The sequence below is a fragment of the Hydra vulgaris genome, chromosome 05 (assembly GCF_038396675.1).
Source record: "Hydra vulgaris chromosome 05, alternate assembly HydraT2T_AEP".
Classification (NCBI taxonomy): domain Eukaryota; kingdom Metazoa; phylum Cnidaria; class Hydrozoa; order Anthoathecata; family Hydridae; genus Hydra; species Hydra vulgaris.
Window position 1 is genome coordinate 9,941,696 of NC_088924.1, and position 144,179 is coordinate 10,085,874.

General features: G+C 29.1%; 5 protein-coding genes and 1 long non-coding RNA gene across 11 annotated transcripts; 1 reads left to right on the forward strand and 5 right to left on the reverse strand.

Annotated features, from left to right (window-relative positions):
• Positions 1-4,565: 4,565 nt before the first annotated feature.
• Positions 4,566-9,695, reverse strand: LOC136080531 (uncharacterized). Of its 6 annotated transcripts, none has more exons than XR_010638512.1 (7): positions 9,273-9,695; positions 8,982-9,063; positions 5,891-7,470; positions 5,488-5,681; positions 5,350-5,379; positions 5,042-5,267; positions 4,566-4,960 (listed from the first exon to the last, which is right to left on the reverse strand). It is a non-coding gene; the product is annotated as an uncharacterized LOC136080531 (long non-coding RNA). The 6 variants fall into 6 exon arrangements; XR_010638510.1 differs by having other exon boundaries at positions 5,042-5,379; positions 5,488-5,534; positions 5,600-5,681; positions 9,273-9,694; XR_010638511.1 differs by having other exon boundaries at positions 5,350-5,681.
• A 7,904-nt stretch (positions 9,696-17,599) lies between these two features.
• On the reverse strand, positions 17,600-23,331 carry LOC136080168 (uncharacterized). Its single transcript, XM_065796781.1, has 4 exons — positions 23,052-23,331; positions 21,228-21,890; positions 19,297-19,875; positions 17,600-17,967 (listed from the first exon to the last, which is right to left on the reverse strand). Exons 1-4 carry the CDS (start codon positions 23,329-23,331, stop codon positions 17,600-17,602), a joined length of 1,890 nt encoding a protein of 629 aa, XP_065652853.1.
• A 1,409-nt stretch (positions 23,332-24,740) lies between these two features.
• LOC136071844 (protein O-GlcNAcase-like) lies at positions 24,741-78,816 on the forward strand. The gene is made up of 15 exons (XM_065797325.1): positions 24,741-25,001; positions 31,722-31,773; positions 38,299-38,396; positions 38,659-38,789; positions 39,066-39,237; positions 47,638-47,736; positions 53,354-53,824; positions 54,225-54,400; positions 75,295-75,469; positions 75,554-75,642; positions 75,784-75,867; positions 76,093-76,172; positions 76,263-76,401; positions 76,491-76,637; positions 78,527-78,816. Exons 1-15 carry the CDS (start codon positions 24,974-24,976, stop codon positions 78,716-78,718), a joined length of 2,133 nt encoding a protein of 710 aa, XP_065653397.1. The 5' UTR covers positions 24,741-24,973; the 3' UTR covers positions 78,719-78,816.
• LOC136080532 (uncharacterized) lies at positions 78,724-89,064 on the reverse strand. Its single transcript, XM_065797326.1, has 3 exons — positions 88,876-89,064; positions 79,483-79,712; positions 78,724-79,409 (listed from the first exon to the last, which is right to left on the reverse strand). Exons 1-3 carry the CDS (start codon positions 88,947-88,949, stop codon positions 79,183-79,185), a joined length of 531 nt encoding a protein of 176 aa, XP_065653398.1. The 5' UTR covers positions 88,950-89,064; the 3' UTR covers positions 78,724-79,182.
• Positions 89,065-90,351: 1,287 nt separating this feature from the next.
• On the reverse strand, positions 90,352-91,750 carry LOC136080170 (general transcription factor II-I repeat domain-containing protein 2A-like). The gene is made up of 2 exons (XM_065796782.1): positions 91,217-91,750; positions 90,352-91,149 (listed from the first exon to the last, which is right to left on the reverse strand). The coding sequence occupies exons 1-2, from the start codon at positions 91,748-91,750 to the stop codon at positions 90,352-90,354; spliced, it is 1,332 nt and encodes a 443-aa protein (XP_065652854.1).
• Positions 91,751-119,554: 27,804 nt separating this feature from the next.
• LOC136071845 (uncharacterized) lies at positions 119,555-120,986 on the reverse strand. The gene is made up of 2 exons (XM_065797327.1): positions 120,801-120,986; positions 119,555-120,675 (listed from the first exon to the last, which is right to left on the reverse strand). Exon 2 carries the CDS (start codon positions 120,665-120,667, stop codon positions 120,020-120,022), a length of 648 nt encoding a protein of 215 aa, XP_065653399.1. The 5' UTR covers positions 120,668-120,675; positions 120,801-120,986; the 3' UTR covers positions 119,555-120,019.
• Between the last annotated feature and the right edge of the window lie 23,193 nt (positions 120,987-144,179).

Sequence of the window (144,179 nt, forward strand, 5' to 3'; positions counted from 1 at the left end):
AAGCAAGTGCTCTAACCACTGCGCCGCGGTCGCGTTATGTTCCGGCCGCGGAAGTGCATTTAACCAGGAAGTTCACGCCTCCTTCCCAACCGATGTCGCAAAACTTGCCCAGAGGTGGGGTTAGAACCATTGATCTTTTGTTTCTGAGGCAAGTGCGCTACTAATGCGAAAAATAATTTTTAACTAACTAACAATTGTTTTGTAACAACAAAGGTTCTGTTTTATCAATTTATACAAATGTCGACAGAGACGAGTCACATAAAACAGAGCATGACATCAATATAATATCATATATATAGTTGGTTCAATATTTATTGCGAAAATCTGCTTGTTTTGATTTATTATTATTACTTTTCGACCTCTCTACACCTTCAGGAGAAAGAGAACAATTATTTTCTTGAACAATAACATAAAAGCGCAATTTGCAGACAATTTATTCCTGTGATTATGGTTTGAGGTTTACCGTAATCAGGGCTATTCGGAAAGTAAGAGGCTTTTTGGAAAGTAGAGCTGGGCGAGATTAGGTTTTTTTATCTTCGATCAATTTCGATCGAGATTACAAAAAATTCGATCGAGTTCGGGTTCGAGATTATTAAACAAGCTAGTTAAAGCGTACATTCAATTCATTTTAAAATGTCATCGTCAAGCGCACTCGTACTTGACACGTCAGCATCAGCAACATTGTCGTTGGTTGCAGTTGCTGTCATCATGTTATCGAGGGATTCCTACAAGCCTGTTGATTGTGTTTCTAATGCAGACTCCGTCACTGAGTGCTAATACTGGACTGGTTTTGGTCCTGAACCTGGTACTGTTTGAAGCTCATTGAGTAATTCACTAAGCTTTGATAAGTTGGCTGCCAGCTTCTCAGGTTGGTTGTAGTAAAGTGACTTGTACCTGGGATCTACCAGTGAGCAAACTGCATCTGTCTGAATCTAATAAAATATTACAGAAACTGTCAAATAGTTCAAGGAATATAAATAACTAGATATTAATATATTAGATAAGTATGACCATGGTCCGTAATGCAATTGAAGTTAAAGAAAGCTTGTGGAGAATGTGGAAATAGGTAATTAAAGATTAGTGCGTGATTGATAATGGCAGTAAATGTCGGAAAAAATTGATAAAACACTGAAATAAACACTTATATACTGAGTCTCAGTATATAAATAATTATTTATGTTACCTCGTCAAAAGAAAGAAACCTTCTTACTAAAGATGCCTCAAGTCTCAGCGCCAGTGAAATTCCAGAGCCTCTATTTGCAATATTACTGCTCGCATGTTCAAAAGAAGTGAAAATCTTTACATAACCCACGGCGAGTTTCCATTCGTTCGAAGTGAGAACCTTACCAGTTAATGCGATTTCTGCTGATAAGGACGCTTTCGCTTCCATAAGGCGTTGAATTATGTAATAGTCGGAATTCCAACGCGTTGATACACTCATTATGAGCCCACGTTCATCTCTTTTTAATTGCCTTTGTTGTGGAATTGAGATGATTGAATACTGTGATGGAAATGCGAGACGATTTTTTTACATTTCGCTATCATACTAACCATGCTTTCAAATTTGGATACTGCATCATTAATTGATAATTGAAGCGTATGAGCAAAGCAAGGTAAGTCCATAATGTTTTAGCACATGTTCATGGCTGCTCTCATATTACTATCATTGTCTCGAAGAACGTATATATGGAAATATGATAATGATACGGAATATGATACTGAAGAACAACTAATTTAATAAGTACCTGAAAACCTTGTCCTTCTACGAAATCATACGGCATGTAATCGCAAGCCAACGTGATCAGACGTCCATGCTGTTTTCTTAGCGCACAGATCTGTGACACTAACTAACCGTTGTTTTCCAGCTTTATTTTCTTCCTTTTTCCTTCTTTTTGCTTCTTGTGCCTTATTATCACACTCTGCTGATTCCTTCTTATGATAACTTCTCAGGTGAGTTAATAAGCCAGCTGTAGATGAATAGAACAAGATATTTTTTGAATGCATTTTCCAATTTTACAAAAACCAAAAATAGTATTGTTAATTTTACGTCTATTAAAATAATTCCAAACAACGCTCCTTACCCTCTAGTCCTCCATTTTGAAGCGTTTTAATATAATTTTACAGCGACTTTTTGAAGCGTTTCAATACGATATTCCAGCAATTTTTTAAATATCGAACTTTAGGTTCGAAATTCGAATTATATTTGATTAACTAAATACATTCGATTCGAGTTCGATTATTGAATAAACTCGAACTCGAAACTTCGAGTTTCGCACACCTCTATTGGAAAGATTGATTTTTTACTTTAACTACTATAAATATTCTGTAAATTAGGTAGTTAAAATATAAACAAAAAAGTAGCTTGTTTTTAGCTAAAAATTATATAGTAATAAAGGTTATATTTATCTGCATTGTGTTAAAACTTACGTTTACGTTTTTTTTTGTTGTTTTTTTTAAATTAAATATAGCCATATTTAATTTAAAAAAAACAACAAAAAAAAACAAGACTAACTTAACTACTGAGCGATAAATCAAGAAACAGTTAGATTTTAAAGACTATTTAATCAAAATATATAACAATCCGACTACACAAATTTTACATTGTATTTATGGTACAATTAAAATTTTTCTAAATTATTTTGAGATTCATACAGAGGGGCTACTTAAAAAGCATTCTGGGAGAGATTTGGAAATTCTAAAACAGTCAACTAAATAGTCTTCTTTAATTGTGAATGTAAAATTTATGTTTTGGATTTTTGTGATACACACACGCACATACACAAACTCCAAACATTTATATGTTTATATGTTTATACTTATATCAAATAAGAATAAATAAAAAATAATGATCTTATAAAACTTGTACCCCCCCTCCCCAAATTAAACCCCCAGGTTCAAACTTTATATAGTCATAGTTTTTGAACGCTTAGAGAGAATTACATGAATTTAAAATTTTTATTATATTTATATATATATATATATATATATATATATATATATATATATATATATATATATATATATATATATATATATATATATATATATATAAATGATCTTTTTATTTTCATCAGAAAATTTCTTTTTTACTCGTTGAAAAATATATCTATACTAGATGAAAAAAGTTATACTATTTCTTTGATTGAAAAAATTGAGCATTTTATTAAAAGAATATGTTGGAAAACCCATTTTTTCTTAAAACCAAATACAAACACAGATGATGTACGTAATAATAACCAAGATAATGATATGGATTGAAAACAAAAAAATACCTCAATAATCATAAGAATAATAAGATAATAATAAAAGCTCAAATAATACATGAAGTCCCCCTTTCAAAAAATAATAGTTAACAATAAGTCCCCCTTTTAAAAAATATTTCTGATGAGTCTTTATTGATGAAAAACAATGTTAAATGAGAAAAATTTTCGTTAAGTGATTTTCTACTAATTTATATGTAAATATATATATATATATATATATATATATATATATATATATATATATATATATATATATATATATATATATATATATATATATTTATTGATAAATGTTGTATATTGCTGAAAATACAACTCTTGTCTGTTTAAGAGTGATCAACATCTTTTTGAAAAAAAAAATAGATCAAATAATATTAAAATATTTTAAATGAGAAAATACAACTTTATAATGGAACTTGAAGTTTCATGCCATTCGGCAACCATCAGCCATATTATTCAAATACTAGCAGAAAGCAACCCGTAATACGGGTTTCGGTCGGTCTGTTAATTTATAGTGGCTGTTTTCCACGATTTAAAGTTGCGATACCTTAACTAATACCCTGTAAGAAAAACTCCTTCAAATTAAAAAATTAAACTATCTGTAAAATTAAAATAAATTAATTTACCAATTATTTAACGTTATTTGAGTAATTTACAACTGACATAGGTCATATCAGTGTATGGCCGAACCATTTTCCTAGACATTACTAAGTTCAACACAATACGATTTTAGTTACTGACACAAAATAATAACACTTCATCATGCCTTAAATTGACGAAAAATTAAAGCTAAATTCTTGTTATATTTTTTATAACATGAACTTTAATTAATAAGATTAATATGAAGTGAAGTAATTTATTTATGAGTTATTAATTTTTTGGTATCCCCTTGATACATGTTTCTTTAAAAAAGGAAACTGTCTTTAAAACGATAAATGCACACATCTAAATAAATTTATTATAAATAACTAAGCAATTGAGTACAAATACGTTTCAAACAAAAAAAAGTCGATTTACAATCAAACATGTGTATTAGGGTGGAGCGATTTTCATAGCAAAAAAAAAAAAAGAGTTTAAAAACCAATATTACTGAGACACGAATCAATGTCTATTAATTATAAGATAAAAGTAAAAAATATTTTTTGATTTTGATGAGATCTTGAGGGTCCTCTTTGGAATTTAAATTCTTGACAGGTCCTAATATTTTTGAATTTTTTTTTTCTAAACCATATCAACCTTGGACTCAAAAAAAGCAAAAAAATGCTTGTTTCATAAATAATAATTTTATTAGAAAAATTTTAATCAATTTAACTATATTTGAGTTTAATTGGTGAAAAACAAATAAAATTTCAATTAAAAAAGACAAAAACAAACCAAATACAAACAATAGTATATTATAAAAAATAAAAAATTACAAATTAAAAAAAAAATTACAAAATTAAAAAAAATAAAAAAGTCATCAAAGAAAAAACGGCAACAAAAAAGTTATAAATATCTTCACTGATAGAAGATATTTACAACCTTTTGGTTGCTGTTTTTTCTTCGGTGTCTCTCAACACCCCGGTATGGATGAGCCCTCCATTTGAAGGATGGCGAATACATACCGCCATTACTTTGCCACTTATTGAAGGACCTCTCTGAGAGAAGCCCTGGGTGTTGGGAGCGATATCTTTTGTATTCCTCAAATGTTAACGACTCTAAAATTACAAATAGAAGGATATAATAAAATTTAAAAATATTTACAATTTTTTTAATCAAAATATAAAGCATAACCTCACCATTTTCACAGGATGAAGAGGATGCTAAAAATAAATTAAAAAAAAGTAAATTAAAAAAAGTTAAACTTGTGAGAAATTTAATTTTACTAAAAATATCAGTAAAATGCAAACAGTTTAAAAATGCCATATTTATATTAAATAATTCTTTCACCTATTGCACATATTTCTCCGTAAAAAATATATAAAATTTAAAACACAGCCCTACCAGTTATGCTTCTACCAGACACTAAAGACAAAAAATATACCTCAGAATAATTGATAGAATTATATTTACATATAAATAAATATTTAACTATAATTTTTTTTACCTATTCCCCTCATTTCTTCCATGAAGTTGTCTAAAGTAAGATAAAAGATAACTGAAGCTAAAACTAATTAAAACTAAACTAAAATTAACTATAAACTAAACCAAAACTAAAAAAAACTTTAAATTTTAATATCTGTACCTCAGAAGACAAAGGTCGGTTATCCAGTTTATCCAACGGTTATCCAACTAAGAAATAGTGTATTTTACAGAATACAGAATTGTAACTAATATCGAACAATAGGTATAGATACCTTAAACTGAAGCATAACACAACATTCTTTTGACAAATTCCAGAAGAATTTTTACTTATTTTTCTATTCCTTATTATTTTTCCTAAGAATATAAAATATACATATAGATATAGAGCAATATAAAATAGATTGAAATAAACGCAAACTTATGCATACAAACTTACATGAACACAAACAACAATCTTATTCTATTTAACTTTCATATTAAACACATAAATAAAATTTTATACTCATTATTCTTTCTACAAAAAATAATCTTAATCTATAAATAAGAAAATGAATTGAACTTACTAAAAAAGCCATCAGCTCCTCTTAATTGCTCCAGAAAATAAAACAATACTTGCTTAAAATGTTCTAAAAAGACTAACGACAAAACTGAAACAGTTTACTTAAACAGAAATTTTAGTTATAAACTTCTTCTAAAAAATGAAAACAGGCTATAAAAATTAGAAAAATAAAAACAACCAACAACAAACAAACGATTATTTGAATTTTCTATTTTAAACAATGAACAACATCAATTCTTTTCGAAAATAATAATATATCAGCTCTAATTTGCTTGCTTGCTTGCTTGCTTGCGAAAGACCGCTTAGAATATATAACCATGCATTCAAAAGTCTAGAAACTTCTTAAAAACTAAGAAATAGTGTATTTTACAGAATACAGAACCGTAAATAACAATATAAACAATAGGCGAAACATTAGGCGTAACTATGCGCACTATTCATTACCGTATTAATATATACTAGCAGAAAGCAACCCGTAATACGGGTTACGGTCGGTCTATTACTTAATTTACAGTGGCTGTTTTCCACAATTTAAAGTTGCGAAACCTTAACTAATACTATGTAAAAAAAACGCCTTTAAATTAAAAAATTAAGCCATCTGCAAAATTCAAATAAATTAATTTACCAATTAGTTAACGTTATTTGAGTAATTTAAAACTGACATAGGTCATATCAGTGTATGGCAGAACCATTTTCCTAGACATTACAAAGCTCAACACAGTACGTTTTTAGTTACTGACACAAAATAATAACACTTCATCATGCTTTAAATTGACGAAAAAGTAAAGCTAAATTCTTTTATATCATGAACTTTAATTAATAAGATTAATATGAAGTATACTTTGACACTAATAAAAGACAGTATATTGACAATATATTTGAAGTATATTTTCTCATATATTTTGACACTAATAAAGGACCTCCCTTCCTCGTTTTTGCCTTAATGGTGGCCAGGAGAATAAAGTTATTTTTAATGGTAGCCAGGAGAATAAAGTTATTTTTTTAAAGAGTAATCAAGTTTTTGATAAAGACTTTTTACCAAAACAATAAAATGTAAAACAATGATTTACATTTTTAAGAATTTTTTCTTTTTAATATATATAAGAATTTAAAATATATAAGAATTTTTTCTTTCCTCAAAAGTGTTGCAAATGCAAACTAAGCTAATTAATTAGTTCAACCCGTTATAAAATTTAAGTAACTTCGTATTTGACAAATGCGCAAAACTACAATATTCTCCATGTATTTAAAGGTTTTGAGTTTGTTTTTAGTTGTGACCCCTCTTTAAAAACATCTCTTAAGTTACGTACCACAAATTATTAGGCACAAAAAAGAGAAATTTAAAAAAAAATTGAACTAGTTGCATATATTTATATGATTTTAACTGACAAAAAATTTACAATAAAAGAAAATCAGGGTATTTTTTAAAAAATCGTTTTATTAGTGGAAACATATGAAATCCAAAATTTTTTTTATAACATATATAGTACATTTTATAAATAAACCTCTACAATTTCCTTGGTACAACAACTCGATCATGATTAATAACAACTCTGTAAACATGAATTTTCTAATAATCTAAATCTTAATAAATTATAAACAATTAAACTTAAATAAAAATGTATGAAAATGATTAATGGTATATTAAATATAGAAAAACAAACATATAATAACTATAAGAATTATAGTAACTTATATTTTCAATATTAACATCTATAACACATTTAAAAGTACAATTTAAAAAAAGATTACAATAAACTAATTACTTAATAAAATTTTAAAAAGATTTTCTATTACCTATCAATTTTAGCTACTAAACATTATCTACCTAATGTCAACTTAAACATTTTCATAACCAAGTGTTTTCTTAAAGGTCATGACTTCATTAAGAAAACAATTGGTTAAGAAAAGTCTGGAAACTACTTAAAAACTAAGAAATAGTGTATTTTACAGAATACAGAATTGTAACTAATATCGAACAATAGGTATAACTATGCGCACTAATAATAATAATATTCACTGTGCTATTTCAGATAAAAGTCACTAATTTATGCTTCTGCTTGAAGAAATTATATTAATGTATTTATATTAAGAAACAAAAGCAGCGAGTTCTAGTAATGAAACTACCTATTAATCATTTTTAACAACAGACACTAACATAAAGATAAGTCAAAGGTAACAACATTACACAAAAAATAATTAAAGATGTTATTTATTTTCAGAATAGTTATATTGGCTAGACTACACTTAGACCTAAAGCAGTAACACCACTTGACTGGTAAGGTTGATGAATCTTGCTCTAGATCTATATCTCAAATATATTGTGTGTTATAGTTATACTAACTATAAAACACAATTTTTTTAAATGTTATCTAACATATAAAAACACCTCATTTAACAATCATGTACACATTAGATAAAATCAGGGATGCAGAGTACCAAAAAGGACTCCGGATTTGAAAGTCACAAAAAGATTACTTTATTCTAGTTTTTGGTATACTAGAGCACTAAAAATATAAATAAGTTTATGGACTACTAATAGGTAAAAAAATTAAGACTATTAGGTTAGAGGAACAATCATTTTATTAGCCCAGAATTCTTAGGTATTATGGCGGCAAGGACTCCTGGCTTATAAACAATAAGTTTCAAGTCATCAAGTCTCATGAAATTATTATAGCAGATAATAAGTCAATAAACATGTTTAGAGCTTCTGGACACTACAGACTTGGAAAAAGTAGATACAAAAAGCTGAAGTCTTTTTGGGACTTCGCATCCCTGGATAAAATACATTTCATACTATTATAAAAACACATTTATATAAACACATTTATAAAACAACTATATATATCACTACATACTTGTATTTATCAAACTACATATATCATCTCATACACATATTTATCAAAAACTTTTTAACTTTGAGCATAAGATAAACATGTAAGCAAACCTTTAACAGCTATAAAACGACATTTATTAGCATAAATTATTTTTAATGTAACAAAGAATGCAGACTACAATTTACAACATTGTAATGAAAAAGATGAAACCATTAAAGAACAAAATTATAAATTTCAAATAAATACATATTCAGATACCTTAAAATGAAGCATAACACAACATTCTTTTGACAATTTCCAGAAGAATTTTTTTTTATTTTTCTATTCCTTATTATTTTTCCTAAGAATATAAAATATATAATATAGATATAGAGCAATATAAAATAGATTGAAATAAACGCAAACTTATGTATATAAACTTACATGAACACAAACAACAATCTTATTCTATTTAACTTTCATATTAAACACATAAATAAAATTTTATACTCATTATTCTTCTACAAAAAATAATCTTAATCTATAAATAAGAAAATGAATTGAACTTACTAAAAAAGCCATCAGCTCCTCTTAATTGCTCCAGAAAATAAAACAATACTTGCTTAAAATGTTCTAAAAAGACTAACGACAAAACTGAAACAGTTTACTTAAACAGAAATTTTAGTTATAAACTTCTTCTAAAAAATGAAAACAGGCTATAAAAATTAGAAAAATAAAAACAACCAACAACAAACAAACGATTATTTGAATTTTCTATTTTAAACAATGAACAACATCAATTCTTTTCGAAAATAATAATATATCAGCTCTAATTTGCTTGCTTGCGAAAGACCGCATGGCAAATGTAACCGCGCATAAAAAAGTCTAGAAACTACTTAAAAACTAAGAAATGGTGTATTTTACAGAATACAGAACCGTCATTAACAACACTAACATTAGGCGTAGCTATGCGCACTATTCATTACCGTATTCATATATAAGATTAATATAATATATAGATAATATATAGATAAATTAAAAACCGTTATAAAAAATACAAATTTAGCGTTGCAACGGCATCTGACGTCAAGTGTACGTGATCCAATATTTGCTAATCGCCGGAATCAAAGTTAGAAAGTAAAAAATTTTTCCTATGCCTACAAGCAGAAACCAATTCGCTTTTTTTTATTAAGTAGTAAACCACTATCAAAATTCATAATAAAATATTTTTCACTGATGCAAAGGTTACACTTTTTTGTAGATGGATTATAAGATTGGCATCTTTTAATTATGTTCCACTTAATTATAGGCATGTTACCTGCGTCTTTGTGTTTCCAAATTTATATTTTACAATACGTTTCCATTGATGCTGATCATAAACCTTTAATTCTCCACGCGCGTAAGTCTTTATTATTTACCATCGATCAAGTTTGGATTAAGAAATCGAGTGGTTTGTTTGATGTTACCATGGGTGCATTTGATGGAGCAGAAGTGTGTGAGTTAGTCGGTATTTTTCTTCTTATCCGAATTTCGCAATTTTATAATAAGTCTGATTTTGGATTATATAGACACGATGGCCTAGCCGTGTTTAAAAACGCAAGCGGCCCAAAACTGGAAAAAATTAAGAAGCATTTTACTCTAAATTCTACTCATTTTACTTCAAGCATTTTAAAAATACAACCTCTGTATTTCCATTCAATCTAATATGAAAGTTGTTAACTACCTTGATGTTACATTTGATCTTAATAACTACACTTTTCAACCTTACCATAAACCTGATAGTACGCTAAATTATATCCATGCTAGTTTCAACCATCCACCAAGCATTTTAAAACAATTACCAACCTCAATTGAACATAGATTATCTTCCAATTCTTCAAACGAAAAATTTTTCTAAAAGTCTGCTCCTATTTAAAAAGACGCATTAGAAAAGTCTAGATTTCACACCAATATCCAATATCATTCAAATCTAAATCCTTCTTACACTAATAAACGAAAAAGAAATATAATATGGTTTAATCCTCTTTTCAGTAAAATTGTGGTAACAAAAATTAGACACCTTTTCTTAAACTTAATTGACTTACATTTTCCATTACATCATAAGCTCCACAAAATTTTCAACAGAAACACAATAAAAGTTAGTTAAAGCTGCATGCCAAATATTCAATCTATTATTATTTCACACAACCAACAAACTCACCACTAATGATATAAATTGCAACTGCATTAAGAAAACTGCATGCCCGTTAAATAACGAATGTCTATCAAAAAACGTTGTATATATATAAAGCCACTTATATAAAGCCACGTATATAAAGCCACTCTATCATCACCTAATCCCAGTCTAACGGAAAAATCTTACATCGGTATCAGTGAAAACGCATTCAAGCTCAGATTTGCAAACCACTTTAAATCATTTAATGCAATCAGGTATAGAAATGATACAGAACTTTCAAAAGAAATCTGGAAACACAAAGACGCAGGTAACATGCCTATAATTAAGTGGAACATAATTAAAAGATGCCAATCTTATAATCCATCTACAAAAAAAGTGTAACCTTTGCATCAGTGAAAAATATTTTATTATGAATTTTGATAGTGGTTTACTACTTAATAAAAAAAAGCGAATTGGTTTCTGCTTGTAGGCATAGGAAAAAATTTTTACTTTCTACCTTTGATTCCGGCGATTAGCAAATATCACGTACACTTGACGCAGATGCCGTTGCAACGCTAAATTTGTATTTTTTATAGCGGTTTTTATTTTATATTTGAATAATATGGCTTATGGTTGCCGAATGGCATGAAACTTCAAGTTCCATTATAAAGTTGTATTTTCTCATTTAAAATATTTTAATATATATATATATATATATATATATATATATATATATATATATATATATATATATATATATATATATATATATATATATATATATATACATATAATGAGAAAATACAAAAAAAGCCAAAAATGTGTCAAAAAATATATATACTGATAAAAATTAAACATGTTTATATTACAAACGGGCTAGCTCGGGTAACTTGTTTTGACCGGAAACTCATCAAAGTTATACAAGTTTGTTCCATATAAACTCGATTTCCTGAGTAAAATTTGTTCTGTTCGTTGTTAGGGGCAGGGAATAATATATAAGATTTATTTGTCGTGATATCTTATCTATCAATTTAGCAGCAGCGGTGCAATTATTAGAACGCTTGCTTTAGAAGCAAGAGATCCAGGGATCGAAGCGAGCTCCGCACAGTTGGTCAGCTGGTGGACAAAAGTAAAAAAATATATATTCTCAAAAATCACATTATTGTATACCATTTTCTAGCTTAAACATTCAGCTTTTATAAAATGTATATATTTTTGTATAATTATCTTGTAGTATGCTTCTAAGCTGTAGAATAAAAAGCCTTTCTTTGAAAAAAAATTTTCGAAGAAATTTGAAAATATTTTTTGTGTTAATAATAAGCATAAAATAGTTAATTTGATAACCTCTCTTTTTATAATAAGCATAAAATACTTAATTTGTAAACCTCTCTCTTATTATTGCATAATTTAATAAAATCAAGTATTGTCTTTCAAATGAGCATTGCAACACTATTTTACACGTAAGTTATGTCAAATAAAATGATTTCAGATTACGGCGTATTTGAAGTACTTTTTTCAGTCCAAATTTCACTTATATAATGCAATACTTTTACGGCCCAAGGTGGTTCAGTAATTTGAGACTTGAAATACATTGTTCAATATGTATATTATCAATTTTATTTGGTTTATAATCCACGAATGTCCGCTTGGTCGATAATAATGAGTTTTACAAGTTAACTGATGTATCCAATTTAATGTGGCGAAAACATTATATGTATTTTATTCTAAATTGTTATTGAAATAATTGGGTTTTAGTGAGTCTAGATTAGTGTTACAAACTTGTTTTAATATTAATACATCTTAAAACATCTATTTAAATGATTTTGTAAGTGTAATTTATGTTTTTAAATATTTAAAACATGAAAAATATTGATATTTATTCATATATAACACAAGAAATATTGAAGTTAGCTTATCTTAACATTTTGGATGTGGTTGCAAATGGCACGAACATAACTGCAAAATATAATTTGTCTAATTTCATAAAGCATCTTTGACAAAGGTGGAATGTATGCAAAAGCTATAGGATTCGTTTCGAAGAGAATAACAAACGATGGCTACAAAATCAACCGATTTCAGTTCATTTTGTAATTGATAATAAATATTCTTCTTATTACCTCTATTGATAAATATAACTGTGCTCATATTCAATTGTAGTGTCTGGCAGACCCAAAACGAATTATGATATTTCCCAAGTGAATTATGATATTTCCCAAGTGATTATGATATTTCCTGTAATAAAACAAAGAAAAGCAGATTGACGCTACTAGTTGCATCTTTTTTATCTTTTTGATTGAACTATTGTTTGCATCGGATTGTAGCTTGCACCAAGATGATAAAGAAAAAGAAGCTAAAACTGCTTTACAATTATTAGAATGAGTTTAAGTATAAAAATAAATTTAAATAAAAATTTTTATATTGTTATATACACAAAAAGGTTTAAGCTTTAGGTTCTTTTTTATGGATTATGTAGTTGTTTCATGAAATATAAAAAAGAGTCCTAGAACTGCATAAAAACACCTAAAATTAGTAATTGGATATGTGTTTAATTTTTTAAATGCATAAAATATTTTCAATCAGAATGCCACATTAATACTCATCTTGTTTATAACTTTGATGTTTTTAGAAATTTAAGCTAATAACTATGCAAAATGAACCGTTGCCAGGTATTGCAGGTATCATAATCATCTAAATAAAAAAATCCTTAGTACCACTACATATGTAATATAATAATATGTTATGTGGTAATTATGGGAGTAGTCCAATAAAGTTTTGGACAAGAAGACAAGGAATGAAAGTCAAATACTTATTAAAAAATCAAATAAAGACTATTCAAAGTACTTTTTAACAATACAACATTAAAATTATTAGCGCAACAATCGCTCACATATTGAACAAAACATAAACAGTAGCGCAAAGTTGCATATCTAAGACAAAAAAAAAAGTCTTGTTGCCATTAAACCAAATTATTCTTACCTTGTATTTTTAGAGTTCTAAATTTTCCCTGTTGGCTTATGATTAATAAAGCAAATTTCAAATCATAAAAATTTACTAAATTAAAACCATGTTTCAACAGTAGGCTAACTGAAATAAAAAAATGGCATGTAAGAATAAGAATATTTTTTTTTAATACAAAAGAAATATAAAATCCTTTAAACTATTATAAAAAATAATTATAAAAAAACTTTGTTTAAGTTGTAAGAAAATGAAAGAAAATATTTTTTTATTGTTGCAAGATATAAATCCAAAAAGAATTTCTTTTTACAATCTAAGAAAAAATCCGTTATATACAACAAACTGCATCTGTCGCTATTGCACCAACGGATTTTCCGTTATGTTAACGGATTGAAGTTCGTCGATATTAGTCCGTTGAAATTACGGATTTATTCCGTTCGTGCAACAAACAATTCGTTAAAATAATTGAATTATTACACTAGGCGGCTTTTGCTGTTTTGGTAAATAAAGAATTTGATACGTCATCGTATTGAATAATTTATTATTCCCTTAATTAGAAAGGAATCAAGCCAGATAGAACTGAGATTTCATTACACAATAGTCCTTATTTTTGATATATAGATTATTTTATAATGATATTCAACATCTGATACAAGCACTACTGTTTATACAAACTATCATGATCGGAAGAGATTTTTTAGCAACTTTTAAGTTAAAAACAAATTAAATATTTATAATAATTTAATTCAATATAGAAAATTGCAATTAAAATAAAAATCAAAAAATTTAAATAAGAATATAAAACACTTTTTTATATATATTTTATTAATACAGTTATTATATTCAAGGTCAAAAAACATTTATATAAAAAACACAGACATGTATACAATTGTTACTATACTAGGTTTCAATTTCTAATGCTGTTGTAAAAAGTGTGCACATTTCAATTCCAGCAACCTGTTGTCAATTATTTAAAGATAAACATTAAAACACAATAAAGAAAATTTTGAATATACAGTATTGAACAAAACATTTGCAACCAACATCGAACAATGCTAAAAAGTGTTCCTAATTTTACATGTCTTAAAAACGAAACAAACTATACTACCACAGCAAACAGTTCAGGGGTCTGGAGTCATGGCATGCCATGACATAAGCAATCAGCTGACAGGTGACAGCACACAGGCAGAATTTCGTTGACAAGTGCCATTTTACAGCGGACAAAACAAGTGCAACTTTTTTGGTTTGTTTCATTTTCTTAAGTCTGGTCCGTGTCAACGTCACGGAAGTTTTTTAATAATTAAAGGAAGTATCCAGAAGTTTCCAGAAGCATGCAGAAGCTATTAGAAGTTTTCTCTTTGTATTGCTTGCGTTGAAGTCTGAATTAATGCAAAATACGTTTAGCTCTACCAAGGGAAGTTTTAAGAGCAGATTTTTTAACATAAGACTTGAAAGCACCTAAAGCTCAGGACTCTGAAGCACTAGACATATTCCAATGCTCGCATTAAACCCTAGATCTATCGCTTAGAGCAAGGACTCTTACAACTGAGCCGCAGCTGATAAAAAAAAAGCATGTATATCCACAGCTTTTTATGTTTAAAATCGTTTATTTTCTGTCGATCTTTTGTGATAATGTTATTTTAGTTAGTTAAAGCTTTTTTTTTTTTTTTTTTTTGTAAAATCATTAAGCATCAGTGTTACGTTCGTTCAACTACGTTTAACTACGGTCAACGAAGTTGAACGTAGTTGAACGTAAATAAACGTAACGTAGTTTTGTTTCAATTACGTTACGTATATTTACGGTATTTTTGTATTAATCATCTTAGTTAAACGTAGTTGAACAAAGTTGAACGTAGTTGAACCAAATACATTTTTGAACAACCTAATTAACTTTTAAAAACCACTGATTTGTATTGCTAGTATAAATAACCAAAATTAAATTTAAGAAGATGTTAAAGCCAGAGTTTAGTGTGATTTTAGAAAGTCGAGCCTAAGCCTGCGAAAATGTGGTCTCAAGCCTGTACTTTTTGAACTAAAATTAGACTTGGCAAAGTTTCCAAAAATATTGTGTAATTTGTTAGCAATAATAGTGTAAAGGAAAAACATTTGCTTAAAAGCCAATTTATCATTAATTTTATTGAATTATTAAATTACAACCCTTAAACAACCAATTAAGCACAATTTTTTTGTATTGAACTATTTGTAACAATTCAAGACAAAATAGAGAAATGAAACTTTATTGCAATAAAAAAGGATATATTAAAATTTGTGAATATTACAAAATATTGAAACACAATTTTGAAATTAAATTCCAAAAACCCAAATTTTTAAAGCAGTGGTGTAGCCCCCACTTTCCTCATTAACATTCTTACAAGATTAGGCATTTATATCAGAGAGTTTATTTTAATTCCTCTATTTAGAACAAAATTGTTTGACTGAAGTGATGGGAAAAGAAAACTTTTTTTTTCATTTAAGCTTTGGGCAAAAAATAATCAGCAAAATTTTTAATTCGTTGTAGGGTGAAAATTTGCAAAAGCATCTTTTCTGTTCTTTGCACTTGTTTTTTACAAAAGGAGGAGGCTGAATAAGTGCGAATTTCATAACTGCGAATCTGCATAAGTGCGAAGCAGTTGCAAAAACTGGCATAAGTGCGAACTGGCACAAATGCGAACTGGCATAAGTGCGCCAAAAGAATTTGCAAACATTGGCATAAGTGCGAACTGGCATAAGTGCGAACTGGCATATGTGCGAATCAATTGCAAAAACTGGCATAAGTGCGAACTGGCATAAGCGCGAACTGGCATAAGTGCGCCGAAAGAATTTGCAAACATTGGCATAAGTGCGAATTGGCATAAGTGCGAACTGGCATAAGTGCGAATTGGCATAAGTGCGAACTTGCCAATTCGCCACGTATGCCAATTTGCACTTATGCCAATGTTTGCAAATTCTTTCGGCGCACTTATGCTAATTCGCGCTTGTGCCAGTTCGCACTTATGCCAGTTTTTGCAATTGTTTTGCACTTATGCCAGTTCGCACTTATGCCAACGTTTGCAAATTCTTTTGGCGCACTTATGCCAGTTCGCGCTTGTGCTAGTTCGCACTTATGGCAGTTTTTGCAAGTGATTCGCACTTATGCCAGTTCGCGCTTGTGCCAGTTCGCGCTTATGCCAGTTTGCACTTATGCCAGTCGCACTTATGCAGATTTGCAGTTATGAAATTCGCACTTATTCAGTCGCCCCTACAAAAGCTATTAGGTACTGATAGTATTTAATCAAAAGAATTGTTTAACTGCAATAAGACTAACTGTTATAATAAATTTGTTCCAAAACAAGGTATGGACTAAATTCGGACTGAAATGCGAATTTAATTTCTGCATGTGGGATAAGGGTGATTCAAGAAAAACACAAAAGAAAACATTTAGACGTGCTGTTTTAGGCACATGGATAAAATCTTGAATGAAAAGTACAAAAATCTTGGATTTTACAAAAAAAACTTAAAAAATGTAATCTCCAATTTTAATGTTTTGCTAATTGCATGATACTCCGATTAGTTTTTTAATTAATATTCTTCAATATCTTACCAAAATTGCACCCCAAAGTTCTGCTGGATATCCCATAACACTCGGCATTGCCCCCCCCCCTACTTCTGCTAGATAGTCTTTAAAAAAAAAACTTGGAAAAAATTGAGAAATTTGAGATATTTGTTACTCGAGATTCTTTCTGCCTCTAATTTTTTATTATTTTTAGCTGTTCACTAACTGCACTATACAAAAAAATCTGGTCAGTTTTTACTGTAAGTGTTTCTCCATCCCACGTTGTTTCTTTTCCTCTTCAGTTTCAATGCTTTCTGCCAGATTTCTCTTTATTTTTGCCATATTTGAATGACAGAAAACAAGCATGTGCACATTTTCTGGATCAAGGTTGTGTCTTTGATTTGTAACAATGCCCCCAGCAACAGAAAAAACTCGCTCAGATGAAGCACAAGTTACTGGAATGCAAAGAAGTTTTCGTGCCAGCTTTGAGAGTAATGGCAAAGAGGTTGAAATATTTCTCCACCACATCAGAATATCCAGTTCTTTAGGATCTGGACTTGGCATTGCCAAATATTTATCAAGTTCTTCCTCCATGTTTGATTTTGTTTTGTTTGATGAACAGTCTGAAATTAATCACATTGTTATATTACTATGGCTCCTTTTTAAAAAAAATTTTAACATTGCATGAAAAATTAAAAGCAGCTGGAATTAATTATACGTTTATAAATTAAACATGAATCTAAAAATGGAGAATTAGTAAGTTAGAGTTAAATAAAATGTTTAAATTACTTTAACAAGTTAAAGAAAAGTATTGGCAAATTGCCACATTTTTGTCTTTGAACATTTAGGACGGCAATAGCCCAAAAAGATTTATATGAGCAATCACTGATAAAAGATAGGTGTAGATTAGCTATAGGCATTTTGTTCATACCCAATGCTTTGGATCCTATAGTGACCCATTAATAAATGACACAAAAGTTATTTTAGTTGAATCAGCAATGTCTGAAACTTAGTAGGACCTTTCATGTAATTTACTGGGGATATTACATAAAGAAATAAGATAATTTGAATTAAATAAATTATCAAATTTGTATTGGAAGCCACTAAAGAACAATAAGTATTTAAAAATTTTTATGATAAGAACTTCATAAACAAGTTTTTGAAACTCACCCTGCTAAACTGCAGTGTAAATTTCCAGCCATGTGCGCAAAATCTTTTACCTAGAACCACCCTTCATGAAAAATATTTAGCTAATTCAAAACCAACCCTCACCTTGAGCGGTCTTCAATTTTTTCATAGAAAAAGAAAAAACTTCTTTTTTCTAGTTTTGAAATCACAAAAACTTATTGAAAAAGTTCTTTCAAACAAATTTCAAAAGTAAGTTAAACACAGTTATTGTACTAAGATTATTTTAACCAAAATCTTCTGTCAAAACTATTTTAACTTGAAACAATAAATATTATAGTTAACCAAGACTTTATTAGAATACCAACTATTCTACTGTATGTGTTAAAGTTTAGACTGTATCTAAATGCAGGCTAGGTTAAAATTGGGAATTTAACTATTTCTTGTATTATAAGATCAAAGTCTTTACAGCGATCATTAGAACTTCTTACATACTTAAAAAGATTATTATTTTACAAAGTTTCTAAGATCTACATACATATAAGGCCCTGATAATATAAGACACATTAAATTTTTGTTGATATAAAGTTTTTTAAGTAGCCAAATCACCAATTAACTAATGTCAAAATAAAGCAAAAAAGAGGTATTTAAATTTGATATCTGGGTCCACAGGCAAATCAGGAATTAATTTAAGTTAAAATAAAGCAGAACAGGAAGCAATATCTACTCAATCACTATTCAAATTTGAAAGATGAAAATAAAGAAATATTATAGACCTGATTTTTTTGCACTGACCCTTAGATATTTAACAATAAAGATGGCAATACCTTTCCAATTGGTTTCAAACACCAGTTGTTCTAAAGGGTCTGTTTGATCAATGATGTTTGGCTCCTCTAGAATGCTTTGACGGTTTGCATTGTTTCCAGATGAATGACTATCTATAAGTTTTGTATTGATGTTGTTAAATCGATTCATTTTATGCAAAACAGCTCCTTTGTAGGACGGATGAAGTAAATGAGACAAAGCATACAGATCTTGCTTTGTTCCGCAAAGTTCAAATCTTTGTTCAAGCTGTTCCAAAAGTTTAGTTGCAAAGTTCTGAATATTCAAGTCATCCGATGTATTGACTCTATCTGTTAGTAAGTGTTGAATTCGAAACAGTTCACCACAAATAAGATGAATAGTTGGAACTGAGTCTGCAGAAAGCTTTTCAGAAAGTTCTTTAAAGAGCTCAAGGATTGGAAAAATCATTGCTAGAATTTGTAACTCAGCTTGTGTAGGGATGAAGTCATATTTCTGATTTTGAAGGTGTTCTAATGCTGGTTGAATTTTGAGAATGGATTTAATCATCATTGCATTTGAATTCCATCTTGTCGAAACAGGAGCGATGACTTTAATTGGTGCCACTGAAAAAAAGAAATATTTAAAAATCATTTAAAGTATTTAAGTTTAAGGATCACACTACCAATGGTGTTCAATTAAACTATTATTATTTATTTTGAAGTATTATACAGGCTAGCAAGACTTGCTTCTACTAGAATTAGTCACTATTTTTATAGTTATGTTGTCTATTTAGAAGTACATTGTTTACTTTTATTTTCAAATGCAGGAGTTCAAATGAATGACTTGATGAACCCTATTTTACTGACTCGGGTATCTAGTAAATCTACCTGGGTTAGTGGATTATGATATTTCAACAATAAAATATTTCTTCTTTTGGTTATTGGACAATCAAGGAGTTTGGTGAAGTCTTGTGAGGAAAAAATACCCCACTAACATGGAAAATCAGAATATGGGTAAACATTTATCTTCAAATTGAGGTTATCTCAGAACCTGCAGATTACAAAGGGAATTTACACTGTTTAAGGTACCATTAATGGGTGTGTTTACCTAGACAAAGAAAGTAATATAGTCTTATAGGCTCAATGAGCCTGTCTAATTTCACTTTTATTTTGATGAGTAGTAACTTCAGTGGAATGAGACCATGAGTGTGGTATTGGAAGTAAGTAAAACATGAAGTTTGAAGTTAACAGCAATTTTGAATATGAAATCATAAAAAAATGTTCAGTTATTAGGAGAATATAAAAAATAAATTAATATCGTAATTCTCTTCAATCAAAAACTGAGGACAGATAAAAATATGAATTCATGAATGACATTTCATATTATGAGCTGTACTCTAAAATAGTGTTCATTAATTTATTTTGGAATACTAAGTTCATATTTAATATCACTCAATGGAATATTTTTGTTAAATCATGATTATTTGGCATTGTTTCAAATAAATATCAAAAAGATATTTTTTGGCAATATTTTTTCGGGGTGACAATTTTTAAATGAGGTTAACTAACAGAAGGAGTCATATATATATATGACTCCTTATAGTCATATATATATATATATATACAATGGAGTCATATATATATATGCTAGGATATAAAAAATTCATCAATTTTCTTCTTTCCAGAAATAAAACCTATAAAAAATGTTTATATAATCTGTGTATAATGCAACACAACTACAATTTGCTATTTTTAAATATGGCATTGTGAATGGTTGGTTACTTTAAATTTTAATTCTTAATTTTTTACAATAGCAGAAGACAATTGAAAAAAATTTCAAAATAGTGATTTAGTATAAACTAACTATACCTCCTACATCCTTGCAAGCTTTATTGACAGCTCATTAGCTAAAGTTGATTGATGGGTTTTGCTGGAGAGCAGGGTTGCTTTCGTTATTGCCTTTTGAATTGGTTCACATCCTTCAACAGCTTTCTGCAAGACAAGATTGATTGCATGATCAGCACATAGTAATGAGTGAGAAAGTTGAGAGCTGTTTGGAAAGGATGCCCTCATATTTGCAGCTGCATCATGAACCACTACCTTCTCACATTCTGACTTGACATTTGGCAAAGATTCAATTTGTTTGTCTATTTCCACAGCTATTGCCACTGCAGTGTGAGATCCAGGAAAATGCTTGCAACTGATGACTTTTTTAATGAGGTTGAAATTTCTATTGACAAAATGCAAGGTAAGACTCATGTAAGCTTCCTTAGCTCTTGATGTCCACATATCTGAAGTAAGAGCAAAACCATCAACTTCAGGTAGCTCTTGTTCTAACTCTGTAAAGATTTGTTTATGAATCTGTTCATATAGTAAGGGAAGCTTGAACTTTGCAAAAGTTGTAGAGTTCTTAACTGTGACCCTTGGGAGCTGCTTCTTAAAAAATTCTTTTGTTTCTTCATGGTCAGCAACACTGAAAGGCATCGAGAGTGCAACAATCCACCTCATGAAATCCAGGTCAAACTGAAACTGGCGCTTGTCGTAAGTAGAATACTTTGGCTGGAAGAATGATGCAATTGACACAGCACTTTCTTCACGAAGTTTTTTTGAGTTTGAAGGACTTTGTAGACTGTCTGATCCTGAAAAAATATTATTGTTTTCAGTCATCAGAAACATTTTATACATCTCAAATCTAAATAATTTATTTACATTTTTCATTATTTTATTTATCTCCTTATTAGGCATTCATTATTCGGTTGAGTAGGACAGTGGTACAATTGCAAAAATGGAATGTATTCCTGATTTTTCACTGTATATTAGGCATGAGTATTCTGCTCTTTTATGGTGGACCTGAAGGAACTTTATTGGAGAATTCAAATTATTGAACCTAGCCTAAACTATCTGTGTGTCTGTGGAACAGAAGAATTCTTTTAAAACAAATAGAAATTCATACTTAAAAAGTTCACTAATGAGGTACCTTTTAACTCAGTTCCAATGTTTACTCAAGAGGGGCTTTCTAGTTTAAAAGGTACCTAAGGCCCATTAGGGCCAAATTTAGAGAATTGATGTGACTGAGCTCGGTTTTTTCAACATCTTTAAAGATAAATAGTTGGGAGTTAGCAAAGTTCACTCCTTCAAAATGTGTCTAAAAACTGATTTCATTATGAACTCAATATTCTGTTTCATAAACCAATGTTTATTTAGTTCAGAGTTTTACTGTGGAACTTATTTTTAAGGCCTAAACTTGAATTAAGCTATCTCACCTCATGCGTGTTCAGGTGTTAAAATTGTTTATTTTGTTAATTTAAGAAGCAGCCAAAGTTTGCAATAAAAATGCTATGAACCCCATTACAAAACTAAATATGTAACAGCTTGATGGGCATTTTTAGCTGCTGAATTAAAAAAAACTCAATTAAATATCCCTCTTTCATTTAGAACTTACTGAAATTTTGTAAAAATGAATCAATTCGAGTTGAGTTTTTAAAGTTTATTGATTGAATCATTTTTACTTGTATTAACTTTCTTCTTGTCCTTTCTCTAATGTGTACATTATCTTTTTGATAGGTATGCTGTAAAGTCTTTCCTTTCACAGAAATAAATGCACAAAAATATTCATATCAAAATTTTTTGGGATTTAAGACTTAAAATCAGCTTAAAAATAGTTTTCTTTCAAACAATATCTTTAAGCCAGAGGCTTATAAAAACCATGTTGAATTTTTTTACTTGAAATAAGTACCTTACTAAATAGGAATAAAATTTCTATAAACCCACACTGTAGCAAAGAAATATTAGTATCTTACCTTTGTCACACTGATTTAACTTTTGTCCTGCTTCTAAAATATCAGCAGATTCAATTGCTGCTTGTCTTTTTCGAGAGGCTTTCTTTTCAAGTACTTCTGCTGCAATTTTCTTGTGTTTTGACTTGAGATGACCCCACAACGCAGCTGTTGAAAGATTTTTACGGCGTAGTGTCACATTAGTGCACAGTCTACATTTAGCTTTTAGGACACCATCAACATCTGGCTCACAGTCTTCAAAATGCTCCCATAACTCTGATGCTCTAACATTAGTCTCTGTCATTTCTAAAGTTTTTGTTTGATGTTTAATATCTAACTAATGACAAGCACTCCCAAATCACTAGTAAAATATTTTATACTGATTTTAATCACATTTTGAAAACAAAAACAAAATAGTACAAAAAAAGGTCCTATCTAAAATTTAATCATTCATAGCAATATGTTTATATATATATATATATATATATATATATATATATATATATATATATATATATATATATATATATATAATTTTTAATATTAAAGTTGTAAATGTTCTAAATAATGCTTTTCTCTTAAATAATCGTTATAGGTTAAAAACTACCAACATAAGTTTTCTTTATGAGTAAAAATATTAATTATTTTTAATGTTATGCCTAAAACTTTATGGCACAGATCACTGAATGCAATATTGCCAACAAATGTTGATGATTTTATTTCAATTAACAACATTTCTCATATAGCAACAAAAATTAGCATGCTTCTGTTAGTAAATTGGCAACATGATGTGAAGATTTATCAAGATTTATTAAATTACTCAATGTATGGGAAATAAAAGATAGCATACTAATAAAGAATTACTATCTTTGTCAAATTTTTATTTCAATTTTGTTTATTAAATAGCTTACACGATTGGAAATAACGCTACAATAGTAGTACTAAACTTTTTGTTTTTTACTAAAAATTATTCAAAATAAATAAAATGTAGTTCCCCAAATGTGGCAATAGCCAGTATTAAGTCCTGATTATCTTTTTTCAGTTTTGATTTAGTACACTTGATATCCTAGTTTTTCATGCATTAAGGTAATTAATTTACATCTTAAATTGACCTAATACCATTGCTAATTTTAGGTTGAAACTATTAGTTGAGGCAACATTCATATATATTTACTAATTGCAAATTGGTGATGAAGTTTTCAATATTTTAAGTTATTCTGCTCAACTTTGTTCAACTTCGTTCAACTTTGTTCAACTTCGTTCAACTTTGTTCAACTTCGTTCAACTTTGTTCAACTTCGTTCAACTTTGTTCAACTTTGTTGAATTATTATTTCGTTACGTTCAATTTTGGTTTTTGGGAAGATGAAGTCTGACTACGTTACGTTTCGTTACGGTCACAAAAATGAAGCTAACACTGGTGCTTAAAAATCATAAACTTAACAGCTTTAACCCGGCATTTGCAATATGTCAGTAGTATTTTAAAGAAAAAAGAAAAACTATCTATTATTAACTCCGTATAACTAACTATTAACTCCGATCGTGCACAATGTGCAGGATCTAAGATTTGGCGAAGGCTAAAATTACTTCAAATAACTTTAAACGATCGGTCATTGTTTGCTTTCCAGTTTTTTTTACTGAACTTCTATTGAAAATGAATAAATTTAGTTTCGGTTTTGGCTCCGTAAAATAATTCTTAGAATTTTTAGAAATATGAAACCAAAAAGGTCTGCAGCAAAATGTCACGACACCGACATTTTCATTAAAAATTTGAATAATTTTATAAAAAAAGAAAATAACAAAAAGTTGTTATTAAAAATTACGAAATTGAAAGCTTTCTAAGGGCAAAATTGCGACAACTACAATATTATAACTTTATGCTTAAAGAATGTATTTTATTTCAATTTAGTTTAAATAATATACTATGTTCAAGGACTGATTATTTAAAATGGATTTTATTTGTGGTGTTATTGAAGGTAATTTTTTTGTCTATTATAATTAATGCTGCAATAAAATTATTTCCTTATAAAAGTAGTTGTTATTTTAAATGCATAAAGTATACTTAAAAACACTTAACGCACAACAAGCCACGACTAATTCTCGTTAAATTTAGGTAAAGTACGTTAACATATTAGAAATAGAAAGTAATAATTCAGTTATTATTTTGGTGTATGATACTTTCATAAAATCTTTATCTAAACAACATCTTATAATTATTTGACATATAACCAGATTTTAGGCAGCAAATTTTAGTAATATAATATACAATAAAAACAATAGAATGATGTGTCTAAAAAACGTTATGCCACATTATTTATTGTTTCAAATTTATCGCCATTTGTTGGAAGAAATGGAAATATCTAAATATATTAAATTAGGCCTAGAATTTAGAGAAATACAAATTAATTTTAATCATTAGAAACTTTTGAATTCCTTTGAAAAAAAAGTACAGGACTTTAAGTGTCTTTTAATCTATTATTTAAAAGCAAGATTTTTTATTGATCTATATTTATAATTGGATTTATGAATTGTTGTTTTTTAATGTTGTTTTTCATAGTTTCTTTTCCTAATTTTGTTTACAATAACACTATACAGATGTTTACAATAACACTATACAGATGTTTACAATAACACTATACAGATGTTTACAATAACACTATACAGATGTTTACAATAACACTATACAGATGTTTACAATAACACTATACAGATGTTTACAATAACACTATACAGATGTTTACAATAACACTATACAGATGTTTACAATAACACTATACAGATGTTTACAATAACACTATACAGATGTTTACAAAAGCACTATACAGATGTTTACAATAACACTATACAGATGTTTACAATAACACTATACAGATGTTTACAATAACACTATACAGATGTTTACAATAACGCTATACAGATGTTTACAATAACACTATACAGATGTTTACAATAACACTATACAGATGTTTACACTTTATCTTACTTTTGTATTATTAGCTAGATTTTTAAATTGCTTTAAAGATCAGAAAAAGTTTAAAAACTTTAAAAAATTTTTTTTTTTATTATTCAATAGACTGCCTGTCCCAACCAAACCCTAAGTTGATGTAGTGGCACTTCCTTTTAGCAGCAAGCTTTAAGATAGTTGGTGTAGGAGCACTCCCTTGTGGCAGCAGGCTATAAGATAAGTTGATATAGCAACACTCCCTTGTAGCAGTAGGCTATAAGATATAAAATGTATATTATATGTATATAATAACATACATTTATATATCTTATAAGATATATAAATGTATATTATATTTATATATATATACATATATATATATATATATATATATATATATATATATATATATATATATATATATATATAATATATATATATATATATATATATTTATATATATACACACACACATATATATATATCTTCTAGCTGATTTAGATAAGTATTTGCTCAATAGTTTTGCTTATCTTTATAGCATAATGCGTTTTCAGAAAAAGAAGAAAAAAACAAAGAATAATGAAAGAAAAGATTGCCGCCCCATCCCAAACCCTCAGATGATGTAGCAGCACTCTGTTGTGAGTTGGGCTATTTGTCAGTCTGATGTATTTACTGAAGCCCCTGGCAGCAGGCTGTTTCAGTGTAAGGTCAGAGTGCTCATCTAAACTAGCAATTTAAGTTTATATATATATATATATATATATATATATATATATATATATATATATATATATATATATATATATATATATATATATATATATATATATATACAGTGGCGGCACAAAGTAAGGACAAATCCGACAGAATCTAGCATTTTTTACATTTAAGAGGTTCTAACGAAAGAGATTTTAAGAGATGTATGTTTTCTAAACATTGTTTTATTAATATTTGGTATGGTATCCACAAGCTTTATCACATACCTCATACGGCTAGGCATTGAGGCAAAAAGACCATCGATTGTTGTCTGTGGGATATTGTTCCACGCGCCTTGTAACAATACCCACAGGTCATCCAAATTGGATGGTTTCTTTCCCTCAATGCTCTTAGACATGACACTCCATAAATTCTCGATGGGGTTCATGTCTGGACTCTGAGCAGGCCAGTCGAGTACGTCTACTCCATTTTGACGAAGGAAATTGGTTACCTTCTTTACTTTATGACATTTTTACATTTTTACAGGACTGTAAAAACGTTGTTTTAAAAAATAACGTTTTTACAGTCCTCGACAGTCCAGTCTTTGTGCTCCCTGGCAAAGACCAACCGTCGCCGGACATTGGCGGCAGAGAGCAAAGGTTTCTTTGCTGCCACACACCCTCTTAATCCAGCTTTTTGTAGTCTCTCCTGCACAGTTTTGGAGGCCAAATTAATTCCATGTTCCTCCGACAGTCTCCGGCTTAGTTGTGGTGCAGTCAGGCGACGATCCTGAAGTGAGCAGACCAGCACCAGATCGGTATGAGCTGTCGTCTTCTTTGGCCTTCCGGAACGTGCCTTGTCTGCTGTAGAACCTGAATTCTGATATTTCTTAACAATTTTCCTGATGCCACTTGCAGTAGAACCAAGAATTGTTGCAATTTTACTATAATTTTCACCATTTTCTGCCATGAAAACAACACGGAGGCGCTCTTCCTGGGACAAGCAACGATATTTTACCATTTTTTCTACAGCAAAAAATACTGATATTAGACCATTAAATTAAACTAAAACAGACAAAATAATATTAATACTGATAGTGAAGCTGTCAAAATGGAAGCAGATGCTAATAAAACACAAAAAAAATTGGCTAAAGTAAAAAAACTTGGTGGAGAATACCTTAAAACTCAATAGTTACCCTTGACTACTGGTTCTCAGTAACCATATTGGGCTTTAGATGACCTTAAATGACCTTAAATGGTATATACTGACTCAATATGTGATTGGTAATACAATGAACACATATTTTCTACCAATTAATAATGATGACATTAATATGACAATGAAGGCACATCACTTACCTCTACTGTCTTGTTTCCTATGCTTAAAATATGATAAAAAACTTTCCAATGTGTTATATTAATTTATCTAAAAAAACATGTGCTTGTTGCTAAGGTAAACAGGAAGTGCAAAGATATTGACGTGTCAACACAACAGAGATCAACAAATGTAGCTATGACGCTTTCATCTGGTTATTATTTGGACAAAAGTTGCAGTGATTTAATTTCTGCTGTATTTGTCCTTACTTTGTGCCGCCACTGTATATATTTATATATATATATATATATATATATATATATATATATATATATATATATATATATATATATATATATATATATATATATATATACATCCACACTTACTTTTGCATATTCAGACTTTTGCATTTGGTGAACAAAAATGATGGCTTATATCTAAACATTTTTTTCAGAAAAAGAAGAAAGCAAAGAGTAATAAAAAAATGGTTACTGTGCTAACTCGAACCATTAGTCAATATAACAGCACTCTCTTGCAAGTTTTCTCTAGATATTCAGTCAATATGTATATTGAAGCCTTTATAGCTTTCACTATCATGTTTGATTACTTAGCTAAGTGCGCAATACTATTTGTATATAACCTTAACAAGGTCTTCGTTTATCTATTCATGTGTGTCACAAATTAGACAATGAGACATTTAGCTATCTTAAGAAAGTTATAGTTACTCCCACTTGGCAGAAATCATATTGCGTCTCTCTCTCTCTATAAATATATAAATATATATATAATATATATATATTATATATATATATTATATATATATATATATATATATATATATATATATATATATATATATATATATATGTATATATATATAAAATATGTATATATATATATATGTATATAAAATATATATATATATAATATATATGTATATATATAATATTAACCCTCGGAATTAGGGTCGGCATTGCCGAATACCAACCTAACTGCCAATCTTAAAGTGTTTGAGGTTAGCAAAAAAATGCTGACCTTGTTTATATGTTTTATGGTAACCTCTTTGTGTCAAATTTTTTTTGGCGACCTAAAACTGATCTCAAACAATTTGAAGTCGGCCTCATTTTTTCTAATTCAGAGTGTTGTAAATATATATATATATATATATATATATATATATATACGCATATGTATATATATATACATATATAATATATATATATATATATATATATATATATATATATATATATATATATATATATATATATATATATATATACACATATTCTAGGTAATTCTAGGTAATTTGAGTGGCAGTACCCCCCATGCTGGCGAAATTTGCTGGAAATATTGCCAAGTTTAGGCATTTTTTTGCGAAAAAAATATTTGCTGTAAAAAAAAGAAGAAAATAAAAGTTCTTAATTTCAAATTTGGATGGCGTCCAAATCAGTGCCCAAATATGGTTGGCGCTGTTGCAAACGGTCTAGAATAGCCCCTAATATATATATTTAGCTGCCATTATTTGCTGGACTGCTTTAAACCAAAGATTAGCTGATGAGGTTGTTTTAGTTTTGAAATTGAAACAAACAGTTTCAATGGTTTAATAGACAAAAAGATTAGAGCGCTTTACTATTAGATATTGTCAATTCTAAGTCAGGGGATTGTAAACTCTATGCCAGGGATTCAATAATTGTCAACTCTATGCCAGGGATTCCTAACTGGTTGTCCATGAACCCCTGGGTGAACCCATATTTTTTTGATGGACCATAAGCTAATTGTACATTCTAAATATTTATTCAGATAGTGAATTTTAATTTTGATTGTTTTTTGTTTAGGGAAACAAAATTTTTATTAAATTAAAAATATGCATTAACTTGTTCGGCATTAATTATTGAATTGAAGTAATAAATGTTGTGTATATATATATATATATATATATATATATATATATATATATATATATATATATATATATATATTTCTTTTATCTGTAAATTTTAATGCTATATATAAAATATGAGATACTAATTTGTTATAAAGTACTAGGAAATGACTCTATGAAACCCTCAAAGCTTGCTATTCATTTGAATAAGTGTCATCTTGAAAATTTTATTAATGAAATTAAAGAATCGTCATATAATTCTATACAGTTGGATGAGTCCATAGATGTTTAATGGCACAATTAATTGTATTTTGTAGATATATTCACAATAAGAAATTCAAGGAAAAGTTTTTTTTTCTTCTTTCTTTAAAAAAACAGCAGATATTATTGAAATTTTAAAATAGTTTTTTAATGACAATCAATTACAATGGAAATAGTTGTTAAGAATCAATACTGATGAAGATCCTACCATGATAAGTTGTAAGTCTGGATTGCAGGCTAGGGTGAAAGAGATTGCACTGTTTTATTCATAGACAGGCTTCGGCAGTTTATAGATTAACAAATAATATATTGTTAATCATATAAAATCTTCTGCTCTAAACACTAGCCTTTTTACAAAATTTTGTAACCTAGATGCTGAACATAATAAGTTATTGTTATATACTGCTGTGTAATGACTATCTGTTGGAGATTTTTTTTGAAAGATTTTACTAGCTTAGAAATAAAGTGAAAGAATTTTAAGGTTGAATGAAAAGTACACTGGTAGAATATTTTGAATTTGACAGTTTTGAAATAACAGCTGCTTATCTTGTGGATATTGTGAGTCATTTTAACAAGTTAAATTTGAAGACAGAATGCTAATGTCATTACACACTCAAATAAACTGAAGGTTTTTATTTTAAAACTCAAACTGTAAAAACTAGAAATAATAATAAAAATTTGATTATGTTTAAAGTTTTAAAGAATCCTATTAGAAGTTTGATTAAAGAATTTGGGAACTATTTTCCAGATGTGAACCTTTTGAGTTGTGAAGTGATTAAATCACCTTTTTCTTGTGATGTGAAAAATGTGACAGAGGAAGCACAAGAAATATTTATAGAGTTAAAAAATGTTACCACTGCTGAGGATCTCTTCAAAAGAACATCGTTAAATAACTTCTGGTTGAAAATAAGGATATTATATCCATTGTGTTTATCAATTGCACTTAAAATTCTTGTATTGTTTTCAATATTATATTATTTGCTCTGCCAGGTTTTCAGCCATGCTATATATTAAAACTAAAAATAGAAATAGATGTGCTCTATCAAAAACGGTCAGAAATTAATTGCTGGTAAACAGTGTTTCACATTGATTGCCGGTAAGCAGTGTTTCACATTGATTAGTTTTTGTATCATCTATGCATTAAATAACATATTTTTGCTTGATAGTCTACTTGATAATACATTAAATAAAAATTATCTCTATGAAAAAAATTACATAAATAAAATGTTACAACTAGTAATATTTTTTGAAAATAAATTGAAAGTAAATTGAAATTAAATTGAAATTGAAAATAAATTTTAAAAGTAAGTTGAAAGTAAAATGGTCCATGAAGATTCTATGATATAAATTGGATAATGGATTAGAAAAGGTTGGAGATCTTTTCTAACCTGTTCCCACAATAACACTTTCCATGACACATTATTAGCATTAATATTTAGCATTATTTATTGTAAGTAAAATTTTTTTTATTTTAACTATTTTGTGTGATCAATTTATAAATATACTATAATATTTATAAATATACTATAATATTTAGTATGATACAACATACTTTGATGGAATAAATTAAGATAAATTAAGTTCTCTTTTTAGGCTTTTATGGTTCACCATGGGTTTTTAATGAAAGATTAGATTTGTTTCAAAGGTAATTTGTGAACTTTTATTAAATTCTATTTTATTTTCATATAAAAAAAAAATCAGTTAAAAAATATATATATATATATATATATATATATATATATATTATATATATATGTATATATATATATATATATATATATATATATATATATATATATATATATGTATATATATATATATATATATATATATATGTATATATATATATATATATATATATATATATATATATATATATATATATATATATATATATATATATATATATATATATACATACACACACACACACTCCTAGTCAGCGCTTATGGGGACATGTTTTTTTTGTTTCTGTTTTGTTGTTTTTTTTTCCTTTTTCTATACTATTTTTATCATAAATATAATTATTTTTTAATTTTTATCATATTTTTATTTATATATATTTAAATTTGTTTTTTTATTATAAAAGTATGTTTTTTATATTTGTTTTTGTTATTTTTATTTATTTATTATATACTAGCTGTCATGACCTGTATGGTACAGGTTGTGGTAAGTCTGTTCAACACTTGACTAATTTTAAATTTGTTCTTAATTTAGTCTCTATACTTTAATTATGGTAAAAAGCAAAAAAATTAGTTGATTTAAAGTTTTTGGCTTTTGGGTAACAATTAATTTAATATACTTTAGAGCTGTACTTATTTACTTAGTATACTACAATATTTTTTACATAATAAATCTTTAACATTTAAGACAGTTGCGTAACATTTCTTCAGGTGTTTTTGGAAACTTAGACTATAATAATATTTTACCCTCTCATTAAGATTTATTTAAAAAGCAAATTTAGACATTGAAAAATGGGCCAAAGAGACCAAGTTAAATTTAAATAAGTTTTATCTGTTTGATATTTTTTATAAAAGCGTTTCTGTAAAAAAACTCTTAATAATTTTATTTAATTAAGATGTTTAGTTAGGCAAATAAATTATTAAACTTTATTAAATTATTTAAGGCAAATAAATTATTAAATTTGTGCCAAAAATCAATACTTAATGCAAATGGAAACTTTGAGTACAAAAGGTGAATAAAGTATAAATGGTTTCTATTCACATATAAAAAAATAATGCAAATATAAAAAACCAAGCAAAAATGGTCAATATATCCATTTAAAACAATAATTCCAAAGATAAAAAAATATAGATATGAGAAACAAAAAACATATTTTTCTTGACAAAAAATAAAAATATAAACTGTAATAAAAATTACAAAAAAATATTATATTCAACATAAAAAGTAACAAAAATACTTATAAAAACAATTTAAATTGAAACATTGTTTCATTATTATATAGCTTTAAGTAAATGGTATGAAGATTATCAAACTTCGTTTTAGCTTTTTGAATACAATCAACATTCAGAACATTCTTAAATTCTGCTATATAGGAACTTTCAAAAATCATAAGAGAAGGAATTTGACCTAAAAATGCAACAAAAATATTAATTGATTTCACTTAATACCCGTTAATTTGTTATGTACTATTTATTTATTTGAAAACTAAAAAATGTGACTAAACAGATAACAAATAAGAAACTTACTTTGTGAGGCTGTTTTTCTTTTGTGAAAGTTTCAAGATTTATTATTGCAAGTTTGAATTAACAACTCTTTTTAAAAAAGTAAGGCTAAAAATAAATGAAAAATAAAAATTTGCATTAACTCATTTAACCATCATTACCAGGTTGCTCCATTCTGAATGAAACTGCTGAATTAATATCATATACATTTAACTGACAATATGTGGGTAAAAAACTTTCTTCAGGCCATAAATTTCCAACACGAATCAAAATTTGCCCATAGACCTTAAAATAGAAAGGGCCATTATTTGAGAGAGGAGCTATTTTGACTGTAAAGGAAGCAAAAGGTAGAGATGAGCTATAACTCCTTAAATGTTTAAAAAAATCTAATTGACAGGATGATCAACATAAGTTCCCTGTAATTAAATCAGTCAAAAATGGAGGATATGGAGAAGGAGGAGCTAATACAACTTTTTGTGAATGGCAGCACAAAAATGAGTTTTATTCAAAAACTTCTTCGCACCACAATCTGACAAATATGGTTTAATTCTCTGAGGTAGTTACTCTTTATAGCAATATTATTTCTTGCTATGCGATGCATTTATACTTACTGAGTTCTTGCCTATCCTGATTTTTCATTTCTACAGCTCAACAGACTCATCTCTTTCATTTAGACAACAATTTATCTCAGCTCACCTATACTCATTTCTTTCATTTCGATGATGGTTTATCTCAATTAGCCTAAGCTCGTATCTTTCATTTTAGCGACTGTTCAATTCATCTTGCCTAGCCTGGTTTCTTTCATTTCGACAAAGTCTAATGATTTCACTTATTAAGATATCAGAGATAACTAAGCATCAAAGGAGTAAAAATGATGCTTGATATAATAAAAGTTGAACTTTTATTTTAAGATTGAACTTCTAGTTTTCTTTCTTAGTTTTTCTAAAATAAAGTGTAAACAAATAAAACAGAGCATACTATAACTATCTACTTTGTTCTACCTCTACTCTTAGTTATATTTAAATTGCATGTTTTAAAATAAAATAGCAATGTGTAAAGATAACATGTTTCTATCAAGAACTTATACTAAAGTTATAAATAAATTGATATAATCTTTATGACTGAGTAATGTTATCTATTTAAGTTAGTTATTAATAATTATTGACAAAATATTATTAGTATTTAATCGAAAAAACAATAAAAAGTAATTTAAAAAATTTACATAATTTTTACAGATAAGAACTCATAAATAAGGCAAATTGAAAAATTTATAAGGCCTGTCTGCTCAGCACATGTAATCCTCCCATCAAATATCTCTTTCATAACTTTGAAACCCATTTAATGCAATAATAAGTAATAATAAATAAGTAAATACAAAACTAATAAAAGAAAAGTTCTATAAAAAATCATTTATTTGCTTTAATTAAGAAACTTGGAAATATTGAAACTTCTCGAACTATCTTAATTTTTTTTTTAATTTATTTAATTTTCTAAAGAAAAAAGGTCAATAATACAATGCAGAAAAATTAAAATGTGTGTATGTATGTATATATATATATGTAAAAATTTAAATTTTATTATAGAGAAAATATTCTCTATACAAAAAATCCTGAAAGTTTAATGAAAGTAATTAAAACTTCTGTTATAACACTTTGAATACTTACCTTTATAAAAAAAAACAAAAAACTTTTAAATGTTTAAATGGGGAGGAGCTATTATTAAAAAGGAAGCCTGTTTTTTAACAAAATTTATTTATCAACAAAAGCATAAATTGTTAACAAAAAAGAAGAGTATATATCTTTAAAACAATTTTTTTTTTTCAATTAAAAAAATACTAATTGTTAACAAAAAAGAACAGAGTATATTTATTTTCAACAAAATCTACTTAAATAGTAACTGTGTATAAATATTTAATGAAGTATATATCTTTTCAATAAAATTTACTTAAATTATAAGTATTAAAAAAAATCATAGGTATTAAAAAAACTATATATCTTTTCAACATTTCTTTTAAACACATTCTTTCAACAATATTTTTTCAACACATTTTATGAATACACTAACTATATACAGATTTAATTTATGTGCTTCATCATGACAGTACACCACTTTACTGGCGCGGACAACATTCTTGCTATCAACAAAGCCAAGTCACATTATAACAAAGTAAACCACTTGGCTAGCAAGATCAACAGTCTTGCTGTAAACTTAGCCGAGTTACAACAATTTGAAACCATGCAAATAACATAATAACCACTTACAAACTATAAACACATAACATAAATCATCACAAACATACTTTGTTGCATAGAATTACTTCATATATAAAGATATTAACACACTCACAAACCCATATAACCTTAATATATAAACATAATAACACATAAAAATAGTTAAATATATAAATTAAAAATATATATATAAATTAGAAACATTTACAAATACAACCTTTTTTTTGTTATATTTGTTCAATGACATACCTCGTAATAAATGTTTATCAACTTTAAAAACAAACGATCAAAACAACCTGGTTGATATAATAAAAGAAAAGAAATTTTCTGCAATTTATTGAAAAATAAGGTATTAAACAATCTTGTTCTTGAACATGCAACATAGAGTTGACCATGTGAGATGCACGGGTTTTGGAGTCATCATTGTCTTCTAATTTTTAAAAATAAAATTACAGATTAATATACTTTAAATACAATTGATAAAGGACTTGAATTGGGTTATTATTAAAATGCATGAATTAAGTAAATTACCTGACTTAAAAAGTTACTATACTAATTTAAAAATAACATAAGGTTTATCTTTTACTGCAGAAGTCATCAAATTAAAAAGTTTTCGATCTTATTACTAATTAAGCTGATAAAGCAAAGTTTTCAATCTTATTATTTGACCTCGTCACTTGGTCAAAAATATAAAGAAAAGTATTAAAAGTATGGTCAAAACATTGTGTCAAAGGCCACGAATAGGTAATAGCAGCAGTGTTAAGTTAAGTATTAATTTTAAGCAATTGTATTTCATTTTTATTCTCATCTATTTACAAAAAGGATTAATTACAGTAATATAACCATATTTAAACCTTGCCGTAACCATAACCCTGAGCCTGACCTTGATGCTGACCCAAACCAAACCCTCAGTCGATGTAGCAGCACTCTGCTGCGAGTCATGCTATTTGATAGTTGATGTATTTACTTTTTGTTCTCTATAAAAGTTGCTTACGGGCACAAAAAATTAATGAGTACACTAAAATGTCTCCGATAATGTTAATGTCCCCGTAAGTGTTCATTTTTTTTTCATTTAATCTGTCCCCGTAAGTGATACTATAGGTGTGTGTGTATATATATATATATATATATATATATATATATATATATATATATATATATATATATATATATATATATATATATATATATATATAACATGTGATTCCAAAAAATCTGGACAAATTAAATTCTAAAATATTTTTAGAAAGATGACTTATTTTTTAAGTTTTGAACGGTGTTTCAAAAAGAGCAATGTTCATAGAGTAATATTACAAAAAATTACAAATTTTCCATTCCTTGTCTGCAAACTGTATCAACATTTGTAAAACTCTCCTTACCAAGTCAATGTACGCGCTCAATGTCGACATGTTTAAAGCAGTAGTTGATACGATTCCTCAGTTGAATCAAATTTTTAGCTTCCCAACAATTAGCATATACTGCTCTCTTGATTTCATTCCAAAAATCTTCAATAGGTCGCAATTCTGGTATGTTTGCAATATTTTGACTTCTGGGCACATATTCGACATTTTTGGACCTCAAAAATTCTTGAACTTTTTTTGAGTAGTGAGATGAAGCAAGGTCAGGCCAAAAAACTATTTCATCATTTTTATGAACAGTCTCTATAAATGGGAGCAAGCATAATCTCAAACACTTGTCTATGTACACATTTTAATTGACAGCTTGACCGGAAGGTGCAACATAATGCTTTGACAATCCCTTTGGAGAAATTGCAACCGAAACCAATAATTTTTGTTCAAATTTTGATTTTCTTTTTAATTTAATATCATTTGGTGTCGTAGTAACATCTGATGAATAAAATCCACTGTTTCCTGAAATATTACAATTACTTAATCCAAAATATGATTCATCGTCAATGATCACTTGTTTTTTTTGAAAAATTTCAACTAATTTAGAGCACTTTGGACGAACAAGAGATTGTTGTTCAGGAGTTCTTTTTGGAGTCTTAATTTTTTTATGATAATGAATGATTGTCTTCTGCTTTGTTGTTTTGCATATGTATGATTGATTGACATTGAATTTTTTAGCATGAGAATGTTGACTGATTCCATGTTGATGGTCGATTTTTTTTTCCAATTGTTTGATCTTCTTTTTTGTCAACTTAACTGCTTTCCTACCGCTTCCAACTTGTCGTTCGGGTAATATGTTGTTGTCTTTTCGTTTTAGAATATTGTAGAGCGTAGATCTTGGAATACTTTCCATCATAAAATGTTTTACAATTGCGTTTTTGGAAAGTTCTGGGTTAATTTCAATAAACTCGTACACTCGCTTTCTTACGTCATCTTGTTTCGAAGTAACTTTTTTCATCATTTCAAATTTGTTGCTCAGTATAAAATTAATGAGTTTTGTAGAGAATTTAATTCTCTACAAAATGGCGTGCGAGCCAATGAAAATTGATAAATTTACGCAGAGAAAAAATTGGCGGGAAGTTTGTCCAGATTTTTTGGAATCACATGTTATATATATATATATATATATATATATATATATATATATATATATATAATGTGTAATTGCATATACTTGAAAAATTTATTTAAAATAATCACTAATCACAAGTAATCAATTAGAATCATTAATAAATAACCTTTCATTCTTTAAAAATATATAAAAATGTATTATAAGATAAAAATATTTACTCTTCAGTTTATATAAATTTAAAAAAAGGCATTTGTAACAAATTGTATTTTGCAGAATGAAAGTTTTGGGACTAAATACATACTTATATGGTCCAAAAGATGACATCAAGCATAGAAGAGAATGGAGAGTTAAATATACTGACGTTGAAAAAGGTTTTTTTTTAAAAATCTATTTTTTGATCCTATATATATATATATATATATATATATATATATATATATATATATATATATATATATATATATATATATATATATATATATATATATATATATATATATATATATATATATATATATATATACGTCCTTAGTCTCTTTGACTTGTAATATTTTATATTTCGTTTCAATCCATGTCTTTATTAATTTTTAAATTTTTAAATTGGAAGATTAATATCATATGTTTTCTTTATAGCAATGCTGCTGAGATTAATCCAAGAATCTAGAGCTAATTCTGTAGAGTTTGTATATTCTATATCTCCTGGATTAGATATAGTGTTTTCTAGTGATGTGGATGTACAATTATTACAAGAAAAGTTGACACAGGTTCAAAGTTATAATTTGTCCATGTTATTTTTACAATAAATGAAAAGTAATTTATAATAAAATGCAATAAATATAATATGCTATAAATATGTGTCTTCTTCAAATCTTTTTCTTACATTTTACAAATTCTTAAATTTTATGTAATTAATTTAGATTTTAGAATTGTTTTAGATGTTATTATTTTTAATTATTGTAATAAGTTGTTAATTTTTTCATAAACTTATAATTAATTTTTTTTGTATTAGATTTTTTTTTAGTCATGTGTTTTTAATATAGGTGCAATTGTTAGGATGCAGTTCCTTTGCAATACTGTTTGATGATATTGAACCTGAACTTTGCCTAACTGACAAAAGTGAATTTAGATCATTTGGTGAAGCTCAAATGGTTTTGATTAATAAAATTTACAATTTTCTTGGTGAAGTGAAAATTATGATGATGTGTCCTACAGGTTGTGTTTTTAACTTTTAAAATAACTACTTTTTTTTTACATTTTAAAAATGCTGAGTTTGAATTAAGCTGCAAATACTTAATAAAAATTAAGGTTTTTCCATTTTGAAAGGTATTCATGCATTTGTCTTTTTAAAAAATTTTTAAAACTCTTTCCTCAACATTGCAGTTTCCAGAAACCATTTTTTTAAACAAAGAAGTTTTAGTGCACTGCTTGATATTATTTTACAAAATGATTTGGTTTACAAATGATTTGATTTTAAAGCCATTGTTAGATATAGTGTAGAAATATTTTATTTTTCTTACTTTTTATATTCTTATGTTTTTACTTTTTATAAAATTTTTTTTTTGATTTCTCTATTGTTTAATTTACTCACTGTTTTTAATAAATAATTACTTTATAATGTTTTATAAGTTCTCATTTATTAATAATCATTAAGTTCTTTTTTTACGTACGTCTTCTAACTTTTACCATTGCACTTCTTACTGCTACCTTAATACTCAATCTTTTTTTGATTTTCTTTCTGATGGTTCTCGTGCTGATGTCCTGTGTCTTCATGATGAAAATTCTGTTTCCTTTATTATTTCCTAGATTTAAGCAGAAATTGTAGCTCTTCCTTCCTGTTTGTTTCTTGTTCTTTTCCTTCCTTTTTTCCTTGTTGTTCCTTCATTCCTTCTTGTTAGTTTCCTTGTTTCCTTGTTGTTCCTTCATTCCTTCTTGTTAGTTTCAAGCTTCACTCTACCCCATGGTTTTCTCCTACTTATTCTAAGTGTAAAAATTTTTTCATCTCTACCATGAGGACTCAAAATATCAATGCAAAAAGGTATCACTTTATGCTTAGGTCCGTTATTCTCAAATTAATAAATTTCATATTTTATCTCAGAAATTAGTTTTAAGAGGCTTTTAAAATATTTTTAACTGTCATTAATAAAAACAAGTTTAATGTTTTACTAGAATGTCTGAACCTGTAAAATGGGTCATAATAGGTCTGATTCACACCTTCCATATATTTTTTACTCGTTTTCAACAGGTTACAGAAAATGGTAGAAAATAATGATCTTAGCTTCATTAGAGACCTAATTTAATATTTCCTTTTGCGTTGCTTGAGCATTTTATGCATATAGCATAACAAAGTTGATACATATAAAAGTCAAACTAAATCTTTTGGCTCCTATAACATCAAAACTTTTGTTTCCATGTGTGTGTGTATTTTTTTAACAAAAAGCTTTAGAACTTTGAGTAGTTGTGGTGCAGTGGTAACGCACTTGCCTCAGAAGCAAAGGATCTGTGATTCAAACCCCACCTCTGGGCAAGTTTTGTAATATCAGTTAGGAAGGAGGTGTGAACTTCCTATTAAATGCTCTTCCACAGTGCTCTTGGATAAGACCGTAGGGACTTCTTGGGGCACCTAAAATAAAAAATAAAAAAAAACTTCGTTTTGGTTTATTACTTATCTTTATTCTATTTAATAATACGGCAGAAATTGAAAAAAAAAAGGTAAGTTAATATAGCGACCTACCTTACAGCTGTTAATGTATGCCAACCGTATATTTATTTCAGCATTCATCCGAGTCAAAAGGCCGGGTGAATAAAAAGAAGCAATTGGTTTTACTCAGTAATTACTCAGCTTTATGTGAATAAAAATTTTAAGGATTTTGATCAAGTTTATATTCATGTAAAGCTGAGCAATTACTCTGAAAATGCTGAGTAAAAGCAGTTCATTTTTTATTTATTCGCTCAGCCTATATTTTGCTAACATGGAAAATATTTAGCAAAAAGTATGCAAAAAATATATTGCCTTGCCTTCATCTTAATTTTGTATTAAAGTTATTAGTTTTAATCAAAATTTTCCTTTTTTTTTATGTATAGGTAATGGGCTGAAAAGGTTTGAAAATAGATATATCTCAAAAAATGTATATATAAAGTTGTGTTTACAAAAAACCTTTTAACAAATCCATAAAAACAGAAAGTCTTTAAAACAAATTTATTTCAAATATATAAATGATATATAGTTAAATATTTAGTAAAACAAAAAAAAAAAACATAAAAAAAACAACATAACATTTGACAATTTTTTTAGAAAACAATTAACGTTGAAGACAGCAAAGTTTATTAATAAATACACTTTTCAAAATCAGTTATAACAGCCATCATCTACAGGACTGAGGCCTAGCGCAGCTAGAAGCCTCAGTCCTGTAGATGATGGCTGTAGCCTCCTGTAGATGATGTCTACAGCCTATTATAGAAAAAACCAAATTATAATAATTGAAAATGTTTATTACTGATAGCGGCAATGATTTAATATGTTTTAAAAAATTACATAGCTTCGTAATAGTAGGAAATTATTATTTAAAAAAATATTGAAAACAATTATTTTATTATGAAAACATTTTGACAACAGGATTAATTTTGAAATCAATTTCTTTAATAAAAAACCAACTATAATATCTCATTCAAAGAGCAAAATTGTTAATAACACTAAAAAATAAAATTTAAGCAATTAGATTATAGTAAAATCAAATGTTATCTTGGCTTTTAATATATTTTAATATTTAAATTAAAATCAGTTAGGTAGATTAATAAAATTACCTACTATCATTTTTAACAATACACACTAACGGAAATGCAAGCCAAGCTGTCTATCAACACGAAACATTACAACAAAGTTTGTAATGTTTTATGTTGATAGAAAATTTGGCAATTTTTTGCTGACCTCAAACACTTTTAGGTCGGCATTGCCAAATACTGACCCTAATTCCGAAAGTTGTACATTTTATTTCTATATAATTATGAAAGACTAGACAACAGAACCTAGATATGCAACAATAACACCTCTGCCTTGCTATTCACCTGCTGTCACATTTCTGCTAAGTACACCACTTGGCTCGAAAGGGTAGCAATTTTGGTCAACACAGTTTTACTTTTTTTTTTTAATAAAATTTTAGTTATAAAAAATTGCCGTCTAGTAATAACCTAGCTCTACAGGCGCTGCAAGTCATAGCACTTGCTTTGTTAGTTTCACGACGTAGCCCTACACATGCATAATATATAATATTATGCTTGTGTAGGGCTAATTTTTTATTTTTATAATCCCCTATTTTTTATTGCTATAGCAGCAATAAAATATGTTTTTTTTTTAAATGCGGTGTTTAATAGTAAACCAATAATCGCCCAAAAATTAAGTATTTTTGTAAATAAAACATTTTTGTATAACAATTATTAAATCATTCAAAGATTATGTTATTTTTTTTCTAACTTTTAGAATTTTATATGGAGTTTTTGGAAAAATATTAGTTTACTCTTATAAAAAATCCAAATTTTTCTTATAAATTAGGTTAGATGGTTTTTGCAATTCAGCAAAAAAAAAAAAGAAAACCGTTTAAATAAATAAAAAGTACAATCTAAATATTAATTACTAAAGTCATATTTCATAACATACATTAAGTGATTGCTAACTATGAATTTTTGGAAATAAAAAATCTAAAGACTATAAAGAAATAAACATTAGAGAACATAACATTTGTGTAACATTTTTCACCTACCATACCTTGAATGGAATGTTTATCAGTTTTAAAACCAAACTATTAAATGTTCTAGTTCTTGATCATGCAAAATATAGTTGCCTATGAGAGAAACACAGCTTTTTTAGATAAACACTAACTCTATCAATATTTGACCTTCACTTTTATTAATTGTCTTTGAATAAGCCAATCTGACAGGAAACAGACAGTGTTTTAGAACAAAAAGTAAATTAGAATCTAATAGAGCCAACTGAATTCAAGAAACATAGACCCGTTTACCACCAAAAACACCTGTCAATACCTCTGCATCGATAGTTATTTTGAAGACAACAAACTTTCATTTGAGTGCCATTGCATAACCCAGCTTATAATCATTTGCAAAATGAAGTAAAATATGAACATGTGGCGAACCACGCTTTTGAAGTTCAATAACCTGAACATGAGTTACAACTTTCCCTAATACACATATTTACAAACCTGATAAACTAAAAAAATAAACTATATATGTATCAAAAAAAATATGTATACAAATATAAACATAGTCTAATATAAACAAAATCCAAAGATATAATTAAGTTAAAAAATAAATAGTAAAGTAAATTATTAGTTTACACACTGATTAAAATATCATTTAGAAGATTATTTAATTTCAGTTTAAATACTCGAGTAACTAAGTCAGGTCTATCATTTGCAGTCTGTCCTGGATATAGACTTTCAGTAATCTTGCGCCATTTGGGGTTGCAGGTAAAGGTAATAAAAAGATCTGGTTTACCATACTTTTTTTAATTATAGCCATAGCATCTTAAAAGTTTTCTTTTAAAGCTCTAGGATTTCCTACATATGTTGACGGCAAAACTTCAACACACCCTTGTCTAACATATTCATGTAAGGCATCATACTGCTCATTTCTCAGTTTGCTTTCATTATTTCTGATGAAAGCAAGATGTTGCCTGTAAATTTTGACACATGCGTTAACAGCAAACTGCTGAAATAGTTTCTTGCCATAAAATATTGAAAGTTTTGTCTTACTTAAAGTCTATAATTGTAAAACTGAGATAATGTAACATGATTTCGAACCATTGCTACATGTTCAGGGCTATGCAGCAATCGATTATGCCAACCAACATCACCTTGTGGAACAAAAAATGTATAAGCTATAGGATCTAAGTCGGCTGACATACTCTATTTAGTTTTTAGAGGATGACTTCTTGGGTAAATAACAGCCTCCCTGGTAATAGGTGCAGTACCATCTTCACCAATGAATACAACTACAACTTCATTATGTGAAGACGAATTATAACAACGTCTATCCTGCCCTTTAAGTAAAGACATTTTTACAACTGAGACTGAGCGACCTTCTTTAGCTGCTTAATGAATTTCTTCATCTTCTACTTCAGCCATGATTTTAAAGCAAGAGCAAATGGATTCACACACAATTGGGTTCATTTCAATTTCACTATTATCATGAAGCATTTTACCAGTAGTATTACTACTGTTTATAACAAATAAATCAAAAAAATCTTGTGATTTTTTTTTAATAAAATTTCTACTCTAAAGTGAAGAAAAGATAAAGTTAAGTAACTTTAATAAACTACCGTTATTTAAAAAAAATGAAAAAAATAAAACTAAATTAAATCATGAGAGACTAGATAAAATTAAATATATACTTTTCTTAAGTTAAAAAACAACAATATTTTTTTAACATACTCTTAGGTGCTTAATAAATGAGAGAAGGCATTTATTAATTTTGGAATTATTTGGTATTATTTTTTACCTACCTCTACTATTTAAATCATTAGTTAAAAATCAAATTACTAAATAAAAATTAAACAAATTTTATAAAAGTTTTCAAGATTATTTTGAAACAATTATATTTTAATTTAAGATTTATTGAAATCTATATCTTTTTATAACTTTATTTAAAAATTAATATGATTTAAACAGTAAATATAAACTAATAATAAAATGAACTTAGATTTTGATCACAAATATAAAACAATGTTTAATAACATTAATTATTTTTAATTTAACAAAGAATGCAGACTACAATGCATAATAGTGTTGAGTTGAAGCAATGTCAGCCAGTGTATTTTAACCTAAAGTAATAAAAAAGATAAAACAGTTTAGAGCAAATTTAACAATTTATTATCATTATATATATATATATATATATATATATATATATATATATATATATATAATAATGATATATATATATATATATATATATATATATATATATATATGTATATATATATATATTATTATTATATATATATATAGCATTATTATTATTATTATTATTATTATATATATATATATATATATATATATATATATTCAAATACCTTTAAAAAGACTTTAAACAAAGAAACATGGATAAGTATAATCTTTTCATTTATCAACTTCCAGCGAAGTCACCGACAACAACTATATTAGCTGATGGATAATGAGAGAGGGCTTGGTCAATATAATCAGAAATAACATTAAAAAGAGTGCAGTCTTGAGATGAAGGAGAGCGATATAGAACAAATAGAAAGGCAATAGAGTGAAACGGTGCTAAACGAAAGCACATGAAAGAATAGTCTGTGGATTCAAACCTAGTTTCACGACAAATGGGTGATTTCTTACAAATGTAAATGCCCAAGCCAAGCATGTGACTATTGGAGTCTTTACGAATTAAAGGAAGATAACCATCAACACTAAGATCGCAAAATGAGTCAGCTGAACTCAAATTAGTCTCACAAAGAGCAAGTAGGTCTGGTGAACTTTGCAAGATATAAGACTCAACAGAAGAAAAGTTACATCAAAGACCACGAATATTAGTGAATGATAGGTTTAAAGAACTTGGTGATGATGGTGGTTTTTTGTGTTTTATAGTTTTTGGTACTTTATTCATTTTAAAATTAGATTGAAGAACTTGACTCAAAGCGTAGACAGTACTCAGTACACTGTTTAATAGCCCAAGCAATTGCCTCATTACTATTAATAAACCCTAAGCCGTAACAAAGGGCTCCAAATATGGCCTTGACAATGCACACCAAAAGTACAAACAGGGACACCATCCATGCACAACATGGCACTGTTAATACTTTGATATTAGTTAGCTGTTGATGGAATCAGTCTCTCTGAGAGCTACCACAGCGTTCGGGAAACCTGACTACCAGCTGGCCTCAGAACCATAAAACTGAGTTTTAGAGCTGTACCCTCATTAGGAGATAATAGAATGAGTTGCCTAGTCATAAAAACAGAGACAAGCAAAACCCATGCATTGAGTCAAGAAGATCCAGCATTCAACATCCTAAACTGGAAACAATATATTAAAATACATCTGCACCAGCTTAATAGATGAGGAAGGGGTGCAAGGCTGATCAACAGATAGAATCTGTTTACCCCTCAAGTCTTTGCCTAGGAGGCCTTCTACAAGATAGTAGCCGGATGCATTTAACATCTGCCCAAGATGAGTATTTTTATCGAGACACCATCTCTAGCCTTTACTCAACCAAGAGCCTCAAGGCATAGGGTGTTTTAAGTTGGAGTTGGCATCTCCTAGCCTTTGCCTAAAAAGGCATATCCTACAAGGCAGCAGGACATGAAACAGATTGTACTGGGTTACATGTTACCAGTAGCAGGATAACCTGAACTGAAATAGTTTCCAAAATAACAACAATGCAACAAAAAACTGAATAATCTATAAACCTGATAAACTAAAAAATTAAACTATGTATGTATCAAAATATATATGTATACAAATATAAACATAGTCAAATATAAATAAAATTTTAATCAAAATGTATTAAATTTAAAACAATGTTTAAGATCATGATTCATTTAAAGAAGCTAAGCTATATAATTTAGTTAAAAAATAAATAGTAAAGTAATATATTAGTTTTAAGTTTTAAATTTGATGTCAATAAACTGCATCTTGTCAATAAAATAAGAGAACAAATTGTAATCGTTATAACTAAGTGCATTTAATTAGACTTATCATCTATAGCCAAATACATGTTAGAAGATTCTATTTTAGCCAATACATTTGTTACAACAATTGTAACTAAGCGCATTAAACAGTAGCTATGCACATTAAACATTAACTGGAGTATTAATATTTAGATTTCTGATAAATGGTCTAACATTCCATCTCTCATTCATGGGTCTGATCTAATAACCTCTACTAAGGTTAAGGCAGCACTATTTGCAAAGCACTTTTTCTTTAATTCATCTCTTGAATATAATGACCATTAAAAAGGCTAACTGATTGCTCGACATCCAAATCCTGTTTTGTTGTCAAAGTTATTTCTTACTCTTCTACATCTTGTGGTTCAGACAATTTTCCTGTCTTACAAAAAAAATTAGTCTTAATCAATCGTACTCTTATTAGCAAAATTTTTGAATCTTTAGTTATAAAAGTTCTAATATCTTATATTGAGTTTAAAAACTTATTCTCTATACTCGATCCTCTCATGCATTAGATGGAAACAGCGATTAGTTAGCAATAATTTCATTATTTATTATATTTAAGATTATTATAATAAAATTATCATAATGGTTTAGTATTGAAAATGATATAAATGTGGTATAATCATAATTAATCGCTTCTTTTGAAAACTTTATGTACAGAATTTGAAGCCTTTTTTACAGAAAACCTTAGGTACAGAAAACCTTAGCTACAGAAAACCTTAGCTACAGAACTTGAAGCCTTTTTTCTTCAAGCCTTTTTTTTTCAATTTTAAAATCTTAAGGTTAAGAGTGAATTATAAATACAATAATAAAAAAGCTGTTGTAACCTCTGTAGTTTTTATAAGATATAAAAAATAAAAATGATGGCAATAAAGATTAATTATTTATTAGTAATTCGTGTTTTTTAAATTTAAAACAGAATACTGTGACAGCCGTGCAAAACCAAACATTGAAACTTCAGAATATTTAAAGACACTTGGTGATGGTTTACATAAAGACATACACATATTATGGACAGGTGCTTTCTTTTTATTATTCATTTTTTATTTTATTCATTTGGTTTTATTGCTATTTTATTGTGTTCCTCTATTTTTAAACTTTATGATGCCACCATTTTTGTTCAAGTTCTTAAATTAATATTTTTTTAAATTGAATTAAAATAGTTTTTTTTATTATTTATCATTATTGTATTATCATTATTATCATTACTATAATTCTATTTTTTCAGAGTGATTAATTTAGTGATTAATGAGTCATTAGATTAATTGTTAATTTTATGTACCACTTGATTAATAATCATAAAAATATACTTGATATTTTTGCGTGTATTTTCATTTGTCTAGATTCATTTTTATAATTATTGAGTTATTTTGCCGTAACTTTGATTATTCCAATTAATAATTTGTTTTTTCTAAATCAAAAGACCTTAAACTATGTTATCAGTGTTTAACATTTACATCATAAATGTTTAACACTTGTCATTAGTGTTTAACACTTACATCATCAGTGTTTAACACTTGTCATCAGTGTTTAACACTAATATTTTTTTTTGGCAATATGTTTGCATAAACAATAAACAAAAATGAACACAAACAGAACCTTATAACTAACTATTTTGAAATAACACAAAAATTAGTTTGTTTTTTTTTAAATAGATTTTTTCAAACCAAATGCTTTTAACAAGGTTGCAAGTAACATAATATAGTTACAAATTTTTAATTTATACTATTTAATTTTGGAGTTATTTTTATTTAAGACTAAAAAAACTGAAGAAAGAGTAAAGTAAATAGGTAAAGAACAATAAAATGGTTTTTTCGAGAAAGTTCTTTGATCCTTTCAATTTTTCAATTGCTTTTGAATTCAAGGGCAAAGGTATCCACTGCCACGCAGTACAACATCAAAGAGATCGGATCTCCTTGTCTAACTACTCTTTTTATTTTATAGGTTTAGTCAGGTACCTGTTGTTTGTTATTGATTGGGTATTTTTCATAGTTTGTTTAGTTGCATTTACAAAATTGCTTCCAAAATTAAGTTTTTCTAAAACTCTTCGCCATTTTGACGAAAGCTTTTTCCTGGTTTAGAGATGTCAAAAAGCATTAAAATTCAAGGGAACAGTCACAATAAGAGAATGCTGAATGACAAGTCACAAAGTATTAGAACCAACTTAGGTTTTTGAGAAATGCAGAACCAACATAGGTTTTTGAGAAATGCAGGACCAAGGATGATGCCTTGTATTTACTGAATCAGAGTTTACTGGAAATGAAGGAGAGTTGTACAGTACAACTTTAATAAAATTAAATTAAAAAGTTAAAAAGATTCAATAATTTAAAATGATTCAATAATTTAAGAAATTTAAGAAAACTTCCTATTGAATTCAAACTGAGTTTGAGCTGGTTTTGAACTTGCTTGCACTAAGTCAAGGTCTTTATTGTTTTAGTTAAACTATTTGCACATTTTTTACTTAAAAATTGCTTAACTTATATTTAAATCTTTAATGAGTATGCACAGTACTTAAAACTTATTAACATTAGGATATTTAATTTTTTACTATTTATCAATGATTCACTTGACATCATTGTAAGAAAATAATTTTTTTGAAAATGGATATAAGTTTAGATCACTAAATCTTGGCTGACTTCTTTAACTACTGATGTAACTTAGTTAGTGCTTCATCAAGATCATTTAATTCTTGACACGCAGATAAGATTCTTTGGTCCCTCGGTGGTAAATATATAGACATATCATTTTGGTGACCTGCTTGCATAATTTATATAATTTATCATAACTTTTTCAACGTGCATATTTTAAGGCTATATTTTATTTTATACTATATATTTGAAATAAAGAAACCTGAAATCAGGCGATGAACAAATAGCTGGTATCTTTTTTTTCATCTAAAAGAAGGCAACAACAGAAATGATGAATAAATCTACAGAAATGATGAAAAAAAATTGCTATTAATATATATTTCATATTGAGGTCATTTGATTTGGGTTACATTTCTACAACAACATGATCCAGATTTCTTTATTTCCTGATACGGAAAACTCTTTAAGCTTGCTATATATGACCTTAAAAAAATGTTGGAAAATAATAAAGCTATTTTTTTCTCAGAGCACTCAGGCGAATGTCTAATATAGTAATAATGTCTATAACAATCAGATCCTATATACTTATAGGATCTGATGATAAATAAAAAAAAAAAATATAAACCACGCAAAAAACAGGGTTTCTACAGAGCCTGTTTTCCTATTTTTTTCCTGTTTTTTCCATTTTGGCCTGTTTTCTTGTTTTTTCCTATTTTTAAGGCAATAGCCTGTTTTTTTTTAAAAGTCTGATGATGTTTGTATATAAAATGATATATTTTATGGATTTAGGAGGCAATCAAGATAAAATGTTTTTCAAACAAAGTTTACTAATTTTGTTTTGGGTATAATGTCAGTTCTTACTTAACATAGTTTTAACATCTGTGTTTTTGAAATAGAATATTAAACCATGTAAATGCTATAAATTAAATTTTTGAATAACTTTTGTTAATTTTGTTATGTTAAACATGAATAGTTAAATTAAAGTCATAATTATCAAAATTTATTTTATTTTTAAATGAAGTTTTCACTTGTGTGACTGGATTCATAAATTAAATTAAATTATTTTGAAGAGCAATTTTTCTTGATACGTTGTTAACCTGTTTAGCTGATCAGGGGGTTTTATGTGACAACTAGAAAGATTACCATCCTAACCTCATACTGCAATTTTATTTTAGGGTTTAAGTAGTTTTAAAGTTTAGATGGTTTAGGTTTTTAAATCAGAGTTAAGGAGCCTCTCCTTCCCCATATGAAACCAGTTTTACAGAATTCTAATGGGAAAGCCCTTTCCAATATAAAAGTTTCGACTGCAATGATTAAACTTTACAATGATTTTTTAGACTCTGTTATACTGATGTAAACCTTTAGGCAGCCAGGAGTGTAATTTATTAGTTTTATTTTTTAGTTAAAATAATTAATTTTTTTGAAGTAAATATTTCCGTATGGGAAAGACTAAATACCAATTATCCTGTGAAAAGAGCTATCTATGGAAAAACGCTTCAAATAAGTCTTTTAACTAGGGCTTCTGTAGATTTTGTTCTATGGACATAAACATTTCAGCTGGTGTAACCCAGATTAATCTACATTTGAAGTCGAAGAAACATGAAGAAAGTGCAAAATCAGCTAGATCACAGTCTAAATTTATAACAAATTCAGATGGTTTAGCTCTGAAGCTACCTACAAAAAGCATAATATTAAGTACCGAAGACCAAGTAGTTACGGCTGAAATTGTTTGCTTTTTAGATATAATTGATTAAACTGTGCATTTTCTGCAGCTGATTGTGACAATACTAAATATAAGTGTATGTTTTCGGATTCTAAAATTGCTAAAGCATATCAACAAAAATCTGATAAACTTAAATATATGATTCAGTTTGGCATTGCCTCTTATATTAAAAAAGTTATTTGGAATGAGTTGAAATGTTTGCCATTCACATTTCAATTTGATGAAACAACTACATCACAGGCAAAAAAACAATTTGATGCATATGCCATGTACTATTCTAATCACTTTCGGCAAATAATAACATCGTACCTGGGGACATTGTTTGTCGTAAGGTGTACTGCGGAAGAACCTTCTTGGTCATTTTAATAAGCTGTTAAAGAAAATTCAGCTGCAACCAGAGTCAATTCTCTTCATTAGTATGGGCGTTCCCAATGCAAATAAATTTGTCTTAAAAAAATTAGAAAAAAATTTTGAAAAAAAAGAATTCATTATAAATGTTGGGTCATGTCCGCTCCATACAGTTTCCAATTCTTTTTTGGAAGGTTTGAAATCGTTGATTTCTGAGGATATTGATTTGGACCAATTAGCAATTGGTTTGCACAGCATTTTTAAATTTTCTGCAAAAAGAATTGAGTATGTTGAGCAAAGTACTTTCACCTCGCCAATTTGGCATTAACAGTTTTACTTTTTCCACATGAAAATACAGATTCAGAAAGAGGATTTTCTATCAACAAAAGATTACTCTAGGTATATTTACAAAAATAATTGTTTTGTGTTGTCCAAATGATAAAAAAAGGATTTGTATGAAAGTTTGGTTAAAATGCTAGTTACCATTAGTTATCGTAGTTTTTGTTATTTATTTCTGTTTAGAAACAACATCTGTGAAGATACCCTTGAGTCAATTCGAATCATTAAAGACTTCATTATTCAAAGTGGTGGTTCAGAAGCTATTAAAGTAACTCCAGCAATGGTTGATGGATACAAAAGTTCTCGTTCAGCCTATGAAAAATACTTGGTTGAGAAAAGGAAAAATGAAGTAGACCTTCAAGAAAAAAAAGACAGGGAGGTTATTTTTTTAAGTGATTTTTTTAGGTAAAGCGCAATGATAGAAAGTTGAAGCTTGAAGATATTGAGCACTCCATAAAACAGCTAAAAATACAAATAGATTCTGCCAAAAAAATGTTGAACAAGGGAAACAAACTATTAAAAGTTTGTGTTGCAAAAATGTCAAGGATTGTATTCCTAGAAGGCCAGCAAAAAGTAGAGTTGGGACAGAAACTTAAATGAAAACTAAGTGCAGAGTTGGATATGGAAATAATGAAAGGCTGTTCACAATTGAAAAATTTTTAAAAATAGAAAAAATATTCTTGTTTTTAATTCTTTCTTAAAAAAATTTGAAATAAAAGTTTAAGATAACAAAGTTTACAAGTATAAATTATAAATAAATAAAACAGTAGATAATTATTAAATATAAAAATAAGATTCTTAAATTACAATTAACTTTAAGTTATAATATAAGTATTAAGATAAGTTAACCCCAAATATTATAAGTATAAAGTAAACTCCAGGTTAAATAGCATATACGCATCTTGTGATGTGTTTATGCTCTATTAAATTTTATTTTTTGTTTTTTGAAATTTGATATCATCAGTCATACACAAAGCATCATATTTGTTTCAGGGCTAGTTTATACTATATATATATATATATATATATATATATATATATATATATATATATATATATATATATATATATATATATATATATATATATATATATCCTTATCTTGTAGTCGAAAGAGACTTTTATGGTAAAAAAAAGTCTCTTTTAACAACAATTTTGCGACTTTGACTATTAAGCTACATTTTATTGTCATCGAAAAGTTAAAACAATTAAATTAATGAGAAAGTACATTAAGTTCTATCGTTTTCTAAAAACCGCAATAATAACGACTAGAAAGATTTTTTAGTTTTTGTTTAGTGTTTTTTTGTTTTTTGATAGTGTTTTTGTTTTTATTTTATTAAAATATACTTTTAAAACATGCGCAGATTGTTGGTACATCGACTATCTTATAGCCTGTTGCTACAACAGAGTGCTGCTACATTGACTATCTTATAGCCTGCTATAATAAAAATAAATTTAGAATAATAATAAGGAAAAGATTTTTGAAAAGATGAAAAAATTAACAAAAGTAAATGTAAAAATAAAAAAAAAAAAAATTTATTTTAGTTGTGCTAATTTATGTTAATTGTGTTAATTTATGTTAATTGTGTTAATTTATGTTAATTGATTGTAGTTTATTTTTTATTATAAAACCTTAGGTGAAAAAGTAGTATCTCATACAATTACTGATCAGTCTGTAAAGACACTAACAAGTGTACTCAAGCGTAAGCCTGTTATTTGGGATAACATTCACGCAAATGACTACGATCAACGAAGATTATTTTTGGGACCATACAAAGGGAGATCTTCTAAGCTCTATCAATCTGTGTCTGGAATTCTTACAAATCCAAACTGTGAATATGAATGCAACTTTATTGCTTTCCATTCACTTAGTGGATGGATAAAATATTGTGTTTCAAAATCTAAAGATGAAATTCAAGAAGCTTTTGAATATGATAGCAAATTAGCTCTTGAGGAGGGTATAAAAAAATGGATGGAACTGTTTAATTTGAAGCGTGACATATTTTATGGTGAAAAGTTTAGCAACAAGATGCTATTAAATGAAATTAATTCATTTGTGTCAAGCGAAGAAAATGGTGAATCTAAGACTATTCCAGAAAATGAAAACGGTATGTTTCAAATTTAGTTATTTTATATAAATATTTATGTAGCAACTAATGTTTGTAATTTCTGTAGTAATTTTTTTTTCACATTTTATGTTTATCGTACACTTTCCAAGTTAAAATGTAAGCTTTAATAATTGAAATATCAAATTTTTTTTGTAAAATTATATTTTATGTTACAACAACAACAAGTACAACTTTTACTACTATTATTATATCTACTATTATTATTATTTATTACTATTATTACAATAATTAACAATACTTGCTCTAAATAATTATTCATTGTTAGCTATTATTATTATCATTATTACAATTGTTAAACATATTTTGTCTTTTTTTTAAACCAAAAGGTAAAAAAGAAAAAGGGTTAAATTTTTTATCAAAAAATCAGCTATTTTTTTAGACAGCTCTCCACATAAAAAGATTAAACCTTCACTGATTGGATTTTCTGATGTTTTTTTGTTATGTCATTTGTTCTACCTTCCATATGAGCACGGTGATAGCGGTCAAAAAATGTTAGATGATTTTAGGTGGTTGAAAGAAAATGCTGTAGATGTACATGCTATTGATCAATACAAGGTTCTTGTTTTACTTTTATATATGATATAATGATTATATATATATATATATATATATATATATATATATATATATATATATATATATATATATATATATATATATATATATATATATATATATATATATATATATATATGAGTAAAAGTTCCAGGTAACAAATAAAAAACTATTCAAACTAAGATGAGTAAAATATATTTATTAGTTAAATTTTGACAAATATTTTAAAATTTTTCTCTAACACAGAAGGCCTTTCATATAAAATCTTCAGTTGTGTATATGTGTATATATACACAGCTGGAGATTTTATATGAAAGGCCTTCTGTGTTAGAGAAAAATTTTAAAATATTTGTCAAAATTTAACTAATAAATATATTTTACTCATCTTAGTTTGAATAGTTTTTTATTTGTTACCTGGAACTTTTACTCATATATATATATATATATATATATATATATATATATATATATATATATATATATATATATATATATATATATATATATATATATATATATATATATATATATATATATATATATATATATATATGTATATATATATATGTATATATATATATATGTATATATATATATGTATATATATATATGTATATATATATATATATATATATATATATATATATATATATATATATATATATATATATATATATATATATATATATATATATATATGTATATTAGGGTATATCATAATTGCATTTTTTTCGTTCAAATTAGTTTGGATAGCAAAATAATGTTGCTCTAACATCTAAACATCATTAAAATTAAAATTATTTTTTCCTTCTTTTGCCGCCGTCTAATTAAAAATAAGCCATTTTTGATATTACAATATATGATATATAGATGTTTCTGCTTCACAAAAAAATGCAATAATTTTGTTATTTTCTGCTCAAACCTTTACGGTTGCTTTAAAACTCAAAATTCTATGCAGTAGCACAATTATGTTAGCACTAGAATAACATTTCTCATGAGCAATACAAATTTTTTTAAATGCCGTTTTATATGCACTTTTTATTGTACTTATTTAAAGAAGTTCTATAAAAAAAAAAAAAGTTTATTGATCAATTATTCCTACATATTCCAATTATTTTTTGAAGCAGTGTGGAATATACTCTCTAGATAAAAGTTCTGCTCTAATGTATCCGTCTCTTCTCATTTCTCCAGATACAGATGCGGCTGCTTTTGGAACCAATTGAATATGTCTTTCTACATTTTGAGAATGGCATGGAAAATCATCTAAAGTCAATTTTTGCACATTTTGTATTGCATTTTCAATGAAATCATCACTTAATTCTTTTAACATAGGTGGTGGATTCCTTGGGTGTTCCTCCCAATTTTTAAGACTATAGTAATCAACTGCATCAAAGTTTAGAGGAGGAATTTTGAATTTTCTTACTTTTGTAGAATTTGAAACTGTGCATCGCTCTCATTTAACTCTTCTAGCTGCTAATTCTCTTATTTCTTTTCGTTCATCCATCAACATTGATATCAAAATATTTTCTGGGCGACCATAATATGCATTTCTTTGAATGCATTTATCAACTATAAGTTGATCACTTTCAGAAAGGAAGCGAGAGAATTGAATTAAGCGCCACAAGTGTTTTGCCCCCATGTAACATTGAGGCTCCAGTCTTATAAAGAACTACATCGGTGCATAAACTCGAAGAATGTAATCAGTAAGTATTATAAGCTCAGTAGACGGAGGAGTGTTTGCAACATACAAACGAAGAATTTGATTTGCTGTTGTCAGCATCAAGAATGAACAATGGGCCAGGCTTTCTATTTTTAAGGCTTTCTTTCACCTCACCTATTTCTATTGCCTAACACATGTTATAAAGATACTGTTGATCTTTGCTAATATTATTTGTCACAATCTCATGTAGAACATTCAGTAAGTTATTCTGTCTGACATTAAATTTGACAACTTGCAACTTGTGACAATTTGCAAGTGCTTTCCCAATGTTGCTACTAAATGCAGTAGGTCGTGAAGTGGTACCATCTAAATGCAATACTAAATTTCTCAATTGTAGTTCATTAAAATGGAACATACACACTAATCATTGAACTGGATATCCCAAATGCAGTTCTAGCAATCTAATTACACCATTGTTCACATCAGTATTTACGTTAGCTCCATCAGAGCCAATAGCTAACACATTATCAAGTGATATTTTGTTTTCATCAAAAAAATCTATAATAGCGTTCTTGATATTTGTTGATGATGCACTTGATGGAGAAATATGACCAAAAAAAATTGAATGAGATTCTTTAATCAATGTGATATGTTCCTCAGTAATTATGTCTATACTGCTAGTTGTTAATGCACAAAGAGTTTTATCTTTTCTCCCATCAAAGAAAATTGAATTTGGGACTACTGAACACATAGCTAACTTTGCTTTGCATGATAATGTAGTTCTAATCAATTGTCTTTGACGCCTTTACTTGGTTTGGTCTATGATAGCTTTTCTGTCATGTTTTTTTATAATTTTGTAATCTGAAAGTGTGGCAGTAGCAATTGCAGCTCCAGCAACACCAGATAACCATATCTGTCCCATTCTCTGGCAACTGTTGGAAACTTTATCATATTTCTGTCAGATTCACTAGCTAACTCACAGAAATCTGACAAATGATTATCATCAACATTGCTCTGAGTGTCATTTATAAACTCTTCCTCACCAGAATTAATTTCTGCATCTATATCAGAAATGATATTAACTGACGCTTCCAGACTGCTTTTACTAGATGAAAAAAAATCATTGTATTTATGTCTCTTTCTGCTTCTTTCAGATGCTTTGGTTAATATAAAAAATTTTTCCTTATCTAAAGGATCAATAACCATATTTCTTTTATTTCTTTGATCCATTAAAAATTCATGCTCAAGTACTGGCCCTTTTGATATTCTTGGGCATGTGCAATTACTTAAGTTAAGACAATGACATGCTGCAATGTCAATCAAAACTAAACTTTCCATCTTAGCAATTGATACTGCTAAAGTCTTTGATTCACCTTTTCTTTTAAGAATCATTCTCAAATTATTGTGCAAATATTCTACTTTCTGCTGCACTCTTTGCATTGTAACAGTTGGAATACCAGATTTCAACCAAATGTTCATAACATTTTCAGAAACTCTAGAAATTGTTGTGCTTGACTTTGTAGTCCTAGGAAGTTGTAATTTAACAAAAGAATAGTGCTTCATGACTTCCTTAACAGTTGGAAGTTTGAGAGTAGTAAGTTCACATTCGATGTTATAAACAGGACAAGTCAGCTGTGCTCTTGTAACAGCCATAGTTTGCCACAGAAATCAAAATATTTTTAATTTTTTTAATATAAACTTAGTTTTATTCAATTTGCAAAACAAAATTCTTATTATAGTATCAATAAATCATATACAAAATTCCATTTATTTGATATATATGTGGATATTGGTAATCTATATAATATTTAAAATACAACAATCTTTACATACTAATAGTATACTAATCTTTATAAACGCATAAATAGAAAATTTTTCTACAGTTTTTTTTTTAATTGAATAAAAAAAGTGTTAGTTAGAATCACTACAATTTATATAGTAATAAATAGTAGATTACTGAGTAATTTAAAACAATAAGAAAAGCCTAAAAATGCCCAAAATAAATAAAAAATAATAATTTAAAAAAATGCTAGTTATCACTGAATAAATGATTAGTTTATAAATAAATACTGGTTTTTAAATCTAGGCATAGTTTTATTTCGGAAAACATTGAAAAAATTATGATCAAATACCAATATCTAAATACCAATAAAAAGCCTGAAAATGCACAATATAAGTCCACCAACGGAAAAAGAAAGCCAAAAAAAACTTGATTACTATTCTATTTTTGTTATATCATCTAATGGTAACAATTTATCACAATTTACAGGGTGATTTAATTAAAAGTATAAACTTTAAATTAACATAATTGATTTTTTGATTGCAAATACATTACATGCGATAGTACATTTTAAAGCTCATTAAAAAGGAAATTTAATGTTAATAATTTCAAAAAAATTAAAATAACAGCATAGCCATGAGATACGATATTCAAAAACGCATATTTTTAACAAAAAAATTGGTCGAGTTGAAGAGCGTAAGTCTGGTTCAGAGAGCTTATAGAAGTAAATTTAAGAACAGACCATGTCCAACGGCAACAGCTATCACAAAATTATCTAAAAAATTTGATACAACCGGAACAATACTTGATTTGCCACCAAAACCGAGGAATGAGCGAGACATTCGAATTAATGCCAGAAATAAGCTGAAAGTACTCTTCTTCGAAGATCCTACATTGTCGATCAGAAAAGCCTCAGCTGATGTTGAAATTTCATACAGCCTTTCCCGTGATATTCTTCTCAAAGATTTACAACTCAAACCATATAAATACCAGAGTGCTCATCAACTATTGCCACTTGATTATGAAAAAAGGGTCATTTTTGCTCAATGGTGGCTGGACTTCGAAAAGGATGTTCACAAATTGTTGATCACTACAGATCAGGCCTATTTTTACGTTACTGAGTCGATCGACAAGCAAAATAACAGAATGTGGCTGAATGAGAGACCTGAGGATTGGATAGAGAAACCGTTGCGCGATGCGAAAGTTTTGGTTTGGTGTGCCATTTCCTGCCGAAAAATCTACGGACCCTACTTTTTCGAAGGAACAGTAAATCAGCATAATTACCTGGATATGCTTAAAATTTTTTTCTGGCCTAAGCACTATAGAGTTGAGAGTCACAAAAAATACTACTTTCAACAAGATGGGGCTACTCCGCATACGGCTAATATGGTTCAAGAGTGGTTACAGAGTAAATTTGGGGAGAAATTCATTACCAAGCAACAATGGCCTCCACGAGGTTATCTTAAGTCTAAAGTTTATAAGCCATTACCGAAGACTTTGGATGATTTAAAAGAGAACATCACGAGAAAAATCCAAAAAATAAACACTTCGGCTTTGGAATCAACGTTTTTAAATTTTACAAAAAGATGTCATTTATTAATTGAAAAAAATGGAGGTCATATTGATAAAAAATAAAAAATAAATTCTTATCACTCAATTTCCTTTTAATTTATCTTTAAAATGGTGTATCGGACTTAATAATCCGATTTGATCTACAATTTTTATTTAATTTTAAAGTTTATACTTTTGATTAAATCAACCTGTATAATAAAATTTAATAATTTACTAATTTTTAATTTAAATAAAAAATTACTAAGTAATTTAATAACAATAAAAAAAGCCTAAAAATGCACAAATATGGTAAAAGGTTTTTTAGCAACAAATGAAGAGAGAAAAAAGAGTTTTTTTTTTTTTCCATTTAACTTTTATTGTTTACGAGCAACAATTTACACTACTCAAGTTTAAATTTTATAACCAAATTAATTTGTCATTAAATAATGATAAAAAGCATAAGTATATACAAATAATGAATAAATAAATAATAATAAATATGGTGATTTAAATAAAAAATATAAATATATGGTGATTTAAAGCCCCTGGCGGCAAAGGAAGACACTAAAAAAATCGAAATTTTTTTTTCCAATCTACTTCATATTATTCAGGAGCAACAAATTATCACTATCCAAAGTCAACATTTTTTCCATGATCTACCCTAATGTATATATATATATATATATATATATATATATATATATATATATATATATATATATATATATATATATATATATATATATATATATATGTATACATGATTTGAGTGTAGACATCGTGTATAAGAGTGTATGTTATATTAATAGGAAAACATCAAACAATATGTATTCTATTAATACAAATAATAGTATTTTGAGAAATTTTTGCTGGGTTATGGACACCAACATCATCAGCTCGTAAAATATTACAAAGTTTTTTGAACGTTAAAAAAACAATTTGATAAAAATTTTTTTAACTGACGTCAGCAGTTGAATGGCTTCTTTTTTCATTACACAAGAATTTAAAAAATGGAGTCCAAAATTTAGTTTTAACAAATTGCCCATTATCGAGATTAATTCCGCCATTCGATGGAAAATATTGGTGCCTCTGTATTTCGAGTGCTTCTCCTACTTTACGGTCGAATTTTTTTGTTTCAACTTTAAGAGTTTTAATTTTCTCCCAATTTATTTTTTCAGAGCAAAACTTGCTATGTGTTGCAATTGCTGACTGATGATGTTTGCCATCATTTAAACTTTTTTGGTGTTGTTGAATTCTTGTTTTAATTTGTAATTTTGTTTCTCCTACATATTTTTTCGAGCAATTGCATTCAACTAAATATGTACCAGGCTGGCTATTTAGGGGCAATCTAGATTTGTTTTTACATGTTAATATTGTTCTTAAATTAGGATTTGATTTAAAAACTACTCTATAGCCAACTTTTCTAAATATTTTCCTTAACTTTGGTGATAGTGAAGGTATCTACGGTAATGATACTGTTGGGAAAGCATTGTTCTCGGATTGAATTCTATTGTTCTTTACGTAGCGTTTTTTCCTAATTTGATTTGCAATACTTTTTAGTTGGCTTTCGGTGTACCCATTTTCATTAAAAACTTGAATAAGAAAGTTTATCTCATTTTTTAAATGTGTAACACTGCTTATGAAGTATGCTCTGTGAACATAACCTTTGAATATTGCGCATAAAATTTTGGGGTCGTGATTCGAGTGCGGTTTTATTTGAATTTTTGTAATGGCTTCTTTTCTGTAGACTTTAAACTCATACTTACCTTTGCTGTTATTTATTATTGTTATATCTAGGAAATTCAGAGTTTTGTTATGGTTTTCTGTCTCAATTGTGTATTGTATTGCAGGGTGTTGTTTATTTAAGATTATTTTGAATTTCTCTGCTTCTTGGATGTTTGAAAATCTAGCATGGCTATCATCGACGTATCTTTGCAATTTTGAAGGCATTTTCTTCGTGATGTTGCAGAAAAGATTCTGCCAATACAACCATGAATGAAAGACCAATAGATGTTTTCTTATTAATATATAATATATATATATTAATAAGAAAACATCAAACAATACCTTATATATATATATATATATATATATATATATATATATATATATATGTATCTTATTAATATATATATATATATATATATATATATATATATATATATATATAATATATATATATATATATATATATACATATATTTAGTGTTGACATCATGTATAAGAGTATATGTTATATTAGTAAGAAAACATCAATTAATATAAATTCTTTTAATACAATTAATAATTTATTATTAGAAATTTTCACTTGATTATGGTTACAAGCATCATCAGCTCGAAAAATTATGCAAAAAAATTTTTTGTATAGTATATATTTTTACAAAAATGTGAAAAACACAATCTTATACAAAAAAGTAAAACAAGTTACTGAAAAAGCTCGTGAAATGTTTCTGAAATCAAAAGAGAGATTATTTAAAAAGTTTAAAATTCTTCAAAACAAATTTCACATACAAAGAACGCTGTTTTAAACTTATGCGATGTCGATATTCCAAAAAACCAAAAAGATCTTAATCTTTGTCCACATTTTGTGCCTTTGTTGAAATATACACCTTATATGGATGTTATTACAACAACTGAGGCCTCAGCTTTAAAATTGGAATATAGCAACAAGATTGAAAATGCGCAGAATTTGAGAAAAAATGTTTTAAAAGAATTTAAAATGAGTAAAAAAATAAATCAAAATTTAACAAGAGAACAAAGAAAAGCTCTTATGGAAATTAAGAAAAACAAAATTATCGGTATATATCCGTTTGATAAGGGTAATGGTTTTAAGAATAGAACACGGTAAAGCTTTGGAAAAATTTGCGAACAAATTGACCTAATGAGAGTTTTAAATGAAGATCCCACATCTAGTTATGCTGTTAAAATTAAAACTTATCTCTCACAACTTAATAAAAAACAGCGATTTTCAAAAACGGAATATAATATATATTCAAGTGATCCCATCCGACCTTGTAGGTATGGTCTAAATGAAACTTGCAAACCCGAAAAATCCTATCCTATGAGAATAGTTATATCAACTATCAGCACTCCTAATTATGAAATATCAAACTACTTAGTAAAGAAAATACAACCTTAAACAAAAATCAAACATGTCTGAAAAATTCTTTTGATTGTATTGGTAAAGTAAATTTATGGTAGGTTGATAAAAATGAGGTCCAAGTTTCATTTGATGTAATAAACATGTATCCATCAATACCACTAATGGTAGCCACTTTAACTCTTATAGACCAATTAAATAAAGATGGTTCCTACAAATATTCCACCAAGCTTACTATATCTGAAGCAAGACAACTCATAGAGCTTTGTTTACACTGTTGTTATTTCCTGTGGTACAACGAAATCCATGAACTTGAGAATTCTGGTCCTATAGGTCTTTTATTCATGGTAGTACTTGCAGAATCATTTTTACAACATGAACAAAATGCTTTCAAAATCGCAATGGCGGTAAATCCTCCTCTTGACCTAAAATCCTATCAAAAATATGTCGACGATAGCCACTCTAGATTTTCCAACACTCAATAAGCAGAACAATTCCTAATTATCTTAAACAAACAACACCCTGCAATACAATATACGATTGAAACTGAAAGCGAAAATAGAACTCTAAACTTCCTCAATTTAACCATAATAAATAACAACCAAGGAAAATACAAATTTAAAGTTTACAGAAAGGAAGCCATAACTAATATCCAAATTAAACCTCACTCAAATCATGACCCTAAGATTCTAAACGCAATATTTAAAGGCTATGTTTACAGGGCTTATTCTATATACAGTAATTTATATATACAAGATGAGATTAATTTCCTTATTCAAATATTTAATAAAAATGGGTACAACATGTCAACTTAAATGGATTGCAAACTTAATTGGAAATAAATGGTCCATAAAAATCAACAAAATTCAATCAGACTTTCTTAACCTCCCTACTGTATTGTCACCATGGATACCATCACTATCCCTGAAACTAAAGAAAATATTTTGGAAAGCTGGATATAGAGTAATCTTCAAATCAAATCCAAATTTAAGAACATTACTAACTTCAAAAAGCAAAACTAAATTGCCACATAATAGTCAACCCGCAACTTATTTAATTAAATACAAATGCTCAAACCTAGGCGAAACTAAACTTCAAATAAGGACTCGAACTCAACAACATCTAAAAAGCTTAAATGAGGGGAAACATTATCAGTCTGCAATAGCTACCCATAATAAGTTTTGCTCACAAGAAATAAAGTGGAAAAACGTAAAAACAATCAACTCAAAACTCAAGTTGAAACAAAAAAATTTGATCAAAAAATGCGCGAAGCTCTTGAATAGAGGTACTAGTGTTCACCTTTAAATGGCTTTTAATTTAGAAAATAGGCAGTTTGTGAAAACTAAATTTTGGATTTTATACATTTTTACATAAGCAAGAAAGATGCCATTCAACTGCTGAAATCAGTTAATTTTAAACTGTTTCTAACATTACGAAAAAAAAAATTTTTGTATAATTTTTACATAATCCAGGAAAAGTTCAAACTTTTTTGTTTTATTTTATTCAACAAAGTAATCAAGTAGAATGAAAATGACGTAAAATTTTATATGTGTTGCTTTAACGATTTTTAATCAGAAGCAGAATATTTAGCAGAATATTGTATTTGATGCTTTAAATTATTTAACTTTTTATTTTATCAAGAAATATATTTCTTTTTGAGGTAGCAATAATTTTCATGTTGCAAGGTTTTGCAGCATATTTAAACTAAGTAGCTTTGCATTATGACTTTCAGTGAACCATGAAGGAAGTAGGACAATATTTCCTTTATATTGCAAAGTTACACATTAACAATGATCAAATTTAATTGATTTAAAAATCAATGAAAATTTCAATGTATTGAATATTATATTAATATATAATATGCAACTGAGATGTTTTTTGAATTAAAAACTTTTGGTAAATGTTTACTCAAGAAAATAAACTATATTCATCTTCTTGATAGATTTAGGTTAGGTGATAAAGTTTTAGGTGGTCTTCTCAAAACAATAGGTGGTGGTTGTGTGGAAGGACATTTTAAACATTTGTTTGAGAAATGTATTTGTATTTGTATGTATAAATTAAGAAAATGTGGTTTGTCAACCAAATATGGAGTATCTTTATCTTTTTTTATTTATTCCACAAATAAAATACAAGAAATACACTATAAAATTAGATAAATTACAACAAAGTTTAATTTTTTTAGCACTAGAGGCCTTTCAAAAAATCATCAGTAGTGGTGTTATTGTATTCATAATAAGAATTTTTTTTTAAAAAACAGAAAATGATAAATATTTATTGTAGCTGAAAGTAACTATGGTAATTTATTAGTCATAATTTTAACAGGAAATGTCAATTAATAAAGTATCATGTTTTTTGTTGTGCAAATGTTTTTCATATGATATTAAATTTTTTTTCATTTTTGAGCTCCAGAAATACAAAAACACAGAAAAAAGGTTCTTTAATGAAATTGTTCACACGCTGACAATTGTATACATGGGTGTCAAGCCCATCTGTTGATTGTCCATTTCTACAACTTGAAATATGTCCATTTGTCTTAAATTATTTGTTTTTTTTCAGTGAATGTAGCTTTCTTGTTACATGATAAGCATTTTAAATAGTATATTACATTCTTATTGTTACAAATAATATGGTTTTTTATGTGCCATATAGTGTCATTTGATGTTATAAATGTTTTGACTTATTGATGATAGAACTTACATGTTTTGCAATAATTATCTTTACATTTAGATAACCTGACTTGTTTATTGGTTAATTGAGTTTTTGCAGAAGTAAGTGTTCTTATTAAATTGGGTGGATGTTTAATGCAATTACTGGCTGGATATTAGAAAAACTTCCTTTACTCTTCTATTTGAAGGTAGATTTAGCAAAAGGTATGTTTCAGTGATATAAGGTTGACAATTCAGATTGCTGTAAAAAGTAGTTATTAGAGGACAGATTTTTTTAGGTTGGTTTTTTTTCCTTCTCAGAGTTGTGCATTGTGATATGCTTTTTCAATAACATTACTGGGATAATTACATTCTTTTAGCCATGTTTTTAGTTCTGCTAAAGCTTCTAAACTTAGCTTTGAGGTTCTGGATTGTAAAACATAAAAATTAATAAATTAAAGTTTACTCCTGAATTTATCATGGAATCAGCATCTTTTATTTTAAATAACAATAACTTTTTATTTAATAACCAAATGTTTCACCAAATTGCTGGAACAGCCATGAGTACAAACTTTGATCCAGGTTATGCTTGTCTCACAATCGGGTCATTAGAAGTAGCAAGACTTTTCTGACATAGAAGTTAATGACATTCAACAATTTTTATTATAGATATATAGATGATGGTTTCATAATGAAAATTAAATGAACCAAAACCAACAGACCTAAGCAAAAAATTTATAAAAGATAGTAACACTTATAATATTAATAATTTCTTAGATATATCAATCATTCTAGAAAAATTTATCTCATTTTATGGTGTAATTTTTTATAAATATTTTATTTCTGGAATAAAAGAAAAAGATAAAGATACTCCATATATTGTTTATTTGGTTGACAAACAACTTTTACTTTATATTTGTTATTAAAAATATTACAATTTTTCACTTGTAATATAAAATCACGTGTCAAACTTTTTTCATTTATAATTCATCAATTAAGACTCATCAGCATTTATGAAACAGTGTAAAATGAAAAAAGTTAAATAAGTGATTTTCTACTAATTTATTATTGCTCTTTTCGTTCCATAACATTGAGCACGCTATTTTGTAGAATACATTTAAAATTTTATGTGTGTGTGTGTGTGTGTATATATATATATATATATATATATATATATATATATATATATATATATATATATATATATATATATATATATATATATAAATACATATATACATACATACAGTTCCTGGCCACAATATTATGATCACCTACAATTTTTTTGTATTTTTAACTTCAAGGGTTTGTAAAAAGTATAAGAAAAGTACAATTGCAATATTAGTTATATTTTATTGATAAAACATGTTTCCTTAATAATAAAATAATTTTTCAAAACAAATATACACACATTTTAACAATTACTCTATTCGATTGCAAGTCATTAAAAAATATTAATATTTTGTCATTCCTCCTTTCAACAAAAGGAGGAATGGCTAAACTTTAATACAGTTTGTTGCTGCTGTCTTAATTTTTTCATTGTGGTGCCAATGATAGAGTAATTTTTCAATTAAATTCCTTTTGTTTGTTTTAATGTCAGGTCAGGTTATCCTGCTACTGGTAACATGTAACCCAGTACAATCTGCTTCATGTCCTACTGCCTTGTAGGATATACCTTTTTAGGCAAAGGCTAGGAGATGCCAACTCCGACTTAAATCACCCCCTGCCTTGGGGCTCTTGGTTGAGTAAAGGCTAGAGATGGTGTCTCGATAAAAATACTTATCTTGGGCAGATGTTAGATTCATCCGGCTACTGTCTTGTAGAAGGCCTTCTAGGCAAAGACTTAAGGGGTAAACAGATTCTATCTGTTGACCGGCCTCGCACCCCTTCTTCATCTATTAGGCTGACGCAGATGTATTTTTAATACATTGTTTCCAGTTTAGGATGTTGAATGCTGGATCTTCTTGAATCAATGCATTGGTTTTGCTTGTGTCTCTGTCTTTATGACTAGGCAACTCATTCTATTATCTCCTAACGAGGGTACAGCTCTAAAACTCAGTTTTATGGTTCTGAGGCCGGCTGGTAGTCAGGTTTCCTGAACTCTGTGGTAGCTCTCAGAGAGGCTGATTCCATCAACATCTGACAAATATCAAAGTATTAACAGTGCCATGTTGCGCATGGATGGTGTCCCTGTTTGTACTTTTGGTGTGCATTGCCGAGGCCACATTTGGAGCCCTTTGTTTCAGCTTAAGGTTTATTAATAGTAATGTGGCAATTGCTTGGGCTATTAAATGGTATTCTGAGTACTATCTATGCTTTGAGTCAAGTTCTTCCACAAATTTAAAAATTTGTGAAGTACCAAAACTACAATTACTGAAGTACAAAAAACTATAAAACACAAAAAACCATCATCATCACCAAGTTCTATAAACCTATCATTCACTCATATTCCTGGTCTTTGAAGTAACTTTTCTTCTGTTGAGTCTTATCTCTTACAAAGTTCACAAGACCTACTTGCTCTTTGTGAGACTAATTTGTGTTCAGCTGTCTCATCTTGCGATCTTAGTGTTGATGGTTATCTTCCTAGTCACATGCTTGGCCTGGGCATTTACATTCGTAAAAAAAATCACCCATTTGTCGGGAAACTAGGTTTGAATCCATAGGCTATTCTTTCATGTGCTTTCGTTTAGCACCACTTCACTCTATTGCCTTTCTCTTTGTTCTATATCGCTCTTCTTCATAACAAGACTGCACTCTTTTTGATGTTGTTTCTGATCATATTGACCAAGCCCTCTCTCTTTATCTATCAGCTAATATTGTTGTTGTCGGTGACTTTAATGCTCACCACTCTGAATGGCTTGGCTCTAGTGTCAGTGATTCTGCAGGCATTAAAGCCCACAACTTTTGCCTTTCTCAATCCCTAACTCAAATAGTTAACTTTCCAACTCGCTTTTCAGACAACCCGAATCATTTACCTTTTCTACTCGACTTATATCTTGTTTCTGATTCTAGTCAGTGCTCAGTTTCTCCACATTCACCCTTAGGTGCTTCTGATCACAGTTTGATCTCTCTAAAACTAATATCTCATTTTTCTTCATCACCTAAATCCCCTATTATCGTACCTCTTACAACTACCTTAAAGCTGACTGGGACTCTTTCCGTGATTTTCTTCTTGATGGCCCTTGGTTAGAAATCTTTTGTCTTTCTGTCGACAAATGTGCTTCTTACATAACTTCGTGGATTCAGGCTGGCATAGAATCTTTTGTTCCCTCTCAACAATTTCAGGTCAAGCCTCACTCTCCTCCATAGTTTTCCTCACACTGTGCTGCTGCAATTGCCAATCGAAACCGTTACTTCATTATCTATCAGCAAAACAATTCTCCAGAAAACAGACGACTGTTTATCACTGCTAGAAACCATTGTAAAAAGGTTTTGTCTAACGCCAAAGCCGCCTATTCTCAAGTCATGAAATCTCGTATCTCATCTCAAAAATTAGGCTCTCGTGACTTCTGGAGAATCTTTTATAGTATTAATAATAAGGGCAAATCTTTAATTTCACCTCTCTGGTATGGTTCGGACTTTGTCACCTCACCTAAAGACAAAGCTGAATTGTTTGCTAAAAGCTTTTTATCAACATCATCTCTTGATTCCACTAGTTGCGTTCTACCTGAAATTGCCAACAAACAGGTTGATCCATTGCTTGACATTCGTATCACTCCAGCTTCTGTATCTAAAGTGATTTCCTGGCTAGACTCTTCTACAGCTTGTGGCCCGGACAACATACCTGTTATTGTCTTGCAGAAGTGTTCTCCGGAGCTGTCACCTATACTCTCAAAACTATTCAACAAGTGCTTATCAGAGTCTTGTTTTCCAGCCTGCTGGAAAGCAGCATCTGTTATCCCTAACTTCAAAAATTCTGGAGAGCGATCTGATTCATCTAACTAACATCTCATCAGTCTTCTTCCTATCATAAGCAAGGTTTTTGAATCTTTAATTAACAAACACTTAATCTCTCATCTTGAATCTAATAACTTACTTTCTGACCATCAATATGGATTTCGATCTTCTCGTTCTACAGCTGATTTGCTAACAGTAATAACCAATAGGTTTTATCATGCATTAGATAAAGGTGAAGAGGTTAATGCCATTGCTCTTGACATTTCAAAAGCTTTTGATAAAGTTTGGCATGCTGGTCTTCTCCATAAGCTTTCTTCTAATGGTGTATCTGGCAACATCTTTAAGATTATTGAATCCTTTCTTTCCAATTGTAGTATAAAAGTTGTCCTCGATGGACAACACTCTTCTTCTTATTCTGTAACTTCAGGGGTTCCTCAAGGTTCTATCCTTGGCCCTATCCTTTTGTTAATTTACATTAACGATCTTCCAGATATTCTCACATCTAAGGTGGCATTGTTTGCTGATGATACTACCATTTATTCTTGTCGTGATAAACAGCCAACAATCTCTGATTGCTTGGAGGGCGCATTTGAGCGTGAAAAGGATCTCATTTCTGCTACAGCATGGGGCTCACAGTAACTGGTGAACTTCAAAACAGATAAAACTCAATTTTTTTCAGCCAATCGTTATCGCAATAAGTTAGTTCTTCCAATATTCATGAATGGTGATGTACTGGATGAGTCATCTACTCTTCATCTTCTTGGATTGACTCTTACTTCCCATCTTTCTTGGAAACCATATATCAAATCCGTTGTAAAATTAGCATCTGCTAAGGTTGCATTTCTTTATCGAGCTCAACACTTTCTTACTTCGGATTCTATTCTTTATCTCTATAAATCTCAAATCCGGCCTTGAATGGAATACTGTTGCCATATCTGGGGCGGATCTTCTAATGATGCCCTTTCTCTTTTAGACAAGGTGCAAAAATGCATTGTAAACATAGTTGGACCTGCTCTTGCAGTCAACCTCCAACCATTATCACATCATCATTATGTTGTTTCTCTTTCTCTTTTTTACAAATACTATAATGGGTACTGCTCTAAAGAACGAGCGTTTCTTGTGCCATCTACTAAAATTCATTCTCGTGTTACTCGTCATTCAATTAAGTCTCATCCTTTTTCTGTGACTGTTCCTAAGTGCTCCAAAAACTCTTATTTGTCTATTTTTTTTCCTCGAACATCAGCTCTTTGGAATTCGCTTCCTTCATCTTGCTTTACTGATTCATATAATTTGCAATTCTTTAAGTTGTCTGTAAATCGTTATCTTGCTCTTCAATCTTCATCGTTTTCTCTTCCAGTAACTTTCAACTCTAATTAGTGGTTGCTTGCAGCCTTGTTGGAAGCAAAGATGTTTACAAAAAAAAAAAAAAAAAAAAAAAAAAAAATTTGGAAGAGGTTTCCTTCTTGAGAATGTTCCATAAATTCTCAATCAGATTCAAATCAGGAGAGTTCCCACCATAACTTTAGTTGGATGTTTAATAGTTTTTACAATGCAATATGGATGATATTTTTCATTTGGTCTTCTTCGGACAAATGTGGCTTTGTCCAACAAGATCTCAAAAGTTGATTCGTCTGAAAAACACACCTGAAAAAGTCATCATAGTGTGGTTGTAAATAAGTTTACGTCAACATTTAAACAATTTTTTAACAGTATTTCATTCAAAATTGACAAACTTACATGTTCCCAATCTCCAATAATCATATACTTATGATTTTTTGCCCATTGCAATCTCTTTTTTATCATTGCTGGAGGTAGCCTTGCTTTTTTAGCCGGTTTGTGTGATTTTAAACCATCTTCAGCCAGACGTCTCTTCACTGTGCGCTCTGAAACTTGTGTTCCTCTTGAACAAGTTTTGTCAGGAAAAGGGATGACTTTTTTCTGTTTTCCAGACATACATCTCTTATAATTCTGTCTGTCCTGGGAGTGGTTTTACGTTTTGACCCACTCAATCCTTTCCTATTTGGAGAAAGAGTGATGTCATTTTTCATTTTGTGTTTGATTTTATTGACAAAAATTTGCGAAACTTTACACATTTTAGCAATTTCCCGTTGTGAATGTTCTGAATGGTGTAAAAGTGCTTTTACTTCTGAAATTTTGCTTAGACTTATGTCCTTACCTTTACCCATGTTTATTTTTTATTGAAAATTTCAATTACAACCTATTACACTAATAATGTTAATAAAATGGTACTATATATTAGTTCTTGCTATTTATAGTAACTTTATAAATTGTATTAAAAATATTAAAACACTTTTCAATCAAAAAAATGTTAAAATATAAAAAAAATGTGTGACCACGTTCTTTTTAAAATTGACAAAAATTCACATTGCTGACTTAAAACACACTTAACTTCACATTGGTCATGATTATAAAAAAATTTTCTTTTCTATTTTATTGATAGATGTCAGTATTCTATAATAAGTTAGTAATAATAATATACTCACCTTAAAAATACTTTGAAAACAAAATATGTGGAAAAACTGAGGTGATCATAATATTGTGGCCATATATATATATATATATATATATATATATATATATATATATATATATATATATATATATATATATATATATATATATATCTATATATATATATATATATATATATATGTATATATATATATATATATTAGGGATATGACTTTTTAATTTTTTTTCAAATAAAATGTTTCCTGTATCATAAATCGATGAACTTTTACCTAAAATCATGAAAAAAGGCCCAAATAGCTTTCTGCAGCAAAAAAAGGTCACCCCCAAAATAAAAATTTGATTTACCATTTTTATACATTCATTTTTGACCGATGTTTTAATCTTAAGCTTAATTCTCAGCTTAATTCTATTTATTTCATTATTTTGTTATGAATTTATAAATATAACGCCACACGTTACCATGGCAACGAAACGGCCGTGTGCCGGCAAATACTTGGAATTGTTATGTGATGACGTCATTGTGTTACCACGGTGATATAGACGACTGTAACAGACTGTAGAAGATTATAGAACTTAGTAGAACATTCTGGAAGCTCTAAATAATTATATAAGCGAGCTGCTGTCAGAGCTCAGTGTTGATAATGTGAATAGTTCTATGAAGTACTCTGCGTGTAACTGAGCTAATAAGGAACTACTGTAGCGAACTAAAGACGCTGTAAGTGTACGAAGTATAAGTAGTTGTAGCATTATCGTTAGGATACGGACTGGATTATCGAACTGTTATCAACATTGACTGGATTATCGAACTATAATTGGATTACTATACAGTTAAAGTATTTTATTAATTAAACGACTTTATTAAACGGATATTTACGCTCAGCTATCCGTAAAGTCGTAACAATATTATATGATGTCTCACAAGAAAAGTCATACCACAGTAACAAAGAACAAGAAGACTTGGACTAAAAATTTGGTGAGATTTCAAGAGTCACACAGAAGAAGAGGAAGCGTGGCTGTAGAAGAACATTCACTCGATGAAAAATCCAGAATACCACTTCAATTGCAGATCGTAGGAAGATACCAGTTTCTCGGAGCATATGTTAAAGGAAGAAAAGAACGAATAGACCAAATTTCTAAGGAAATTACAAAATTGTGGGACAATAAACTGAATTTTCCACGTGTGTCTGATCAAGTGATAAGAGCAAAGCTTATGAAGGTGCTGAAGGTCTATGATGAATGTGTCAAGCGTGGAAAATATGATGTTCTCAATGCATTATTTGACATCACGAAAGTGAATGGCCAGTGGTTATCCTCAGAAGGTAAACGTCTATACCACCTACAAAAAGAAAGTAAAGGACAGGTGGGGTACTCAACAGGACAAGTGGCAAGTAAAGAAACCATTCACCCTTCCAAGAGAAGGAAAGTCCAGTCTGGAACAGCAATACCTTCCACATCACAAGTCCTGTCTACCACAGACAGTGGTACTGAATCTGAAAACTGCAAAAGTAAGAGTGAAGATGATGAAGACGACGACGGTGATAAAGACGATGATGAGGACACTCAGAAAAAAACTAGAAAGCACTACAAAAGTAAATTTGCTGTAAGTATGGTTACATCAAGTGGAGTTTCCAGAAAGAAAGCTGCTAAAATATGCAATGTATTATCACAACAAGGTATTGATATTCCAACTCCAAGTCAATCAGCAATTTACAAGTCCATATTCAAAGAGGCAGGTAAATTAAAAAAAGAAATGATACAACAACTTAAAATGGAACAGTGGTCCTTACACTTTGACGGCAAACGAATAGATGCAATCAAGGTGATGCAAGACAATCAACGTGCAATCAAGGTGATGCAAGACCTGTATGCTTCCTGCAGAAAGAAAGACAAACTGCAACTTCGATTCATTCTAAGTAATAAGCGCTAGACTCTTTATGAGACGTGAGCATCATGTGACCCATGTACTAAACACAGTAGGCCTATAGACACAGACAGTTATGTATATTGTTGTACTAGACGCTTTGATACTGTTAATTTTGTAATACTTGTATAATTATATATCACATAATGTTTTTTGTTATATCACAGTACATGTTGCATAAATAAATAAAATAACAACAGGAGTATGACTCTTACAACATCTTCAGCCTTTAATATTCATTTACTGTACAAAAGTGTACCTATTGAAAATTCGATTTTTTGGTTTTGGGGTGACCTTTTTTCAAAATATGTCAAAATGAAACATCTATTCGTTCTTTTTACATAAAAGTTCATTGAATTACGATACAGGCCTAGTAGGTTGCAAAAAAGTCATATCCCTAATATATATATATATATATATATATATATATATACAGGCCTTGTTACGAGATTTCGCTGCGTAGCGAAAACGCGTAGCGCATTTCTAAGTAACTCAACTCAGCAAATATATTTTGCATCGTTAGAAGTTATATTGCGTCACTAGCGTCTTTTCATGTACCGCATTGTAATTAAAGTTATTTTATTAACGCGTTAAAAATCATACAAACAGTTTGTTTTTTTCTCACTATGACAAAAGTTACAAATAAAATCTAAGTTCTTATTAAAAAAATCATTTTTATTATTTTTTTTCAAATATCAACTAAATTTTATTTTGAAAAAAATATTTTTTTCATGAAACGTAAAATATTTGTTTATTTTCTTATGATTTTATATTTGGTTTTTGGTTATTTTATTAACTGTTAATACATTTTTTCTTATTTAATTTGTGAACTCTTTTTAATAATGTTTTTAAACAATAAAGTTTTTTTTTGTTATTTATCAGTTACCGATAACATATTCGTGATCATAATTTATTTTCGTAAATTAAATGAACGTCATTAAAACTTTACGTTATTGAATTAACAAAAAACATAATATCTTATTAATAAAATATTTACATCAAAATAAATCGTGCATTTTTTAAACTTATTATGACTAAAAATAATTTTTATATTTAAAAGGAATTTATATATTTAATTCCTTAAGATAAAACTTAAAACACTTTTTTTTTTTAACTAATTTTTAATAGCAAAAAAAAAATTATGAAACAAACTGTTTCTTTAACAAAAAAATCTATTAATTTACAATTGCGGTTAAATGCTTTTACTTACTTTTACTTTTACTAAATACTTTTACTTACTATTTCTTCTGAATAAACGTCACGTTAACGGTAATCAAAAGATAATTTAAATATTCTAAAAGTTTTTGCGTAGCGCAAAACTGCTGAACGCGTAGGCAAATCGCCTTTTCGCAAGCAAAATGCGAGCTGCGTAGCGCTTCTTAACAAGGCCTGATATATATATATATATATATATATATATATTTATATATAGTATAATATAATATAACAAATAAATATAAATTTTATTTATTTAAAATAATAAAATGGCCATATATATATATATATATATATATATATATATATATATATATATATATATTATATATATATATATATATATATATATTTATATATAGTATAATATAGTATAACAAATAAATATAAATTTTATTTATTTAAAATAATAAAATGGCCATATATATATATATATATATATATATATATATATATATATATATATATATATATATATATATATATATTTATATATAGTATAATATAATATAACAAATAAATATAAATTTTATTTATTTAAAATAATAAAATTGATTTGTATTAGATTAGAATTCCTTAATGAATAATATTTTAATAAATTTGTTTTATATTAATCAATGGATATATTTTAGGTTCATGAATGGAATCAACGTGCACATTTTTTTCAAGAAAATTGCAATGCAGTTGCAGATATGTTTGCAAAGTTTAATAACATACCAAATAGACGTATACTTCAGCAGTTGTATCCATACATATATGATCTTAAAGAGACTGTTAATAATCTTTCCTCTTTTGTAAAATGGCTTGGTGTGTTTGGCACTTTTTTTTTTATTTAGTATTGCTTTTTGCTTATATGCAAAATCTTAAATGTAAAATTTTGATTCTGAAAAGGTTCTGAAAAAAGAAAAAATAGCGGAAAATTTTTTCCTGAAAATCCTGAAGCTTGGTTTTTTCGAGGTGGAATCACAGAAGAAATGCAGGTAGTTTTATACAATTTTCAATAATAAAATTCTAATAAAATTGTTTTAGTAAATAGAGTTGGGTAATAACTTTCGTCTTTGTATCATTAAGATTTAATTAAGTAAATATTAAAAATGTTTTAACATGACATTATGCTTAAGAGATTGGTTCCAAACCCAAAAGAAGAAAAACTGGAATCACGATACATAGTTCAAACTATACGACCATATCTCCAACATGATAAAGTAAAATGTTTGTTTAATGTTATTTAGTAATTTTTTATTTACTATCTCTATTGGTTATCTTATTTGAAACATTTGTAAGATGAGGTGTGCTGTATGTTTAGTGGATATAATTTTAAAGACGAATGAAGTATTTGTGTGGTGAATCACCTAGATATAACTATCGTTCAAGATTTTTTTATGATAAGTTTCCTCCTAAATTTAAAAATATTTTTTTTTTAATAAAAGGTTGGATTGTACAAACTTTGTCTGCACCAATGTGATTTTCCAAATGCTTTTGTAACATACCCAGATTTACCTGGAGACAGGTTTGATATTTTAAAAATTTTTATGTTGCCATTTTTAAACAATGATATGAATCTAAATTTAAACCTAATTTTTGTTTTACACACTGGCAGTGAGCTCGGTGCATTTTTGGAATTTTCACCAGAAAACGTATTTGTGATTGAAATTGATGATGTCATATGTGGGTATGGAGCTCTCAGTGAAGATGCAAGTTTATTTTACAAAAATATAACCAATAAATGGCTCCCTTCAGTACGTTTGAATAAATTATTAAATTGTTGCCTGGTTTATATTTTTAATGTTAATATTTTGATTTACTAACCAGTTGTCATTTATTAAAGATACATGAAAGATATAAAGCACAAAATAATCCCATCACATGGTCTATTGAAGATGAAGCAATTAATCGACTGTTCCATCCACACGATGTATCTCCAACTCTTCTCAACAACTATCCAGCTCTTCTTACAATTAAAATGAGCAACAAGGTAATTAAAATATAATTTTTAAATACAGTTTTTTTAAATAATTACAGTTATAAATACAAACTACTCATTCTTTAATAATGATATTACCTTAATACCTCAGCATCATCTGTAAACAATTAACATCTTGATTTACTATTGTAGACATTATAGTATTTATATTAGTTGCAGTTTAATTTCAGAATTATTTTTTTATTATGATGTTGTTATAGCTTTAAAAATTGCTTTTTTTAAATGATTTGAGTTCGAAACATTTGGACTTCTAAATGTTTCTATAGGAGACATTTGAAAGTTATAATAAAAATTTTAATTTCAACTAAACCTAGCAGTGCACATAAAACATGTTTTTGATGTGGGAAAAAAAAGTTTTTCTTTTAATTTTTTTTTAGCTAAAACAGAGATCTGTTTCAATTTATAGAATTAATAATATTTAAAAAAATATGCAAAAAATAAGTTTTTTATACTAAGAATCAACTTCAGAAAAAAAAAAAAAAAGATTTCAGAAGCTGTGGTTTCTATTTTTTTCTGTTTCTGATTGATCATCAAAAATAAATTGCAACAACACCAACTGCCTTCAAGACTATGAAGGACTATGACTTTACTATCTAAAAAAGGTTATTTCTTCCTAGGTCAAAACTTTTAAAATAATGATAGTTAAAATGAATCATGCTCTGCTCTATCATGTTCTGTTCTTGCACTGAAATTAGTTTTTTTTTTGGTTGTTGATCAACACAGTCAAACATCAGGGTTTTTAACTAATTTTAAATTCACTTGAAACATTCATAGCAAAACTAACTGAAATGTGGAGAAAAAAAATTCAGCTGAAAGAAGCCTAAAAAAATTAAAAGCTTGTTTTGAAATGGAGGTTTTAAAGCAACAAAAAATTACATACATTGGTTGGTCACGCGATTTCTCTGGATAAATATTGATGCCTTTTGAATAGCTAACTAATTCATCAACAAGTCTTATGAATCAGACTAACAGTGTTTTTTTAAAATATATAGACCTTGAATTGTAAAGAACTCATTTTGTTTTACAAAATATAAATCTAATTACTTAATTTTTGTTTCGTAATTTTTCAAATTATTAATTAGCATCTATTATTTATTTTTTATTAATTAGCATTAGAACTATAAGTTTATAAATTTCAATGAAAAAATCAATTGCATATAAGTTTACCCTGATAAATTCTTATTGATTCCGAGTATTAATTCTTAAGTGCACTTGAATCAAGATTATTGGACGACAGTTTAATTTTTTTTTTAGTTTTAATAAAAATCTTATTTAAAATAAATAAAACCAACAAGTGCATAAAAAAAGTTTCAGTAAATATGTCCTTAACAGCTTTTCAAATTTTTAAATGTTTTGAAAAAAAAAAATGCACCTAAAATTAAAAATAATTTTTTTTTGACTTAGTTATGGTTAAATTTACTTTTTTAAACTTTAATGATAAGTTAACATAATTAAATTATTAAGTTGACATAATTAAATTATTAAGTTGGCATAATTAAATTATTAAGTTAATATAATTTAATTATTTTAATTATTACCAAATAATATCTACATATAAATTATAAAAAAATATGTTATAAAAAATAATATAACCATAATTGAATTAAAATAAAGTCTTAATTTTTAATCCTTTACTTTTTACCTTGCCAAATCATTATGGATAATCTTTACCATGATTTTTTGTGACACCCATTGCCACACAACTTAAGAAACATTTAAGGGATAATAAAAGTTTTCATCAAATATAAACATTTAAAGTGGTTTTTGCTTTTTGCATAATTCTTTTTTACACAATCCTTAAATATATTATGATTTTCTTTTTGTGTGTGTGTGCGTTTGTGAGCGTGTGTGTATTGAAAACAACTTTCACTTAATTTTAGGATATGAATGTCGCTCGAAGACTCCTCAAATGTGTTTGTTCTCGTCTGAAACACAACGTCAATGTTTTTTGTCGTCTTTCTGAAAGTTTAAATCGTCAATATGAGACATTTTACAGAGAGCTAGGTTTTAGCTCTATTCAGTATGACGATTTACCTGTAAATGAGATTTTTTATGGTTGGAAAAAAAGCTAAAGAAATTTTTTTTAGATCATTTGTTACATTATAAATAAATTTAATTATGTTATTTACTTGTAGTTTTGCTTTATTAAAACGTTTATCTAATAAACAAATTGTTTTTTTTTATCCTACTTTATATAGAACTTCTTCAAATAATTTGTGAACAAAAATTAAACGTTTTTGTTTTTAACATATTTATTGTTTACCAAAATTCTTTATTTTACTTCGACTCCGTAAAAAATCATGGTCGCGTCATATGCCATGAAACTTCAATCGTTAACGATTTTATTTTTGCTGCTTTTTAGTTATTTTATGGTAGTTCTTGATTTTACTTTAACTTTAAAATGTATAATGTTTTTGCGTCATATTATATTTTTTGCTGAAATTTCGGAGAAATTTCGCTGCTGTTATGGGTTGGCTTTGTTCTTCAGTTTGATATAAAATAAGCTTCACTTGCCGACGGTCTTTATTTTTTAAATTTAATCTACAGAAATGCCACTGCTACCAGCTGATGATCTGTAATCTTCTTCCAGCTTATGACGTAAAGCTACACGGTTTCGTAGCCCTTCAATTGAAGGGAGTTTTCTTGGTTTTCTATAATCGAGAAATTCTGTTGCATTTCTAACACATCCAGTTGGTTTTTTACGAAATAATGATGCTGTTGGTAATGACGGCAATGGTGTGTGTGGCGATGTAGAACGTGCACCTGCGTTGTAAAATTTGTTCAAGTTATTAGTTTTAATTTTTAAACTTTTTTTTTCTAAATAAATATTATTTACCTGCGAGTAATTCGGAGACTTTTTTTTGGGCGTTTTGATCATAATAACATGTTAACTCGATAGCGTTTCCGTTCCCTTGCGATTCTTTTATCGTAATTTTTAGTTTCTCTAACTCTAATTGTTTTTCCCTCAAAAGAAGCTCCTTCATTCGAATCTTATCTTCTTCTTTTTTTTTCTCAGCTTCTAGTCTTTGTTCTATTAATTGATAATCTCTCCATTGGGATGCACATCTAAGATTATAAAAATAAATGATTTATGAAATGCTTCATAATTATTTTTTTACAAAACAACCTTGAACTAATAACTAAAGACAGTTAAGTACCATTTATTTCACCTTGATTAATGAGATGTTACATAATTGCACGAATTGATTTTTAAGTTTAGAAAACTTAAATATTTTAATAATAAAATGTCTTGTGTGCAACGTAAGCGGGATAAAAGAAAATAGAATATATCGAAACGAAAAATTATTATCTTCACTATATTTGAATACAATAAGTAACAAAAATAAGATAAAATAGGAGTGCAAAAGAATTAGCGCATTTAGAACTTTTCGACGATTCTAAGAAAATTTAATGCTTTATAAGAATACCTTTGTTTTTAAAGCATGCCAAGACTCTACGTGGCATGAAATATATAAGTTTTTTGATAGTACCTTCTGATACAGTATTTCATAACGCTTGCATTTGAGTCTTGAGCTGCACCAAGTTAGTGGCGTCGCTTTTTTTTTAATTTGCAGTCTATTCAACTCCAAAGATTCTAAATAGGAATTAAATTAGGTGTGCAAACGGCCCGAGGCATCAGATTCAATCCTTTTTCCTTTATGTATTGCTTGGTTGGGCGTACTGTGTGGCAAGGAGCCTTATGTTGATAAAATTGCCAAGTGGACTTAGCTTCAAAAACGTCCATTGAAGATTTTAAATAAACGTCTAATATCTCTTTATACCGATGCTGATTAAACCGATCGGTGTAGCAATACACTAAACCAGCGCTTGATTCAGCAATGCAGCCCTATATGCCAAATAAACCTCCTCCTCCTTATGAAGTCTTGGCAAGGTAAAACAAAAATTGTATTTTTTCTTTGTGTTTTCTCACTAATTTTCTTTTTTCTCAAAATTTAAAGTTCGACTCGTCTGAGAAAATTTACTTTTCTCAATTGCTCTACTGTCCATGCAGCTTTTTCTTTGCACTATTTTATTCATTTGAGAGAGTCTGTTTTGCTTAGTAGTAACTTTATTATTGCAAAGTACAAATTGAGTTGTTTTTTCTTCATCAGTATGTTATTTGTTGATCGGCTAACTTGGTGTGCATCCATTGTTGCATACAGGTCTCAGGCGATTTTGGCTCAAATTCGGGTTGCGTTTAGCGAGCATAATTGCTTTATTTTCGGTTTTTTTTGAGATTTTTATAGGACGACCAGAGCAACTTTTATCGTTAACTGAGCAAACCAATTATGGTTTTTAGGCGTTGTTCTATATATATATATATATATATATATATATATATATATATATATATATATATATATATATATATATATATATATATATATATATATATATATATATATATACATATATATATATATATATATATATATATATATATATATATATATATATACATATATATATATATATATAAATAAATAAATATATATATATATATATATATATATATATATATATATACATATATATATATATATATATATATATATATATATATATATATATATATATATATGTCAGATCAGGTTATCCTGCTACTGGTAACATGTAACCCAGTACAATCTGCTTCATGTCCTGCTGCCTTGTAGGATACGCCTTTTTAGGCAAAGGCTAGGAGATGCCAACTCCGATATAAAACACCCCCTGCCTTGGGGCTCTTGGTTGAGTAAAGGCTAGAGATGGTGTCTCGATAAAAATACTCATCTTGGGCAGATGTTAAATGCACCCAGCTACTGTCTTGTAGAAGGCCTCCTAGGCAAAGACTTAAGGGGTAAACAGATTCTATCTGTTGACCAGCCTTGCACCCCTTCTTCATCTATTAGGCTGGCGCAGATGTATTTTTAATACATTGTTTCCAGTTTAGGATGTTGAATGCTGGATCTTCTTGACTCAATGCATGGGTTTGCTTGTGTCACTGTTTTTACGACTAGGCAACTCATTCTATTATCTCCTTATGAGGGTACAGCTCTAAAACTCAGTTTTATGGTTCTGAGGCCGGCTGGTAGTCAGGTTTCCCGAACTCTGTGGTAGCTCTCAGAGAGGCTGATTCCATCAACAGCTGAAAAATATCAAAGTATTAACAGTGCCATGTTGCGCATGGATGGTGTCCCTGTTTGTACTTTTGGTGTGCATTGCGGAGGCCACATTTGGAGCCCTTTGTTACGGCTTAGGGTTTATTAGTAGTAATGAGGCAATTGCTTGGGCTATTAAACGGTGTTCTGAGTACTATCTATGCTTTGAGTCAAGTTCTTCAAACTAATTTAAAAATGAATAAAGTACCAAAAACTATAAAACACAAAAAACCATCATCATCACCAAGTTCTCTAAACCTATCATTCACTAATATTCGTGGTCTTCGAAGTAACTTTTCTTCTGTTGAGTCTTATCTCTTGCAAAGTTCACCAGACCTACTTGCTCTTTGTGAGACTAATTTGAGTTCAGCTGTCTCATCTTGTGATCTTAGTGTTGATGGTTATCTTCCTCTGATTCGTAAAGACTCCAATAGTCACATGCTTGGCCTGGGCATTTACATTCGTAAGAATTCACCTGTTTGTCGTGAAACTAGGTTTGAATCCACAGACTATTCTTTCATGTGCTTTCGTTTAGCACCACTTCACTCTATTGCCTTTCTCTTTGTTCTATATCGCTCTCCTTCATCTCAAGACTGCACTCTTTTTGATGTTATTTCTGATCATATTGACCAAGCCCTCTCTCTTTATCCATCAGCTAATATAGTTGTTGTCGGTGACTTTAATGCTCACCACTCTGAATGGCTTGGCTCTAGTGTCAGTGACTCTGCAGGCATTAAAGCCCACAACTTTTGCCTTTCTCAATCCCTAACTCAAATAGTCAACTTTCCAACTCGCTTTCCTGACAACCCTAATCATTTACCTTCTCTACTTGACTTATGTCTTGTTTCTGATCCTAGTCAGTGCTCAGTTTCTCCACATTCACCCTTAGGTGCTTCTGATCACAGTTTGATCTCTTTAAAACTAATATCTCATTCTTCTTCATCACCTGAATCCCCCTATTATCGAACCTCTTACAACTACAGTAAAGCTGACTGGGATTCTTTCCGTGATTTTCTTCGTGATGGCCCTTGGGTAGAAATCTTTCAACTTCCTGTCGACAAATGTGCTTCTTACATAACTTCGTGGATTCAGGCTGGCATGGAATCTTTTATTCCCTCTCGACGATTTCAGGTCAAGCCTCACTCTCCTCCATGGTTTTCCTCACACTGTGCTGCTGCGATTGCCAATCGAAACCGTTACTTCCATATTTATCAGCAAAACAATTCTCCAGAAAACAGACGTCTGTTTATTACTGCTAGAAACAACTGTAAAAAGGTTTTGTCTAACACCAAAACCCGCTATTCTCAGGTCATGAAATCTCGTATCTCATCTCAAAAATTAGGCTCTCGTGACTTCTGGAGAATCTTTAATAATATCAATAATAAGGGCAAATCTATAATTCCACCTCTCTTGTATGGTTCAGACTTTGTCACCTCACCTAAAGACAAAGCTGAATTGTTTGCTAAAAACTTTTCATCAATATCATCTCTTGACTCCACTAATTGCGTATTACCTGATATTGCCAACAAACAGGTTGATCCATTGCTTGACATTCATATCACTCCAGCATCTGTATCTAAAGTGATCTCCTGCCTAGACTCTTCTACAGCTTGTGGCCCAGACAACATACCTGTTATTGTCTTGCAGAAGTGTTCTCCGGAGCTGTCGTCTATACTCTCAAAACTATTCAACAAGTGCTTATCAGAGTCTTGTTTTCCAGCCTGCTGGAAAGCCGCATCTATTATCCCTATCTTCAAAAATTCTGGGGAGCGATCTGATTCGTCTAACTACCGTCCCATAAGTCTTCTTCCTATCATAAGCAAGGTTTTTGAATCTTTAATTAACAAACACTTAATTTCTCATCTTGAATCTAATAACTTACTTTCTGACCATCAATATGGATTTCGATCTTCTCGTTCTACAGCTGATTTGCTAACAGTAATAACTGACAGATTTTATCGTGCATTAGATGAAGGTGGAGAGGTTAAGGCCATCGCTCTTGACATTTCAAAAGCGTTTGATAAAGTTTGGCATGCTGGTCTTCTCCATAAGCTTTCTTCTTATGGTGTATCCGGCAACATCTTTAAGATCATTGAATCCTTTCTTTCCAATCGTAGCATAAAAGTTGTCCTCGATGGACAACACTCTTCTTCTTATTCTGTAACTTCAGGGGTTCCTCAAGGTTCTATCCTTGGCCCTATACTCTTTTTAATTTACATTAACGATCTTCCAGATATTCTCACATCTAAGGTGGCATTGTTTGCTGATGATACTACCATTTATTCTTGTCGTGATAAGAAACCAACACCCTCTGATTGCCTGGATGGGGCATTTGAGCTTGAAAAGGATCTCACTTCTGCTACAGCATGGGGCTCACAGTGGCTGGTGAACTTTAATTCAGATAAAACTCAATTTTTTTCAGCCAATCGTTATCGCAATAATTTAGATCTTCCTATATTTATGAACGGTGATGTACTCGATGAGTCACCTACTCTTCATCTTCTAGGATTAACTCTTACTTCCAATCTTTCTTGGAAACCATATATCAAATCAGTTGCAAAATTAGCATCTGCTAAGGTTGCATCTCTTTATCGAGCTCGCCACTTTCTTACTCTGGATTCTATTCTCTATCTCTATAAATCTCAAATCCGGCCTTGTATGGAATACTGTTGCCATATCTGGGGCGGATCTTCTAATGATGTCCTTTCTCTTTTAGACAAGGTGCAAAAACGCATTGTAAACATAGTTGGACCTGCTCTTGCAGCCAACCTCCAACCATTATCACATCGTCGTAATGTTGCTTCTCTTTCTCTTTTCTACAAATACTATAATGGGCACTGCTCTAAAGAGCTAGCGTCTCTTGTGCCATCTACTAAAATTCATTCTCGTGTTACTCGTCATTCAATTAAGTGTCATCCTTTTTCTGTGACTGTTCCTAAGTGCTCCAAAAACGCTTATTCGTCTAGTTTTTTTCCTCGAACATCAGTTCTTTGGAATTCGCTTCCTTCATCTTGCTTTCCTGATTCATATAATTTGCAATCTTTTAAATCATCTGTCAATCGTTATCTTGCTCTACAACCTTCATCTTTTCTCTTACAGTAACTTCCAACTTTAATTAGTGGCTGCTTGCAGCCTTGTTGGAAGCGAAGATTTTTAAAAAAAAAAAAAAAAAAAAAAAAATATATATATATATATATATATATATACATATATATATATATATATATATATATATATATATATATATATATATATATATATATATATATATATATATATATATATATATATATATATATATATATATATATATATATATATATATATATATATATATATAGTATCGGACAAAACAAGTGCAATCAAATAATGTTAATTTAGTTGCTTTATATAAAAGTGCTGCATTTTTTCAATTTAGAGAAATAACTATGTAACTGTTTAGAGACAAAGTTCTTCAAGTTTTATTCATCACAAAGTTCATTATTTGTACACGAAAATTAATAAATTAATCAAAAGTATTTAAAAAAGTTGATTTCTTTCTGGACAAAACAAGTGCAACTCGACAAAATGTTGACCAAGCTGTATTTCGCTATCAATATTTCGTGGCGAATCCTTTGTTGTCGATCACAGCCTTGCTGTCTTGCTGAAAAACCCATTTTATTGGCATATTCCATTCAGCATGAGGTAACATAACATCTTTCAGGATATTTTTATACATGAAACGGTCCATTATTCCATCGTTTCGATGTATTGGATCTAGACCATTAGCAGAAAAACACTTCCAGACCATTACATTGCCTCCACCATGCTTCACGGTCTTATGGCAGTAACGTAAATCGAGGCGTTTTCCGGCCGGTCGACGTAAACGGCAAATGCCATCGCTCCCAATGATGTTGAACTTCGATTCATCACTGAACAGGACAGTTCGCCATTTCTGCACATTCCAGTCAATATGAGATGTAGCAAACAGGAGTCTTTTCTTCTGGTTTTTTAGTGAAATCAGCGGTTTCTTTGCAGGGCGTCGAGAAAACAATCCGGCTTCAACAGCACGTCGTCTGATTGTTCAGTCCGATACAGGCAGCTCTAATTGCTTTTGTATCTCGACTGATGATATCCAGGGATCCTTCTTGACGGATCTGAAGATCATAGAATCCTCTCTAGAAGTGGTGGAACGCGGTCTTCCACCTTTGTTATCTGCTGCCAACTTCCCCGTAGAACGATATTTGGAACATTGTCTTGATACGGTCCATTTTTTCACGCGATATTTATCACAAATACTTTTTTGTGACATTCCACTTACGTAATCGCCAATAATTTTCTTTCTTAGTTCCAATCCAAGACTGTCGGGAGCCATTTTTGCCTTTGAAGTCATAAAAATAATAAAAATAAATAACCACGCTTCTCAAGGCTTACGTGTTACATTTACCTTGTGATGATACAATAATGCTCTGTGGAACACAACGTCTTGGTTGGATGTGGACTGTATTGATGTAATGAAACACTTGTTGTATTTCACTTCTTGTATTGATGTTCTTCGATAAAACACTTTGATAAAACTCACTTCGATAAACTGTCTTGATAATACTGACTGATTGACTTCCATATACTGACTGAATTACATGTCGATTTACTTGTCTCTTATATAGTAAAATGAACCTGTGTGAACCTGTTCTGGAAGATTCTAGATGCTTCTTTTCGATGCGTCTGGATGCTTCTGAATGTTTCTGGATATTTCTGGATGCTACTGGATGCTTCCAGATGCTTCTTCTGGAAACTTCTGGAAGCTTCTGCATGCTTCTGGAAACTTCTGGATACTTCCTTTAATTATTAAAAAACTTTCTTGACGTTGACACGGACCAGACTTAAGAAAATGAAACAAACCAAAAAAGTTGCACTTGTTTTGTTCGCTGCAAAATGGCACTTGTCAACGAAATTCTGTTTGTGTGCTGTCACCTGTCAGCTAATTGCTCATGTCATGGCATGCTATGACTCCAGACTCCTGAACTGTTTGCTGTCGTAGTATAGTTCGTTTCGTTTTTAAGACATGTAAAATTAGGAACACTTTTTAGCATTGTTCGATGTTGGTTGCAAATGTTTTGTCCAATACTGTATATATTATTTGACCTGTAGGGTCCTAATCGTAACAACTGAGCCGGTGAATTTTCAAACACCCTTTCTAAACGAGCGTGACATGGAGCATTGTCTGTTACGACGACCAAATCCTCTAAACGATTCCCGGATGTAACCCACATGTTAAACAGTCAAAATCCACTCGTTACAAGAATCTGCTTTAAATGATCCTCTGCCAGTTTCCATAATGACGAAATTTGTTGTTGATATAGCAGCAATCAAACGTATGTTTGCAACTTTTAATGAAGGTATTTTTATTATTGCCCTTTTCCCCTGTTTGGCACGTCCTTGCGTTTTTCTACAAAAAAAGATTAAAATTTGTTTCATCCAACCAAACTATCTGATGACGATTTGGGATGTGTTCGTTAATGTTCCTAACATATTTAGACCTTTTTCGTTTGTTTTCATTGTTATTCATGGTTGTAGGCTACTTGTGCACTTTTTTAAATGAAAATAGTCTGCCTTTGAGGTAATTGGGAATTATGGTTGTGCTGACACTAATATTAAATTGTCTTAATACCCTTGTTTTAACGGCCACCATTGTCAACTGACAGTCACTTTCAATCCATGTTATTGTTTCTTCGATTTGATCATCGATTAACTTTTTTTGGTTTAAAACCACCTCTTCCGATAAAATTTAAGTTTCCGCTGCGGACCTAATTGTATGCTGTCTTATATTTGACACCTAAAGTTTGCACCAGAGTCACCCAATCGTCGTTTCGCTCAGCACATTCAATTACTCGTCTTTTATCATTCGATGAAGATAAAACATAATATTTTCTTTCAATTTGTTCAGTTGTATGTATTTCATGTCTACAAATCGGACAAGGTGGTTCTGGTTGTTCCAGAAGCGGTTGTAAATTTGGTGAAATAAATGCTTGCACGGATTAAATTTAGTAACAGACTTTCTATTCATAGTGTATTGATAATTAACACAACGATCTTTCAACTCCATTACTGTATTACTGTATTGCTGGTGCATACAAATGCTAAATTTGATATTATTAACTTATTAAAATGCAAATCCAAGAAGATCTTTTATAATGACCTTTAAGCTTACATTGAATTCGCAGTTACAAATAATGTACTGTCATTTACATATAACGATTTCTTAATTACAACTTTTGTTTTTCAAATTAGATATTGCGATTTCTTAATTACATGTTGTGTTTTTTAATTACATATTGCGACTTCTAAATTACATGTTGTATTTCTCAATTACATCTTACTTTTCTTAATTACAAGTTTCAAGTTCTCGATTACATCTTGAAAAGGTGTAGTAATAATAGAGTTAATAGCATTAAAGACCAAAGGAAAAATAGTCATTTAAAAAAGTTTTTTTTTTGTTGATATTTGTTTTGCTACTTTACATCCTAATAACCAGTGTGCAAATTGTTTCAAATGTTTTACATCATCGGATCTTTATAAGAAACACAATTATTTTCATATCTTAGACATCGGTAAGCAGCGTTAAAATACTTGTGATAATAAATAAATACATTTAGCAGATCTCGAAGGAAATGGACACAAATTAGAATTGTTGTAAACACTAATCGAATTCCTGTCAAATCGTCAAAACGGTCGTTGCCCAGTGGGCACGCTTCCGGCAGACGTCTGACGGACGTCCTCCTATATGTATATATATATATATATATATATATATGTATATATATATATATATATATATATATATATATATATATATATATATATATATATATATATATATATATATATATATATATATATATGTATATATATATATATATATATATATATATATATATATATATATATATATATATATATATATATATATATATATATGAGTTTAACCTGATAAATGCTTATTGTCTTGAAATATGAACTTTTAATTCTTATTCAACGAACTTTTATATTTAGGCGGGAAGTAACACGATGGTGCGTTCTTTTTTATTCAAAATATTATTTCTAAAACTTACTTTTCACATCTAGTATTTTGATCTTTTCCTACTTTTAATCTGAATGATTTTTGACACATGACGCAGTTAACCATCTTTAAAAACTTTCAAAAACAAGTATATATTATTCTAACTATTTATTTTAAAACAATTCTTAAATTTTAAGATAACCTAAAGACATGCTTAATAGTGCGTGACATTTCAACAACGCTCTCGCGCTAATTTTACCGCGCTACGTTTAAAAAAGTTGTTTATATGCGTAATCTTGATAAAAATAATATTTTTTTAAACTATACGTAACGATGACATTTAAATAGTTTACTCCTTCTCAAGTAAAATTATTTTTAAGAAATTGAAAATGAAAATAAAATAAAAATAAATAAAACAAGAACTTTTATTATTTTTATTTTTAGTTGCTTTAAAAAAATCATGCAACAGTGGGTTTAACACTAATTTTAAAAAAAAAAGTAATAAATAAGATTTAACTCTAAGCTTAACAATTTTTGATAAAGTCTAATTTACCAAAGATTGTCCATTTTAGGGAAACTTCTTTTGAAAAATTTGTAATTAAGTTGTTCTAAGAAGACTGATGGCTTTTTCGCAGAGCACCGCAAAAGAACTTTCTTCCTTACCAATGTCGCTTATCTAGCTAGAGCCCTGTTTCGTTGAGTGTTAATTAACTTATTTAAAAAAAAAACTAAATTAAAAAAAGAAAAAAGTAAAGTATGGAAGTGGGAATATTTCTTTAATTATAGACTTTCAGTTTTGCTCTAATATATCCGTCTCCTCATTTATCTAAATACAGCTTGCTGCTTCTGTAACCAAATAAACATGACTTTCTTCGCTTGAAAAATGGCACAGAAAACATAGGTAGTGTGGTGTCTTCGAAGGTTTTCCCCAATTTACAAGATTATTTTTATCAACAGCATCAAATTTTAAAAGATGAATTTCCTTAATTTTGTAAAATTTAAAAACTGTGCAATGTCTTTTTTTATTTTATTTATTTTTTATTTGACTCATGTTTCGGGCCTTGCAAATTCTTCTAGCTGCACTTTTTTTATTTATTTTCGTTTGTCATATTTTCTGAATGACCAAAAATATGCATTTCTCTGAATGCATTTATCAACTATAAATCAATCACTTTCAGAAAGTAAACGGGAAAACTGAATTAATCATAAAAAAACAATCAATAAAAGTAATAATGCTTTAAAGAAAGATTTCAAATTAGTTTTGGGCGTTTAAAATCGGTGAAAAGTTATTGTGACGCAATCTTATTATACAATCATACTCGGTGTAGTACAGTGGTCGGCACCATATTTCCAAAGGAGCCCACTTGCAAAATTCTTGTTTTAGTTGCGGCCCACAGCAATAAATAAATTATATATAAAATAGGTTATATTACCTATATAACAAAATATAGTATTGAATTAGATTATAGAACTAATAATTGTATCAATACAAAATACATACTTAAGAAAAAAAACATATAAAACACAATTAAAAATTTGGTGAGTACTTTGTTGTTGCAGCTAGCACAAGGTCATTCAAATGAGTGTCAGTCAGTCTTGTTCTGTAAACATTTTTTATTATTTTCATGGCTGAGAATATTTGTTCGCATTGGTAACTAGTGCCATACATACAGATAAGTCTATTTGCATGTTTTTTAAGAACTGGAAAACGTTCCTTCATGACAACATGCCAGAAAATAATTAAACTTTCACCAAAAGTGCCATCTTCATCTTTTTTTGGTGCCTTTCTTCTCAACTCGTCGTCACATTGAAAGTTAATTAGTTCATCCTCTGCTTTTAAAATATCAGCTTCTTCAAAGTCCTTTAGAATACTAATATCATTCATATCAGAGTCAAATGGATAACACAAAAAAACCATATGCTTTTTTAAGTCTTCAAATTCATTAAATCTGTTTTCAAATTGATCATACAGAGCAGTCACTATTAATGACGATAACATTTCCCTTGATGGTTGACATTCATTTAAAGTAGGAAAATGAGTACAACTACCAGATGCAAATTGAGTTTTGTACAAATTAAGTTTTGTCTTCATCACAGTGATGTGGTTGATCAAATCACAAACCAGCACACGGCGGCCTTGTAATCTCACAGCACAATTCAGAACATTGAATTGTGCTGTGATGTCGCAAAGGAAAGCCAGTTTACACTTAAACTCTTCAATAGACTTTGTAATGAATGAAAATTTTTGAGTTACTATGAACTGCAGTACACTTGGCAAACACTCCCAAAATCTGTTAAGAATATTTCTTCTTGATAGCCACCTAACCTGCAAAAAGTAGACAAACATTTATTTTTGATTGTAATGGTAGATTATTTATTTTTTGTCTATATACCTCTGAATGAAGAAGAAGATCACCATGTTCATCTTCATTTTGTTCCATTAGCGCACGAAATTGACGCCGTTTGAGTGCATTGGAACGTATATGATTGATTGTTTTTACAACAGCTGTCATTACATCATCAATTGTCGCAACTTTAGCGTACAGTGCTTTCTGGTGTATCACACAGTGATATGACATAAATTTGTTAGGAAACTCACCACTATTTCTCATCAAAGTAACAACTCCTCGAATTCTTCCAATCATAGCAGGAGCATCTGTGACAACTGAAGATATTTTTTGAAGAGGCACTTTCCTATTTTTTAATATTTTGAACAATTTGTCATAAATGTCTTGTCCAGTTGTAGTTGTTTCCAGTGGTTCAATTCCAAGCAGTTCTTCGAATAAACAACAATTCGTAGTGATAAAACGTGCATAAACACAGAGTTGTGCTTTACCGACAAGGTCAGTAGACTCATCGAGAGAGATACTCACAAATTCAGCTTCTGACAGATTGTTTGACAATTGTTCATAAACATTAACAACCATTTTCTCAATTTTTCGAGTAACTGTACGCGCGGACAAGTGCATACTTTGAAATTCGTCATGAATTTTTTTTATCATTTGGGAAAAGAAATTTTGATGCTACAATCATGCATTCTTTGATTATTTCACCATCAGTAAATGGTTTCAGGTTTTTGGCTAATATCCATGGCACCATATTAGAGGCACGAGTTTTACAATCAACACTTCTAGACATTTGTTGAAACAAATTTTTCTGTTTTTCTAAACAGCTTTTCAATGAGTCGTATTTTATTTTTCTGATTGTTGAATCAAGAGGATATTTAGTATTGTACAATTCATGTTTTAATACGAAATGACATTCAAGCTTGGTTCCTTTCAGTTCATTGACAGTCTCATTACATATTAAACATAGAGCATTGTTACTTGGTCCCTCAGTGAAGAAATAAATCAGCTCCCATTTTTCATTCCACTGACGTGCATATTTACGCTTCGCTTCATGTTTACCTGGCAAATCTTTGCAAGTTAATGTGTGTATTTATCAGAGTTGCAACTTCTGAGTAAAGCATCCAAACTCGATAACCGGTTACTCGATAACTGGTTACACTCGAGTAATTTTTGGTTATTCAATTTCCAAATATTGCGTCCTAAAAAACCGGTTATTTAAAACATTAAAGATTTGCCGACTATTTCTTTTATAACACTTATTTCGTAAAAAATCTAAACAATGTAGTATTTTTATTCAAGAAAAGTACGAAAAACATTCTAAAGACGATAACTTCTACCACTGGTATATTTGATATGAAATAGTTTTTACAGCGTTAAATTAATTAAATTGTTGTTTGAGTTACTTCATCTGAACAAATTCGAATGTTCTAATTATTTTTGACGTGCTTTTCGAATGTTTTTATTTTTGTAGAGTAATTTTTTAGCATGATTTAACTTTTAAGTATAAGGATCTTATTTGAAGTCTTAAAGTGCTACAGTGTTAGAGTGCATTAAAATTGTTTTTTTACTATGTCTAAAATGACAAGATCTGGTGTTAGGGAGTATTTTATAAGGAGGCTTTATAATTTTTACAGCCTGGAAAACAACTAAAAGGCCCACAACTACACTACTTTGTATATTATGCAGTTAGGTGACTTGGGACCCACAAATTATGTAGCAAAGGCCCACAAATGGGCCGCGGCCCACAATTTGCCGACCTCTGGTGTAGTAAGACAATTTTTAAATATTATAGCGTCTGTATGATATTCTGTAATGATCAGGTCTGTGAATTATGAAAAAACGAAAAAAATTAAAAGGATAAATTTTGCGGTATCATAAAATGAATGTTTATAGCGAAAAAACCCAGACCGAAGATTCTTTTTTTTAAAAAAAAATCTTCTTAAAATCGCAATCGCTTGTCCAAATTTTAATAAGATTTTAAATAAATACGTTTTTTTGGTGAAATGAACATTATAGTTTAACAATATGATCTGTTCTCAGGCCCGGATTAAGGTCTACAGTGCCCATAGGCTGTAAAAAATTTGGTGCCCCCAATTAAATTTTTTTTTTTACATATTTCTCTACTCGATACTTGAATAAATAACAAAACTTTATTTTAGGTTAATTAGCCACATCAATATGTACATGTATAAATACCTATGTGAAAACAAATAAAAACATAAAATTAAAATTAAACAAAATATATTTTAGATATATAAAAATATAAAATAATCATATTACAAAAAGTAACAAACAATTATTTTATACTTTTCTTTTTCTTGCTTTTTGATGGGCAAATGTGTTAATAGTATCATTAAAATCTAATTTTTCAACCAATTCTGCTTCAATGCTAAATATTGCTAATGCATTCAGTCTTTCCTCCTTCATGGTTGACCTCAAGTAGGATTTTTCAGGCGAAAGAGCTTTTTCTGTACTTTTAAGTACAGAAAAAGCTCTTTCGCCTGAGCAGTTTGAAACTGCTGTACTAAGGTACATACGCATAACTACTTCTAAATTTGGAAACATACACTCTAATTCTTTGGTCTTGATTTACTTATACATAGAGAGAACAGATTTTACATTTTTATCCGTGGAAATTAATTTTGAAAAAAGAATACACTCACCTATAAGTAAGCTTGAGTTTTCAACATCATCAATAAAATATTTTGCTAAAGTTTCACATGTGCTCCTTATAACAATAGAACTCGGTGTTTTATACAATGTGGGTATACACCCATAAATATCTGATATTTTTTCATAAGCTTGTCTTCTTGAACTAAGTTGACATTTAAGAGTATCAATGATCACATAATATACATTTCTAATAAAATCTATTTTCCCTGTGATTTCTGTGAGAGGTTGAGATCTTGATTCATCAGCCATAGCCTAAAAAAAAAATAGTTTTTAATGTTGTTAATGTTTATGACTTTTTTCAAATTATTTTATGTGTATTTTAAAATTAATAAGTTAAACATACCTTTCTCTTTTTTTTTCTCTTGGAATCTTTGGCATACTCCGAACAATCAGTAATTTCTACAGCCTTATTTTCAAAAACATCAAAATCATCTCTGATCTGTACCAAGTAATTTTCAAGGTCATTATATAGGTCTAATACTGTATGAAGATCAATGTCAGTTGATTGTAATTTTTTATTTGTAGCATTAAAACTAAAATCATATTAAACTTTATATTAATTTATTTATCTATTAAGCTGACCCTAATAAAATAAAATAAATGAAAGCATAATTTATTATTTAAAAATAATTAATTTATAGAGTGAAAAATACCTGTTTAATATTGAATTCCATATGCATATCATTAAACCAGTTTCAAAAGTTTTTAATCTTGCAAGCAACCCATTAGCTTCTACTTTATATACAGCTTTTTTCTTTCTGATTTTCAACTATACAATGCAAAGCTTCAATTATAAATGCATACGAATTAAATAAAGCATGGCAAGCATCAAAACGAGCACTCCAGCGAGTTACTGATAAATTTTTTACACTAAGATTTTTCTTCAAATATGTTTTTAAAATGTCCCAACGTGCAGTTGAACTAGAAAAAAAAATTCCTGGAGAAGCATAAAAAAACAAGTAGCAGAATTACAACTTTCTGCTGCACACGTTCCGACCAAGTTAAGAGAATGTGCAGAACATGGTACATACTCTTCAAATGAATTAAAACTTTTAATTCTTGACTGCAATCCAGAATACTGACCTGACATATTTCTCGCATTGTCGTAGCTCTGGCCACGACAATTTTCAATTGGTATATTGTGTGAATTAAGAAAATCCATTACAACATTGCTCATTTCTTCAGATTTATGACCACTGTTTGGAATGAATATTAAAAATCTTTCTGCAGGTACACCACTAGGTAAAACATATCTTAATGCAATAACAAGTTGGTCGACGTTTGCTATATCAGGTGTAGAATCAACAATTTAAGAATAATACTTGGCTGCTTTTAATTCTTTTAATATAATTTTAATTATATCATTCTTCATCAAAAGTAAAAGTTCTTCATAGATTGTGGATGATAAATAAGACGGAGTTCCTTTCCCTCTATTCCCATATTTTTCTATATGTTGAGCAATAAAAGGGTCAAATTTAGCAAGTAACTCTAACGTTCCCAAAAAGTTCCTATTGTTAATTTTGTTAAATTGTTCATTATCACCTCTGAATGATAAACCTTTTGCACCGAGAAATTTAATTACTTCAACAATTCGATGAAGAACAGCTTTCCAGTAATTCATTTCATCAGTCACTTGTGTTGCCAATTGAGTGTCAACTCTACCTACATCACTTTGTAATGTAATAAAACTTAATGTATTATTTTTATGTGCCAAAGAATTTTCGTGCCTGGAAATAAGTAAATGTCCATTTTTCCAATCATTAAATCCAGCATCTCCCAGTTGAGTACTGCGTCCAAATAATTTGCATGGAGCACAAAATAATACAAATTTTGAAATTTGAATAAACAAGCCATTTCCGTGAAACATTTTCTCCGCTTTTTCGATTTTTCGTAAAGATTGATTTACTACAATAACGATCATAATCAGAATAAGATCGTTTTGATGAGGTAAAATCTGCATCAATGTTCTGATCATATCCAAATTTTGCAATACAATTACGACATATATTACTATTTGTCCAATCTGCTGGATCTTTAAAATTATTTGTATTATTCTGCGTAAGAGGATTAGGAATGACATTTAGCTCAGATTTTTCTGATTCCTCATTTACATCAACAACTGATTGATCTGAAGAAGACGCAGTACATTGAATAGAAGTAGAATTAGTAGAACAATTATTAGTAATAGTTATATCATTTGAAGATTCTAGTTTATTATCTTCAACACAACTAGGGGTAATGTTATTTATTTGTTTGAAAAAATTATTTAACCTAGGTATTTTACTAAGTAAAATCACTTCTTTTTCTTTTTTAAAAATTACACGCTTTCTCGCTTGGGCTCCACTAATATGTCGTTTCTGAGTCATTTTTACATAAATATCGAACACTAAACTATATATAAAACGCACTACTCGCACTAAAGTAAAACCTTTATAATTTAAATTTACAAGTTACAATAGTGTTAACGAAACATACGTACGATCAAACGGAGGAATTTTCGATGCACGTAACGCGTGTATACGAAATACTAATACTATTTAATATTTTATAAAATCATTTAAAATATTTTAAATAAAAAAATTATTTTGAAAAAATTTTAAAAAATGGTCATAAATTGGGTAAAATAGTATAAATACTATTTTACCGAATTTATGACCATCGGCGGCGAGCTACGACAAATATAAATAAGTAAACGCACTGGCAATGTCTGCCGTCTGCGGCTCTACATACGTTATCGGTGTGCGACCGGTTCTACGGAAAAATAACAATCTAAAAATAAAACGAGGTTTAGAAGACCGCTAGACAAAACGCATTGATTATTACTATTTCAAATTTCCGATATTATTTAAATAAAAATAACATCAGGATAGTATTGTGCTTATTGTCAATAATTATTTTACAGATTGTACAATTTTTCTAGTTTAAAAAAAAAAAAAAAAAGGATAGTATGTAGTGCCCGTGCCCCTAAATCCGTGGTTGTGTAGGCTGAAGCCTACACTGCTTACGCCTTAATCCGGGCCTGTCTGTTCTGATCGTTTATTGAGAATTTTTCTTAATTATAAGCTCTTTCTTGGTCGGAATTCTAGTATTTTTTGTGAAAATTGATAGAAATAGAGTGTTTTGACAACTATATATAGTTAATATACGTCAGAACCGATTAGATATAAGATCAATAGTAAATTAAGGAACTTTATCAAAAAATAAATTCATGTTAACGCCGATGAGCGGAATCGATCTAAACATTCCAAAATGGTGTTCTGTAGATTCACTATTATATTATTATTATTATTATTACTATTATTATTGTTATTATTATTATTATTATTATTATATAATCTTTTTCGTCAATATAAATTTTTTTTTTTTACAAAACTGTTAATGTAACAAATTGACTGGAGCAAGCAGAAGACGATGGTCTTATCATCTTGCCCCGTTAATTTCAATTATGTTTTACAATCAATATCAATTAAATATAAGATAAACACAAATTATAAGATATTTAAATATATATAAATATAAGAACTCGTATAAGTAAAATAGCCAAGTAAATATATCTTTATAAATATAAATACAATTAAATGCATTTTTATAAATATAACCATAATCATTTCCAGCTATTGTGTAAATGAAAAGAAAAAAAAAAATTTCAAGACGCGTTAAAGATTTTTTAAAAATAAGAGATTGTTTCAGTAATGTTGAGGTCAAGTAACTGCTGTTTAATTGTTGTACTATTACTGGTAGTAAAAAGGCTTTGAAAATCATATATAAAAAAGAAAAATTTCTTTAAATATCAAAAAAACCTAAAGCAAAAAAGATTATAAAATTTAAAGCTCTTGTTTGCACTTAACGCGCTGATAAAATCATGCTAATTCCAAATAGAAGAATTCGAATAATTTGTAAATCGCCTTAACTACACCGAGTAATAGCGTAAAGTTTGTATTCTAAAGATAGATTTTATTTAGTAGCGTAAGGCATTATGGGATTAATATTCAGACAAACATTGCACAGAAACAAAAAAAAACTTCTTAAAAACGCAAGTAATTGTGTGATATATAACTATACCCCACAACATTTATATTGATATTCGGACTAGATAACTGGTATCGTGTAAGTCAATACCGAGTAGGATGGTCTCGTATCGTGTGATATCGTCAATACCATTAGTATCGGTTCGATACCACACAATACTGATTATCTGCTGATGTCCACTGATCTTGATATCAATAATGTAAGGTATCGTACCGATTCCAGACGATAAACCGAGACTCAATACCGATTTCCTAGTATCTAACTTGGACAAACAAACATTTATATAAGATATACATAAATAGGGTTTCCAGACGTCCGGCTTTTACGGAGGAAAATACAGTGCCAAAACTGTAAAAATATTTTTTTAAACTGTGTTCTTCTTCGTAAAAGCCGGACATCTGGAAACTCTATTTATAATTGTTTATATAAACAGTTTGACGTCATAAAAAGGTACGCTACTAAAATAACTCCATTAGAATTTCTTTAGAAGTGAATGTTTTAATTATATTTTAAGAGAAAACTGAATAAAAGTAATGAAAAATGTATTTGTAAATTATAAACATATATACATATGTAAATAAATGTATAAGCAAAATAAAAAATGAAAATAACAAATTAATAAACAACTAGAATGTCTGGACCCATAGTACGAGTCATGAAAGGTCTGATTCAGATTTCCTATTAATTCTTTATTTTTTTTCGATAAGTTACAGAAAGTAGTAGAAAGTAATTATCTTAGCTTCATTATAGATCTTTATTTACCATTTCCTCTTTCATTACTTGAGTGTTATATGCAGGGCTGGTTTAAGTATTTTGTTTGGAATATGCGAGATTAAGATTTAGCGCCCCCTATCATAAAAAAAAGTGTATTCTTTGAAAATTCTGAAAAAATGTTTTGAGGGTTTAATATTTGTATAAGTTCTTAAATAATTGGATAAGTATTATTTATGTAATTGTTTCTTATAAATTTAAATGAATAATCAAAGATATTAGTAAAGTAGGTTATAAAAATAACCTTTCACGACAGTAATTATAAAATATATCAAAATATAATGTTATGTTAACTTATCGTATAATGTGTTTTGGTAAACTGCGCATGTTTATTAAAACCCCTAAAATACAATTAAAACATAGTGTCTTATTAAAACAAAGTGTCCTATAACGTCATAAAATACATTTTTGATCAAAGAAATTAACAAATACTGTACTGTAAAAAATAATGTACAGCCAATAGTGACAAAAAATGAAATCATACAACAGAGCAAAAATTATCATTAAGTAACAAACTTTTGTTGTCTCAAGTTTAGCAAAGTGTTTCAAAAATGAATCAGTTTCAATTGTACAAAGACCCGGAGTTCAATTGCTAATGTGGCCTTCCATGAATTGACCCTTATGACAGTCTACGACCGAAGGTAGTTTTTCATAATTTTTAATTTAGACAAAGCACCTTTCTCTTCTGGTTATTAATACCGGGTAAACAGAATTTTTAATGCTACATACACATTAGGAATGATGTCAATCAAACGGTTTTATGTAATATAAGACAGTGTTGTTTTAGGGCAACTATTGTTCAGCAACATTTGAGCTAAGATTACACCAAACAGTTCATTCCTAATGTCGTCACTCTTCCCATCAGCTGTCAAAGTGGAATTCAGGTTTTGGCACTTTTCTTAATTGCATCTGTTTCACATTTTTCTAATTTTTTTTGTTTTATGTTATAGAGGAACTTGAAATGTTTGATGTGATTTCCCATCAGTTCAAATCTTTCTGACAAAGAACTAATTGCAGTGTCTAAACTACAAAAAAAAGAAGTTTAACTTGAAACTCCTTCGCCGACTTCACAGGTTCATTTATACCTTCATAAACATAACTGCCAAGCACTTTTTGTAATAATATTCCTTTTTTGAAAGCTCGTCTATCAAGTGAGATGTCAACCTTCTCCCAAATGTATCTAAGACAACTTTAAGAAAATGTTCCTTTACCTTTACTTCTTCTCCTCAAATTACATAGATAAACTGAACTACAAGTATCATTTGTTCTCAACGACTTACGTCAGTAGTGCATTCCAAATTATTAGATAATTCAAAACTTTCAGCAGTTCACACACGATAAACTTATTAACTTTACAGGACAATTAAACTCCTTTTGATTTTTTTTGCTTAAATAATATACATGAGTTTCCCAAAGTTGATGTTCAGAATGAACAGTATCAAATTTTTAAATGTTTTTAACTGCTTTTAAAAAGTTTCCTTGTTTTCTTTGAAAACTTATTCCGCGAAAAGCTTGTCCTTAAGTACCAAGGAGTTGTACAATACAAAGAAAGAAGTTAAAACTAAAGTTTTTGTTTTAAAACAAAACTATGTACTGTGCTTGAATACAATTTCTTTTTTCAAGAAAAGACTAAACCTTAAATGAAAATGGTGAACTTGACGTACTCAAACATGTGCTTGGTTGTATTCATATACAGAAAAAGTTTCTACTGCTTCATCAGGAATGTCTTTTAAGTCTTGAGACTGAATTTTCTTCTGACGTCTTCTGCTACTAGCGTACAAGCTGTTTTAGTTTCTGTTTGTTAAATTTATAAAAATGGTTAATAATACACCTAACAACCAACATCAAGAAAAAAATATTATAAAAATAGGACCACCAGTTATTAAGGCTAAAATAACTGAATTCTTCAAGTTATTATTATCTTGTGTTTATTAACTAACTTGATAGTAATAAATGCACTCATATATCATATCTTACTTGCAATTGATGCTGATTATCGTTTTTGTTTATCGGTATAAATTTAGGCGCCCCTAAATGTAAACAATTCAGTACTTGTACACATTATGATTGTACTTTCACACTATGATTGTAATTCAGTACTTGTACACATTATGAACAAAATTCACTACTTGTACACATTATGAACACCAAAAATTATGTTTAGTTTAATTTTTTTAAATCAAAATTATGATTTAAAAAAAAAAACAAGAAAAAAATGTCGGCCTCACCAGTGCGGCGCCTTTAGCCACTCTGGCGCCCTATGCGACAGCATAAATCGCATGGCCCTTGCACCTGCCCTGGTTATATGTACATAGCATGACAAAGTGGATTTATTAAAAATCGGCTTAATTTAATTTTTTTTTGCTCCTTTAATTTTGAAGCTTTAGTTTATTGTCTATTTATTGTTTTTTTAACTTCAAGCTTTGAAACTTCGTTCTTTTACTGAAGCCATCTTTATTTTATTTGATAAAGTGGCAAAATTTAATTAAAAAAAAAAACAAAAAAAACATTGTAAGCGATATCCAGGTCATATTTTGAAAATGCGGGTAATATTTAACGTAAAATATCCGTAATATATTTTGCCTTGGATTCATTTTAATTATGCGTAGGGCTAATTAGTTTATTTAAAACGTTCATTAATTTTTGTATAGGTAATGACAAAAAAGGTTAAAAAAAAGCGATATATTTCAAAAAGCATATATTTAAACTTGTGTTTACGGAAAACTTAAACTTGCATCAGTGATATTTAAGTTAACGTAAAGTAAAATTAGAAATAAAAATAATCGATGTCGTTAATGTTAATGAAAAATGAAAGTAGGAACTATTTGAAGAACGAAAACTGAAATAGAATTGAATATCAACATCAGAAACGAAAATAGAAGTAAAGTTATTTATTATTACTGAACGAAAATTATTGAATTCAAAAGTAAAATTTAACAAAAAAATTTTTTTTTGACAGTTTATTAACACTACCTTTATTGTTGTTCCATACGTCTGGCAACCCATCTGGTCACGCGTACTTTGGCTTTTTTGCCAAGCTTTAAATTTCTTTTATAACAAAAGATTAAATGTATCGTTGACGTATGAGTCAAACTCTCACGTCAACTACACATTTATTCTTTTGTTACAAAAAATATAATTATTTAAAGATACTAAAGAGTTGAAAATCAATTAATAAAAAAATGAATCTATCAAGGTTGTTGGCGTGAAGGATACGTGAAAGTTGCGTATGGAAATTTTTTATTTACGATAAAAAAACCGAAACATCCCCATGCTTAGTTCAGGACAAGAATAATGAGGGCGCGTGTGGCACAACTCTTGCCGGAAAAATTCCAGTAACTTGATAACGCATATTCAGAGAATACATTAAGAGACACAAAATTTAAATTGAAGAGAAGAAAAAATAAGATGAAAAACACAATTTTTAAAGCGTAAAATTTATGATAATGATTCTACATCTTCCCGAAATGGTGGAAAAACAAAGATCCAGGCAATAGGAGAGTGCTTTGAACGCCGAATAACCAAGTGGCCAACAGAATCAAGAAAACATCGACTGCATCACGATAGCATAATTGAAATAATTGTCTGTACCAGCTACCCACTAGCATTACTAGATCAGCCGTCATTTTGAAAGATGATAAAAACGTTTGATCCAAAATTTAAATTGCCAGGTAATTAACAACTAAATTTGTAAAATATTTTATTTTAAATTCAATAATGCTTAACAATTTTTAAATGTTATAAACTAGCCTATAAGAGTGCATAGAAATTTCCAGTAGCCAAAATTGTGATAATTTGGAGTTAGCCGAATTTAAATTTTATATTGTGCAGTGGATTACCTAAAATAAATATACTGTAATCAGTGCGTCAAAAGGACAAAATAACCTTAGAAACCCAAGATAAAAAAAATAATACGAAACAACTTACAATTAAATGTTGCCAATATTAGTAACCAAAATTATATGACCATTGTCACCAATAACCAATATTAGTGACCAAAAATAACCAAGTTATTATTTCACAGTTAAATTATTTTTGGTTAACCATTGTTTAGGTAAAATTACCGAAATTTATGAAAAATGCCTAATTTAAAGCAAAGTTTTGGTAAATTCCAGAAAATTTACATTAACAGTAATTAAACAAAAGTTACATATTTATTTCAACTTTAATTCATATATTAACCCATATTTATAGTAATTACTAAACTAAATGCTATAATTTTAACTTTAATTTTTATATTGCAGGGTCTGCAACACTGAACAATCTGCACGACTAAAAGATTTATTGGTTTGTGCACACGAAGTATCAATATGTCTCAATGATTGGACAAAGAAGGGTCTCGCAGCATCGTTTCTTGGAATATCTGCGTGTTTCTATGCACCATCATTGATCAAACACAACATATTTTCCTAAATTTGACGGCGCTCCAGCATCGGTACACGGGTGAGGTGCTTGCAGAACGTTTAAAAAAATGTCTTGATCATTGGGGTATTAGAGAAGATCAAGTTATGCATTGTTTCAGACAATCGGTCTAATATGATCAAAGCCATCAGAATTTTACAAGAAGAGCATGCCATAAAATCTGAGGAGTCTGAATATGAAACAAATGAGGAAGACACCCATTCTCATGACTCAACTGATTTATCCCTTCCGTAACATGTTCCATATCATCAAAAACCCTGTATGGCTCACACACTTCAGTTTCTGATAAACCAATTTACGAATATAATAGTGTAATAATCTCAGAAAAAAGCCAAGTTGTATCAAAAATTAGAAAATCAAGTGTGGCAATTCAGAAACTCATAAACAAGTGTGGGAAATCGGTAACCACTGATTGCACCACAAGATGGAACAGTACATATCAGATGATCAACCGACTGTTGAAAATAAAGTCACCGGTGAACGAAGTTCTAACAGAAATTGGTATATATTATTATTTATGTTATTAGCGCATACAAACTATTTTTGGTATTTTAAACTTCACAAAATTGGTGTCTTATTTAAATTAAGAAAATAAAACAAGCAATAAATTGAAAGAAGTTCTTAAGTCATTATCATTAAAAAACAAGATAGGATATATAGTAAATGATATATCCTGTCTTTTAAATATCACAAAAGCATGGGAAAATGGACATGAGAAAAAGGATGACAGTTATCAGTTATTATAATTGATATTAGTTAACTTTAATTTCAGATGATTTTCTTAAATTTAGGAATCAACACATTTAAAGCAAGTGAATGGGTTTGGCTTCAAATTTTCATTTTCTCACTTTTAGAACCCTTTGTAGTACAAACGGATAAACTTTAAAACGATGCCCAATCACTTTTACAGGTTCTACCATCTATACTCAACTTGGAATGCAATCTGCTACAACATCCTACCAGCAAGACTTTGACAGCGAACCTTCTTGAAGATCTATGTCGAAGATTTAAATCAATTCTGCAGCCTGACTCGGCTACGTTTAACCCGCTTCCATCTTCTGCATGTTTGTTAGATCCAACCATTGCTGTCTTTATTCTAACGCCTAAAATGGGCACCTTACTTCATGCAGCAAAGATGTAAATAACAAGTGCTTGTGGAGATGAGCCAGAATTACAAGCAGCTGCCAAATCAAATGGATCTGAATGTAACGCTTCAGCAATGAACATGGGCCTCGAAACCGGAGGGCCCGGGTGGGCCAGAGCCCCCCGAGAAAAAAATGATGGCGCCCTTTTTAGTTGTGCCTTTAAAAAATTATTGCCCCTGAAAAAAAAAATTTTTCTTTTAAATTGTTAAAAAAAAATTGTTTAAAATAATCTGTTTAAAAAAAAATATATATATTTTTGTATTAACTTTTTTTTTGGTCTTCTCGTCTTGGTTAAATTTTTTAACAATTGATTAACAAGATATTTACCGATAAGTAACACTGTTTTGATAGCGCCGATTATCTGAAAAAACCACACATGCACAAGTAAAAACTATTCGATTCGAAATACGTTTATTTTCGAATACGGAAATAATCTATTTAAAAATTGCGCTGTTTCAAATTTGAACAAAAACGAGAAGTTTTTAAACGTAAGTTTTTGAAACGCTCTACATTATTATTTTAGAGATTTTAATTGATATATTGGACGAGGTTAATTTCCATTCCATTCGGTCTCTTGTTTTGGCAACATAACTATAACGATATATTCCAAAATTGATACATATGTTAATATGCTCGGAAGTAATTTAAATTTCAAAAGATTATGTTGTTATCAGAGTCCTTCCTAAATTGGCTAAAAATAAGAAATTTCTTAATGATGGAAATTTTTATTTGTAAATCAAGATTGTTTTGTTGAATTGAATAATCAAATTTTAATTAATTGTTCTTACGTAATATATAATTCCTATATATATAAATATCAAAGCAAAAATTTTCTAATAATGGTTTTATTCTTTATATATATTATAATTATATAATAGAAGTATTTATTATATTATATATTGACTAAGTTTTATTTTTTAAATGTCACTATTAAAAAAAAGGTAACTACTATATGCTATCATGCCTAGCATTTAGACTATATAATGGTAGCCAAAGACCAAGCTATCTATATTAAAAAATATATATTTTGATAGATTATGTATAGGGGCCATCCATAAAGGACGTCATGCAAATAGGGGGGGAGGGGGTCCAGATTAAAAGGACAAAATAGGACAAGGGGGAGGGGGGGGGTTATCAGACAAGGACGTCACTTTATATAATTTTTTTTATATAAACATGTGTTTTGATGGAGTTAACGTAAGGGAATGTTATACTTTTATCTATCGTAATATAGGAAAGAAATTAGTGTTGATATTTATTTAAATTTTATTTTTGTATAAAAATTATATTGAATATATTACAATTAATTATATATTGCTCAACCCTTGGTAGTTTCTCGTATCATAAGTGTCATTAGTTGATCGCTACGGGTTTTCGTGCTAATTCTTTTTGCGTATTTCGTCCCCAAGAACTTAGTGTTAATATCATATATGATTTTAAATAGAGTTTTGCAAATATTTGTCCAAAGGGAATTGCTTGCGTAGCAAATAATAAAGATTGTCTAAAGCGAATATTACAAATGATTGTCCAAAAGGAATTTGACGGGAAAAAAACACATCTTTACTTTTTACAGTATTTGTGTTAATAAGACAGAGTTTCAAAGCTTCAGAAATTTATTCAAAGTCAGTGCAGAGACTTCCGGAATGGAATGGATGAAAAGGCGGATGCTTATTTGTAACGAATTTTATAAATGAATTTAAAATAAAGGAAGATAATAAAAAGATAATAAAATAACATAAAAATAAAGAGAATGGAGAAATGAAAAAGAAAGAAATAAAGAAGCAAAAACTAAAAAAAAATTAAAAACCAATAAAAACAAATTAACAAAAGAAAAAATTGAGATGAGAAAAAGGAAAGACAAAAAACCAAAGTTAAAAGAAAATAAACATTCGAGAATGGATAGTAATTAAAAAGAATTAAAATAAAATATAAAAATTGCTTCGTTTTTGAAGAAAGAAAAAAAAATATTTTTTAAATTTTATTATTTTTGAAGGATTATATGTGTTTGCTTGACATGATTTACTTTCTTATTCTAATATTGTCATTTATTATGAAAACTCTATACTTTTCGTGACTAAGTGTTTGTGTGTGTGTGTGTGTGTGTGTGTGTGTGTGTGTGTGTGTGTGTGTGTGTGTGTGTGTGTGTGTGTGTGTGTGTGTGTGTGTGTGTGTGTGTGTGTGTGGGTGACACGTTTTTATTTGTGAATATTATTGAAAATTTTTTGTTTATTTTTTGTTATTTTTTAATTTTGTAAAAGATCATTGTTGTCTGTATATTAAAAGATGGATAGAAATAGTCTTCTAAATTCGCTTATAAAATTTTACAATAATGCTCATCCATTCGAGAAAAAAGCCGATAGTCAAAAAAAAGTCCATAAAATATGGAATGAGATCAAGGAAAAGCAAGACTTGGAGGTTCAAGTAAAGACTTTGATCCAAAAATATACCTCAATGGTCTTGAAACAAAAAGGTTCTTTAATGTCATTTTGGGCCCATCAAACAACCAAGCAATCTGTTCCTTCCCATGCCAGTTCTTCCTACTTAGAGTTCCAGCATTTTTCAGATCAAGTTAATGAGTCAATAGATGTCGTTGATACCACGTCAGATGCCTCTTGACACGACATCCTGAGCACAGTTCAAATTGAGACGAAGAAGGCCAAGACTCATGTTCAAGACAAAATCAAAGCAGAGATTATTGTTTTGAATCAAGAAATAGTTGCTATGAAGAGCAGAAAAAGAAGTGGCTTATGGACCGATGCTGAAGAAGAAACCATTAAAAAGAAGAAGGCCAATGTCCAGGAGCTTACGAGTAATCTAAACAGGTTGATTGGCAATATGAAGTCAAAACAAAGATCAAGGGCTGAAAAGAAAACTGTCATGAATCAGGTAATATTTATCGCATCATATAATAATAAGTTACAATAATAATATTGTAGAAAATGAACATTAACTTATTTGTATAGTTCTTTCGGTACTGTAGGTGTTCGCTAACCACCCGGAAGTGAAAAAAGCTCTTAAAGTACGTGACGGAATCGGTTGCCCTACTATTGAGGTAGAACAATCTGAGATATTGCGTGTCATCATTCAACTTGCTGAACATGGATCTGCTGCCCACGAGAAAAGACAATCTGAAGTGTGTAGGGTGAGGGTACAACTTTAGATAATAAATAATTCTAATGTACTATATTAGGTCTCAATATAACTTTTCAGCCTTTGAACTTATTCACTGATTATTCTTTAATTACTTTTAAAGAGCCTCAAATCTTTGGATGAGCTTGGTGCCGAGCTCGAAAAGAGAGGTTACAATCTTAGCAGAAGTGCTTTATATACTCGTTTGCTGCCAAAACGGAGCGATTCGCTTGTAGGAAAGAGACACGTCCACACGGTTCCAGTTAAGTTGATGCGGGCTCAAACTGACCTCCATTCAAGTCACGTGGATGGTCCATTTTGTACAGCAACTATAAAGAATGTGGAAGAAGTTTGCTCTTTTTTGGGCCCCAAGGATGTGTGCTTTATAAGTCAAGACGATATAGTTCGGATCCCTATCGGAATCACCGCTGCCAACAAACAAGCTCCTATATTGATGCATATGGAATATCGAGTTTCTCTTCCTAATCATGATTGGGTTATCGCTGCAAAGCACAAACTCATTCCGTCCGTCTACGCAGGTATTGCAATCAAACCAGACGGGCTTGGAAAATCTGACGCAGTTTCCTATTCCGGTCCCACTTATGTTGCTATTCGATCTGGAAAGCATTCATCATCGACAGCGTATGCTCACGGATTGGACTTTAAACGACTTTTGACTCTGCCAGAGTTTGATTCTATCACAAAAGATCCTTTGACCAAGTTGGTCAAGCCATTGGTTGTTTTCAGTGTTGATGGTGGACCAGATAAAAATCCACGATACGCTAAAGTCATCGAAACTGGTATAGCCTTCTTTTCAAATTTTTTATTGCGATCCATCAATACAGTTATGTTTCTTCTAATTTAAATATCTATTTTGTTTACAGCAATTCATCATTTCCTTACAAATGATTTGGATGCCTTATTTATCATGACAAATGCGCCAGGACGGAGTGCTTTCAATCGAGCCGAGAGAAGGATGGTTCCACTGAGTAAAGAGTTGGCGGGATTGATCCTACCTCACGATCATTATGGACCTCATCTAGACTCTAAAGGTATTCAAATTCATTATTTAATATCAACTGTTTATCAAAATACAATATAGATACAAGGCTTAAGGAGTTAATTATATGCATTGCGACTTATATTTAAGGCAGGACAGTGGATCTTCTTTTGGAGAAAAAAAACTTTGAATTTGCTGGAATTTGCCTCGGTCTTTTCAGGTCTGATGATTGACCAGTTTCCAACGGTGGCCGAGTATATCGATCCAGACAAAAAGACGGAGCTCGACGTCCATCATCTCTTATCAAAGGATCAAGACTGGTTTGCCTCTCATGTGCGCACCAGTCAATATTTCATGCAAATTGTGAAATGTGAAGATCTCAGATGTTGCGCTTTGAAAAGAAGCTCTTACTTCCATGTTATTCCTGGTCGATTTCTACCTCCACCTATTCCAATCAGCCAGTCAGAAGATGGTTTGAAAGCTGTATCCATTTCAGACATCGCCAGCAAGAATCGTTTTCCTTCAGTATTTTTTCTTATCGCTTCCAATATTCAGAGCACCATTCCTCGATCATTGAAATCATTCAAACCTCCTCCTTACGACCTATTTTGTCCCTCTGTGCAATCAAGTTTGTCTCAGAAAATCTGCAAGCACTGTAACTTGTATTTTGACTCCCAAGTCATGCTCAAAAAGCATGTCAACTTTACTCATTCCAATGTTATTAACCGAATGACTATTACTGTTTTGCAAGTCAGGCCTGTTCGCATTGCCGCCAAGCGCAACAGAGAGTTAATGGCCGTAGTTGCAGTAGAAGAGAACGCGGCCTTTGCTGAATGGTTTGATGAGGACGAAATCGAAACGGAGGGCCTTCATATTCCGAATGATTCAACTGTTTCAGACGAACCGGACTGCTCTTTTCCAATCATATCAATTGACGATCACTTAAAAAATCCTTGGATAGATGATGAGTGAGGCAAGTTGATACACTGATACACTTAGATTAAATTTAATAAGTCGGATAAGACTAAAGTAATATTAAATAATTTTTTTTTTCAGAAAGGCAAAAGAACAAAAACATACGTGGAAATACCTAATCAGATTCTGAATGATATTTATAGGGGTTGTGTGTGTGTGTGGGGGGGGGGGGAGGGGGGGTGCTTAATTTTATGACGCCCTTTTTAAGGGGGGTATAGAAAAAAAGGACAATCAGTGACAAAGGAGGGGGAGGAGGTCAAAAAATGCCTTATAAAAGGTGACGTCCTTTATGGACGGCCCCATATATCTATTTATATAATCAAAATATTAAATATTATTTATATGGTTTATTTTTTTATGATTACTGATACGTTTTTATGATTACATATTTTTATGATTACTGATAACTTATCTAAAACCTTTCAACAAACACGTATGTCATTGCAATGTTGACTCTCAAAACACTCATGGATATGCGAAATGAGGAGTGGTTCAATTTGTGGTGGCAAAAAATTCAGAAGCATGCATATGGTTTCCCGGACCTCGAGGAACCCAAGCTTCTGAGAAAAAGGAAGATGCCAGCACGGTATGAGGAAGGTTGTAGTACCACATATCATTATGTTGAGACAGCCATTCAGCACTATCGTGCCACATACTAAAATGTAATTGATTCTTCTGTTGACACTATCAAATATCGTTTTGATCAAGCAGGACAGAAACAACTTGAAAAGCTGGAGAAACTTTTGCTTTCTGAAGATGTCACAGATAACATAGCATGGATAAAGTAGACATACTCAGATACTGACACGGACTTACTAGATGTGCAACTTGGGCCATACAGAACAATGTTTGATGAAATTCCAAGGTATGTCAGTGATGTTGTCTCACATCTCACACAGTTTTCCTCTTCTCAATTATCTTCTATTTCTGAAGTTGTCAAATTGCTCAAGCTGATTCTAGTTACTCCAGCAACAAATCCTGTTAGTGAACGAGCATTTTCAACAATGAGAAGACTCAAAACTTTTCTGAGAACGACGATGAAACAGCAGAGCCTGAATAATTTGGCAATGTGTAACATTGCCAAATTATTCAGCCTCTGCTGTTTCATCGTCGTTCTATTCAAACTGTGCAAATCAACTTGATCCAGAAAAAGTGATAACAGAATTCAGTAGGGATCATCCTTATAGAACAAATTTATCAGCCTTTTGTATTCTCATTTTATATAGAATCTAATATGTACTATAGTACCCATATATTCTCTATTCAACAAATAAAAAATAGTAATATGTAATTTTAGTATGTGTAACTACAAAGAAACATATAAAACAACATTTATTTTTGGGGGTACACCAAAGGAATGCGCCCTTTTCAGTGTGCCCCCCCCCCCAGTTTATAAAAGCTTCCCAGGCCCCTGAATGAAGCGCTTTAAATTTTTGTCGAATAAAATTTTTTTAAATATAAGAATTATTAATAACCAAGACAATGTCACTGTTTCAGGTCAATTGTCAAGATATTTGGCAGACATAGAGTGTAACGACGCACTTTCAGGTAATGGCTTGCTCTTTTGGAAACAAAACAAAAGCAAGTATAGTAAGATTGCGATGCTGAAGATTTGTTGTCCTCCCCGCATCACACGCGTTTGCGGAAAATTTTTTTTCATTTTATAAAATTTTTACTGATGGGAGCCATAATAGAATAAAAACATCATTAGAGATGAGAGTTTTTATAAAACTAAACAAGAACATGTGATTAAAATTCAAGCATTTATTTTCAAAAAAAAACTTACAGTTTCAAAAAAATCTCAATTCAATTGAATTGTTAAATGACTGTTTTACAACTTATTGTTTGCTTATTTATATCGTGTTATATTATATCAAGAAATTGCTTTAATATTATTGTTTTGAAACTTTGATAATGATACTTAATAAGTTAATACCCTGTTAAATATTTCCAAAAAAACTTGATAGTAGTGAAATCTTAACTGAATTAGGAACTGAAATTAGAAGTAGAATTGTTGAAATCATAAGAACTGAAATTAATTTTAAGAGAACTAATTTAAAACTAAAATAGGAATTATTTTATAAGTAAAATTAGAATTAGAAATTAAATCAACGCGACAAGAACTGAATAGAAACTAAAAATTATATTTCGAACTTACATAGCACTGTTTTGCATATAGTTGACAATGAGTTAAACATGATTTTTTTGTATATACACTAACTCCCTCAAAAGTTTGACATGACAATTTTTCAGAACAAAAAAAAATTAGAATCTGATAGAGCTAACTGAACTCGATAAACAAATACCCATTTATCACCAGAAAAAACTGTTAAAACCTCATCAATAAAGTTATTTCGAAGAGCACAAACTTTCATTTGAGTACCATTGCATAGCCAAGTTTTAATAAATTTCTAAATAACATAACTGATTTTAAATTTTAAACAATAAACTGACCTGGACCTGGAATGACCTGTAGGAATAAAGTAGTTCAAAAACTAAACAAGTAAGTTATTTATTTTATTAGGTTAATTTTATTTAAGTTATCTCAATTTAATCAGCACTTAAAGAAGCATTACCCTCCCGGTAAACTTTCGAGTAATTACTCATTAAATACTATAAATGTGAACCCACCTTAGTGAGTGTTAGAATAGTTTGTTTAACATAACCATCTTATTCATCATCTTTAAATATCTCATCAACAACTAAGACGATTTCTAATAATGCACTAATGTGGTGTTTCGATACACCCTTTAAGGTGGTAGTACCCCAAAAAACAGATTGGAAATTTTTTTTTTCAAAATTTCAACTTTAACAACTTTTATTTATTTATGATGTCTTCTCTTATAATAATAAAAAAAAAAAAAAAAAAAATTAAAAAAAAAAAAAGTCTAAATTATCCTTAATAGATTTGGTTCTGGGAAATAATTTGTGTGCTTATGACTAAATAAGTCTTAAGTTCTTAAGAACTTTTGTTGGTTTTTGATCTAAAATTTATAAATTGAAACCTCATATTCGTTTCTGCAAGATATAGATAATTACCATTTAGAAATTTTTTTTCTGATTGATGAATGTTTTTGATTAGTTCTCTGATAAATGGGTTTTAAAAAAAGATATACTAGAATAAGAGCAAAGAAAAGAAAATTTCATAAATTAGAAAAGATTCTCTAAATAATTCACTTGCTTTACAACAAACTGTTTTGTCAGCATATTCACCAAGCAATGTAAGTGAATCGGCATCTGGGAAAAAAATAAGCTTGTCTCTTTTAGATAGAGAAAACCTTGATGATTTAAAAAAAGAGTATAATACAATAACGAAGTCAAATTTATTTTTAAGTTTGTTGAAAGCAATTGGAAGATGGCCAGCATGCTATTTGTCAATCAATATTTTACACGGCATTAAAAAAAAGAGGGTTACACTGTCCTAATTTCTTGTCAAGATTGTACCTGGACGAGGAATTTTTTAACTTCAAAATCAATAGAGAATATAAACGAAGTAATCAGAGGTAAAAAAAATGTAAGAGATTAATCTACGTACTGTGTTAGCTTTTCGAGAAATGGGGCAAGGATGCATAGCATGTGATACACTTTTGTCGTTTAATGAATATGCCTCCTGGTATGATTAAACATAGTTACTGCAACATTAATAATAAACTTCAAGTTGCTTACATTGAAACCTCTAGAGAAAGTACAAAAAAGCCACAGAGGATCAATGTTGCAATTAGTTTAAATGGTTTAATTACCAATGTTGCAGTTAGTTTAGATGGTTCATGGAGGCGCAGAGGTTATTCCTTAATTAGTAGTATAGTCACAGCAATAACTTATGGAAAGTGTATTGATGCTGTTGTCCAGTCTATAAAGTTGTTACCCTGCAAGATATGGTTAGGAAGAAAATCTACTCCAGCTTGCGAGAACTGGAAGATCACATATAACTACAAGATTAATCATAAGGGTAGTTCAGGAAGTATGAAATCTGTAGGCGCTCTACAAAAATTCAAGCAATCTTTCAAGGAGCTTAAATTTAAGTACATGAAATACAGGAGAAATTATTGAGAAAAAGGCAAAGAAAAACCTGGCAGTGATGAATTGCTTAAGAAAGTTTACATAGCCATACTCAAAATATAAATTAATCGCTAAATGGGATGGTTCGGACTCACGCTCCCAAAAGAGTTCATGTGGAAAGAACAGTCGTTGAGATTGCATTGACTTTGCAATAATTAGCTTCATTAATGGACTTCAGGGTTTACTAACAGTGTTTAACAAATATAATGTTGTGTCTAGATATTTTACAACAAAAAGTCTTCTAAATGTAGATATTGTACGAACTTTGATTGATGTTCGATTTAAGGCAATTTTTTTTCTTTCAATGCTAAAGTATATATATATATTAAATTTACACTATTATACTAATAAATTCATAGAAAATGATTAAATGAAAGAAGTTAAATTATATTAACACAGTGCAGTCAAAAGATAACATTCGAAAATTTTAGCTACTCAATGACTTCCTTATTATTTGGTAATAAAATAGCGTCTTAAAGCTAGCGATCTTTTATTTAAAAATTCATTTAACTATATCTAAACAGTTTTTATCATGATTTGTCTTCACAGTTTTAATATAGCATTATTTTAAGTCGGATCATTACATCTACTCCATTTAGATCTAAAAACAACGAAAAAAATAAAGAAAATATTAGACTACAATTATTTACATTTTATATGGAATGCAGACACAGATCCTTGAGGGGAGGGGGATAATGAGAGTTATGCATCCCCCCCCCCCTAACCAGAATCTGAAAGTCCTAAAATATCTTAGAAATTGAGGACCTTTTTTTTTTTAGAGACGTAAATGTGGTACAAATAACAAAAATTGTTTAACTTTAAGTCTTTAATTCCCATACATAAAGTTCGAGTTATCGGATGAAATCTGCTAAATAGGGGAAAAAAAATGGTTCGACTAAACGAAGTTCGAGTTATCCGAGGTTCGACTTACTGGGAACTACCTATATAGCAAACTATACCATAGTCATAAAATACTGTTATACGATATTTTTTATAAAATACTGACATAAAACACCTGTTATTATGACTATGATTATACGCTGGAAGATTTTTTTTTGGCTAATTTAGTTACTAATTATAAGAAACGCGTTCAAAAAATCCTAGAAACTACTTAAAAACGACGTTAAACATTAAACGTTAACTGGAGTATTAATACTTGTTTTATTTTTATTTTTTATAAGTATATAAAATTTTTGAAACAGGCTCGGGTACCTTTGAGTTGATCACTAGCAGGAGCAATTATAGATGGCGGATTATTATTCGTTAAATAAGTAAATCTAAAGGCGTCGGAAAGGAGGAGAGAGAGATGTACGTATAGGGGTATCTAACCTCCATACGAAATTTACTTGTCGATATATTGACACTGGAGTCGGAAAAATTGAATCTATAGTCGGCAGTCGGCAAATGTCAACCAACAAGGACCTTTTTTTTTAGATCTTAATAAGCAAAAATAGTTTCTAGGTCTTAGTCGACAAAAAAAAGATACGCCATCCCATTTAAAATTAAAATGAAGGGAACATTGAACTTAAAGAGAACTTTGATATTGCTTTTTTTTCAAATCCTGTGCACGGTTGTGAGATCCGTGTATTTTGTGTTGCACCTCGACCCTTAGGAACATTTGTAAGTTTTTTTACCAAAGACAACAAAGAGAGTGAGCTCTGATCAACCTTGAGCATTTGTTCTGGTTTGTAACGTTCTCATTTGCTGTCCTTACTTGGATCTTGAGAACCTGTCTTGATTACTAATCGACCGAAATTTTATTTTGGTATCGGTTTCGGCCGAAATTTCAATTTGAACCGATAACGAAATTTCGGTTTCGGTACTTTTTATAAATTCGGTAAAAACCAAAATTTCGGTTGAACATACCGAAAACCGATATTTATCTAATTTAAAAAAAAAATTATTTTTTAGATTTTTCACAAAATATTTTGAGAATTTTCACAAAAATGTTGAGAATTTTCACAAAATATCTCAAAAAAATCTTGCTTTGCAGAGAAAATCTGCCAAGTATTAAATTTCGCTATTAACTTATATCGCCGACTTATGTATTAAATCTCAATTAGGTATACACGTTTAATTGATTTTAGCATAATACGAGTATAAAAAAACAACTAATGTAAAATTGCATTTTTAAATAAATTTTTCTAATAAAATAAATTTTAATTAGCGGAAATTTCGGTATCGGTTTCGTTAAAATATTTGCCGAAATTTCGGTTTCGGTTTCGGCAAATATTTTACCGAAACCGATACCGAAAATTTGAGTACCCGAAATTTCGGTTTATTTCGCTATAAGCTTTTTTTCTATTTCGGTCGATCACTTGTTTTAATACACTTTTCTCTGTACGTTGCATGCCATTTCAGTAATGATGGTTCCATTTCTTTTTAATGTTTCCTTTTGTTCCTTTTTTCGATCTCATTTTTAACTCTTTTTTTCTGTAAAAATCGCACTATTGTATGATGTCTTATTTTATTACTCCCAAGCCAGACAAAGTTAACAATGTGTCCTTTCGATTTGGCTTGTAAAAACTCCTCGTAAATAACTTCATATAGTTCAAGATATTTTGTGGAAAGTCTTCCATTCAGAAAAAATTTGCGATAGGATGATGCAGTATGTTTAAAGATAGATTTTTTTAAAGCCATCTCAAAATCTGACTTTGTGTTACACCAAACGACTCTGTTATAGTTTTTTGATTTGCCTCATTTTCATTGGCGTTAATTAATTCAGCTTTAAAGGCAGCAATATATTGGTGGCGTTTTTTACCAGCTGCTTTGGAAGACCCTTCCTAGCTACTAACAACTTTGTTGACTCGTTTATCACATCTTATATTGCTATAATGATAAGTTCTTCGTTACTTTGAAGGACTTATGATTTTGAAGTTTAGCAATCTTCTTTGCTTACTTTTACTTTAGTTAATCTACTTTGCTCAACTTTAACATGAATAGTTAGTCCTTGAGTTTCAACAGCTTCCAACGGCGATTGGATTGCAAACTCTTCTCCTTTGTGCATTAGCAATCTCTTCTCCTTTGTGCATTAGCTTTTTAGTAAAACTAAGTGCTGCCAGTGTAAGCTGCTTTCTCTTTATTTTTTTCAACGTTATAATTTCTACTTTTTACAGTATTTTAATAAAAGAGTTAGAGAGAGAAAGATAAATAGAGAGAAAGAGATATTACACTTAAAAGCGCTTTTTACAAAGTATTTCAATAAACATTTTTTAAAAATTTACATTCTTAAGTTCTTAATTGAAGTTTATATTTTGCTATGCGATGTCATCATGAATATATGATTTCATTGCGTTGCAAAACATAAACCTGTATAAATTTTTCTTTTATTGATTTAAATGGTTTAAATTTAAAAAACATCATGTTAAAAATTTTTGTTAAATATTTTTTATCTATTCAAAATGGTTTATTATCGTATTTTTTTTATACAATCTGAACCTAGGTATGCTTATAAGCGTTATGCGTAAAAAAAAACAACAACATGTATTTAGATTAAAACAAAAAACAAAAAAAAACAGAAAAGAAAAAAATTTGTAATTAGAACCGTTAATATCATTGAATTCATATTTATTTAAGCAAAACATATGTTTTAGTACATTTTATCTAATTCTGAAACAAAAAGAAGTTTGAAAAAAAGAGTGTAAAACAGAATGGAAACAAAAGCCAATGCAAAAAAAGCTCAAAGAGAAACCGTAATCAAGTCTTGGCTACTCAATGTAATAATTTATAGAAATTAAACTTTATATCAACTATAAAATTTATAACAAATGTTAAGTTTGGATTTGAATAAGTTTTATATTGCAATAATAATTCAACTTTTTAAAGAGAATATGACGTCAACATTGTCAAAAACTCTGATTTAATAAATCGATAAATATTCACTTAGTTTGTTTTTACAAAGTAATCAGCTATTTGATTCAATTGTTGGCAATTATTGAATTAATATGTAAAAAATTTAGGGTTCTAGAAAAACTATACAACAGCAACTAATAATTGCCGATCCATAGTTTTTACTGGAATCCTAATTGTTTAAGATAAAATAAATTATTTTTTGTAAAATATATTTAGTTAAAACTTTATTTTCAAAAACTTTTTAAAACGATGAACCTAAAGTCTTCTTTAGGAAATGTGTTCAGAAACACAAGTAGCTGTCATAAAAAACCAACATGAAGCAACTTTTATCTACAACAAAAACAACATAGAAAATGTTTTCTTTGTAATGAGGACTATTAAGGACTGTTTTACAACTTATTTTTCTGATGAAAAACTACACATAATAGGTCAGCAAGAAAGTAACCAAACTACACATAATAGGTCAACAAGAAAGTAACCAAACTACACATAATTGGTCAGCAAGAAAGTAACCAAACTACACATAATTGGTCAGCAAGAAAGTAACCAAACTACACATAATAGGTCAACAAGAAAGTAACCAAACTACACATAATCGGTCAGCAAGAAAGTAACCAAACTACACATAATTGGTCAGCAAGAAAGTAACCAAACTACACATAATAGGTCAACAAGAAAGTAACCAAACTACACATAATCGGTCAGCAAGAAAGTAACCAAACTACTCATAATTGGTCAACAAGAAAGTGACCAAAAACTCTTTAATTTGTAATATTACAACAGATATATTCAAAAATGTAATTCAAACAGATATCCTAAAACAGATACGGATCCAGTACTTTTTGGTGTTTGAGATACCGGTTTTATATATTTTTGACATTTATTAACAAAAATTGACTACCAGGCAGTTACCTATACGCCCATTTTATTCATTATTATAAATGATAATATTCAATCATATTTTTGAGTCGTTTTGTTATTTGATATAAATTACTATTTCTAAAAGTTCGCAAAAATAAATTTTGAACAATTGTGACTTTTTATTTTCTAGTTAATGCCATATAAGTTGAATATATCGCGTAAAAAAAGATTCACAATGTCTCATTTAGTTTCAAAGATCATGTTCAGTAATATGTTCACAGCCGTTCCTCATTCGTTCTCATAAATTTCTATTACTGATGGGACTTAGAAATCGATAACCAGAAAATGATAACGAGAAAAAGATATAGGAATCATAGGAAAAATTATCATAGAAATCTGAAAATGAGATTTGACGTTGTCTATCACCAAAGTAAACTCTACTTCATCCCCAAAAACCTACTTAAGTGTACTTAAGAATCATTTACAAATAATTTCTGTCTCATCTTCAACATTTATTGCTTCACTGTAGACTATTTTTAAACAATTTAAAGCTAATATTATAGTTATGTACGGCTGTTGATGGCAATTCACTATAATTTGGGATCGTTCTTCAAAGACGGTCACGTGGTTTTTTATCATTTAAAAAGTGAACGAATTTTCATTGAATTAAATGATATTTCTATATTGTTTCTGCATTGTCAAGTTTAAATACTATGAAACATATGTTGGTAGTGGTGTAGTGATGGTGTAGTAATGCGGTAGTGTATGGTGTAGTAATGCGGTAATGATGGTAATGTAATGCGGTAATGTAATGCGGTAATGATGGTAATGTAATGCGGTAATGATGGTAATGCGGTAATGATAGTAATGCGGTAATGCGGTAATGATGGTGTAGTAATGCGGTAATGATGGTGTAGTAATGCGGTAGTGGTGTAGTGATGGTGTAGTAATGCGGTAGTGGTGTAGTGGTAGAGCGCTCGCTTCATAAGCGAGAGGTTCCGAGTTCGATCCCCACCACGTCCCTGGTAGTACCGCGCTCAACTTGTTTCTCCGCGGCCTTGTTCGTCAAGATTCGTGTTTTGGAGTTATAGAGTTGAGAGAGGGTTATAACCACAATTAAGTAGCCTCCTCATCTGTAGTGGCCTTCTGGGCCTTGGGGAGGTGAAATAACAAAAAAAAAATATATATGTTTTCCTTTCTTCTTTTACCTCTGCAGTATTGCGTTTTTCATCGATAGATCTTTAAATTTTATAGGTATGAAAAATTTTAAGACCTATTAGTGGGTTTTAAAATTTGATATTTTTTTTATTATAAAATTTGAAAGTGAGGTACGGGTTTATCAAAAGGAAACTAGTTTAACAGTTTCCTGTTGATAAACCCTTACTGTTAAAAGTATAGAACCACACCACATTTAAAATATTTTTATTGGAAAAATAAAAAATAAATTTCTTAAAAAAAAGACGTGTATACTTCACTAATTTATTTTAACAAATACTCTGTAACAATCAAATACTTGTAAAATTATTTTGAGCATTATATTATAATAATCTAATAGTTTAAATGATAATATTATTTTGTTTTTTAAATAAATAAATAATTTTTTATAAGATTAAAAATTTACATTATTGTTTAAAGAATAAAGAAACAGTTGTTTATTCTAATACAGTATTTCAATCAAATCAACATTTAAAATTTTGATTTTAAATCTAATTTTAATGTCCAATTTAAACTGTTTTAAAACTTAAAAAAAAAAAGAAAGGGTAATGAGTAGAGTAACTGTTCTTTCCAGAACCTGAAAAATTATCTCCGGAATTTTAGCTCCAGAAAAACTTTATCTACAAAAAGCTGTAATTTAATCAGATATTATATTGATAAAACATACGAAAATTGTTGGTATCATAATCTTTCTTTTTATCTGAGGAGTTTTTGTTGTTATCTCCAGAGTCCTTCTTGATCTTCGTCCTCGTTAGATTTACGATCCACTAAATCTAAAATTGAGTTATTTTCATCTTCGGACGCCTCTTCTTCTTCATATTCTTTTGTTTTATCGGTTTCTGTTTGCTTAAAATTTCTGTTTTCCAAAAGTAAGTACTTTTGGTTGCCCCTTTTTGAAAGAACTGGTTGTTTTACAATTTTTGATTTTGATTCTGCATGGTGCTCATCCTCATTTTGAATCTTTAAATTTTTGTATTGTTTTTTCCAAAGCACTTCTTCTGGTTGTTTCTTCCATAGCACTGCTTCTGGTTGTTTCTTCCATAGCACTGCTTCCGGTTGTTTCTTCCATAGCACTGCTTCCGGTTGTCTTTTTAATGGCTCAGTTTCGACATAATTTATACTAGTTTTTCTCCAAAGACCAGTTTCAGGGTGTTGACGTTTAACATTTTCTTTTTTCCAAAGTCCAGTTTCTGGAGGTTCCGGTTCTCTGCGATTTTCGCTGGCTTCCTTATCCAATCCAATCTCGTCCAAAAACTTTGCAAGTTCTTTTTCAGACGCTGAGTTCATTTCTTTATTAACCATTCGAGTAGATTGGACAACTGGTGACATTATGAGTAGAAATGTTGCAAACAAATGAAATGTCATTTTGCTTACTAAAATTCAGATAATTGTAATAAATCAAAATAAATTTAATTATGAATAAATTTCTTATATAAATTAATAGCTTTCATAAAAAAAAAAATTAAGAAAAAAAAAATAAAAGTTCAATTAGTCTTACAACTTTCTCTTTTTACACCTTCTATCTTTCTCTTGCAATCTCTTGGGTATAATGAAAATTGATCACAATCTAAGAAAAGTCGACCTTTGTATGAGACGTTTTTAATAGAAAGCCAACTGTTCGATATGAAAGTTATTGAAAGAGAATATTTAAGTGAGTAATTCAATTGTTTTAAACATTATTTTCAATTATGTCTTTTATGTGTTGAAAAACATGAGGAAAAAATGTAAACACATTTAAAATTTTTTTTTTTTTTTATAAAACTGCCCACTTGACAAATCAGATATGTTAATTATTTAAGATATTTGAAAAGCATGCAATTGAATTATAAAAACAAACAACTTTCAGTTCAACCCAAGCAAAAATATTTTTAGCATAATGCAAATGCAAATGCATTAAAAAAAAAATTCATTTTAATAAATTATTTTGCTTTTTATACCTATTATTTTGTTTATACGTGAATATTTTTATAATTAAACATTTTATTATAAATATATTTGTTAATATTATAGTGTGCGCAAGTGTTTGTGCCCCTCAACATAAAGTACCAAAATTAGAATTGAAAACTCAAAAAAAAAAACTGACTTCAGAGAACTTAAAAACTACTTTATTTTGATATACGATTATTGCTTGCATAAAACTTTTGTTTAAAATTATTCTTATATAAAGTATACGAATATTGCTTGAGGAAGTCCAAGAAAAAGTAAATGCGACTTATTACCGCCGTTTTTTTTGTTCTTATCATCATTGTTGCCAAAAACACTCATGCGTTTTATACTTTTTGAAAATTCTTCATTTCGATGTTATTATATATGAAAGTTTTCACCTTATTACTTATTATTATTATTATTATTATTATTACTGCCGACACATTTTATTTTACTTTTTTTTTCTAAAATCAAATATTGTATTAAAAACTACCCAAATTGTATCAATTTTTAGGAGCACAGATGACTCCATTTTCAAATTACAAATAAATATATAACTTGCTTTGTTTTGAAAAGTAACATGAAGCTTATAGTGTAAAACAAAATCCACAATTATTTAACTAAGAACGATTTGTTGTATAAGAAACAATACGGCTTAAAAAAAATTCAAAAACAGTAAGTAATGGAGTTATGGTTTATTTAATGCCTCAATACCAATGGCTCACTAATGACTTAATTGTGCCATTAACTAATGACCATTTTACAATTTTTCATCGATTTGTCAAAAGCCTTTTATACTATAAACAATGTTATATTAAATACATTTGAACAGTATGAAAAGAAAAACTTGGTTAAAAAAGCAACTCATTTACTAGGTTAATAAAAATAAAAGAAGTTGATGAAAAATAATATGTGAAAACTTTATTGTAGTACTATTTTCGGAAGTGCCGTTCCTATGGAAGTGAAGGAGGGGGGGGGGGTAACCCCGATACAAAAATATCATCTAACGTCTAACAACGTCTAACATCTAACAAAAATATCATCTATCGTCTAACCCCGATACAAAAATATCATTCAAAAATTAGTCGGAAAAAAAATACAAGTAGTTGACCAAAAAATATCTTGTGAGATTTTTTAGAACTAATATTGTTCCAAATTGAATTTAATTATTGACTTTTAAATAATTTTATTACTTCTACTTTTTCATAAAATTTCCTTTTCTTTATATATTTAAAATTTTTTTCTTTCTTAAGTAATTATAATAATCTTAACTACTTTTTTACATTGTTGTGTATCCTGGTTTTTACATAATTGTGATTAAAGTTAAAAAAATATTTCGCATAATTTATGAAAAATAACAAAAAAATTTTTAACCATGAGACGAGAAGTTAGTACTTCTCGTGAGACCCAGAACGAGACGAGAAATTTAACAATTTTTGAAAACAAATTTATTAAAATCCAAGTAAAAAAAAAAATGTAAACATGGTTTTGACAAATAGACACAAATGACATTTGTCAAATGTAAACAACTTTTTCAAATATTAATTCAGAATTTTTTTGCCAAACTTTTCCAACAAGACAATGTTTTCTCTGATTAAGATGATTTGTTCTACTTTTTCTGGGTGTAAGTTGTGTCTGGATGATCGGACGACATTTCCACCTGAGCTAAAAACTCTCTCTGATTTAGTTGAACTTGCTGGAATAGCTAAAATTTGTCAAGCTAATGAAGAGAGTTCTGGCAATGTATTTGAATGCAGTTTCCACCAATCAAGAATCGGAAAGTCTTTTTTGGCATCAAAAATACTTAAAATATTTAAAATCTAATTAAAATTTCTTAATTAGATTTTTAGGCATTTTGTAAATTATAATAATTTTTATTTTGGAAAATAATATAATATTTAAGTCTCGTTCTACTTCTCGCGAGAATTTTCCATTTCTCGTTTCTCGCGAGAAGTCCCATAACTCACGAGAAACGAGAACGAGACGAGATCTCGCTCATGGTTAATTTTTTTGCGTATTTGCGCAAAATTCTTTTATTGCGTACTTGTGCAAAAATATTTTTTTGCGAAATCTCTTTTTTAATTTTTCTTTTAAACATCTTCGCTTCCAACAAGGCTGCAAGCAACTCCTAATTAAAGTTGGAAATTACTGGAAGAGAAAAGATGAAGATTGTAGAGCAAGATAACGATTGACAGACGACTTAAAGGATTGCAAATTATATGAACCAGGAAAGCAAGATGAAGGAAACAAATTCCAAAGAGCTGATGTTCGAGGAAAAAAACTAGACGAATAAGCGTTTTTGGAGCACTTAGGAACAGTCACAGAAAAAGGATGGCACTTAATTGAATGACGAGAAACCGAGAATGAATTTTAGTAGATGGCACAAGAGACACTAGCTCTTTAGAGCAGTGCCCATTATAGTATTTGTAGAAAAGAGAAAGAGAAGCAACATTACGACGATGTGATAATGGTTGGAGGTTGACTGCAAGAGCAGGTCCAACTATGTTTACAATGCGTTTTTGCACCTTGTCTAAAAGAGAAAGGGCATCATTAGAAGATCCGCCCCAGATATATCAACAGTAACATAACATACAAGGCCGGATTTGAGATTTATAGAGGTAGAGAATAGAATCCAAAGTAAGAAAGTGGCGAGCTCGATAAAGAGATGCAACCTTAGCAGATGCTAATTTTGCAACGGATTTGATATATGGTTTCCAAGAAAGATTGGAAGTAAGAGTTAATCCTAGAAGATGAAGAGTAGGTGACACATCGAGTACATCACCGTTCATAAATATAGGAAGATCTAAATTATTGCGATAACGATTGGCTGAAAAAAATTGAGTTTTATCTGAATTAAAGTTCACCAGCCACTGTGAGCCCCATGCTGTAGCAGAATTGAGATCCTTTTCACGCTCAAATGCCTCCTCCAAGCAACCAGAGAGTGTTGGTTTCTCATCACGACAAGAATAAATGGTAGTATCATCAGCAAACAATGCCACCTTAGATGTGAGAATATCTGGAAGATCGTTAATGTAAATTAAAAAGAGTATAGGGCCAAGGATAGAACCTTGAGGATCCCCTGAAGTAACAGAGTAAGAAGAAGAGTGCTGTCCATTGAGAGCAACTTTATAATACGATTGGAAAAGAAGGATTCAATAATCTTAAAGGTGTTGCCAGATAGATACACCATTAGAAGAAAGCTTCTGGAGAAGACCAGCATGCTAAACTTTATCAAAAGCTTTTGAAATGTCAAGAGCGATGGCCTTAACCTCTCCACCTTTATCTAATGCGCGATAAAACCTATCAGTTATTACTGTTAGAAAATCAGCTGTAGAACAAGAAGATCGAAATTCATATTGATGGTCAGAAAGTAAGTTATTAGATTCAAGATGAGAAATTAAGTATTTGTTAATTAAAGATTCAAAAACTTTGCTTATGATAGGAAGAAGACTAACGGGACGGTAGTTAGACGAATCAGATTTAAACAAATCAAGTTTAAACAACATTAAATAAAAACAATTTAAACAATTTAAATAATTTAAAGAATTTAAAAAATTTAAACAAATTAAATCAAATTTAAACAACAATTATGAAAAAACTTGGATACACAACAATCTAAAAAAAAACTTTATTCCATTATGATCACATTAGAAAAAAATTTTTAATGGTAAATTTCAGTATTTTTTTCAAAATATTGAAATTTACTTTGCGCATAAAGCCAAATAATAATTTAGGAATAATTTGGGGCATTTTACGGGCTATTTTGCCGCTTGAGCACACGGTAAATATCAATATTTTTGGAACTTTTTTTTTGTAATTGTATTTTTTTAATATTGTCCCCAAATTTGGCTTCTTATGTATCCCCATTTTGAAAGCTTTATTTTTTTGAACACCCCTGGTATACATATATTTGTATGTAGATTTTTAATTTTTTCTTTATGTTAAAGTAAAATCATCAATGTCTGTACTTTACTTTATTTTATTGATATTCATTGTTAGTAAATCAATGTTAACTTTATTGTTACACCTTTGCAATTTTTTTTTTTACCTTGCAAATTTTTTTACTTGAACTTGCTCATAGCCCAAAACTTTATATTAGACATATTTGTGGACAATATGGTGGGTCATGATCTTTAGGTATAATTTCAATGATATTCTCAATACTATTTTATTGTTGCATTAGCCTAGTGACATTCTCAAATCAGAAAATTATGGGATTGTTTAAAAAGTAGAAGAAGCTTTTCAAGTCACTTCTTTTTGTAAAGTTAAGCATTTATTGTTTTTGAGATCCAGCTTTGAATAAGTTTTTTCGATTTAGTTTAAAGTTTATCTTTGTCAACCCTTTTATGGTTTTGGTTGAAGCATGATTAAATACATATACATATATATATATTTTATGATTGAAAGGTTCAATTTCTTGTTAAAAACCTTTTTTTTTATTTTTTTATTTTATTGCAAGTTTTACAAATTTGCACAAAGCAAATTTATATTAATCTTTATATACTTATTTATTTAATATTTATTTCTAAGAATTTGTTATTTTACTTTTTATTGATTATTTTATTACTTTAAAAGAATTTTTTTTAAAGAAAAAAAAAAAAATTCTTTATGACCTTGTAATTTTTTGTTTTTGTTTTATCTTTTTAAAATAAAGTCTTATTTTATATATATTGGTAACATTTATATACTCTATACGAAATTATTTATTTTTACGGAATCAATCTCGGGGCTTGGCTATAAGACAAATTGTGTCTTCATCTTGCCCCGGCCATCTGTATATTGGAAATATTGGTTGTGTTTATATTTTTATACGGCAAAAAATGGAGAGAAAAAAAAAAAAAATTATATTTATCGCTGACATAAATTTTGTCATCAAGAATTAGGCAGCCATCAAACTTTGTCAGAATGTTGTTGTACAATTTTCTCGGTCGCGTTTTGATACTATTTTGCAGCTTTTCGGTACAGCTTAGATATTTTATCTTTCAATAAGAGTGGAATACCGTAAAAAGTTTTGACTTTTTGCACAAAAGAACAAAGTACCGTAACATGGGGTTACTTTAATACACTTTATTGCAATTTTTAGATTTAACGATCAGTTTTGCTCTATTCAAAATTTTTTTTCAATTTTTTTTATTCAAAATATTTTTAAAGATATCAATCTTTAATTCGAGCTCATTGATTTATAAAATAAATTATTAACAGATATATTTTTTAGTTTATCAAAATGTGGCATAATGTTACCCTGGGTTGGTGTTTCTTTAAGCCATGTATACTTGTTGCGCTGTTTTGTTTCATTCACTTACAAATTACTTAAGTAAATACCTTCATAATGTTAGAGCAAATACTTACCTAAAATTTACATCAAGAAATACTTCTGTTTTGTTTAAATAGTTGTCCTCAGATCAATTTAAAGCAAAAGAAAAATAGAAGTTATACAGAAATCTTTGTATATTGTATTAATTTTTTTCTGTTCGATAACAGAAAAATGACAGTTTATAATAAAAAAATAACTAAATTGGTAGGTAGGTAACAACTCTATATAAATATTTAATGTTTAAAAATAATTTTTTTAGTCAGATTTAAAGGCACGTAGCTTAGACTTATATTTACTGTTAGATGTTGAACTAGAGATATAACATTTAACTTTTTTTCATTTCTGGGGTGCTTCTAGAGCATTTTTGATTGGTATAACTTCTGATTCTTCTGAGTCAGGACAGATTCCTTTTCCTGGTGGAACATTTAGTTTATTTTTACGCTTTAATATTGAAGTTCCAAGGTCTGGACAATTGTTGTTCAAATGACTGATAAATGCTTGTGAAATAAGGTTTAGATCAACAGATGATCGATCCTGCAGTGGCAACCGATTAATAAGAGGTTCTTTATTGCAAGGATAAATTCCACACTTAGCAAAACCTGATATTAAATTTTTAGTTGAAGTGTCTTTTATTAATTCCAGCACTTTTTTTAGTAGTGATGGAAAGCATCCTTTTGGAAGTGTTGTTGATTTTTTACCTGCAGCTGATTCTTTCCATGAATTCAAATCAGTTTTCCATTTACTTTTTAGTGGCCTAAAATAGGCAACATCTAGAGGCTGTGTCAAATGTGACGAGTTAGGGGGTAAACACACAAATACTATGTTATTTACTTGACACAGTTTTAAAACATTCTGACTAATGTGTGATGATAAATTATCCCCTATGAGAACTTTTTTCCAGTTGTTTTTTTCAGTATTGGAAGCAGGTGAGCAGTAAACCACTCCTTATATGTGACACTTTCTAACTATCCATGTTTTGTGCAATTGTACCTAGTTCTATGGGGACCGTTTTCAGTTCACGTTGACCACAGATTTTCTGATTTGTAGACAACATAAGGTGGTATTGTACATCCAGCAGCATTGCCGCAAAACATGGCTGAAATATTGGACTTTGATGAGTTCATTACTCTTTCAGGGTATTTACAAACTCTACGACAAATAATTTTTTTGCGGCCTGGGTCATCACTTTTTGTTTCGTCATAGTAGCTGCGAACCGCGTGGTGAGCACAAGATTTCTTTTTTAAAATAATTTACTCTATTCAAGTCCTGGAAAATTGTTTCTAAACTGTGGAATAGTTTTGTTTTGGGAAGAGAGATAATCTTTTACAATAAATCTAAAATCCAATTCATCAATAGGGAATCCAAACTCAGACACTGCCAAGATGTGAGAAACAAAAGCAGATTCTTCCAAAGCAGTAAATGTTGTAGGATGTCCTGGTTGTCCATTGTGTTTTAGCTTTAGTTTACTTTGGATAGTAGTTCTAGATATGTCAAAATGTTTAGATGCTACTCTCTGACTCATTCTGCCTTCATTAATAGCATTAAGGCACTGTTAGAGCTTTTCTTGAGAACAATCTACATATTTTCTGGAGCCCGGTCTCCTAGAATACATTCTTGGCATTTTCATAAGCTGAAATATAAATCAATCAATATATTTTACCAACAACAAAAATACTGTTTACAGTATAAAATACAGTTTTTTTAAAATTATTACAATACTATTATTATGAATGAAAAATGTAAAGGAACTTTTGTGAAGAGCAATGAATATTGCCAATAGTAAGTAAAAACTAATTCAAAGCAGAAACTTAACATAATTCAAAAACAGACAAACAACAACAACAAAAAAGTCATTAACATATAATATTATATATATTATTAATATATATTATATTAAATGTTAATGACTTTAACTTTATTATATTTGTTATAATAATAATGATAATAATACATTTAATAAATAAAAAAATCATACCACCAAAATAAATAAATAAAAAGTATATTTATTTAATATAAAATGATTGGAGATTTAATAAATGATATGGGGTTACTTTAAGTCCGGATTAAAGTAACCCCACTTTTACATGAAAACTAATTTAAATGTGATTAGTTATTTTTTTCTCACAGCTAAATAAAAAAATAGTTAAAAAAATATTCTAATCTTTTTACCAAAGTGTTAATCTAGCAAACTCAGAGATTTTTTATCTCTGTAGTGTGTGCGATAATAACAAACCACATAAAAGTTCTGCCAAGTGAATTTCACTTGCAAACTCAGTTCATTTTTGACATCCAACTTAAAGTTAAATTACTTAGTGTGCAGCAAAGGCAATATGGTTTCATAACAAAATTAGTCATGTATGAATTAAAAATAGAAAAAAACGCACCACTTTTTAAATGTTTGAACAGGAGAGGCATGAAACTCAAATTTTCTGTAAACGGATTCAAGTACGACCGCAAGGCATAAAGTAACCAATAGTGTTACGGTATATTGTACCTTTTTGCGAAACAGAATGTTTAACTTTCTAGTTAAACACACTTCGACGGTGCTCTGTGACAAAAAGGTTAGGTCTTCTTGGAGCACCTAAAACAAAAATTAAAAACAAACAAAAAAAAAGACCTATTAAAGAAAACGAATAATTTTTTATTGTTTTTTATGATCAACTAAATATTATTTGCAACTTCCTAATTTTTTCTCGTTTCAAGTTAACCATAAGAAAAACAAAACCCAAATATTTTTGCCCCTTTAAGCTTTTCAACTTTTCCCTAAGTATAAAAGATTCTTTTCATCATCTCTATTCCTTGAAACTGTTTAATTAAATCCTATTTTGACTATTTACTTTACAACCAGGTAAGTACATTATTAAAACGTTTTTTTCTCTTGTTTAACATAGTATAGTATAAGTACTATTTTTACAATGCACGTATATGTAAAGATAAAATAAAAAGTTATATAAAAGTATATACTGAATTTAAGACAAAATAAAGTTAAAGAAGATAGGGGCTCAAAGAAGATAAGGATAACATTCCAAAATCTTTTCATAAAACCCCTTACGCAAGTTTAAAAATGCATCGTAGTGGTAATATTTATTATAACAAAGATACCGTTAAAATAGTTTAAACAAAAATAAGTTAATTAAAAAAACAATAAAAAAAGCTTTTCTTATGATCAAATTTAAAAATTTTTTTTTTATGTTTAATACTTAAATGAATTTAAGGACTTCACCATTAATTTATATTTCATTTTATGGTTATTCCATAATTTAGATTCTCGATAAGATTTTAAGATGAAATAATGATAAGAATCTAAGATAAAAAAAAAGTTCAAAGAGTTTATTAGAAGTTTGCGGGCAAGAGGTTGTTGTATCTATACATAAAAGTTAGATCTGATAGATATTTATTTCAAATATATCCATCATTTTCATATCTACCGTTGAAGGTTTTAGATGTTCTCGTTTATGTTTAGAGTATATGATTCGGCAAGCGTGTTTTTGTTGCCTATAAATTTTTTGATGTTTTTTGTTCGTGTACTTGCCCATGATACATTTGCATAATTAATGAAACTGTGACTTAGCCCAAAATATATTACTCGAGACTTAAGACGTCGAACTTATTAGGCCTATAGTTTTGATGACTTTTTAATATTTTTAATCAAATAATTGATTTCGCTTGAAAGACAAGTTAAAAAACACGGTGGGTAGTTTCTATTTACATAAATGAAAATATCGCGATCTAGTTAGGAATGATTTATGCATTTCTGAGGGCGATAAAGAAGTTTTAACTGTAGATGGTACAATGATATATATTAACTAGATGTCTAACTTCACATAAATTCCGTAAGAAAATGTGAAGCAAGTTTTTAAAGGTTGTAAAGCCGGTAGCCGCAGCGTCTATGTTTTATGAATAACATTCTGGAATTTCAGCTAAAGGTAAACATAAATTTTCAACAATTTAAAGTTTTTAGTATTTTAGTTTATAGTAAAATCGTAATCATTTGGATCTTCTTCAACTTTTTTGTACGAGTGTTGATTGCCTCTAAAATCACAAATTCTTCTAAGTTTGTGGTTTTGCTTGTTTGTATTGTATTATTGTTCAAATTATTTACATTTTACTTAGTTGCTAAGATTAATTACCTTGTTTGGCAGTGTTAAGAAAATAAGTTATTTAATATTGAGTTTTAGTTTGAACAAAAAAAAGGGTAGCAAAAAACTCAACGTCTCTAATTGACAATATCATAACTAGGGTTTCTCAAACGGGATCCCGTTTTCCCGGGATCCCGGGGATAAAAGTGGCAGCGTGATTTCCCGGGATATCACTGTTATATCCCGGAAAATAATTTTTTTTAATTTTACATATGATAACTGTTTGAACTAATTCGACAAAAAATAAGAAAAATATTATTGCATTTAGTTACATTTTTATGTGTTCATATCTTATACTAAAACCTTGCACAACAAGAAATATTGTTGAAACTATCTTAAACTATCTAACTCAAGGAATGCATTGCAATTTGCAATGCCATGTTTTCTTTTTTCTCGTTATTATAAAATATAAAAAAGATTTTTTGCGACGAAAACAGTAAGTTTAATTTTTAAACTTCTAAATTATTGAAAAGTTAAACTTTTTCTGTATTGAAATATTTTATAATTTTTGTATTTAAAAACGGCAAACAAAGACATACAAATTCATACGTAAGATAACATACATATGTAAGAAAAATTTATAACTTTACCTTTAGTTGTTTTACGATTCAATTTAGTTATACCATGTCAATTGTAAATGGATCGAAAGCATGGCAGTATTTTTGTAAAGAAAAATCTGGCGAATCTGCAATTTGCAAAAAGTGCAATGTAAAGATAATGTGCAAAAGATTTTCGACAAGTGGGCTCCTTCGTCATTTAAAAAACGCACATAAAGATTTGGATTTAAATATGAAGCGTCAACATGAAGATACTAGTTTGGAAATTAAAATTGTGCAAAAAAAAATCACACTGTTTGTTAAACAGCAGACTATCGAGGAAATTGTGTCAAATTTAAATGTAAATTTGCACTTATTAACAAAGTTTCGGAACCTGGATTGACTCCGATAGCTGGATCACTTCCTGCAGAAAGCACTGGACTTCCTAAGCACTGGACATACTAATATTGAACATATTTATTTATAAACTGTTATTTAAAAACAGCTATTTAAAAGCGTTAGAAGATAAAGAAAGTTAGAAGTTATTATATAATACAAAGATATTACATTTTTACTTTGGCAAATACAGATATATGTTGGCAAAAAATATGTTTTAGTCTTTTACAACTGTAACTTAAAAGTACCCTGTTGGAAACCTTTGAGTTATTGTTATAAAAGTACTCCATTATGAAAGAAATCAAAAGTGTTGCTGATATAAACAGGTATATATTTTTAATGTAGGTTTTCAATTAGAAAATTTTAATTAGTTAAAAAATGCAACTTACAGTTTACAGTTACAGTTAAAGAATTTTCAGTAATCATATTTTTTTTAAAGAAGTAGTTTTCTTTTTTGGCATAAATAGCATACAAATAATATTAAATATTACTATTGTTATTTTTTATAAACCTTTGAACAAAACATGCTTATTGGACTGTTGGCGTAATCCAATCTTTCCTTTATGCAATTCATTTCTAGTGTACAACTGACCATATGAGTAAAGACGCAATGTTAAATATTTCTCTATAATTTTATTTAAAAGCTGTGAAGAATGCATGTCTTCAGTCAAAATCTCATGTTCTAAATCATGCATATTTACTTCAGTAAACAGCGCATCATTTGCAAGTTTTTGATTTATGAAGTGAACAAGAACGGTTTTAAGATTTTTTCTAGAAGATATTTTTAAATTATGATGGTCTGTCCAAAACTTTAAAAACATGCTCACATTTTTTGACAATCTTTAAAACACTACAGGATGGAAAGATTAAACCACCTCGATTTTTAAAAGTTATAAAACTTTTCCATGATGAACTGCAAAATAAAGAATAATCATGATCAGCGGACAAAGTCTTCTGTGAAAATAAACTATTGGCACAAGTCAGACATGTAATTTTACTATAAAGTTTTCTAACAATGAACCCTGCAATATATCCAAGTATTGCTTCTTTATAAATTGAAGTAGAGACTGATAAAAGACAACCAGCAAGATCTTTTAAATAGTTAGAATCCTCTCTAGATATTGTATTTTTTTCAACAAGAGGAGATCTCCTGTTACTCCACTTTAATAAAAAGATTGAGCCAGAAGATCTTTAATCAAAAGTAAGGCAGTTGCCAAATTTTGATTCTATGATAGAGTTTCTTAATAAAATTCTTTCAAAGCAGATTTTAACTGACGTGCATCTGGATTGCTATTGAAACCATTTTTGCTGCAAATACAAGCAAATAATAATTCAACGTGATCTTGTGACATTTTATATTTTAAAATAAATTTAAAAGGGTTCTCATGTCTAGATAAAAGGTTAAGGGATAAATCTCTAACACTTGTGGCTGCTACAATGAAACCAAGTACAAATGTCTGTCTTCTGTGTTTAATTAAAGGAATTTTAAATAGGTCTGATAAGTTAACTAGGTAATTTACAGATTTTTCTATGGTTTCAACCCATTTTGGAGCTTCATTAAAGTCCTTTTTCTAAAAGGTGTTTAGAGTTTAACAAGTCGAATAATTTGTCTAAAGTTCTAATAAAATTAATTGTGCCGTGGGCATCGATAAAAGTTGGATGACCTGAAACCATCAAAAACTCTATAGCATCAGCAACTGAACCACTTAGCGTTTGAGCTGCAATTTTAACATTCATTTTATGTCTGTGAAAGTCAATGTGGTAATTGCAAAGTTTATTTGCAAACTTAAATCCTTCTTTTTCTTGCAGTTTATGCAATGCTTTAATATGATCCCACTTAATATATCGATTTTGTTCATCAACAATGATACCGATACTACACAAAGCGTTTCGAGGTAATTTAAGCATATGATAAGGATCAGGGATATAATATATAGGATGATCATATTCAAGATGGGGAAAACTACCATGTATCTCTATAATTTTACTTCCAAATGAACACCCAAGATTCTTCATAGCACTAAAGTTGGAAATAAGTCTATCACATGTTATACTCCAAACATTTAGATAATGATTGTGATAATGATTCAGATAGAGATATGGCTAAACACCTTATACCTTATACATTTTTATTTTGTTCAGTTTATAAAGAGCAAAATAAATATCTCTATGATATTGATATTCCTTATAAATTTTCTTGTATGCTTCAACAATACATATTTAGGCTCATCCATAAATAAATAATTGGTAGGCATACAATAACTGCTAAGCATATGTGCGTACTTTACGGAAGTATTCCACAGAAGGAAATAATTTATGATTTCAATTATACAGGTCTACCCTACTAACAATCTGTAATTTCGTAACATACTGAATTGCAGTAGCAGCCTGTAATGTTTGAGCATATTTCTCAACTTTCACAACAATATATACAGCTAAACACCTATCGTTGAAATAAAAAAAATAATCATATTACAGATTAGGAACTAAAAATTCAATGACTTGCTAAAGATCTTTTTTGTGGAGGATTTCATAGACATTTACTACTAATTTTAAGTTTTTGGGGTTTATCCTCTCTAACCTTGATATCTTATAGACTTATTATTGTTGTAATGGTTCCTATAGAAAGAAAAAACACTACCTTTTTATTGAGTTTTTGAAACAGATTTTTTAAATTAATAGTGAAAAAAAAACTGTACACAATTAAACAATCCTAAAAAAAGTTGATTATATATAATTTTAAATATGCTGATTTGGCATTTTTGTGTAAATTTAGCATGTTTTCAAGTTCATATACATATGGAAGAACTTTGTTTTGAGAAAACGCAAAAGTGAAAGCAAGAATAACTAAGTCACAAAAACTTAAATTACTTTTCGAATTAAAGAATCTTCTTCTTATTCCGCTGGCTTAAACCAACTAACCCTTTCTTGACTGCTTTTAGGATTTTCCCTCATTTTAAACTTTGAGTAAAAACTTAGCTTGAGCTGTTCTGTTTACAGACATCAAAAATAGTTTAAGATGCATCATTGAATTCAATGATATAAGGCCAAACTGCACAGGCTCTAACTTCAGTGTTGTATATTAATCCATGTAGTAAATGTAACTAATCCATAAAGTAAAATCAATTTTTTAAGTGATATCAATATTTTCACCTGCGTTCCTCAATTTTAGACAATTTGCTGCTCTCTAACAATACCTGAATACTACTTTATTACTGTTATGAGGTTTTACAACTCTATTCAATAATGTATGGTCTTTTTTCCAATTTTTTTCATTTCTTTAAGCAGCACAAGCCATAAATAATACTGCAACAGCTTCATATGCTTTTAGAAGTGTTTATTTGGTGGCACGAGATCAACATACAACATACTTGTAGTACACATAAAAGTCCTTGAAATTTTAAAACTTATTTTATAAATTTTTTTCGTATTTTTTACGAAATTACATGTCTTAAAACCAATGAAGACCTTTATATCAAACTTTCATCAAATGCGTATACTTTTATTAACTGCAGTGTTCAATGTAAAGAGCAGCTACCTTTAAACACACAGCTTTTAACTTTAAAGTTTAATTTATAAACATCAACCATGCGAGGAGTTAAATTGTAAATAAAAAGTCTATGTTTTATGAATAACATTCTGGAATTTCAGCTAAAGGTAAACATAAATTTTCAACAATTTAAAGTTTTTAGTATTTTAGTTTATAGTAAAATCGTAATCATTTGGATCTTCTTCAACTTTTTTGTACGAGTGTTGATTGCCTCTAAAATCACAAATTCTTCTAAGTTTGTGGTTTTGCTTGTTTGTATTGTATTATTGTTCAAATTATTTACATTTTACTTAGTTGCTAAGATTAATTACCTTGTTTGGCAGTGTTAAGAAAATAAGTTATTTAATATTGAGTTTTAGTTTGAACAAAAAAAAGGGTAGCAAAAAACTCAACGTCTCTAATTGACAATATCATAACTAGGGTTTCTCAAACGGGATCCCGTTTTCCCGGGATCCCGGGGATAAAAGTGGCAGCGTGATTTCCCGGGATATCACTGTTTTATCCCGGAAAATAATTTTTTTTAATTTTACATATGATAATCTGATATCTATATGATCACAGAAACTTGGCTTAATGAAAACTCAGTTACACATGTAAATGGTTATCAAATAATCCATAATAATAGATCAAATAGTCGTTCAGTTAAAACACATGGAGGTGGTGTTGCTATCTATGTAAAAGAAAGTTTTTTAGTTTACTCACCCAATGATAGTTTCACTAAAAACAACAACATTGAACATACTTGGTGTATTTTAAGTATAAAAGATGAACAAATTTTACTTGGTTGTATTTATCGGCCACCTGATGCATCTGAAGAAATTAATAACTGTATCTGTAAAATAATAGAAGCGGCTAAGAATAAAATTGATCATAATAGGTACTCTGGTTTACTTATTTCAGGAGATTTTAATTATCCAAATATAATATGGAAAAAAAATAATGTTCAAAACATGAAAAAATATGATAAATACTCCACCGAATTTGTTGAATATATAAATAACAACTACTTACATCAAGCAGTTATATCACCTACATATAATGCAGATTTAATTAATGGTAATATCTTAGATTTAATTTTAACAGAAACACCTAAACGTATAAATAAAATCCATCATAACCCAACTTTAGGAAACACTAGAAATGGACACCAAATATTATGCTGGAAATATTTTGTCAAAAACACTACTAAAAATGAATTTTGGGAAATCTGGATTTAACTATAAACTTGGTAATTACACAGTCATAAATAAAGCTGTTAATGAAAATGATTGGGAAAGTCTTTTTGGAAAAAATAGTATTAATGAGTGCTATGAAATATTCCGAAATATCTATAATGAATTATGCAACAAATACATTCCTAAAAAAATATATATACCTCAATAACAAATTACAGCCCAAACCTTGGATTGATAGAGAAGCAAAAAAAGCAATAAGAAACAAAACAAGTTTATGGCACAAACTATTATCTAATGGTTTTAAATGTGACAAGCTAAAAGTCCAATATTTTTTAATCAACAAAACAATAAAAAATCTAGTTAAATCAAAAAGAATAAATTATGAAAAAAAAATAGCTGAGTCATCAAAAGAAAATCCAAAACTATTTTATGCATATGTTAATTCAAACAGAAAAATAAAATTAGGCATTAATATAATAACAGATAAAAATGGTTCTTTACAAACAAATCGTGATAATATTGCTAATATCCTCAATGAAAACTTTCATTCAGTATTTGTTATAGAAGATCCAACAAATTTTCCTAACATTACAGTAAAAACAAGCAAGATTTTAGAATTAGATATAGACTCAGTAATAACTCAAGACGTCGTTCGAATTAAACTAAGTGAACTAAATGTCAATAAAGCATTAGGAGCAGATGGTGTAAGTTCATATGTATTAAAAAAATGTCAAAATAGTTTTTGCAAACCTCTAGAGTTACTATTCAAAAGATCCTTAAAAGAAGAACAAATTCCACTCATATGGAAAATGGCAAATGTAACACCACTATACAAGAATGGAGATAAAAATGATCCTGCAAACTATAGACCAATTTCATTAACGTCAATACCATGCAAAATTCTTGAATCAATCTTAGGTGACAAAATAATGGATTACATGTTAACAAACAATTTATTAAATAGTAACCAACATGGTTTTCGAAAGAACAAAAGCTGTACTACTAATCTACTAGAAACACAAGATATTTTATTTGATGCTATTGAGAATGGCTGGTGTGTTGATATGTTGTATACAGATTTCTCAAAAGCTTTTGATAAAGTACCTCATATGCGATTGATGTTAAAGTTAAAATCATATGGTATTTATGGAGTAATTCTAAATCGGATAGAAGCCTATTTACATAATAGAAAGCAACGAGTAATTTTAGGGGATTGTGTATCAAAATGGCTAACAGTCGAGAGTGGAGTTCCACAAGGTTCTGTCCTCGGGCCTCTTCTATTTCTTATTTTTATAAACGATCTGCCAGACACATTAAAAAATAATATCAAATTATATGCAGATGATAGCAAAATTATAAATATTTTTAAATCAGATGAAGATATTCGCATAAACAAATTACAACAAGATATTGATAATATTATGAAATGGTCGTCATTATGGTTAATGAAATTTAACTATGAAAAGTGTAAAATTATGCACATTGGCTTTAAAAATCCATGTATAACTTATTCAATGTTCGACGCTGAAACTCAACAGAATAATATCTTAGCAACATCAAAAGTAGAGCGAGATTTAGGAGTAATGATGCAATCTAATTTAAAATGGACCAGTCATATTGATAAAGCTGTCGGAAAATCAAATCAAATGCTTGCTCTTATTAAACGAACTTTTAAATATTTTGACTCGAATATGGCAAAAAAATTATATACGACTTTTGTAAGACCCCATCTTGAGTTTGCAATCCAAGTATGGTGTCCTTATCTGAAGCAAGACATCTTAAAGTTAGAAAAAGTACAGAGAAGGGCAACAAAACTAGTACCAGCTTTTAAAAAAATGCCATATGAAAAAAGACTACAGTTATTGAAATTAACAACTCTAGAAGAACGTCGTTTAAGAGGAGATCTTATTTTTCAATATAAAATACAGAACGGTTATGAGGAAATAAATTGGATAAACGACTCAATATCTAAAGTTCAATTAAAACCTTACAATTTTCGTAGTCATAACCAAAAGTTAACAAAGGCATACTGTAAGAGTAATGCTAGATATAATTTCTTTTCGTGTAGAGTCGTAAATGCTTGGAATGGTTTACCACCACATATTGTCGAATCAAGAACGATTGACCAATTCAAAAATAAACTTGATAAATCAGATTATTGCAAAAATTATTTATTAAATACTAAATAATATTTATATACATTGAAAAGTAAACAATGCTATTTTTAAAACATTTATAGCTGTTATAGCACAACATCTTCTGTTATTGTGCTCCACAATTGATTTCATCAATTGTCACAGTGTACATTATTATTATTATTATTATTATTATTATTATTATTATTATTATTATTATTATTATTATTATTATTATTATTATAACTGTTTGAACTAATTCGACAAAAAATAAGAAAAATATTATTGCATTTAGTTACATTTTTATGTGTTCATATCTTATACTAAAACCTTGCACAACAAGAAATATTGTTGAAACTATCTTAAACTATCTAACTCAAGGAATGCATTGCAATTTGCAATGCCATGTTTTCTTTTTTCTCGTTATTATAAAATATAAAAAAGATTTTTTGCGACGAAAACAGTAAGTTTAATTTTTAAACTTCTAAATTATTGAAAAGTTAAACTTTTTCTGTATTGAAATATTTTATAATTTTTGTATTTAAAAACGGCAAACAAAGACATACAAATTCATACGTAAGATAACATACATATGTAAGAAAAATTTATAACTTTACCTTTAGTTGTTTTACGATTCAATTTAGTTATACCATGTCAATTGTAAATGGATCGAAAGCATGGCAGTATTTTTGTAAAGAAAAATCTGGCGAATCTGCAATTTGCAAAAAGTGCAATGTAAAGATAATGTGCAAAAGATTTTCGACAAGTGGGCTCCTTCGTCATTTAAAAAACGCACATAAAGATTTGGATTTAAATATGAAGCGTCAACATGAAGATACTAGTTTGGAAATTAAAATTGTGCAAAAAAAAATCACACTGTTTGTTAAACAGCAGACTATCGAGGAAATTGTGTCAAATTTAAATGTAAATTTGCACTTATTAACAAAGTTTCGGAACCTGGATTGACTCCGATAGCTGGATCACTTCCTGCAGAAAAAATTGTCGATCTGGTTGAAAATAAACTGTCAGATTTCAATTTATCAATTAAAACGCACATCATAGCTAGTATCACTGACAGAGCATCCGTAATAAAAAAATTTGGGCGGCTAAGTGGTATTTGAACATCAGCTGAGTTATGCTCACGCACTTCATTTGGCAGTATGTCATGTTCTTTACAAAAAGTCAGACTCTTCAGCAAAATATATTGAATCGCAGTTGCAAGATTCCGATGAAAGTTTGAGTGATTACGATAAGTTTGATGATGTCTTTGACTGTAATGATGAGTCATACAGCTTAACAGGCGTTACGTTTATTGATGATTTACAAAGTAGCGTAAATATAGCCTTACAATTCAGAAGGTTCGAAAAGTGGTTCGAATGTTCCGCAAATCATCTCTTAAAAATGACGTTTTACAAATCTACGTAAAATCTATGTTTCATAAAGAACTGAAGCTGATATTAGATGTCAAAACAAGTTGGATTAGTCTTGTTGCAATGCTAGAAAGATTCCTTAAGGTAAAGACATGTATACTAAAAGCAATGATCGATTTAAAAGAAGTTCTGAATATTTTCGGAGATGAATATGCGATTATGAACGCTATAACAATTTCTCTGCAACCGATAAAAGTTAGAATAGAAAGACTTAGTAGAAATAATGCTACTCTACTTGACGCAGAAGGTGTTATGATATTCATTTTGGATGATTTGGTGGAGAAAAAAAATTTGAAAGCTAAAACACTGCTTCAATTTGTACAGCAGAGAATTGAAGAACGCAGAAATGCCAATTTAATTGGACTACTAAAATTTTTAAACAACCCAATTAGTTATAATCAGGAATCAAATATCAACTCCAAACTACTCTTACCGTCCAAACATGCATTAAAAGCAACAGCAAAAAAAGTTTATACCAGGTTGTACATAGAGGATGCTAACACTAGTTCATCAAATAATTAAATAGTTGAAGTCGTGATAATGAAAGCATGGTTTCTGACCGTCAATACCTCAACCCGTTGCTCCAAATTTATTAGGCAAAAGTATTTTGACACTTGAACAAAAATTGGGTGCGACTATTTGTAATGTCAAACAAGTAGAAAAAGCAGCTCTAGAAGACATTAGCAATTTAAAAAACCTCACAAAAGAAATCAAACTTTTTGAGGCAACTGGAAAACGTAGCGAAAGTTTAGAAAGAATATACTCCACATTAATGATCATCAAGCCGACATCAATTGAATCAGAAAGAGCTTTTTCTGCAGCGGGTGTATTTATAGGAAAAATTTGTTCATGATTAAGTGGGATTAAGTTGCACACCGGGAATCCCGGGATGCTAAATTTACGGGAAATCAGAAACCCTGATCATAACAACTGATCTTTTTAACAATGACATTCAAAAAGGCACTTTAAAATCTGACGTTTCTGATCATTTCCCAATATTTCTGACTCTTAAATCAAACGCTTAGATTAATAATAATTTTAAAACAATATTTATTTGTGATTTTAATCTTACTAATATGAATCTTTTTAAAAATCATATATCTTTTTTGCACTGGGATCATATCAATTCAAGGGGAATGCTGACACCATTTACGAGACCTTCTTTAAAACATTTTGCGCCGTATATGATGCCAACTTTCTTATTATTAAAAAAACAATTAAAATGAAAAAGTTTTATTAACCCTTGGGTTACTAAGGGTTTCAAAAAGTCATCAAAAGCAAAACAGAAGTTGTGCATAAAGTATCATAAAACAAAATCATCTGAAATTGAAAAGTATACAAAGATTACAAATATTTGTTCGAAAAAATTCGTAAACGCTTAAAAAAAATTATTTCTCAAGAATATTAGACAAATTTAAAAACAACGCTAAGCGCACTTGGCAAGTAATAAAAGAAATTACTGACAATCAAAAAACATGCTCAGGTTCCCTCGCCCAAATGATTATAGTTGATAAAAATGTGTTCATTAATCAAAAGCTGTATCTGACGAATTTAATAAATATTTTATCGAAATCGACCCTAAATTAGCTAATAAAGTTCCCTTTACCCCAGTTGCCTTTAATGATTTTTTAGTACCAATGTATGATTGTAACTGTTCTAAAGAAATATACTCAGAATTATCTTTTGATGAATTCGAAATTGCCTTTAAATCACTTAAAAAAAAAAACTATCGGAGCTGATGAAATTAATGGTGACATAATTATCGAGTGTTTTGTTTATTTCAAAGAAATTCTTTTTAAAGTTTATAAATCATATGTCCACCAAGAAGTTTTTCCTGATTGACTAAAAATTGGAAAAGTCATTCCGATTTTAAAAGAACGGGACTGTTACAATATCAGTAACTATTGCCGTATATCTATCCTTTCTACCTTTTCAAAAACCTTTGAGCGTTTTATGTACAATAGAGTATACAATTATCTTGTTTCGCATAATATTTTATATAATAGTCAATTTGGTTTCAAAAAAATAATTCCACTGAACATGCAATCATCCAATTTGTACGAGAAATCTCAAATTCCTTTCAACGATACCAATTTACATTAGGTGTTTTTATTGAATTGTCGAAGGCTTTCGATAGTGTCGACCATAAAATCCTGCTCGAAAAACTAAAATACTACAGAATAAACTATATAACTATAAAATGGCTTTAAAGTTGGTTATCAAACCGCAAACAATTTGTTCTTATTAATAACTATAACCAAGGCTATCTTCTAAATATTTCCTGTGGTGTTCCTCAAGTTCTAACTTGGGGCCACTTTTGTTCTTAATCACTATATGTTATTGCTTAACTTAATACTGCTGTTACCCATTAGCCCCCGTTTACGGGGAGTTTTTTAAGGATGCTTCGCCTTTTAATATTTCTCTTTATATATTTTTGACCACGCAACGATGACTCTTAAATCTTAACAATCTGTCAATATCTGCTGAATCAGTAGGATCGAAAACTTTGCTTCATCAGCTTAATTAGTAATAAGATCGACAATTAATTTGATGACTTCTGTAGCAAAAGATTTTGTAAAGAAGTAAGAGTAAAGTAAACCTTATGTTTATGTAAGAGTAAAGAAACTTATGTGACCTTATGTAAGTAAAGTAAAGAAACTTTTGTAACCTTATGTAAGAGTAAAGAATATTATTATTTTTCTTTATATTTGTTACCGCACAATAAGGCATTCTTAAATCTTTATAATCTGGTAATATCTGCTTAATCAGTAATAAGATCAAAAACTTTGCTTTATCAGCTTAATTAGTAATAAGATCGAAAACTTTTTAATTTAATGACTTCTGCAGTAAAAGATAAACCTTATGTTATTTTTAAATTAGTATAGTAACTTTTAAAGCCAGGTAATTTACTTAAATCATGCATTTTAATAATAACACAAGTCCTTTGTCAATTGTATTTAAAGTATAATAATCTGTAATTTTATTTAAAAAAATTAGAAGACGATGATGACTCTAGAAGACGATGCTCTTTTCAAAGGTCAAAACGTCTAACTCTTCATAAAGTTAGTGTTTATCTCCTAAACCCTTGCATCTCACATGGTCAACTCTATGTTGCATGTTAAAGAACAAGATCATTTAGTACCTTATTTTAAAGAAGTTTAAAAAAATCTATTTGCTTTTATAATATAAAAAACTAGTTCGTTTGATCGTTTGTTTTTTTAAAGGTGTTAAACATTTATTACGAGGTATGTCATTAGATAAATATTACAAAAATAAAGGTTGTATTTGTAAAGTTTCTTATTTATATATTTTTCTTAATTTTTATATTTATCTATATTTGTGTGTTATTTATTATGTGTTTAGATGTAGCCTGTTATTTATTATGTGTTTGGATGTAGCCTGTTATTTATTATGTGTTTAGATGTAGCCTGTTATTTATTATGTGTTTAGATGTAGCCTGTTATTTATTATGTGTTTAGATGTAGCCTGTTATTTATTATGTGTTTAGATGTAGCCTGTTATTTATTATGTGTTTAGATGTAGCCTGTTATTTATTATGTGTTTAGATGTAGCCTGTTATTTATTATGTGTTTAGGTGTAGCCTGTTATTTATTATGTGTTTAGATGTAGCCTGTTATTTATTATGTGTTTAGATGTAGCCTGTTATTTATTATGTGTTTAGATGTAGCCTGTTATTTATTATGTGTTTAGGTGTAGCCTGTTATTTATTATGTGTTTAGATGTAGCCTGTTATTTATTATGTGTTTAGATGTAGCCTGTTATTTATTATGTGTTTAGATGTAGCCTGTTATTTATTATGTGTTTAGATGTAGCCTGTTATTTATTATGTGTTTAGATGTAGCCTGTTATTTATTATGTGTTTAGATGTAGCCTGTTATTTATTCTGTGTTTAGATATAGCCTGATTTAAACTTCTTTAAAGAAGGAGCACTTTTTCAAGAGGCGCCAAAAATAAAATATATGTTTAATTTTAATTTTTTAGTGGTCAAACAGGACAAAGCGCAAGAGAACACGTGCCTCCTCGCTCCCGCCCTGCCTACGGGGCTGGTTTAAATGGGTTTTACTAAAAACTCGTTTATTTGTTTTAAAACAGCATATGAATAAACTAAAATATGGAAAAAATATTAAACAATATTTGCATTTTTAAATCACAAATATTTTTCATAAGAATAAATTGTTTTCAGCAACATGTCATCTTTTTCGATTTTTTCTACAAATTCTGAGCAGCTATATTTTCTTAAATTAAATTTAACAAA

What these genes read in the sequence shown, in the direction of transcription:
- LOC136080168 (XM_065796781.1), bottom strand. Translation starts at nt 23,331, where the DNA reads ATGACAGAGACTAATGTTAGAGCATCAGAGTTATGGGAGCATTTTGAA. An exon ending in GTTAAATCAGTGTGACAAAG is followed by an intron (nt 21,891 to 23,051) that starts GTAAGATACTAA and finishes ATATTTTTTCAG; the next exon opens with GATCAGACAGTCTACAAAGT. An exon ending in GTTTGAAACCAATTGGAAAG is followed by an intron (nt 17,968 to 19,296) that starts GTATTGCCATCT and finishes GATTAATTTCAG; the next exon opens with ACTGTTCATCAAACAAAACA.
- LOC136071844 (XM_065797325.1), top strand. Translation starts at nt 24,974, where the DNA reads ATGGATTTTATTTGTGGTGTTATTGAAG. An exon ending in ATGCTATTGATCAATACAAG is followed by an intron (nt 54,401 to 75,294) that starts GTTCTTGTTTTA and finishes GATATATTTTAG; the next exon opens with GTTCATGAATGGAATCAACG. An exon ending in GAATCACAGAAGAAATGCAG is followed by an intron (nt 75,643 to 75,783) that starts GTAGTTTTATAC and finishes ATTATGCTTAAG; the next exon opens with AGATTGGTTCCAAACCCAAA.
- LOC136080532 (XM_065797326.1), bottom strand. Translation starts at nt 88,949, where the DNA reads ATGGTTAACTGCGTCATGTGTCAAAAATCATTCAGATTAAAAGTAGGA. An exon ending in CAAAATACTAGATGTGAAAA is followed by an intron (nt 79,713 to 88,875) that starts GTAAGTTTTAGA and finishes TTATAATCTTAG; the next exon opens with ATGTGCATCCCAATGGAGAG. An exon ending in AGTCTCCGAATTACTCGCAG is followed by an intron (nt 79,410 to 79,482) that starts GTAAATAATATT and finishes TTTACAACGCAG; the next exon opens with GTGCACGTTCTACATCGCCA.
- LOC136080170 (XM_065796782.1), bottom strand. Translation starts at nt 91,750, where the DNA reads ATGGTTGTTAATGTTTATGAACAATTGTCAAACAATCTGTCAGAAGCT. An exon ending in ATCTTCTTCTTCATTCAGAG is followed by an intron (nt 91,150 to 91,216) that starts GTATATAGACAA and finishes TACTTTTTGCAG; the next exon opens with GTTAGGTGGCTATCAAGAAG.
- LOC136071845 (XM_065797327.1), bottom strand. Translation starts at nt 120,667, where the DNA reads ATGACATTTCATTTGTTTGCAACATTTCTACTCATAATGTCACCAGTT.